The 105030-nt window shown below is 41.0% G+C and overlaps 3 protein-coding genes across 5 annotated transcripts; 2 read left to right on the forward strand and 1 right to left on the reverse strand.

The window, feature by feature from the left end:
• The first annotated feature begins 23789 nt into the window (after positions 1-23789).
• LOC140733708 (cellular communication network factor 6-like) lies at positions 23790-46844 on the forward strand. Of its 2 annotated transcripts, none has more exons than XM_073057412.1 (5): positions 23790-23955; positions 30864-31164; positions 37471-37725; positions 39794-39987; positions 43537-46844. In XM_073057412.1, exons 1-5 carry the CDS (start codon positions 23908-23910, stop codon positions 43810-43812), a joined length of 1074 nt encoding a protein of 357 aa, XP_072913513.1. In that variant the 5' UTR covers positions 23790-23907; the 3' UTR covers positions 43813-46844. The 2 variants fall into 2 exon arrangements, with proteins under 2 accessions (XP_072913513.1, XP_072913511.1); XM_073057410.1 differs by having other exon boundaries at positions 30875-31164.
• Positions 46845-46968: 124 nt separating this feature from the next.
• tube1 (tubulin, epsilon 1) lies at positions 46969-78024 on the reverse strand. The gene is made up of 12 exons (XM_073057409.1): positions 77911-78024; positions 68224-68297; positions 67307-67359; positions 67034-67094; positions 66161-66276; positions 64363-64484; positions 63041-63228; positions 62671-62837; positions 58452-58592; positions 56135-56275; positions 53649-53823; positions 46969-48731 (listed from the first exon to the last, which is right to left on the reverse strand). Exons 1-12 carry the CDS (start codon positions 77933-77935, stop codon positions 48573-48575), a joined length of 1422 nt encoding a protein of 473 aa, XP_072913510.1. The 5' UTR covers positions 77936-78024; the 3' UTR covers positions 46969-48572.
• A 127-nt stretch (positions 78025-78151) lies between these two features.
• On the forward strand, positions 78152-104798 carry LOC140733709 (BSD domain-containing protein 1-like). Of its 2 annotated transcripts, XM_073057413.1 has the most exons (11): positions 78152-78592; positions 78682-78730; positions 85426-85542; positions 87014-87181; positions 87269-87323; positions 92856-92962; positions 93758-93826; positions 96934-97012; positions 98022-98507; positions 104293-104396; positions 104484-104798. In XM_073057413.1, exons 1-11 carry the CDS (start codon positions 78582-78584, stop codon positions 104526-104528), a joined length of 1290 nt encoding a protein of 429 aa, XP_072913514.1. In that variant the 5' UTR covers positions 78152-78581; the 3' UTR covers positions 104529-104798. The 2 variants fall into 2 exon arrangements, with proteins under 2 accessions (XP_072913514.1, XP_072913515.1); XM_073057414.1 differs by lacking the exon at positions 85426-85542.
• Positions 104799-105030: the final 232 nt, after the last annotated feature.

A 105030-nucleotide genomic window follows, 5' to 3' on the forward strand; every position in this document is an offset into this window, starting at 1 on the left:
GTTTTCTATGTATGGAGGTAGATAGCTAAATCCGTGGCAGGGAGCAGAAAGAATCAATACGTTACTGACTTGAAACTTTGTGCGGAAGCTGTGAAAAGATAAACCATTGTCTTTCGCGAGAACAATATTCCCACACAACATTATCACAGATGGTAAATTAAAGAGCAAGCAACATACTTAGAATTCATTTCCTATCTTGCTAATCGATTTTGTGTCCTTCCCCATCCTTTGTCCCTGATGCACGTCCCTTGTCCTGTCTAGTCCTCCACCTGAGGCCGAGTCGCTACTTCTTCCTCAGTAAAGTTAATATGATTTCTGAATTTTTCTCCCATCTTTATTTTTCTCCTTTTTGTTATTCATTGTTTCCTAATACCTCTTTCATTCTACTTCTGTTCCGGAGATATGATTGAGTTATGATCTCGATCGAGGCCCAATAAATCAATCAACTCTGGTGCCATTCCTAGTTTGGAGGAGCCGACATTATCAGCAACAGTTGGCAGTCTCTTCCTGTTCAGGGATGGGATTGGGTCCCACTTGGTAAGGGCGCCATCTCGGAAACTGCATAGGGCGCCACCTGTGCTTGTGAGTTTTTCAATCAGCTGCATCTGAAGATTTTGAGACGGTAGCAGGAAATATTCAGCGGTACAGGTTGAGGAACAAAGAACACCTGCTCCGAACGGCCCCGATGAAAAGCCAGCCATCTTCAACAACTTTCTCCCTTGAATGTGAATACGCTCGATACACGGACCATGTAACCCGCTTGTGCGCCAAATTCTTCCTTCCATGAAGTAAATTTAATATCAAAGTCTATTTACTTTATGTCACCATGACTCCATTACGTTACCCTGACAATAATTTTATTGCAGGCATTCATAGAATTAAAAAATACTAAGCTCAAAGACTGGCAAAAGAAAACAAATTGCGTCAATAAAAACCCGTAAAAAATAATAAATAAATGATCAGAATCAGGTTTAAAATCAGCCTTTGAAATACAGCATATTTCTGAAATCTGTCATTTTTGCGGCAGTAGTGCAAAGCAAAACACAATCATAAAAACTGTGAATTACAGTATATATTTAATAGTTAAATAGTGCAAAAATAATAGTGAGATAGTGTTTAGGGGTTCATCGTCTATTCAAAAACTAGCTGTTCCTGAATAGTTGAGTGTGGGCCTTCAGGCTCCAGTACTTCTTGATGGTAGCAATGAGAAGAGGGCTTGTCCTGGGTGATGGGGGTCCTTAATGATGGACGCTGCCTCTTTGAGGCATCGCTCCTTGAAGATGTCCTGGATGTTACTGAGGCTAGTGCCCATGATGGAGCTAACTGAGTTAATGCTGCTAATGTGAGTTGTAGAACATATAAATTGAACATATAGCAAATTAAAAAAAAAAGTACGATATGAAGATTGATTTAAAAAAAATCTTTTAACTTACCAGAACTTTCTAATTTACCCGAATCCTAAAATTGATTCAGACGTGCTCTCCAGACTTTGTGGTGGCGTATGTGACCTCAGTAACCACATCGGACTTTGAACTGGCAACATCCCATTCCATCACTCTGCTATCCAGTTGAGTGCGTCTGACTTGTCATTGACCCATCTATTCTGTGGCCGGCATATTTCAATAGACAATAGACGCAGAAGTAGACCATTCGGCCCTTCGAGCCTGCACCGCCATTTTGAGATCATGGCTGATCAACTACTATCAATACCCGGTTCCTGCCTTGTCCCCATATCCCTTGATTCCCCTATCCATAAGATACCTATCTAGCTCCTTCTTGAAAGCATCCAGAGAATTGGCCTCCACTACCTTCCCAGGCAGAGCATTCCAGACCCCCACAACTCTCTGGGAGAAGTAGTTTTTCCTTAACTCTGTCCTAAATGACCTACCCCTTATTCTCAAACCATGCCCTCTGGTACTGGACTCTCCCAGCATCTGGAACATATTTCCTGCCTCTATCTTGTCCAATCCCTTAATAATCTTATATGTTTCAATCAGATCCCCTCTCAATCTCCTTAATTCCAGCATATACAAGCCCAGTCTCTCTAACCTCTCTGCGTAACAGTCCAGACATCCCAGGAATTAACCTCGTGAATCTACGCTGCACTTCCTCTACAGCCAGGATGTCCTTCCTTAACCCTGGAGACCAAAACTGTACACAATACTCCAGGTGTGGTCTCACCAGGGTTCTGTACAAATCCAAGAGGATTTCCTTGCTCTTGTACTCAATTCCCTTTGTAATAAAGGCCAACATTCCATTAGCCTTCTTCACTGCCTGCTGCACTTGCTCATTCACCTTCAGTGACTGATGATACACTCATACACTCTTCTCCCACTCTAGTTTATGAATTCTAATATTTCTCAAGAATTAATCTTTTGTGACTCCATTCTTCTTTGTCTGTAAGTTGTTGGCACCAAATTTAGTGGCATAGTGGATACTGAAGAAGGCAGTTTAAGGAAACAACAAGCAGCTAGCCTAATGCATCTACAGTGTCAGTGACCTGGGATCAGTTCTGTGTTGTCTGTATGTTCTCCCCATGATCATGAGGGTTCCTTTCTGGTTCTTTGGTTTCCTCCCACAGAAGTTAAAGTCAAAGTAAATTTATTATCAAAGTATGTATATCTTGATATATATACTTATAAGGAAAACTGTTTTTCCCAGAGAGTGGAATTCTCTGCCCAGGGAAGCAGTTGAGGCTTCTTCACTAAATATATTTAAGATACAGTTAGATAGATTTTTTTTACATAGTAGGGGAATTAAGGGGTATGGGGAAAAGGCAGGTAGATAGAGCTGAGTTTACGGACAGATCAGTCATGATCTTATTGAATGGTCAGGCAGGCTGAATGGGCTGCCTACTCCTGCTCCTATTTCTTATGTTCTTATCTCACCATAAACTTCTCTTGTGGGCATTTACAGGAAAATAAATAAATAGAAAACAATTTGTGGAAAAGTATGCATAAATACAGACTGACAAATAACCAATTTGGAAAAGAAGATTAACTGTGCAAATAATATTATATATAGAAAGATAGATAAATAGATTGGGCCACGTGGCATGCTTGCCTATATTAGTTGAGACACTAGGTTCAAAAGTCAGGACACCACATCTGGAGTATTGTATGTAGTTCTGGTTACCCCATCAGAGGAAGGATGTTGAAGCTTTGGAGAAAGTGCAGAAGAGATTTACCAGGATGATGCCTGGATCAGATGGCATGTGCTATCATGAGAAGTTAGACAAACTTGGATGTTTTCTCTGAAGTGCTGGTGGAGGAGGCTCAGGGGAGTTCTGTAGAGGTTTATAAGATAGTGAGAGGCATAGTTAGAATAGACAGACAGTGCATTTTCCCTAAGGTTTAAAGTGAAAGGGGGTAATTTCAAAGGAGATGAGGGCAATGTTTATTTCTTACACAGAGAGTGGTGGGTGCTTGGAATGTGCTTCTTGGGATGGAGGTAGAGGCAGATACATTAGAGCAGAGGTTCTCAACCTGGAGTCCTTGCTACCCCTCAATAATGGTGAAGGTCCAAGGCAGAAAAACGGTTGGAAACCTTTGCATTAGAGACCATTAAGGGACATTTAGATAGGCACATGAATGTGAGGGAAAATGGAAGGATATGGACATTGTGTAAGCAGAGGGGATGAGTAATTGGGCCATTTGATTGCTAATTTACTGTATTTCTTTTGGCACCCCATTGGCTGCTGAAAGGCCTGATCGTGTGTGGTACTGCTCTATGGTCTGTGTTCTAGATAGAAAGGTATAATACTGAGAATATGAGAATAGAGCCCTTAAAAGTGATTCTGTAGGTTGTCAGTCTGTAGATTATACATGGATCTAATTGGGTGGTGCAGGCTTGTCAGGCCAAAAGGGCTTGTACATATAACATAACATATAACAATCACAGCACAGAAACAGGCCATTCCGGCCCTCCTAGTCCGTGCTGAACTCTTAATCTCACCTAGTCCCACCTACCCGCACTCAGCCCATAACCCTCCACTCCTTTCCTGTCCATATACCTATCCAATTTTACCTTAAATGACACAACTGAACTGGCCTCTACTACTTCTACAGGAAGCTCATTCCACACAGCTATCACTCCCTGAGTAAAGAAATACCCCCTCGTGTTTCCCTTAAACTTTTGCCCCCTAACTCTCAAATCATGTCCTCTCGTTTGAATCTCCCCTACTCTCAATGGAAACAGCCTATTCACGTCAACTCTATCTATCCCTCTCAACATTTTAAATACCTCGATCAAATCCCCCCTCAACCTTCTACGCTCCAATGAATAGAGACCTAACTTGCTCAACCTTTCTCTGTAACTTAAGTGCTGAAACCCAGGTAACATCCTAGTAAATCGTCTCTGCACTCTCTTTAATTTATTGATATCTTTCCTATAATTCGGTGACCAGAACTGTACACAATATTCCAAATTTGGCCTTACCAATGCCTTGTACAATTTTAACATTACATCCCAACTTCTGTACTCAATGCTCTGATTTATAAAGGCCAGCGTTCCAAAAGCCTTCTTCACCACCCTATCTACATGAGACTCCACCTTCAGGGAACTATGCACTGTTATCCCTAGATCTCTCTGTTCCACTGCATTCCTCAATGCCCTACCATTTACCCTGTATGTTCTATTTGGATTATTCCTGCCAAAATGTAGAACCTCACACTTCTCAGCATTAAACTCCATCTGCCAACGTTCAGCCCATTCTTCTAACCGGCATAAATCTCCCTGCAAGCTTTGAAAACCCACCTCATTATCCACAACACCTCCTACCTTAGTATCATCGGCATACTTACTAATCCAATTTACCACCCCATCATCCAGATCATTTATGTATATTACAAACAACATTGGGCCCAAAACAGATCCCTGAGGCACCCCGCTAGTCACCGGCCTCCATCCCGATAAACAATTATCCACCACTACTCTCTGGCATCTCCCATCTAGCCACTGTTGAATCCATTTTATTACTCCAGCATTAATACCTAATGACTGAACCTTCTTAACTAACCTTCCATGTGGAACTTTGTCAAAGGCCTTGCTGAAGTCCATATAGACTACATTCACTGCCTTACCCTCGTCAACATTCCTCGTAACTTCTTCAAAAAATTCAATAAGGTTTGTCAAACATGACCTTCCATGCACAAATCCATGCTGGCTACTCCTAATCAGATCCTGTCTATCCAGATAATTATAAATACTATCTCAAAGAACACTTTCCATTAATTTACCCACCACTGATGTCAAACTGACAGGTCTAAAATTGCCAGGCTTACTTCTAGAACCCTTTTTAAACAATGGAACCACATGAGCAATACGCCAATCCTCTGGCACAATCCCCGTTTCTAATGACATCTGAAAGATCTCCGTCAGAACTCCTGCTATCTCTACACAAACTTCTCTCAAGGTCCTGGGGCAATATCCTGTCAGGACCCGGAGATTTATCCACTTTTAAATTTCTTAAAAGCGCCAGTACTTCCACCTCTTTAATTGTCATAGGTTCCATAACTTCCTTACTTGTTTCCCACACCTTACCCAATTCAATATCCTTCTCCTTAGTGAATACCGAAGAGAAGAAATCGTTCAAAATCTCTCCCATCTCCCTCGGCTCCACACATAGCTGACCACCCTGATTCTCTAAGGGACCAATTTTATCCCTCACTATCCTTTTGCTTTTAATATAACTGTAGAAACCTTTCGGATTTACTTCCACCTTATTTGCCAAACCAAACCAAACTCGTATCTTTATCAAATCAAATATATGTATTAACTGGCAAAGTAGGCCAATGGAATACATTTTACTCAGTGAAGTGCAAAGTGATGCATTTTGGGAATATAAACCAGTACAGAACATACACACAGTGAATGATGGGCCCTGGGGAGTGTTGCTGAACAGAGATGCTTTGGAGTGCCAGTGCATAGTTTCCTGAGGAAGGGAGCTTAAGGTAAACAAATCCTTAGGGGAGGCAGTGACCATAATATGATAGAATATATCCCCTGGTTTGAGAGGGAGAAGCTAAGTCAGATGTATCCATATTACAGCGGAATGAAGTGAATTACAGAGGCACGAGAGAGGAGCTGGCCTAAGTTGGTTGGAAGGGGACACTAGCAGAGAGGATGGCAGAACAACAACAGCGTTGTCCGGGAGCAATTCGGAGGGTGCAAGATGGACTGTTCAATTGTTCAATTTATATAGTATCAGAGATTGTATCTAGTGTACAACATGAAATTCTTGCTCTTTGCAGACATCCACAAAACAAACGAGAACCCCACAGAATGAATGCCAGTAAAATGTTAAAAACCCAAAGCAAGCACCCCCTCCCCCAGCACACACACACACACACACACACAAGTAGCAATAAAGCATCTATCCTCCCCCTTCTGCCTTGTCCACTTATTTCATCAGGAAGCATCAACACTCACCACCCACCAAGCAAGCAATAGCTCCCAAAGATACATCCCGAAGATGAAGATGTATTCTGAAGGGAAGATGATGCAATCGTGGCTGAAGAGGGAAGTCAAAGTTAGTATAAAAGCAAAAGAGAGGGCATATAAATATATCAAAATTAGCAGGAAGTCAGAAGATTGGTAAAATTTAAAAAAGAGAATGCAATTTAAAGTCATAAGGGGAGAACAGAAATATGAAGGTAAGCTGGCCAAAGATGATACCCGAAGTTTTTTCAAATACATAAAGAGTAAAGGAGAGGCAAGAGTGGATATTAGACTCTGGAAAATGACAGAAGGAGATGCTCATGAGGGACAAAGAAATGGCAAACAAACCTAATAAGTATTTTGCATCACTTTTCACTGTGGAAGACACCAGCAGTATGCCAGGAATTTGAGAGTGTCAGGTAGCAGCAGAAAGTGCCATTGTAATTATAAAGGAGATGGTGCTTGGAAAGCTGAAAGATCTAAAGGTAGATAAGTCACCTGAACCAAATGGAAAGAGAACAAGGTGAAAGATTGTGGAGGCATTAATAGTGATCTTACAAGAATCAGTAGATTCTGGAATGATTCTAGAGGATTGGAAAACTGCAAATGTCACTCCATTCTTTAAGAAGGGAGCAATTCAAAAGAAATTAAATTATAGGCCAGTTAGCCTAGCTTCAGTGGTTGGGAACATTTTGGGACCATTATTGAGGAGTACTTGGAGGCACGTGATAAAATCTGCCAAAGTCATCAGGTTTCCCTTAAGGGGAAATCTTGCCTCATAAATCAGTTGGAATTCTTCGAGGAAATAACAAACAGGATAGACAAAGTAGAATCAGTGGATGTTGTGTGCTTGGGATTTTCAGAAGGACTTTGATATTGTGCCACACATAAGGCTGCTTAACAAGATAAGAACCCATGGTATTACAGGAAAGCTGATTGGAAAGCTGAGCCTACTGGGCCTGAACACCTCCCTCTGCAACTGGATCCTAGACTTCCTGAATGGGAGACCTCAGTCAGTCGGGATTGAAGCAGCATCTCCAACACTGTCACATTGAGCACGGGGACTCCCCAGGGCTGTGTGCTCAGTCCACTGCTGTTCACTCTGCTGACCCACGACTGTGCTGCAACACACAGCTCGAACCATATCATCAAGTTCGCCGATACCACGACTGTGGTGGGTCTCATCGGCAAGAACGACGAGTCAGCTTACAGAGAGGAGGTGCAGCGGCTAACGGACTGGTGCAGAGCCAACAACCTGTCTCTGAATGTGAACAAAACGAAAGAGATGGTTGTTGACTTCAGGAGGGCATGGAGCGACCACTCCCTGCTGAACATTGACGGCTCCTCGGTAGAGATTGTAAAGAGCACCAAATTTCTTGGTGTTCACCTGTCGGAGAATCTCACCTGATCTCTCAACCATAGCCCAGCAGAGTCTCTACTTTCTGTGAAGGCTGAGGAAAGTCCATCTCCCAGACCCCATGTTCATCACATTCTACAGGGGTTGTATTGAGAGCATCCTGAGCAGCCACATCACTGCCTGGTTCGGAAATTGCACCATCTCGGATTGCAAGACCCTGCAGCGGATAGTGAGGTCAGCTAAGAAGATCATCGGGGTCTCTCTTCCCTCCATTACAGAAATTTACATTACACGCTGCATCCGCAAAGCAAGCAACATTATGAAGGACCCCACGCACCCCTCATACAAATTCTTCTCCCTCCTGCTGTCTGGGAAAAAGCACCGAAGCATTTGGGCTGCCACGACCAGACTATGTAACAGTTTCTTCCCCCAAGCCATCAGGCCCCTCAATATCCAGAGTCTGGACAGACACCAACTTACTGCCCTCTACTGTGTCTATTGTCTTGTTTATTATTTATTGTAATGCGTGTACTGTTTTGTGCACTTTATGCAGTCCTGGGTAGGTCTGTAGTCTAGTGTAATTTTTTTCTGTGTTGTTTTTACGTAGTTCAGTGTAGTTTTTATATTGTTTCATGTAGCACCATGGTCCTGAAAAACATTGTCTCATTTTTACTGTGTACTGCACCAGCAGTTATGGTCGAAATGACAAAAGAAAGTGACTTGACTTGAAAGATGCTGCATGGATAGATGATTGGCTAACTGGCAGGAAGCAGAGACTGGGAATAAAATCCGCCTTTTCTGGTTGGCTGCTGGTGAACAGTGGTGTTCCACAGGGGTTTGTGTCGGAACCACTTCTTTTTATATTATACAGCAATGATTGGGATGATGGAACTGATCATGTTGTGGGAAAGTTTGTGGACAATACAAAGATTACAGTTAGAGTTGAGGAAGCAGGGAGCCTGCAGAAGGACCTAGACCGATTTGGAGAATGGGCAAAGAGGCAGAACAATATATAGTGTAAGGAAGTATATGGCTATGCACTTTTGCTGAAGTAATAAAGGCATAGATTATTTTCTAAACAGTGAGAAAAATTCAAAAATCAGATGTGCAAAAGGACTTGGAGGTCCTCGTAGAAGATTCCATAAAGGTTAACTTGCAGGTGGTAAGGAAGGCAAATGTAACATTAGCATTTATTTCAAGTGGACTAGAATAAAACAGTAAGGATGTAATGCTGAGGCTTTATAAAGCATTGGTCAGACTACAGTTGGAGTTTGGTGAATAATAGTTGGGTTGAGTTGTTCTCCAAAATTGGCAATCCATTTGCAAACATTTTATCACCATGAAAGGAGGCATCATCAGCACTTGTCGTCTGTCCTCTGGAGGTTTGGACTTTATACACTTATTAATCAGTTGACTGGTTGTCATTATGGGAATTCAGTTGTGACATAGGAAGGTGTCTCAGTATTGATTGGTTGTGTGCTGAATTCCGTGCATTGTCTGGAATATTGTCTGCATTGGCTTATAAATGAGATTGAGGTCTACATGTCTGTTTATAGATTGTTTTTACAGAAAACCATGCTTCTAGGAATTCTGTTGCGTGCTTTTGCTGATGCCCAGTCGAATTTGAGGCCCTCTCGATCTTCATGGGTAGAGACCTTCTAGAGGGTTGGTCAGGCTGTTTTACAGCCAGTTGATGTTCATGGATCCTTGTGGATAGTTTTCTGCCAGAATGGCTGATGTGATACTTGCTGCAGTGCCTGCATTGGATTTTGTCAGACCACAGCTGTTGTCCGACAGCTTGCTTTGTTCTTTCGTTCTGCAGAGTACTCTCTTCAATGTTGCTATGGCTTTACGCTTGACCAGAATTGGAAATGACAGCCTGACCTGCTCCAAGAACACAGAACAAGGCCATGATGGAATGGTAGAGCACACTTTATAGGCTGAATGGCCTAATTCTGCTCCTATATCCTATGGTCATATGGTGTTATGAGGTGGCAACAAAGGGATGTGGAAGGCAATTAGCATACTTGCATTCATCAGTCGAGGCACTGTGTATAAAGATGGAGAAGCATTACCTTATCATCCATCTGGGTACCCTCCAACCCGATGGCATGAATATCGATTTCTCCTTCTGATATAAAAAAAATTCCCCTCTCTCCTCAATTCCCCACTCTGATATTTTACTTTTCACCTGCTTATCACCATCCCCTGGTGCCCCTCCTCCTTCCCTTTCTCCTCTGGTCCACTCTCCTCTTCTTATCAGATTCCTTCCTCTCCAGCCCTTGACCTTTCCCACCCGGATGGCTTCACCGATCACCTTCCAGCTAGCCTGCTTCCCCTCCCCGCACCTTTTTATTCTGGCGTCTTCCCCCTGCTTTCTCATTCCTGAAGGATCTCGGCCCAGAACGTTGATTATCTATTCATTTCATTGATGCTGCTTGACCTGCTGAGTTCCTCCAGCATTTTGTGCGGGTTTCAGTAGAAAGCCAATATTTGTTTCCTTTTCTATGCATGTCTAAAACCAGAAATCATGCCTTTTAAGATGAGAGGGAGGAAGATTAAAGAAGAACTGAGGGCTAGGTTCCCCCCACCCCCACACAAAGAGTAGTTGGTAGCTGGAAAGAATTACTGGAGGAGGTGGTGACTATAGGAACAGTAACAACACTTTAAAGGTATCTTGACAGATAGCTGAATAAGCAGGGCATAGAACAGGGGTTCCAATCTTCTTTTATGCCATTGACTACTACCATTAACCAAGGAGTCCATGGACTCCAGTATGGGAACCCCTGGCATAGAGGAAAATGAAATTAATGCAGGCAAATGGAATTGTTAAAGATAAGCAATAGACAATATACACACAATCAGAAGGGCCTTTCTCTTTGTTGTACAACACACCTTCACATCTGAACAAATCAAATACCTACATTTAACTATTGCTTATTGACTATAGCTCCAATTTCAATATGATAATTTCAAGTAAACTCATCTCCAAATTCCTAGATGAGGGACCTCAACACCCCCCTGTGCAACTGGATCCTTTAGATTCTGACCAACTGAACACAGTCAGTAAGGATAGGCAGGAACATTTCTCAACACTGGTGCTCCGCAAGTTGCGTCCTCAGCCCCCTGCTCTACTCCCTTGACATTCACGATCGCATGGTGGGATTCTGCGCCAACTCCATCAAAAGTTTACAGATGATACCACCTTAGAGGGCCTTATATCAGATAATGATGTGTCAGAATAAAGGATGAAGATGAAGAGCTAAGTGGTATGATGTCCTGACAATAACGTCTCTCTCAGTGTCAGCAAATCAAAAGGGCTGATCATTGAGATCAGGAAAAGTGGGGCGGCGTGGCAGGTGATGCAAGTGCTTCTGTTTCCGTCAATGATGGTGAGGTTGAGAAGGTTTGAGAGCTTGGAGTGAACAACAGTAATAGCCTGTCCTGGTCCAACCATGTCGGTGCCACAACCAAGAAAGCTTACCAGTGCCTTTACTTCCTAAGGAGGGTAAAAAAATCTGACATGTCCCGATCGACCCTTACCACTTTTCAATCAATGCACCATAGAAATGAACCAATCTGGATGCGTCACAGCTTGGTATAGCAACTTGCTCTGTCCTGGACTGTAATAAGCAGCAGAGAGTGGTGGACACAGCTTAGAACATCACAGAAACTGGCCTCCTTTCCATATCTATACTCACTGTCGCAGTAAAGCAGCCAGCATAATCATAGACCCAGTAACTCTGGGCATTCGTTCTTCTGTACCCTCCCATCAGGCAGAAGATACTGAAGCCATATCACCAGGCTCAAGTACAGCTTCTATCTGACTTTTGCAAGACTTTTGAATGGTTCTCTTGTATGATATAACTCTTGACCCCACATTCTACCTCATTATTACCTGGCACCTGCCTGCAATGAGCTTTCTCTATCACTGTAACACTGTATTCTGCACTCTGTTATTACAACATAGAACAGACCCTTTGGCCCACAATGTTGTGCCGAACTAGCAAATCAAAAACATCCAAACACCAATTTCTCCTACCTACACAATTTCCAGATCTCTCCATCTTCCTTACATCCAAGTACCTATCTCAATGTCTCTTAAAAATCTCTAATGTATTTGCCTCTCCCACCGTACCGGACAGTGTATTCCAGGCACCCACTGCTCTCTTACCGCTCACATCCCTTTGAACCTATCCCCTCTCACCTTCACTGCATACCCTCAGGCATTAGACATTTCAACCTCGGGAAACCAATACTCCCTGTCTACTCGACCTATGCCTCTCATAATCTTGTAAATCTCTATCAGATCTTCCCTCACTCTCCTGTGCTCTGGAGAAAACAACCCAAGTTTATCCAGCTTCTAGTGATGCCTTGTAAACCAGGCAGCATCCTGGTGAACCGCTTCTGCACCCTCTCCAAAGTGTCACCATCCTTCCTATGGTGGGGCAACCAGAACTGTATGCAATAGTCCAATATTGTTTTACTTTGTATAATCTCAATGCACTGTTGTAATTAATTGATCTGTATGAATGGTATGCAAGGCAACTTTTTCACTGTAGCTTTGTACTTTTGACAATAATATTAACAAAACAGACAGACAGACATACTTTATTGATCCTGAGGGGAAATTGGGTTTTGTTACAGCTGCACCAACCAAGAATAGTGAAGAAATATAGCAATATAAAATCATAAATAATTAAATAATAAGTTAATCATGCCAAGTGGAAATAAGTCCAGGACAAGCCTATTGGCTCAGGGTATCTGACACTCCAAGGTGACAACCATGAATCTATGATACTATGACTCCATAACCTGCGATAACTTCATCAAAAGATATGAATTTGATGTCACTCAGTTTTCCCTTACCTAGGACTTACTGAACTACTCTGTTGCTGTTACGACAACAAGATCAATTGGGGCAGGAGAAGGCCATGTGGCTGATCTGATCTTGTCTAAATCCACTTTCCTGCATGTTCCCCTTTAGAAAAAGTATCTATCCCAGCCTTGAACATGATGAATGATTCATTCTTGACAGCTCCCTGAGTTTAAACCAGGGTTCCTAATCTTTTTTATACCATAGCCATTTATTTTTTTAAGCCTCTATGTGCCTATTTAAGAGTTTCTTAAATGGCTTTCATATCAACCTCTACCATCACCCCTGGGTAGCATGTTCCACGCACTGCTTGAGAATAAGTTCTTTACAATCTATGTAAAAATACTTACCTCTGATATACACCCTATACTTCCTTCCAATCATCTTAGAAATATGCCCTTGACATTTTTCTCCTTAGAAATTCTTATCTTTCCAGAAGTTGCTTCAGATACATAATGTGTAAAAGAGAGGTGAGAGTGGATATCAGACTACTGGAAAACGATGCTGAAGAGGTTGTAATGGGGACAGCAAAATGTTGGAAGAACTGTGTAAGTATTTTGTATCATTCTTCACAGAGGAAGACACTACCAGTATGGTGGAAGTTCCAAGTGTCAGGAGTCATGCATTATGTGAAGTTACCTGTAGTAAGGAGAAGCTTCTTGAGAAACTGTGATGTCTGAAGGTAGAGAAGTCACCTGGACCAGATGGTGCACATCTAAGGGTTCTGAAGGGGGTGGCTGAAGAGATTGTAGAAGCATTAGTAACAATCTTTCAAAGAACACTAGATTCTGGAACGGTTCCGAATGACCGGAAAACTGCAAATGTCACTCCACTCTTCAAGAAGGGAAGAAAGGAAACAATAGGCCAGTTAGTCTGACCTCAGTGTTTGGGAAGATGTTAGAGTCGATTATTAAGGATGAGGTCACAGGGTACTTGGAGGCATATGAAAAAATAGGCCATAGTCAGCATGGTTTCTTCAAATCTCACCTGATAAATCTGCTGGAATTCTTTGAAGAAATAACAAGCAGGATAGACAAAGGGGAATTGCTGATGTTGTGTACTTGGATTTTCAGAGGGCCTTTGACAAGATGCTACACATAAGGCTGCTTAACAAGCTAAAAGCCCGTGGTATTACAGGAAAGATTCAAGCATGGGTAAAGCAGTGGCTGGCAAGCAGCAGCCAAGGAGTGGAAATAAAGGGACCCTTTTCTGAATGGCTGCTGGTGACTAGTGCTGTTCCACAAGGTCTGTGTTGGGAGCAATTCTATTTTACGTCATATGCCAACACAACTTGTAGAGTCTTTGAAAGTGAGTTCATAGGTTGTGGAATCAGTTCATTGTTGAGGAGAGTGAAGTTATCCAAGTTGGTTCAGGAGCCTGATGGTTGAAGGGTAATAAGCGTAATTTAGGGTAATCCCTTGGTGCTGTGGGACTGAAGGTTCCGGTACCCTCTGCCTGACGGTAGCATCGAGAGGAGAGCATGCTCTGGATGGTGGGGATCCTGGATGATGAATGCTGCTTTCTTGTGGCAGCCCTCATTGTAGATGTTCTCATTGGTGGGAGGGCTTTTTTTCGGAGATGGGGTGGGCTGTATCCACAACTTTTTGTAACCTTTTCCTTTCCTGGGCATTGCCGTTTCCATGCCAGGCCATGAAGCCATCAGTCAGGATACACTTCACTCTGCATCTATAGAAGTTTGTCAAAGTTTTAGCTGACATGCTGAATCTGAGCAAAGTCTTAGGGAGCTTTAGGAAAAGGCAGTTTGCAGGGTGAATCGTCTCTGCACCCTCTCCAGTGCTATCGCATCATTCTATAGCATGGTGATTAGATCTGCATGCATTACTCCAATGAAACTTGACAAAGGATTTATAAAGTTGCAAGATAACCTTCCTATTTCTGTATTCAATTCCCAGAATAATGAATCCAGTATCTCATATACCCATGTTAATTGATTTGTGTTATGTTATGTTGTCACCTTCAAAGATCAATGGACTTGGTCCTTTTACTTCAAGGTCCCTCTGTTCCTCAATTCTCAACACTCTTAAGACCCTACCATTCAAAACTTGAAGTACATTTATTATTAAAATATGTACACATTATACACCTTGAGATCCATTTCCTTACAGGCAGCCACAAAACAAAGAAACCTAAAGGAACCCATTAAAAAAGAAGGCCACCAAATACCCAATGCGTAGAGTGAAAACAAAAACAAATAGTGCAAGCAAACAACTCCCAGAATGAAAGTGAGTCTACGGACACAAAGCCAGAGCAGGCCACAGCCTCAGAGCCAAGTGGACATCATGGTGTATGCCTTAGTCTCAGTGCTGTTCCCAAACTGCATCACCTAAAGTTTCAAAGATGCAAAGGTTCATTTTATTGTCAGTGAATGCATGTAAATACAACTAATATCCATCTTCTCAAGATAGCCACAAAATACAAAAAACCATGGGAGCTATCGAAAAGTAAAGCCATTACTCCCCTCTCTCGATAGGAAAACTTGCATAACCCCTGCCCCTGCACAAAAAAAAACTAACAGATCATCTACACTCCCAAAAACCCAAACCCCCAACACCCTCCCTCGCAAAAAAACATGACAATGACATCAAACCCCAGCCCCTTCCCTCACAGAAAAGAACAGCTCCAATAACATCAAATCCCAAACCCCCTCCTCGCAGAAAAGAACAGCAACAATAGCATCTAAACCCCAACCTGTCTCTCACTTGCAATAACTAACAGATTTGCCCACAAAGAAAAACACCAACATCAGAGCCCAAATCCCAACTTCTCCCTCACATGAAAAGTAATTTATCTCCCACCACCAATTGGCAAGGAGAAAGAGAGCACCAAAAACTGATGGAGACCAACAGAGAGTACAGTCCAGTGATCAAATAAATCTCAGAATATTGAAAACATCCTTCCATTAGCTTTCGAAGAATGTGGCCGCACAAATTCAGTTTGCCTAGTTTAAATGCTATCTGCCCCTTTTTAGGCAATTTCACAAACATAGTACTATCTTTCTGCAGTGTAAAACTACCTTTCACACCATCAACAACTCCACCAATATTCTTGCCGACTGCAAATTTACCGACCATTCCTCCAACTTCCACGATGTACAAATTACACAGGAGAGAATAGTTTCCCTATTTGCCTTTATTTAAATCACAGATCTGTAAAACACTTTAGACTAAGTATTTTAGAGATGCGAATATAAAAAATATTAACAAAATGAGGAAAATTAGTTTTGTACTGTACATAATGTGTTATTCTAGTCTTAAATGACTGAATATAATGTTTCTTTTCCACATACAGTAATTTTGACGACAGTAGTTTATATTAAAAGGGGGTTATTTCACCCTCAACATCCGGGAAGGAAACACGCCTTCCAATAGGACATATTTGAAATTCCTGTGCAGACTGCACAGTAATTTTTTTGACTACCTTTGTAGCTCTGGCAGGATATCCTATATATAAAGAGCACAGATTGAAAAATTTAGCAAGCTCTATGCGTGATTTTCATCTGAAGTACGGCCATGAATTTTCCGGCATGTGTATTTCCCAGCTAGGAGCACAAATTTAGATTAAAAACAAAATCTTACACCATATACTTGAATGGTGTTTTAACTGGAAATTTCCTTGGGGGTTCTCAGCATAAAACCGCAGTAGAACATAAAACAATACAGGCTCTTCAACCCACGATCTTGGCTGACCTTTTATTTTATACAGAGGCCCTTCCAGCTCTCAGCAATCCCACAGTATAATCCTACCTTAATCATAGGACTGTCTGCAATGACCAATTAACCTGCAAACCCCAATGTCTTTGGAATGTGGGAGGAAACTGTCAGGAACATATGAATCCTTAGAGGCAGTGACAGAATTGAGTTCACGTTGCTGGTGTTGTAAGTGCTTTACGCTACTGTGCTGCCAGAAGCAGATCCTGAAGCAGTGTCTCTGACAGCTACCTAAAACAGCGATTAGGGCGCTAAATATGCTAATAATATGGGAAGAAACGGTGTGATGCTGTTGGGTTCCCTGTCTACCACGCCCTAAACTCTAAAGAAGTCTTTGAGCCCTATCCAATCGAGATAGCTATGGGCTACCTCACTATGGGGAAATTATACTTCAAGAACTAGTTTACTAGTTTACTTCCCCACTTAATCTCTCTGGTGAAGTCCAGCTGCCAATACCTACTATTTGAGTGTCTGGTTCCCCCTCACTACCAAGGAGGAGATACCTCCAACTATCAGAGTAGATTAAACACAGTTTATTTTGTTTTAAATGATACCCTTTTAAATTTATACAAATAATTCTTAAAATAAATTAACACTCACAGAGGATTTCAGATTTATAAAAGATGTCTGAATTACAAAAGATTTACAAACTACAAAGTTAGAGAGGCACAGGCGTGATTCTTAGAACATACCAAGAAGTTGCAAATGGACTAGTCATCTGTCACAGAAACCAAAGGTTGAGGAAAGAATTCTAGTTCTTATTGTCACACTGAATTCCTGTTATTCTTCATGTCATCCCTAACAATTCCCAGTGCTTCTGACACTTACACTATTTTCTACTAAATGACATCATCTGCAAGTGATGTTTTTCCAGATACCTTTGCTGGGACAAAGTAACTCACACAGCTAGTCTTAAGAGCTTCTGGCTGGTGTGATATATTGCGTCCGGTGCTCCCGTTGCGGCCTGCTATACATTGGTGAGACCCAGAGCAGACCGGGAGACCGTTTCGCTGAACACCTGCGCTCTGTCTGCCAGAGAAAGCAGGATTTCCCAGTGGCCACACATTATAATTCCACATCCCATTCCCATTCCGATATGTCAATCCATGGCCTCCTTTACTGTCAAAATGAAGCCACACTCAGGTTGGAGGAGTAACACCTTATATTCTGTTTGGGTAGCCTCCAATCTGATGGCATGAACATTGATTTCTCTAACTTCTGTTAAAGCTCCTCCTCCCCTTCTTACCCCATCCCTTATCTATCTATTAATTAATCTATTTATTAATTATTCCCCCTTTTTTTTCTCTCTCTCTGCTCCTCTCACAATCACTCCTTGCCTGTACTCCATCTCCCCCTGGTGCTCCCCTCCCCCTTTCTTTCTCCCTGGGCTTCCCGTCCCATGATCCTTTCCCTTCTCCAGCTCTGTACCCTTTTACCAATCAACTTCCCAGCTCCTCCTCCTCCTGTCTTCTCCTATCATTTCAGATTTCCCCCTCCCACTTTCAAATCTCTTTTCTTTCAGTTAGTCCTGGCAAAGGGTCTCGGCCCGAAACGTCAACTGTACTTCTTCCTATAGATGCTGCCTGGCCCGCTGCGTTCCACCAGCATTTTATGTGTGTTGCTTGAATTTCCAGCATCTGCAGATTTCCTCGTGTTTGCATTTTTAAAAATTTATTCATTTACAGGATCTGGGCATCACCAGCTAAGACAGCATTTATTGCTCCTCACTAGCTGCCCATGAGAAGGTGGTGCTGAGCTGCCTTCTTGAACCATTGCAGTCCCTGAGGTATAAGTACACCCACAGTGCTGTTAGGGAGGGAATTCCATGATTTTGACCCAGCAACAATGAAGGAACGGCGATATGTTTCCAAGTCAGAATTTCCAAATGGTGGTGTTCCCAGGTATCTGCTGTTCTCATCCTTCTGGTCATGGGTCTGGAAGCTGCTGCCTTAGGAACTTTGGTGTGTTGTTGCAGTGCATCTTGTAGATAGTACACACTGCTGTAACTGTTCATCAATGGTGGGGGATTGGATGCTTGTGGAAGGGGTATCAATCAAGTGGGCTGCCTTGTACTGGATGGTGTCAAGCTTCTTGAGTGTTGATGGAGCTGCACTCATCCAGGCAAGTGGTGAGTATTCCATTACACTCCTGACCTGAGCCTTGTGGATGGTGGACAAGCTTTGTGGAGTCAGGAGGTGATTTACAAGCCACAGGATCCCTAGCCTTTGACATGCTCTGGTAGCCATGGTGTTTATATGGTTAGACCAGTTCAGTTTCCTGTCAATAGTAACCCCAGGATGTTGATAGTAGGGGATTCAGTGATGGTGATGCCACTGAATGTCAAGGGATGATGGTTAGACCCTCTCTTGTTGGAGATGGTCATTGCCTGGCACTTGCATGGCTTGAATGTTACTTGCCACTTGTCAGCCCAAGCCTGGATATTGTCTAGGTCCTCCTGCATTTGGGTATGAACTGCTTCACTATCTGAGGAGTCACAAATGGTGCAGTCATCTGTGAACATCCCCACTTCTGACCTTATGGTGGAAGAAAGGTCAAATACACAAACAGCCCAACTTGGAACTATGTTTGATATGCTAAGTAACATAACCCTATTGTGAACACGAGGAAATCTGCAGACGCTGGAAATCCAAAGTAACACGCACAAGATGCTGGAGGAACTCAGCAGGCCAGGCAGCATCTATGGAAAAGAGTAAACATTTTGGGTCAAGACCCTTCATCAGGCCTTCGTCAGACAATAACCCTATTGTTTTGCATTTGGTTAGTGCAGACAGGAACCCTAATGGTCAGTTCACTTTCCAAAGTAGCCACTTGTGCCTTTAACTTCAAACTGATTACTGACTGCAATTTATGTTAAGAACAGGGGACTGATTCTTGTTTACAACAAAAAAAATCTCAGTAAAATACATTTGGTGAATGTATAATCTTATTGCCAACAACTCTGATCCTTTGGAAAGGTCATGCTGCTGAGCTAGAAAGCTGAGGTTAGCAATAAACCTCTCGGCCCCAGAAAATGAAAATCCATCACAAGTGTTAATGTATGAGGAGTTTTTCATGGCTTTGGGCCTGTACTTGCTGGAGTTTAGTAGAATGAATCTCATTGGATCTCATTAAACCTTACCAAATATTGAAAGGCCCAGATCAGGGATTCCAAATATTTTTTTATGCCATGGATCCTTACCATTAGCTGAGAGGTGTGTGGACTTCAGGTTGGGAACCCCTGGCCTAGATAGAGTTCAGGTGGAAAGGATGCTTCCTTTAGTGAGAGAATCTAGGAATAGAGGACACAGCCTATGACTATAATGACATTCCTTTAGAGAGTGATGAAAAGGAATTTCTTTAGCCAAAGGTTGGTGAATCTCTGGAAAACATTGTCATAGATGGCTGTGATGGGCAAGTCACTGGGTATATTTAAATCAAAAGTTAATAGTTTCTTAATTAGTCAGGGTGTCAAAGGGTAGGAGGTGAAGGCAGAAGAATGAGGCTGAGGGAAAATATATCAGCCAGATTGAATGGTGGAGCAGATTTGATGGGCTGAATGGCCCATTTCTGTTCTGATGTCTAATGCTTGTTTTAAGACTTTTCATACAGTCTGCGTCCACATCAAAGTGTAGCTAAATGAGTAGATTTAGAGGACTTTGGTGGAGACTGTTATCCAAATAAAACCGAACATAATCTAAGAATGGAGTTGCAGGTGTGAAAGTGTTTTTCATGGATCTGCATTAGTAGTGCTGGGAGCACACATTCGTAAGGTCTTCAGTTTTGGGTGGATGGGAAATGAACAAGTACAAAATCTTGGGTTATGTAATGTGGAATATGGTTCCAGTGTACCCCTCCATTGTTTTTCCCTTTGCCTATGGTTCACTTAGCCCTTCAAAAAAAAATTAAGATGAAGAATGAAAGTATATGAATGGCACAGGAAGCTCAGCAGTATTATGGGTTCTTACATATCCATACAGCTGGTTCAAAAGATCTAGCGGCTGGTTACTCAGGTGGTTCTGTTTATGTTCCAAAGTTTCAGGTGATTATTAAGAAAAGCATATCAAGCAAAGTATCGGTAGAAGAAGTTCATGCTAATTGCGTACTTCTCTGCTCTGATTGATTCTCTGTTTTGACATCACCTGGGTTACCTGGGTTTCAGCACCTAAGTTAGAGAGAAAGGTTGAACAAGTTAGGTCTTTATTCTTTGGAGCGTAGAATGTTGAGGGGGGGACTTGATAGAGGTATTTAAAGTTATGAGGGGGATAGATAGAGTTGACATGGATAGGCTTTTTTCCATTGAGAGTAGGGGAGATTCAAACAAAAGGACATAAGTTGAGAGTTAAGGGGCAAAAGTTTAGGGGCAACACAAAGGGGAACTTCTTTAGTCAGAGAGTGGTAGCTGTGTGGAACGAGCTTCCAGTAGAAGTGGTAGAGGCAGGTTCGATATTGTTATTAAAGTAAAATTGGATAGGTATATGGACAGGAAAGGAATGGAGGGTTATGGGCTGAGTGCGGGTCAGTGGGACTAGGTGAGAGTAAGCATTCAGCACGGACTAGAAGGGCCGAGATGGACTGTTTCCATGCTGTAATTGTTATATGGTTATATCATTTAAAATAGGTATTTCAAATTACAGGCCAGACATTTTTCTTGAGATTGGACAACTGGTGGGGGTGTTCAAAGACATTTTCAATCTCTCATTGCTACAGTTGGAAGTTCCAACCTGCTTCAAATGGGCAGCAATTATACCAGTGCCCAAGAAGAGCAGGGTGAGCTGCCTTAATGGCTACCATCCAGTAGCACTCACATCTACAGTGATGAAATTCTTTGAAAGGTTGGCTATGGCTAGAATCAACTCCTCCCTCCGCAAGGACCTGGACTCACTGCAAATTGCCTATCACCACAATAGGCCTATGGCGGACGTGATCTCACTGGCTCATCATGTGGTTTTAGATCACCTGAACAATAGAAATGTCTATGCCAGAAAGCAGTTTATTGATTACAGCTCAGTGTTTAATACCATCATTCCTGATCCTGAATGAAAAACTCCATCACCTGGGCCTCTGTACCTCCCTCTGCACCTGGGTCCTCAGGTCCTAACTGGAAGACCACAATCTGTGCGATTGGAATTAACATCTCCACCTCGCTGACAGTCAACACTGGCGCAGCTCCAGGATGTGTATTCCGCCTACTACGCTACCCTCTCTATACCCGTGACTGTGTGGCTAGGCATAGCTCAAATACCATCTATAAATTTGCTGATGATACGACTATTGTTGGCAGAATCTCAGATGGAGATGAGAGGCCATACAGGAGCAAGATATCCCAGCTAGTTGAGTGGTGTTGCAACGACAACCTTGCACTCAATGTCAGTAAGACCAAAGAACTGATTGTGGGCTTCAGAAAGCGTAAAATGAGGGAACACCCACCAGTCCCCATAGAGGGATCAGAATTGGAGAGAGCGAGCAGTTTCAAGTTCCTAGGTGTCAATAACTTGGAGGAACTAACCTGGACTCAAAATATTGATGCAGTTATAAAGAAGGCAAGATAGCTGCTATATTTCATTGGGAGTTTGAGGGTATTCAGTATGACATCAAAAACACTGGCAAATTTCTACAGATGTCCCATGGTCAGCATTCTAAGTGGCTGCATCACCATTTGGTATGGGGGTAGGGCTGTGGTACTGGATCGAAGTAGAAAGTTGTAAACTCAGTCAGCTCCATCATAGGTACACACCTCTGTAGTATCTAGGACATCTCCAAAGAGTGATGCCTCAGAAGAGTGATGGTACAGAACCAAATGGCACAGACTCTACGCTCCAGGAACAGCTTCTTTCCCTCTGCCATATGATTCTGAATGGACTTTGAAATCATGAACACCACCTTACCACTTTTAATTTCCCTTTTTTCAATACTTATTTAATATATACACATATACTTAATGTAATTCAGGTTTTTTCTCTCAATTATATTGTACTGCAATGATACTGCTGTCCCAAAGACAACAAATTTCACAACATATGTCAGTGATATTAAACCTGATTCTCATTCCGAACACCTGCTGAGTCTGCAAGGTCTGTGCTTGTGTATCCATTTCCTATGGGCCCTGCCCACGTTGTGGTTGAAGGAAATGAGTTGGCAAACATTCTAGCCAAGTAATAACTTAAAATTAATGATGTAAATGTAGTGGTGCCTTTGGATAAAAGGGAAGTGAAACCCATAATTTGGAAGTCTCTTTAATCACTGTGGGAACAAAGTTGGGATAAGGTAAGAAAGGATGGCATTTATATAAAATTCAGAGGATGGTGGGAATTCAACTGGGATATGGTTATAAATGGAGTGAAGAAGTGATACTTACATGTTTATGCATTGGGCATTACTAGGCTGGATAATTTCTTGCTCAGAGTTAATATGCATGATACAGGCATCTGTAGGGTATGCACTTGTCAAGAAATGGTGCAGAAAATATTATTTGAATGCAGTTCCTGTAAGGTGAAATAGAAAAATCTAATTAAACAATTGAGATCTTTGGGACAGACACAGTTTAAGATGGAAAGTATGTTTGGAAACCATTGCTAGTGCAATGTAAATAAGTGTCTATTTTCTGAAAAGCTTTAGACTTTTTGATATTATGAGATTTTTTTTTTGGGGGGGGGCAGTGGAATTTAGTGGATATACTTCCTGTCTCTTTGCTTCACACTCCAACTCAGTAGGTGGCGGTAACACACCTTCTGTTGGTCTGTCAATAGCCATTAAACCTCAGTTATGCAGACCAAATATCAGAATGGGGAAGAAATGTGATCCAAGTGATTTTTGACCATGGAATGATTATTAGTGACAGACAGGGTGGTCTGAGTTCGTCAGAAACTGCTGATCTTCTGGGAGTTTTATGTACAACAGTCTTTAAGAGTTTACAGAGAGAAAGGAGCCAGAAAAAAAAAACAAAAAAGAAACAACATCCAGTGAGTGGCAGTTCTGTGGGTGAAAACGCCTTGTTAATGAGTGAGGTCAGAGGAGAATGGCCAGACTGGTTCAAGCTGACAGGAAGTAACTCGAATAACCACACATTACTACAGTGGTGTGTCAAAGAGCATCCCTGAGTGCACAACACTTCGAACCTTGAAGTGGATGGGCTACAGCAGCAGAATACTGCCAGCTCAGTGACCTTTTCATTAGGTCCAGTAGGTACCTAATAAAGTGGCCAGTGGGTAGAAGTACAAATAATTACTATAGTTGTCATTACAAAATATTTATATAAAACATAAAATTCTTTGTGAAGTTAAGCATACACTGGTTCCACAAAGTTACACATTAGAGAAAGTATGTGACCAAAGCTTACTTCTTGGCAGGACAGTTGTTATGAATGGGAAATGCTGCAGGAAGGTCAAGCAGAAGTACTGAGAGTGAAAAGAGGTATGAAGGTGAACAGATGCGTGCGGGTTTAAGACAGACGCACGCCTTATGAACAGCTTGTCCTCACCTCTGGCCAACTCACGCGCCAAATCCCCACCATGCGGGCTCTCTTCCTTCGCATGCTGCTTTTCACTGGTACTTATCAGGTAAGTTTGAGAATTTAAACTTTTTATTCAGCCTTCATGTAGCTTCAAATCGTGGTTTGCTTCTGCTGTGGCTACAACTGTCATCTAAACGTGATGATGTGGCGTCAGTAGGGTTTATTTTGCCACCATCACGGCAACTGCTGAAATAAAGCATCGAGAGTTGAAGCTTGAAATTGTGATGCTGGACTGTTAGTAAGAAGTCATTTAGAAATGCACATCCGTTAAAATTATGCCCTAAATTGGAATCCATTCAATATGTGATTGAGATCTAAACGCGCTTAATTAACTGATTTAAATAAATCATTCGTTTGATTGCTTATAACGCATAAATCTAATTTGGATTCTATTAAATTGCATCCAAACATAAAACTGACAGACGCGATTGAGATTATTCACAATATTTTAAGGAACAACATGTCACATATTTCGTATAACTAAATGTCCTGTATACTAAAACAAACCAAGCCAGCAGTAAACGAAGCTTCTAACAAGTCTTTGTGTTTGCACTGTGAAAACTTTTCCACCTCGCTGCAGTTTTGAGATGAAATGTACAGTAATACATCTTAAAATTAGTAAAAGTAAATATTCTTTTTCCAGGAATTTCTGTTTTGGAATTCGGCCAATTTTTTTTTTACTGCTTGTAAAATTGCTTGTATTTTGGTCTTCTCAATTTGCTTGTCTACTCGGGTGTGAAGTAAATCTTGGCATACTGATCCTCAACTTCTGTGCTAACAGCCGAAAGTTGCACAAAGATGAGGTTTCTGTAATCATATTTTCCCTCCAGCTTTATTGTCTGATTGCAAATAACACACACCTCATTTTGCCTATTAACTCAGATGGATTCATTACACAATTTTTTTTGATCAATAATTGCTTTTAAGTGCATTTGTCAGGAGCAGTGATTGTTTATGGAACTATTGATTTGGCAAATATCAACACTTGATTGAAGTCAATCCTGCATGTAACTATCCAGCCTTCAAATTCCACTCAATAACCACTTTACTAGGTACAGAAGTGGAACCCACTGTGATCTTCTGCAGCTGTAGTCCATCCACATCAAGGTTCAGGTGTTGTGCATTCAGAGATGCTCATCTGCACACTTTTGTAACTGATGGTTTTATTAGTTACTGTTGCCTTCCTGTCATCTTGGAGCAGTCTTGCCTTTCTCTGCCGACCTCTCTCATTAACAAGGCATTTCACCCACAGAACTGCCATTACCTGGGTGGTGTATTTGTTTTTCAAACTATTCTCTGTAAACTCTAGAGCAGGGGTTCCCAACCTGTGGTCCATGGACCCCTTGCTAAATGGTATAGGTCCGTAGCATAAAAAAGGGTCAGAACCCCTGCTGTAGAGACTTGTGTGAGAAAATCCCAGGAGATCAATGGTTTCTGAGATACTCAAACCACCCCATCTGGCACCAACAACCATTCCACAGCTAACTTCTTCCCCCATTCTGATGTTTTGTCTGAACAACAACTGAAACTCATGACCATGTTTGTATGCTTTTGTGCAGTGAGTTGCTGCCACATGATTGGCTAATTAGATATTTGCTTTAACAAGCAGGTGCACCTAAAAATTGGCTACTGAGTGTAAATGGCATCTGTTGGATTGCAGATGCAGCGGAGCAAGAATCCAAAGAGAGCAAACTAACAGATGTAATCCTAACTTGTAGGCACAAATGTTTTTATTTATTGACAGAAGCTGGCAAGGCTCATGTTTATTGTGCATCCTAATTGCCTTTAACTGCCCTGAAACAGGGCAGCTCTAACAAATGGCCTCATTAATTCTCTTTCCCTGTCCAAGTATGCTGCCTGCCTACTGGGCATTTCCAGTATTTGGTCTTTTCATATAAGAACACCTCCAAGAGGACCACAACCATGTCCATGGGATTTGGAGGCTTGCATGCCCCAATGACCCAGAGAACTATGTTGGCTGGAGTCTGGGCCTTATGTTTTAGCTCATGGTAGGGTCACCCATGCTAGATAGGTCAAAGGGTAGAGGACTGCCTGAGTGATCCACCAGTCCCCCAAGTTTGTGGGTTCAGCTCAGGGCTAGCAACCCTGAATAGTCAAAAATAAAATTGTTACTGAAACAGCGATGAAGAATCCAATATCTCTGTGTGACTGAGGATGCTGAACCACACCTGGGCACAATAGAGAAGATGGCCAAGGACAGGCAGAGATAGAGGAACCATTGTTTCCCTAAGCACCAGTGCCATAACAGGCAGTAAGTATATAAGAAACGGACATGTTGATCTGAGGCTAGAGTTACACAGAGCAGTCAGAGTAAAGAGGGACATTGGTGAACAAGATGGGTTGTTATAGCAACCCAACAGCTACATGGTCAATGTGCACATTTTTGTTAATTCCAGAATTTATATTTGTTTATGCTTGCACTCATTAAAAATCAGGTTATTGTCAAACAAACTGGTTGGTTTGACGAAGGCTACATGACATCCTGCCTTCCAAAATAAAGGCACATATTATATAAAATCAGCCTCATGTTACTAATGGATATTTGTGGAATGAACTCCCTTGTGTCCTCTTGAAAAAACATTCCCATTTATTAAAGCGCTGACCAATGGAAAGCATTTCAATGGTTTCATTATATTTTATTTCAAACTTCTAAAAAGGAGCAATGAACAGTTAAATTATGACTCTCCCTTGACAAGAATAGGATAAATCAGATTCAAAAACTATTAGGCAAATAACACACCAAGTAAGTAACATGAACAAATTACTTGTAAGTTCCCAATTTTTATCAAAATGCTAGCAAATATATATGTGCAGATCAGAAAAAAACAAATTAATAATTGAAATACCAGCCTGAAATATTGGCTGCTTATTCATTTCCATAGATTCTGCCTGACCCACTGAGTTTCTCCAGCACTTTGTGTGAGTTACTCAATAATTCAAACATACTGCAAGTGGTTTGATAAATAAGCTGCAAGAGAGCTTGTATCAAGCTGTAAGGAGAATCTTAGACTGTTTTCTCTGGAGCATCAGAGGCTAATGGGAGAACTGATAGAAGTTTATAAACTTACGGGAGGCAGAGATAGAGTTGGGTGACGGGGTGGAGATGCGTCTCTACCAAAGGAAGTGTAAGGCGTTCCTTTCCTCCGTTAGCCTGCAGGTCACCCTGGGGTAAGATGTAGCACGTGCTTAGCAGCCTCTCCCCACCGATCAAGGTCATATGAAGTCATGGGAGCAGGTGGTGGATGGTCATATGAGCAGCTGGTGCATATCACAAGTCCTAGTATGGAACCACTGATGCCAGGCAGACAATCCCTGGAGACTATTAATGGCTCGGGTCACCCATCTTGTAAAGACACTGCCCAGAAGAAGGTAATGGCAAAACACTTCTGTAGAAAAAATTGCCAAGAACAGTCATGGTCATGGAAAGACCACAATTGCCCACATCATATGAAAGAATAGATAGGGTAGACAGTCAGTAATATTTTTTTCCCAAAGTAGAAAAATCAAGTACTGGTAGACATGCATTTAAGGTGAGATGAGGCAAAGTTTAAAGGAGATATGTGTTTTTGACAGAGTGGTTGAAGCCTTGAATAGCTGCCAAGGTAATAATGGAAGCAGATAAGAGACTGATAGATAGACACATGAATGTGCAGAGAGATAGAGAGATGTGATGTACTGGAATACTTAGTTTAATTTTGCATCATTTTAGGTGGGTAGACCAAACCAAAGTAACCTGACTAGTTGCATCACAACCTGATGAAACCCAAAGCCCAAGAATGGAAGAGTCCGCAAAAAGTGGTAGATACAGCCGAGTCCATCGCAGGCCAAGTCCTCCCTATTGTTGAGCACAACTGCAAGAAAGCAGCATCGGGTCTGAGAGGAAGGAATGAGCTGAAATTTGGCCATTGCTGGAGTGGACTTTGAAGCAGCGTGTCTCTGGTCCAACAGCAAGGAACAAGCCAATCTTTGGTCCATTTAATCGCCAGGCCAGATTGAAAAGGTTGGAGGGGTCAGGGCCGGAGGCAAGGGATGGGCTGGTGTTCAGGTCACTGCTCCATGAGGTACACTCATCTCTGCAATGAACTGAGGCTGTGGCCTGCAACTCACACGTTCCTGGACTGGCTGCAGCCATGAACTGGCTTTGTGACTGTGGACTCACTTGGTGAACTTTACTTCTGAGTGTTATTTGTTTACTTTGTATTGTTTTGCACCATTTCAATTTTTTTGAACATTTGGGTGTTTAATGGCCTTTTTTTAATGAGTTCTACTGGGTTTCTTTGTTTTATAAGAAACAAAGAATCCTGTAAGAAGACAAATCTCAAGGCTGAATTTAGCATACATACATTGATAGTAAACATACCAAGTACTTTGACCCATCATCGTGGATCTCCACCATCCAGGCCATGCTGTATTCTCAAAACTACCATTGGGCAAGGGGTATAGATGCTTTAGGTCCCACCTCACCTGGTTCAGCAGCAGTTAATATCCTACAACCATCAGGCTCCAGAACCTGTGTGGATAACTTCACTCACCTCAACACTGAACTGATTCCACAACCTATAGGTTCCTTTTCAAGGGCTCTACAACTTATTTTCTCAGTATTATTTATTTATTATTTGCACAATTTGTCTTATGCACATGGTTGTTTGTTACTGTTTTTCATTAATTCTATTGCATTTCTTTTTTTCCCTGTAATTGCCTATAAGAAAATTAATCTCTCAGTAGTATATAGTGACATATGCATAGGTTGATTATAAATTGACTTTGATATTTGAACTTTGAGGACATTGTGTGCTGAAGGGTCTGGTTTTGTGTTGTATGTGCAATATAGTAGTAAATTGTTATTTAGCTCTAATTAATCCTTACATGACAAGCCAGGTTATTGGTCCCCTGCCATTCACCTGATCTTTACACCATTTGTATAATCCTTGAGGAATAGAAAGGAAACAGGAAAGAACTTAAACTGGGAATCAGGAGAGCTAACTGTCCTTGGTGAAGAAGGATTAAGGAAAATCCCAAGGTATCATGCATTCATTAAAAAACAAAAGAAATTGATGAGGGTAGGGCAGTGGATGTGGTCTACATGGACTTTAGCAAAGCATTTGACAAGGTCCCTCATGAGAGACTCATCCAGAAAGTCATGAGGCATGGGATAAGTGGAACCTTGGCTGTTTGGATAAAAAATGGGCTTAAAGGAAGAAAGCAGAGAGTAGTTGTGGAAGGAAAGTATTCTGCCTGGAGGTTGGTGACTAGTGGAGTGCCGCAGGGATCTGTCCTGGGACCCCTGCTATTTGTGATTTTTATAAATGACCTGGATGTAGAGGCGGAAGGATGGGTGAGTAAGTTTGCGGATGACATGGAGATTGGAGGAGTTGTGGATGGAGCTGTAGGTTGTCGAAGGTTACAAGAGGACATAGACAGACTGCAGAGTTGGGCAGAAAAATGGTAGATGGAGTTCAATCCAGACAAGTGTGAGGTGATGCATTTTGGAAGGACAAACCAGAAGACTGAGTACAGGATTAATAGTCAGTTACTTAAGAGTGTGGATGAACAAAGGGACCTTGGTGTTCAAATCCATACATCCCTCAAGGTCGCTGCACAGGTTGATAGGGTAGTTAAGAAGGCCTATGGGATGCTAGGCTTCATTAACAGGGGGATTGAGTTCAAGAGTAGAGAGGTCATGTTGCAAGTCTACAAATCTCTGGTGAGACTGTGCTTAGAGAATTGTGTTCAATTCTGGTCACCTCATTATAGGAAGGATGTGGAAGCTATGGAGAGGGTGCAGAGGAGATTTACCAGGATGTTGCCTGGTTTGGAGAACAAGTCATATGAAGCAAGGTTACCAGAGCTGGGAGTTTTCTCTTTGGAGTGTAGAAGATTGAGAGGGGACTTGATAGAGGTCTACAAGATTATGAGAGGCATAGATAGGGTGGATAGTTAGTACCTGTTTTCCAGGGCAACAATAGCAAACACCAGAGGGCATATGTACAAAATTAGGGGAGGGAAGTTTAGGGGAGACATCAGGGGGTTTTTTACACAGAAGGTTGTGAGTGCCTGGAATGACATGCCAGGGTTGGTGGTGGAGGCTAAAACATTAGGGGTATTTAAGAGCCTCTTGGACAGGCACATGGATGAAAGAAAAATAGAGGGTTATGGGGTAGGGTGGGTTTAGTACATTTTTTAAAGGATTATATGGGTCGACACAGCATGGAGGGCTGAAGGGCCTGTACTGTGCTGTAGTGTTCTATGGTCTAAGATGGTAGCGAGGGAAAGGGGAGGTTCACTCAGTGTGAAACATGGGAATTTATGTCTCAAGTCAGAGAAAGTGATTGAGTACTTCATAGTGGTATTCCCAAAGATAACATGAAGGATAGTCAGATCAGGGAGGGATGCTGTGTTACTGTGGGGGATGTCGATATCAAGATAGAAAGGAACATTAAGGTGGAAAGATTCAGAACCCTAGTGTCTGATGTGTTCTATCCCAGGATATTGGTGGAAGCAAGGGCAGAGATCTCTGGACCTTGTTAGAGATTTGTTAGCCAAGGTTCCAACAAGCTGGACGATGTCCAATGATTTACTCTTCTAGTTATTGTTAATTGAAATTGCCAATTACCATTTGATTTTTTTTTAAGACCATAAGATATAGGAGCAGAATTAAGCTTGTTTTTTCATTGAGTCTGCTTCCCATTCCATCATGGCTGATTTAGTACACTTCTCAACCCCATTCTGACTCCCGTACTAATCAAGAACCTATCAACCTCCACTTTAAGTATGTCCAATGACTTCACCTCCTCAGCCACCTGTGGCAATGAATTCCACAGATTCACCATCTTCTGGATAAAGAATCTTCTCCTCATCTCTGTTCTCAACAACAGAGAAGAGAGCTCTTTGAGAACTAGATTGTATTCCTCAAGGAATTAAACTGTATCTAAGTTCTTATGCAGGGTGCAACAGAGTCAAGTGCAGCAAGCAGTTGCGGAACATGGAGGGGAGGCAGCGGAAATTGAAGAGGTTCCTGAACGTAGACAATTTTGCAAGTGGCCTTGCAAATGCCCACGCAAGCCTTTCTGTACTCCTGGAGTAAGTTTGGTGACTGATGGCTGTGGATGTTGCAAAGCCTGTGCAAAGCAGTATGGAGAGCTGTGCACTGAAGCAGACACCTGTGACCCTCACAAGGATTTGTACTGTGACTACTCTGCTGATAGACCCAAGTACGAATTTGGAGTATGTGCTTGTAAGTTAAATGATAACAATATTATCTCTTCAAGTCGAGTGTGAATAATGTCTTAATATCCTTTAATGCAATCTATCATTACATTTTGAATTTGATGGTTATATTAATATTTTATCACCTTTATTAGACAAAGTTAAGCATTTAGGAATAGGGAGTGATATACACTTGTATCATCTATATTCAAAGGTGTGACACTTGTAATACATTGAGGCATTTATAAGCATTGCGTTTCAGATAGAAAATATTTCTGATAAGCATTTAGTTATTCATTGTATGAACTGTAGAAAACTTTTTTTATATGGAGTCACTCATGGTAGCGTAATGATTAGCACAATACTTTACAGTACAAGCAACCTGGGTTCAATTCCTTCCGTTGCCCGTAAGGAGTTTGGATGTTCTTCCCATGATTGCATGGGTTTCCTCCGGGTGTTCAGGTTTCCTCCCACAGTCCAAAGACGTACCAGTTTGTAAATTAATTGGTCATTGTAAATAATCCCATGATCAGGCTAGGATTAAATCAGGAGATTGCTGGGCAGTGTCGCAATGTGAACAAGTCATCAGAGATGCATACATAAGCAAGTATTCAATCTACAATCCTCATTCAAATCTGAAGATTGGTTGCTGGTGAAATTAATATTTGCCAGATACCCCAATTCCAGAATATGCCATAATAGGTTTGAAGGTCCAGAAGTGTCTATTTTGTGCTGTGTCTCAACAAAATAAAAAAATTCCACTTAAGAAATTTGTTTGGTGATACTCCAAGTCATGTGTCAGATGATTTTTTTATGGCCTTAACAGCTCCAGCATTTAAGTATTCTGCAGAACTGAGGAGGTAGTGAAAAGAATGGGAGTGTGTTTTCCCTTTGAATTGTAAATCACTGAGCCAGGAGATTTTGAACTTTGGAGTATATTGAAAGGAAGGTGCTAATGACATCTCTCTCCCCTCATTCTTGAAACTGGTCCAATGATCATTCTTCATTTGATAGAATCAGGGAGAAGTACAGCCATTTCTACCAAATCTCGTCCAGATTGACTGGTTTGCCTGTGAATGTTAATTCCATTTGTCTGTATTAGACCTGTATTCCTTTACAACTTTCCTCCCTAAATGCCTATCCAAGTTCCTTCTAAGCATTGCAGTTGTATCTGTCTCTACCATTTCCTTTGGCAGCTAATTTCAAATAACCACAACCCTCTGTGTGAGATACTTCTCAAAGTTAATTTATTATCGAAGTATGTTTACTATACACAATCTTGAAATTTGTCTCCTAACAGGCAGCCACAAAACAAAGAAATACCAGAAAAAGACCATCAACATCCAATGTGCAGAGAGGAAAAAAAATCATACAAACAATAAATGAAAGCACATTCCATTCTGAACCGAAGTCCTCAAAGAGAGTCTGTCCTTGCACCCTCAGTTCAGCGCACAGCCAGGCAGAGAGCTGAACTGGTCCATCTCTCGTATTGAGCCGCAACATCCTGACCTTTACAATTTGGCCTGGCGCTTAAATCAACATTCAAACATCTGGTTCAGTTGCTTCGACGTGCTCTGGGGCCTGAACCCTGCTGCCTCAATTTGGCCTATACCTGACCTTTCCGACTTGGCCCAGCGCTTAAGTCAATCGAATTTGGGTTTTCCTCACTTTCAGTAACACTGCCTTGCCTTGGTTTTGCCACATCAAGCTGCCTCCAAGTCCAAGGAGGCTATTGTTTGTCATGATTTTTTTTTACCAGAAATAGAGTGACTAACAAAATATTTAGTTATTTTCTTTGTTTCATTAGCCACCAGCCAGAAGTTGCTGAGATTCACCAGTGCCATCTTAAACCAGAAGTCATTTAGATTTCCTCAAATGCCTTTCCAATTTCCATCCTGCTCCTTAAATCTATGCCTTCTTGTTCTAGATTCCCCTTCCCTGGAATAAAAAGATTCTGATTACCTATCCTGTCTATCCCCTCAAAATTTTATAAACCTCTATTTAGTCACCCCTCAGTTTGATTAAAAACAAGTGAGGCCTCTGTTGGTTAGGGCCAGCCATGGATGGTGCATCCTAGCTGTCCAGATACACTAGACCGGGCAACACAATATGGAGAACCAGCTGTTGCCTATGAAGCAAACTCTCCCTTTCCACACATTTGATGAGTCCAAATGAACAGCAGAGACTGATACGGTTTGGCATCAGAAGCATTGCAGGAGTTGCCAGTTAGCATTTGAACTCGATGTAGGACTGCATTAGGGACCCAGCTTCAGATTTTTCCCTCGGGGTTTACTCCCGAAGCCTTCCCCATGAGTGGGTATCACCGCAAGGCAGCGGAGGTTTGTGATCAGAGATTTCCTTTTCCTAGATGAGTTGCTAACCACGGCTGATGAGCCCCATCTGCCTGAAGCAACTGGTTATAAGGCACCAGAAACCCGCCTTTGCCCCTTCTCCTGTCAGTAGAAATGGATCCGCTGGGCTTAGTGGCTAAGCCACACATGAAGGCCAGGAGCTGGACTTGGTTATCAGAGGCTATTTGAGGTGTACACTATTGGAAGCATTTAATAGGTAGTGGGAGCTTGTCCCCGTTACCATCACCCCCCACTCCCCAGCCATAACAACCGTAAGGAACCTTCATAAACACAACCTTTCCAATATCTCCTTATAATTACAGCATAAACACGTGAGATTCTACAGATGCTGAAAATCCACAGCAACACACTCAAATTGTTGGATTAAACTGTCGCCATTTCGGACCAAGACCCCTTCAAGCACTTCGCTTTAGGAATGTGCTGGTGAATCTCTTCTGCACTCTCTATATGGCTACCTAGTTCTTAGTGTGATATCCAGATCTGTTCACAAGCCTCCAAGAGCGGGCTAAGCTATATGTATTGTGTATTTTTGTAGTACTAAACTCCTGCGTTCCTTTGTCAGAATTTGTGTGCTTATTAGTTCGAACATGGTTCTTCATAAAGCAGGGGTTCTCAACCTAGGGTCCAAGGACTCCCCGAGTAATGGAAGGGGTCCGGGGCATAAAGAAGGTTGGGAACCACTGTCATAGTGGCTGCAGGGATCACCTGAATATCAGCACTAAATCATTTACCACTTTGCTTTACCCAACGGGTAAAGCAGTATGCATTTCCTGATGCCACTTATTTTAACAGGCAAAGTGCACAATTTTGCCTAATTGCTGGTATGGTTGCTTGCTCTGAGTTGTAAATGTTTTGCTCAGTCAAAAAATTATATTCATTATCAAAAAAGGATGAATCTAACTAATTTTTCATGGAAATCTTCATTATAAGGAATTGGTATTCTACTGATTTTTTAAAAACCTGCTTTTTCCTGTTTTTTATCCTTATTCATTCCTTTAACCCTTCCGTCTATCACCTCCCAGTTTCTTACTTCATTCCTCCTCCCCCACCCAGCCACCTTCCCCCTCGCCTATCACCTGCCAACTTGTATTACTTGCCCTCCCTCCACCTTCTTATTCTGGCTTCTCCCCCCTTCCTTTTCAGTCCTGATGAAGGGTCCTGGTCCAATACGGCGACTGTTTATTCCTCTCCATAGATGCTGCCCAGCCCGCTGAGTTCCTCCAGCATTTTGTGTGTGTTGCCAAAGAAATTCAGCTATTGTCCATGCCAACTCATCTGCGATGACACCACAATGTTTTTTGGCTTTGAAGTAAAAAAAAAAGGTCAAGGGCACTAATTTATTAATAGGAAGAGAAATGGAAACACTTTTAAAAAGCAGAATATAAGTAGCTATTCATCTAGGAATAAGCACATATTGTACACATATCCAACAAATGTGATTAAGGTTCCTTAAGGCTGTCATAGCTGGGGGTGGGACAGTGGCTCCCATTATCTATTAAATGCTTCCATGGTGTGCGGTTCAAATAGCCTGGACAATCGAGTCCAGATCCTAGCCTTCATGTGTGGCTTTGCTACTAAGCCCAGTGGAACCATTATAGACCATAAGATATAGGAGCAGGAGTAGGCCATTCAGCCCATCAAATCTACTCTGCCATTCAATCATGGGGTGATCCACTTCATCAAGTCATCCCCACTCCCCTGCTTTCACCCCATACCCTTTGATGCCCTGGCTAATCAAGAACCTATCTATCTCTGCCTTAAATACACCCAATGACTTGGCCTCCACAGCTGCTTGTGGCAACAAATTCCACAGATTTACCACCCTCTGACTAAAGTAATTTCTCTGCATCTCAGTTCTAAAAGGATGTCCTTCAATCCTGAAGTCATGCCCTCTTGTCCTAGAATCCCCTACCATAGGAAATAACTTTGCCATATCGAATCTGTTCAGGCCTTTTAACATTTGGAATGTTTCTATGAGATCCCCCCTCATTCTCCTGAACTCCAGGAAGCTGCCAGACGTTCCTCATACGGTAACTCTTTCATTCCTGGAATTACTCTCGTAAATCTTCTCTGAACCCTCTCCAGTGTCAGTATATCCTTTCAAAAATAAGGAGTCCAAAACTGCACACAGTTTTGTGAGACCAGGTGCAGTCTCACAAGTGCCTTATAGAACTTCAACATCACATCCCTGCTCTTATATTCTATACCTCTAGAAATAAATGCCAACTTTGCATTCGCCTTCTTCACAACCAACACAACCTGCAGGTTAACATTTAAGATACCCTGCAGAAGGACTCCCAAGTCCCTTTGGATCTCTACATTTTGAATTATCTCCCCATCTAAATAATAGTCTGCCCCTTTATTTCTTCCACCAAACTGCATGACCATACACTTTCCAACATTGTATTTCATTTGCCACTTCTTTGCCCATTCCCCTAAACTATCTAACGCTCTCTGCAGGCTCTCTGTTTCCTCAACACTACCCGCTCCTCCACCTATCTTTGTATCATCAGCAAATTTAGTCACAAATTCCTTAATACCATAGTCCAAATCATTGACGTACGTCGTAAAAAGTAACAGTCCCAACACCGACCCCTGTGGAACTCCACTGGTAACCGGCAGCCAGCCAGAATAGGATCCCTTTATTCCCACTCTCTGTTTTCTGTCGACCGCCCAATGCTCCACCCATGCTAGTAGCTTCCCTGTAATTCCATGGGCTCTTATCTTGCTAAGCAGCCTCATGTGTGGCACCTTGTCAAAAGCCTTCTGAAAATCCAAGTACACCACGTCTACTTGTGTGAAGATCTGATCACTTTTTAGGTTATATTTATGCAGAAACACAGAAAATTCTACAGGGTTCACTGACTTTCTACCACCACTGTATCAGTTTAAGTTGACAGAAAATGAGTGAGCAGAAATTGGTATATTCTTTCCCCTCTCTAATTCATAGTGTGAAAGTTAACTGCCTGCTACAATTTTTATCACAATATAAAGCCTACCCCTGCTCCTATTTCTTATGTTCTTAAATATGGGTGGCAGGGTGGAGATGCATCTCTACCAAAGAAGGTGCAAGGTGTGCTTTCCCTCCAATAGCCTGCAGGTCACCCTTGGGCAAGGTAAAACACCCACTTAGCCCCCCTCCCCTGAATCAGGATCACATGAAGCCATGGGAGCAGTTGGTGCTTTGACAAGCCCTGGTTATGTGACCACTGACACTGGACAGAGAAGCTCTGACGAGTTTTGACAATAGCTGGGGTCACCCATCTTGTAAAGACACTGTCCAGAAGAAGGCAATGGTGAGCCACTTCTGTAGAAAAAATTACCAAGAATAATCATGCTTGTGGAGAACATGATCACCTACATCATACGACACGGCACATAATAAAGATGGTGATAAACGTAGATTCACGAATTTGGGATGTTATACGGCTAATTGGCTATGACAGCAGTGAAATTTTCAAAACTATTAGTTAGTATTTACTTCTGAATTCATCTCGTGTTGGAGCTCTGATTTTTTTTCCCCCCTGATCCTTGGGGTTCTTCCAGGAGTCAGGAAAGATGAGAAGTCTTAATTCCAAGATTTCAGTTTATTTTACACTACAAACCAACATACAAATACGATGCTGAGAGGTGAATGCGAAGACAAGAGAATAAAGAAGCAAAACTGGCACCTCTGAAAAATACGTATCTTTTATAGACTAATAAACTAGCTAATATGCTCCAATAAACAATAACATCACACGGGTAATGTGCTACTACTTAGCCAATGAAATTTGAGGAAGGTGAGAAACTGTTAGTTTAGCTGCTATACCACTTTGTGCCAGCGAGTGGGGATGAGCGACCACATACTTTGAGAAATACATGAGTTTGTTTAAAAAGCACAAATCTTATTTTTTAAAGTATTAAAAAAAAACACTGGGTTGTGACACTTGTGATTGTTTATCTTTGTCTGCTTTCTTTAGATACTATTGGAGTTGGGTGTGAGTTAAATGGAATAATTTACAGACATGGTCAAACGTTCCAACCTCACTGCCATTATAAATGTACGTGCGTGAATGGGGTTTTGGGATGCACACATATCTGTACAAGGAAACTGGCAGCAGGCCAGTGTAAAAATGTCAAGGTCATAAAGGGATCTGAATATTGCTGTGAAAAGTCCATTTGTGATCATTCAGAACTGAAGAGACAGCAAGCAATAATTCACAGAGCGATGTCTGGTAGGTTGTTTCAATAAATACGCAGAGTATTATGATGCAGTTGAAATAAAATTCATAACTTTGGTTTTGGCAATACAATTGGTCCAATACAAATAAATCCTTCTGTTGATGGATGTATGATTAATTTGATCAGTTCTTCATTGGCTGAAAGGATACAGTACTCCCATTGAAGACGAAGGAGCCTGCCTTATGCTTCATATCCCTTATGGCTACTGGGTTGTCACAGAAAACGTGACAGAGCAGCATTGATATTGAAGGAATCTACAATCTGTGGATAGTGACACAGGAGGGGAAAAAGCCTTTTAGAAAGCAAATTTAAAATTTAAAAACCCAAATAAATTAACATGGGCATCAAGTAGAGACCATATTATAGTGTTTTGTAACTTTTTTTCGAGAACTGAATCAAACGTCTAAGGAATGTGAAATTTTCAGCAGTTCCCTTTTTCAACTGAAAGGTAATTTATGGTGTAAGAAAAGTGAATTTGGACGTCTCATGCCAGAGATTGTTTTTCTTAGTTTATTTATATAAAACAGGAGAATTTGTTGGAAATCTGGGAATAGAACACTAATGTTTATTTTTTGAATAGCTTTGTTTAAATATGATATGGATGAGATAACCAGGAAAACTAGCACTGTGCATAGAAGAGTTTTGATCTTTGTAAAGATCCAGTATAGCAGCAAGATTATAAAATTATTCAAAAATTTCATAACTTTTAAAAATATGTAAGCCTTAATGTCACATGACATATAGCAAATCTATCCCAATTCACAAAAACACTACAATCTCCCAACATATGGATTGTATTTGATTTTACTCTAAGCTTCAGTAGTTTCTATATTAAAATTGTGGGAGGAGAATGATCAGATAACTTAACCCTTGCATATTTTAATAGGCTGTTTCTAAGTCTGCTTAGTTAAGGTTGGATTGAGATGCAATAGCTAATAAAGTTGAGTAAGACGTCTCTCTCCAGTTCTGTTTAAATAATGTAACTCACCAAACAAAGAAAAAGATTCAGCTCCCTTTTATTTCATTTCATTCCTCCTTGCAATTCTATTCCTAGTTATAACAGAACATGTTAATTATTGCAGGAGCGTAGACTATAATAATATCCAGCCTATCACCTCCCTCTGCTGTCCTTCTTTCCCTTTCTCCCATGGTCCACTCTCCTCTCCTGTCAGATTCCTTCTTCTCCATTGCTACCTTTCCTAACCACCTGGCTTCACCTCTCACCTTCTAATTGATGCTCTTTCTCCTCCCCCCCCCCCCCCACCTTTTTATTCTGGCATCTTCCCCTTTCCTTTCCAGTCCTGAAGAAGGGTCTTGGCCTGAAACATTGACTATTTATCATTTCCATAGATGCTGCTTTGGATTTCCAGCATCTGCAGGATTCCTTGTGTCTAGAATAAACCTTTTTTGATTTTGGTTATAGTTGTATAATTTCAGCAAATGGAACAAAGCCCGTGGCATTTGACTCACTGTGCTTAACAGTATGGATGGACGCCAATGGATGCAATTTATTTCCACCACCTTTTCACTTCAGTAATCCAAAACATTTCACAACAGGATCTCCACCCTTAAAGCTATGGGAGAGGAGATGCAAAGTTTTAATCTGGGCGTGAGCTTCTCCTTAAGCTGTCCTTGATGATCTCAGCCTTGCATAGTCTCCAGCTGCTTCCCAGCTTCAGAACTCTCAATTGATGCAGCTCGCAACAGTTTCTGTATGTGTTCACCCAGATGCTGGAATAGGCCCGGCTTCCCATTTTGTGAAGGAGAAACATCTCACATGACCAAACATTTACATGGAGTACTGTCACAAGGAAGTAACATCCATCACCAAAGAACCCCGCCACCTCCCAGGTCATGTCCTTTTCTCATTACTACCATCAGGCAGGAGGTACAAGACTGAGATTTGTCAGTGCAGAATATAGTCTTCAAACTTACATTTAGTATTCATGATTAACACATGGCAGAGATGTTTGAAAGACAGAAAGCAGAGTGGAATTAAATGCGTGTCCTTGAGATCTGAGCATACCGAAATGATTTGTCTACATTTATTTATTTTATCAGTTTACAAGGCAAGACCAATTGTGTGGCGGAAGAAGTGTATGCTTCAAGCAACCCCATGGAGTGAATGTTCAAAAACTTGTGACATCGGAATTTCAATCAGAGTGACAAATGACAACAGCAGGTGTGAACTTGGGAGCGAAAGTAGATTGTGCTTTATTCGACCCTGCAAAACAGGCATATTAAAAAATATGAAGGTAAATCATGTTGGAAAAACAATTATCTCTCATCTGAATCTTTTTTTCCCCAAGAGTGGAGGATCAAATGCTATATGAAGAGTTAATTTGATTGCATGGAGCTATATATTCATGCACAACAGTAAAAAAGACTATCTCGAAATAGCAAACACTCCTTTGGACATTCAGTTGCTGGATAAGGGGTCATTTTGTGAGGACAGTTTCATTCCTGGCTAGTAACAATAAATGTTACCAACTATCTCAAGTCAAGTCAAGCCACTTTTATTGTCATTTCGACCATAACTGCTGGTACATTACATAGTAAAAATGAGACAATGTTTTTCAGGACCATGGTGTTACATGACACAGTATAAAAACTAGAATGAACTACTTAAAAAACAACACAGAGAAAACTACACTAGACTACAGACCTACCCAGGACTGCATAAAGTGCACAAAAACAGTGCAGGCATTACAATAAATAATAAACAGGACAATAGGGCAAGGTGTCAGTCCAGGCTTTGGGTATTGAGGAGTCTGATAGCTTGGGGGAAGAAACTGTTACATAGTCTGGTCGTAAGAGCCCGAATGCTTCGGAGCCTTTTCCCAGATGGCAGGAGGGAGAAGAGATTGTATGAGGGGTGCATGGGGTCCTTCATAATGCTGTTTGCTTTGCGGATGCAGCGTGTAGTGTAAATGTCCATGATAGCGGGAAGAGAGACCCCAATGATCTTCTTAGCTGACCTCACTATCCGCTGCAGGGTCTTGCGATCCGAAATGGTGCAATTTCCGAACCAGGCAGTGATGCAGCTGCTCAGGATGCTCTCAATACAACCCCTGTAGAATGTGATGAGGCTGAGGAGAGGGAGATGGACTTTCCTCAGCCTTCACAGAAAGTAGAGATGCTGCTGCGCTTTCTTTGCTATGGAGCTGGTGTTGAGGGACCAGGTGAGATTCTCCACCAGGTGAACAACCAAGAAATTTGGTGCTCTTAACGATCTCTACCGAGGAGCCGTTGATGTTCAGTGGGGAGTGGTCGCTCCGTGCCCTCCTGAAGTCAACAACCATCTCTTTTGTTCACATTAAGAGACAGATTGTTGGCTCTGCACCAGTCCATTAGCTGCTGCGCCTCCTCTCTGTAAGCTGACTCGTCGTTCTTGCTGATGAGACCCACCACCGTCGTGTCATCAGTGAACTTGATGATGTGGTTCGAGCTGTGTGTTGCAGCACAGTCGTGGGTCAGCAGAGTGAACAGCAGTGGACTGAGCACACAGCCCTGGGGGGGCCCCCGTGCTCAGTGTGATGGTGTTGGAGATGCTGATCCCGATCCGGACTGACTGAGGTCTCCCAGTCAGGAAGTCTAGGATCCAGTTGCAGAGGGAGGTGTTCAGGCCCAGTAGGCTCATCTTTCCAATCAGTTTCTGAGGAATGATCATGTAGAATGCTGAACTGAAGTCTATGAACAGCATCTGAACGCATGTGTATTCTGTCAAAGCCAGTGAAATTAAGTCCAGCGTAGTCTGATGCTTTTTGCACAGTCCATTTCTACTTTATATCTGATGATGAAATTCTATGCATGTGTGTCTGAAATTGTTTTAATGGGAGAAATAACTATGTTTGAGAAAGGAGTAACTGTAATTTGAGTGAAAGCAGTGGGACCTCACTTGAAGTCCCACCCACACAGAAGCTTCTCTTCTCTTGAAGATCCCTCTATTAGAGAAATAGTCTAGAAACATACAGTATCTGATGTCTTTTTACCACCCTAGGATTACCCTCAGCAATATCAGATGTACCACTTTATCTCATTTCTTTTATAGGACCTTGTTCACAAATTGCCTGATTCATTTCGCAAAATGCAAAAATGATCGAAATTCAAACATATGCCATTGGTTCTAACATGCCCTGGAACAAACAGAGATTGTAAACTCCTTTCGTCTATTTTCATGTTTCCCTTCATTTTGTTAAATCATCATCATGTGCCACGTCATAAAACATGGGCGATCATGATCTTCCATCTGTCTTTAATCTGAGAAGTTCTATTAAGCTCTTCTAAACTTTTGCCTGTCCACACCTTAATGTAACTCATGAACGTCATGCACTGTCAACCACTACTTTTTCTTCCATCAATTTTTTCCTGCCAATACAAGATATTTGAGCTTCTCTTTCCTCAGTACATGTCCCAGAAATTCCATCTGCTTTTCCTGGTTGATACCAGCTCTCTTCTTATTCTGGCTTTTCAAAATACCTCATTTTCTCAATAGGGGTCTGAAATACTTCGGAAAATAATGATGAAATACAAACCAATGCACTGATTTACATTAATAGCATCAAATTCACATACAGTAGTAATCTTCCCCGGTTTCATCTCTATTGGTTCATCAATAGACTTCTTCAAATACTTTTACCACTGGCTTAAGTTAAAGTTCAAAGAGAATTTGTCATTCTCACAGATTAAGAGTCTCATCCTGGATAAAAGCCTTTTATATATTAATAGTTTGAAACAAACTTAATCCTATGACATTGCATGGACTGGCATTAATACATACAGTCCCTTCACTATCTATAATCTATAGTTAATTGAAATGAAACTTTGAAGTTGTTTTTATAAATGTTAAACACACCTCATTCCCAATCATTACTATAAATCATGAAAAAAATGGTAATGTAGCAGCGAGCATGCTTTACTGTGCTTTTCCCACTGTCTGTAAGGAGTTTCTTTGCTCTCCCCATCATTTCGTGGGTTTCCTCCAGCTGCTCCAGTTTCCTCCCACGTTCCAAACACATGTAGAAGTTGGGAAGGCTTAGTAACTTGTTGCTGCCAGCAGACTGCCCCCAGCACATCCTGGGACTGTGTTGATTACCGATGCAAACAGCACATTTCACTGTATGTTTCAATGTACCTGTGACAAATAAAAATCTTTAAAATAACAAAGCCAGTCATTAGCCAGTACAAAATTCCTTCAACTTGATGCACGTTTCTGAACCTGATTCATAGCATTGGGCAGTGAGTGGAAGAAGAGCCTAAGTAATGCCCAAAATTCTAGTCTTGTTACTTGAATTATATTGTAATTATACCCGAAGGAGGAATGGACTATTTGCACACCAGATTCAGTTGACTATACTGTCAAAACTTTTGAACTAACAACAACTAACTAAAAAACAGGATTTTACCAAAATCTTGACTTGTAATGCAAAATAGCAGTGCTAAAGGTTTCCGTTGTTATAAGACCACAGGGTAGCTTGGCACGGTAGTGTAGTGGTTACTGTAATACTTTGAAACAATGGGTTCAATTCCCATTGCTGTCTGTAAGGATTTTGAATGCTGAGCCTGAGACCATGTGGATTTCCTCTGGATGATCTGGTTTCCGCCCACACTCCAAAAAAGACACACACAGGTTAGGGCATACAATGTTGACAGCAGAAACACGATGACACTTGCAGGCTGTCTCCAGCACATAGTTGGGGTGTGTTGACCATTGATGCAAACGACACATTTCTCTGTATGTTTTGATGTATATGTGACCAATAAAGCTCCTCTAATCTTAATTTTTTTTTGTGTTTTCTTTTTAGGAAGACAAGAAGTGCTTACAGTCATTCCAGCACGTGAAGCCTGAAAGATTTACTCTCTCTGGCTGCACAAGCAGAAGAAGTTATAGACCGACATTCTGTGGCACATGCTTGGATTCCCGCTGCTGCGTCCCTAATCAACAAAAAACAATGAAAGTAGAATTTAACTGTACTGACAGAGGAATAAGTATTTGGAAGATGATGTGGATCACATCTTGCAAATGTCAGCGAGTTTGTATTGACGCAGGGGACATATTCTCAGATCTGAAGCTGCTGTAGCTAGTTGGTGCCCGTAACATGGGCAGCATAAGAGAACAGAAATATTTATGCACCTTTCTACACATAAGGATGTAAATTTGGTCTTCTATTTTAAATACACCTTAATTGCACAGAAAGGTAAACAAATTTCATAACACAGCTTGACAAATCCCTCATAAATCATCCTCCATTCAAAGTTCTAATTTGCTTCATTCTGTAAGCAAGTAGGATCCATTTGTAAAGTGTGTCTGCATCATTAATTTCTTTGCCTGGGCCTTTTGTCAAATTAAATTTCTTTTGAACTCTGTAGAGTTCAGAAATATTTCCCCCCTAACATAATAACATTTCAAATTTCAAAGCAACACATACAAAATGCTGGAGGAATTCAGCAGGTCAGGCAGCATCTATGGAAAAGAGTAAACAGTTGACATTTTGGGCTGAGACCCTTCTTCAGGACTGAGAAGGAAGGGGTTAAGAAGATGTCTGAATAAAAAGGTGGGGGGGTGGGTTAGCAGGAAGGTTATAGGTGAAGCCAGGTGGGTGGGAGAGGCCAAGGACTGGAGAAGAAAGAATCTGATAGGAGAAAAGAGGACACAAGGGGAAGTGAGAAGTGAAAGATTATAGTAGGGAAAAGAGGAAGGGGGATTTGTCACCGTTCAAAGTAAATTTATCAAAGTACATATATGTTCCCATATACAACCCTGAGATTCACTTTCTTGTGGGCATATTCAATAAATCCATAATAAAATAATGACCATAATAGAATCAATGAAAGACCACACCAGATTGGGCATTCATCCAGTGTGCAAAAGTCAACAAACTGTGCAAATAAAAAAAAGAAAGAAAATAATAAATAAATAAGCAATAAATATCAAGAACATGAGATGAAGAGTCCTTGAAAGTGAAAATTAGATAGTATAATCAAAATCACTGCCTTAGATACACAAATTCATCAGTTTGAAGACAATGTCCTGCGATAATCCACAAACTAATTTAATTTTAATTAGGCTTTAAAACAAATGCTTATATTTGTTGAAGAACATTGAAAGTAACACATCTGATTTGTTACTACACACACACACACACACAAAGTGCCGAAGAAACTCAGCACACCAGGCAGGCTTTCCAACCTGGTGTCCATAGACCCATTGCTTAATGGCATAGGTTCCCAGCATAATAAAAGGTTGGAAACTCCCAATCTGTGGAGAGGAATAAACAGTCGACATTTGGACCCAAACCCTTCATGCGGGCTGGTCTCAGCTTGAACTGTTTTTTTCCCTCTCCATCAATGCTACCTGACCTGCTGAATTCCTCCAGCATTGTGTGTGTGGCTCTAGATTACCAGCATCTGCAGAATACTTTATGTTACAATAAGGTTGCTAATCCTGTAAAAGTATTTACCTTTCTATTATTCTGCCCGTTTTATTGTTCACTCGATCCAACCTGGTCAACCCTCAATGGTTACAAATTGGTTGAGGGACAGCAATTTTATCTAGGTTAGGTGGTTAATGGTTTAAAATCCAGTCTAGTGGATTGAGAACAAAACCTAGTCTGATGTTATGTACGTTTTAGTTTAACCATTGAACCAATGTGTTCATATTTTGTATGAGTAAGAAGACAACATTGTTCAGAGAGAAGGGATATTCACTTTTATCAGCCTTTATCCACTGATCAGCACAAAACCAATTCACTGGCTGTTTGTTTCATTGCTGATTGAGACAAATTTGCTAAGTAAATCAGCTGTCATTATTGCTTGTATTAACTGGTGGTACAGCACACCACAATGGTTAGCATAACACTTTACAGTACCAGTGACCCGGGTTCAATTCCCGCTGCTGCCTGTAAAGAGTATGTTCTCCCTGTGACCCTGTGCTCTGGTTTCTCCCACAGTCCAAAAGCATACCAGTTGGTAGGTTAATTGGTCATTGTACAAGGGGTGATTGATAAGTTGGTGGCCTAATGTAGGAGACAATTTTAGAAAACCTAGCACATTTATTTTTCAACATAGTCCCCTCCTACTTTTACACACTTAGTCCAATGGTCGTGGAGCATACGGATCTTGGACCTCCAGAAAGGGTCTACAGCAGGGGTGATTGATAAGTTTGTGGCCTAAGGTAGGAGGAGATGAGTTATACAGCTCGTTACATGTAGATGCAGTTCAACTCTGAGTGATTATGCAGAAAGTTTGAAGTTAATAACTCATCTTCTTCTACCTTAAGCCACGAACTCATCAATCACCCCTGATGAGTCATTAACTGATGAGTTATTAACTTCCAACACAGTAGATCCCAACTCTGTTCCAGATTCCAGCATCTGCAGTCTACTTTAATGTCATATTTTATGTACCTAACTACTTGAGTCTTACTCCCATTCCCTTCCTCCCTCACCTCCATTCAGAGTCCCAAACATTCCTTCCAGGTGAAGCAACATTTCACCTGTGAATCTGCTGAGGTTGTCTGTTGTGTACGTACGGTGCTCCCGATGCGGCCTTCTCTATATTGGTGAGACCTTTTGAAATCGGGGACCCAAATGCGGAACTTACCAAAGGCCAAACATTTTAATTCCATTTCCCACTCCTGTTCCGACATGTCGTCCGTGGCCTCCTCTTGTGCCAAAATAAGACCTCTCTCAGGGTGGAAGAGCAACACCTTGTATTCTGTCTGGGTAGCCTCTAACCTGATGGCATGTATATTGATTTCTCCTTTTACTAAGAAAAATTTCCTTCTCCCTCCCCTATTCTTCATTTCCCACTCTGGCCTCCTACCTTTTCTCACCTGCCTTAGGTCCCTTCCTCCGTTCTTTTATCCTCTCCAATCAAATTCCTTCCTCTACAACACTTTATCTTTCCTACCCAATTAGGTTCACCTATCTCCTTCCAGCTAGCCTCTTTCCCCTCCCTCCAGCTTTTTATTCTGGTGTCTTCCCCCTCCCCCTCAGGCCTGAAGAAGGGTCTTGGCCCAAAACGTAGACTGCTTTGTCATTTCCATAGATGCTGACAGACTTACTGAGTTCTTCCAGCACTTTGTGCGTGTTGCTTGGATTTTCAGCATCTGCAGATTTTCCCTCGTTATGTGTGTGTTATTTTAGTCTTATGCCTTGATTGTTGCTTAGACAAGTACTATGTAAAATTATACACAATATTTCTCTCCCAAATTCATATATAAAGTGAGAAGTGTGTATGGCAACAGATTTAAGTTTTATTAGAACTACAGATATATTGTCATCAACTAAATTCTTTGGTATATATACAAAACAGATATGGATGTCAAAATCCAGCTTCTATTTCAAATCACCATATGAAATAGACTTCCTAAACAGTGCTACATTAACTGGTAACATTATTTTTGGTTTTTCTTTTTTTTAAAGTTAAAAAATGATGCAAGTTTCCACACAGATCTGTTTACAAAAATGATCCCAATTGAATTAATTTAACCAAACATGGATCTAAACCACAATAAATAATAATACAATCCGGAAAGGATTTTATTTGTAATCGAATAAGTTTTCTCTAAGGTACTGATTTGCAGCTCTGACGATTGCAAGTAGTTCAACACATTGTGAAGTGTTCGTTTAATTCCTTAGAGTGTACTGCAATGAAGTAACAAGCCTGTGTGAACACACAACGGTTGATGCTAGAAAAACACTTAACCCAATGGCAGAATAAATTGAGTAATTTTGTCCTTCCAAACACCAGGTTATCAATATTGGTGTGCTATAATTAATTCTCAGCAATATTATAAAAATAGTTCTCATCTCATTTAATGAAAGTATTAAGAGTGAAAACAATATTACTACTCATATGTGCAACATACCAACAGCTTTTCCTACTGATTCTGAGATAGATCTCAAGATTATATTTTCAAATGACATAAGCAGGCATCATTTTCACAACAGTCACACAATACTACCCGGGGAGGAGAGGGCGATTCAGGTTTGTCCCTTAACAAGCCGAGATTGAGCCCATTCCACTGTACTGAAGAGCAGTAGCTTCAAAAGCTCCCTGAGATAACCTTCAGATGAGCAGTATGAAGTGCCCACCAATTCGTCACTGGAAATAATGAACTGCTTTGAAATAAGTAATTCAGAGAATATGCACAATAAAGATATAAAACAACGCCACTAAGAACATTTTATATTTTGAGGAAAATACATCTCACTTTCAATAAAACTTGAAGGTGTGTTATTGTGTACCCTATATTTCAGTATTATACAACATTAAATTTCTAAAGGAAATCTAATGTAGGTTTTACGGCTTCATTATCCAATACAGTTCTGTGGAAAAATTTCATGTATTACACTATACTGCTGGCTCAAGGTGCTTGGAAGTAGGTATAGAGATGATGCCAGTTTTTATTAAAAAATGCAGAGTGGTGATTGCGTGGAATCGGCTGCTGGCGACGATGGTGGAGGCTGATACGATAAGGTTTTCTTTTGAAAAAAAAGACTCCTGGATAGGTATATGGAGCTTAGAAAAATAGAGGGCTATGGGTAACCCTAGGTAATTTCTCAGTGCATACATGTTCGGCACAGCATTGTGGACCAAAGGGCCTGTATTGTGCTGGGTTTTCTATGTTTCTATGCTTGGAATCAAATGACCTTGCCTGGTGTCTCAGGGCGGGACGCGTTTGCCCACGCACCACCTCCCACCTTACACTGCTTCTCTGCTACCTGTACCACACCCCTCCCGTGACACTCCACCCTCACCATTCCCAACACCCTTTCCCCCCACCTGATTTACAAGCTCGCTCTCTGCTCCATGTTGACAAATACAGTACTGTATTTTACGTTGCAATGGAAAGACGAGGAACATTGTTGATGATTTGTCCTTTAGTAGCATCCAGTTCGTTGTACTCTTCTATCAGGGATGTCAAGGAATTAGTTGCTTCTGTGAAACAGCTTTGTTCCATCCCATCCACATGAAGGTAGTGGTGAATATGAGCCTGGAATGAAGTTACCATTGGTCATTAAATTAATTTTGAAAAATCCTATCATTAATAGATATATCCTATTAACATGGAAACAGCAATACTGAAAATTACAAGAGCTAATAATAGGATTGACCCTTAGTGACAACTTTATCCAAGTTAAAGTCACTTAGTTCACATTTCTTCCCCATTTTGAAGTTTGTTCTGAACAACAATTGAACCTATTGACCATGTCTGCACGCTTTGATGGAACAAGTTGCCAAAAAGTGGCCACTCATTGTACGTAGGTCTTCTACTGCTGTAGCCCATCCACTTCAAGGTTTGATGTACATTCAGGGATGTTCTTCTGCACATCACTGTTATAATGTGTGGTTATTTGAGTTGATGTCACCTTCCTGTCAGCTTGAACTAGTCTAGCCATTCTCCTCTGATCTCCCTCATTAACAAGTTTTCACCTGAAGAACTACCGCTCACTGCATGTTTTTTGGTAAACTTTAGTGCAGTGGTTCCCAAACTGGGGACAGAGAGCAACTAAAAATCATTAGAAAGGAAAAGATGAAATATGAAAGCAAGCTAGCAAATAATTTCAAAATGGATAGTAAAAGTTTTTTTCAAGTATGTTAAAAATAAAAGAGAAATGAGAGTGGACATAGGACTGCTAGAAAATGAAGCTGGAGAAATAATAACAGGGGACAAGGAGATGGCTGATGAACTAATTGAGTATTTTGTGCAAGTCTTCACTGTGGAAGACACTGGCAGTATGCCTGATGTTTTAGTGTGTGAAGGAAGAGAAATGGGTGCAGTTACTATTACAAAAGAGAAGATGCTCAAAAAGTTGAAAGACCCAAAGGTACTTAAGTCTCCCAGACCAGCTGAACTGCACCCTAGGGTTCTGAAAGAGGTAGCGATAGAGATTGTGGTGGCATTAGAAATGATCTTTCAAAAAAATCATTGGACTCTGGCATGGTGCCAGAGGACTGGAAAATTGCAAATATTACTCCATTCTTCAAGAAAGGAGGAAGGCAACAGAAAGGAAATTATAGACTGGTTAGACTGTCCTCAAGTGGTTGGGAAGATGTGGGAGTCAATTGTTAAGGATGAGGTGATGGAGTACTTGGTGACACAGGACAAGATAGTACAAAGTCAGCATGGTTTCCTTCAGGGAAAATCCTGACTGATGAACCTGTTGAAATTCTTTGAGAAGGTTACAAGTGTGATAGATATAAGGGGATGCAGTGGATGTTATATTCAGATTCAGTTTATTGTTATTTAGAAACCACAAATGCAATGCAGTTAAAAAATGAGACAATGTTCCTCCAGAATGATATCACAAAAGCATATGACAAAACAGACTACACCAGAAAATCCACATAACGTTTGGACTTTCAGAAGGCCTCTGCCAAGTTGCCACACGAGGCTGCTTACCAAGTTAAGAGCTCATGGTATTACAGGAAAGTTACTGTTACTGTTATGGTTAGAGCATTGGCTGATTGGTAGGAGGTGAGTGGGAGTAAAATGATCCTTTTCTGGTTGGCTGCCAATGACAAGTGATGTTCCGTAGGGGTCGGTGTTGGGACCACTTCTTTTTATGTTGTATATAAATGATTTAATGATGGAATAAATGGCTTATTGCCAAGTTTACAGATGATACGAAAATTGGTGGAGGGGCAGGTAGTGTTGAAGAAACAGATAAAATGCAGAAGGACTTAGACTAGGAGAATGGGCAAGAAAGTGGCAAATGAAATACTATTTTGGAAAATACATGGTCATGCACTTTAGTAGTAGAAATAAATATGCAGACTATTTTCTAAATGGGAGAAAATCCAGGAATCTGAGATGCAGAGGGACTTGGACTTTTGTAGACATATCGCCCAGGGCATTTACCATCACTCATTGTCGGTCGGCCCATGCTAATGTTTCATTAAGGAGTGAGACTTCTCCATCTACCATTTCATGTTCAGATGGGACAGTGCTTGTAAACAGAGCCTGACAGCTGAGCAACAGGATCAAGTGGACAATTACTGCCATTTCAGGGAGGAGAGGTGTACGAAAATAGCTAATGCCTCCTTCTTTGCTGTAGATTCTTGACTGCATAGTTCGTCTGAAGAGAAATGAACCTATGCATGAGCATTAACATGATCAACAGATCAAAACCAAACCCCTTGGCTCAAAATGGTTGGCAGCTCATCTAGAAGGAGAACAGTGATCTCAAATCTCTGCTGCCTTACGACTATACCTACTCATGGGGAAGATTCTGGGAGTAAACCCCCAGGGAAAAAAAATCCAGATTTGGAGTTCCCAAGGCAGTCCTACACCTTGTTCAATGTTGACTGACAACTCATGTGGCACTGCTGGTACCAAATTGCATCGATCTCTGCCGTTCCTTTGGATTCATCAAAAGTGCGGAGAGGGGAGATTGCTCCATGAGCAATAGTTTGTTCTCCATGACATGTCTCCATGTCACTGACCGACAGAAGCCTCACTCACTCATGATCAGCAACTCAAAATCTGTAAGATGCCCCCAAAAATATTCAGCAAAATCTTTGTTGTAACAATTATGAAATATACCATATAAAACTCAGACAGGTTGGAAAAGATGAGATGATCTTCACTGAAGACAAAAGAAAACAATAAATTAATGACTATTTATCAAATACTACCAATTAAGACAGCCAATGAACTATGTAGATAGATTTAGAATAGCTTTTGATCATTAATCTGCAATGCAAATGATAAATGTTTTATCATAAAGCATTCAGTAAATAAATTAAATGATCGGACATTTAAATTAAACATTTTATACCTTAAATAGATCAATTTATGTATCGAGATGATACGAACTCCAGACCAGAATAGCTAGTGAGCCTTGGTTAGAACTATTCACAATAATCTGGAGGAGATACGCAAAGCAGTACTAATTGGGTATATTTCAGGCACAGGCTGACAGATTCTTGATGAGTCAGGGCATGAAGGGATAACAGGGAGAAGGCAGGAGATTGGGGCTGAGATAGATAGAAATTTTATTGATCCCAAAGTAAATTACAGAAACACAGTAGCATTAGAAGTGCACAGATATACAAATATTAGGAGAGAAGAAAGAATAAAAAATAAGTTACGTTAAAAATAAATCGGAGCGAAACAAAGCTTAAGCAGAGCTCTGGTAAACAGAGGTTATTAACAACCTATCAGCAGGGGGTCATTCCTTCCCCAACTACAGGTTGACTCATAATAGAGCCTAATGGCCAAGGGAAAGAATGACCTCATATAGTGCTCTTTGGAGCAGTGCAGTTGTTTTGGTCTATTACTGAAAGTGCTCCTCTGTTCAGCCAAGGTGGCATGCAGAGAGTGAGAAACATTCCCCAGAAATGCCAGGATTTCCCAGAGGGTCCTTTGTTCTACCACAGCCTCCAGTGTGTCCAATTTGACGCCTATAAACAGTGTCAGCCTTTCTAATCAGTTTATTGAGCCTGTTGGTATCACTTGTGTTGATGCTATTGTCCCAGGACACCTCCACATAGAAGATTGTACAGGCAACAACAGACTGGTAGAACATGTGAAGGAGAGGCCTGCCTTCTCCACAGAACCCCCTCAGGAAGTTGAGGTGACTCTGCCCTTCTTGCACACAACCTGTGTTGGTGCTCCACTCAAGTTTGTCATCAAGGTGCACTCCCAGGATATACTCCAGGTATATCCTGGAGTATACATGGATACTCCAGGTATCCCAGGAGTGCACACCTGGGAGGATACACTCCCAGGTATCCTCATATCTACATCCTCACCACCAATAGTAAAAGGAAGCAATGCAGGCTTAGTCTTCCTTAAGTCCTTCACCATCTCCTTTATCTTACTGATGTTGAGCTGCAGATGATTCAGCTTGCACACTTGACAAAGTTCTCCACCAGGGCCCTGTATTCATCCTCCCATCCTCCCTTGATGACCCAACTATCAATAGAGAATTTCTGCAGATGACATGACTCCATTGTACCCAAAGTCCGAGGCTATCAGGGTAAATAGGAAGGGAGCCAACATAATCCCGTGTGGGGCCGCGGGGCTGCTTACAGCTGTATCTAACAGACAGCGCAGAAGTCGCATAAGCTGTGGTGTGCCAGTTAGGTAATCCAGTATCCAGGACAACAAGTAATTTGGCATGGCTGAACTCATGCGGTAGGTAATACCAACTCACAGCAGGCAGTTCAATAGCTGGAGTGCAGATTTGTTCTTTTACAGAAATATGACTGAAATCTGTTGTTCACAAGCACAGCAAATGCACCTCCCTTCCTTTTACCACTGTTGATCAACTCTTGTCTGCTCATCACATTGAAAACCCATTCATAGTAGCGTTGGAATCTGGGATTTGCTTGTGTCGCCATGTCTCGGTGAAACACATAACACTACATTACTGGTAGACATTTTGTGTCCTCCTGAGTATTGCGAGGGAAAACGGATCAGCCAAACTCGATGGGCCAATGGCCCAATTCTCCCCCTACATTTAATGATCTTATAATCTCTGCCTGAGAAAGGAGGAAAGCAATAACATTGGCTCTACTTGCAGATCCAGTACAGTTTTTGTGTCCTTACTGTGGGCATCTAAGTCGCTCACAACTTGGGCTCAGCAGCTGTCTATGAACACAGAACAGAACTGCACGTGAAGCCCATGGGAGCAGGTGGTGGATGGTCGTATGAGAAGCTGGTGCACATCACAAGTCCTGGTTTTGCAGCCACTGACGCCAGGCAGACAGTCTCTGAAGAGTATTGATAATGGCTGGGGTCACCCGTCTTGTAAAGACACTGCCCAGAAGGCGGCAATGGCAAACCACTTCTGTAGAAAAATTTGACAAGAATAATCATGGTCATGAGACCATGATCATCTACATCATACGACATGGTACAGAATGATGATGACACTGAGGTAATGAGTTGGTTGTAACCTACCTTTTTCTTGTAGAGTTTTACAAAGCGATCCTTGAGATCTGTGAAGGTGGATTTAACACAAGTATTATTGGCCAATGCCAATAGAGAATGTGTGTGTCCCACAGGAGGTATCGAGCAGAGGCTCGTTTTCCATCCTTCTCGATTCCATGAGACAAACTGAAGGGAAGGTTTCAATCTAGAAGGAAACATTGATGTTATTCTCTTATGACTCAACTGATCAATTGTAATTACAGTATAAATACAATTGCTGCTGTCCACATACAGACAAGAACTAAACAATTATTGCTGTAAAACTGAGAGAATTCTAAATAACTTGATGTCAGAACTGTTGCAAGTTGGTTTGTTTTCTCTTTCTCTAACTTCTCTCCAACTGGTTTCATTAATCTATCAATGAAGTAGCTCCACAAACAGCAGAATCACCTCGGCAACCTTAGCCTTACCCTTTTCATAGGCTCATTTTATCTCCAAGGACTTTTCCATAGATGCTGCCTGGCCTGCCGAGTTCCTCCAGCATTTTGTGTGCGTTGCTTTTATTATCAAAGTATGTAGATGGAGCTCGTCAGCCTGGGAAGGCAGTCCATCGAAGAGAGGGAAAACTCTGATTTCAAACCTCCACTCATGGGAAAGGCTTCGGGAATAAACCCTGAGGACCAAACCAGAGCTGGAGTCCCTAAGGCAGTCCGACGTTGACTTCAACCTCACTCTAGCAACTCCTGCGACGACATTGGTGCCAAGCTGTATCAGCCCTTGCCCTTCCCTTGGACAACATTTGTGTCGTGGAGAGGGAAGACTTGCTGCATGGGCAACTGCTGGTCTTCCATTCAACCTTGCCCAGGCCTGCGCCCTGGAAACCATTCTAGGCGCAGATCCATGGTCTCATGAGACTAACGGATGCCACCACCATGTACTCAGAATACAACTCTGAGATTCGTCTTCTCAAGATAGCCATAAAATCTAGAAAACCATAGAAGTTGTTGAAAGAAATAAATCTATTCTCCCCCATACAAAAAGAAAAAGAAACAAAAACTCGCAAATCTTAAACACCCCCAACCTTCCCGTGCATAAAATCTAACAGATCACCCAAACCACCAGCCTGCCAATTGGCAACAAGGAAGAACACGAAAGAAACATGGAACTGAAAGAGGCCAATATGAACTACAGTCCAATCCATAAATCTCAGAATTGTTAACTTTGGCAAAAGTAACAGGACCCAGCGACACAAACCAGTGGCCCTTCGGAGAACCACTCACTCTCCTCCACATATGCCTCAATATTTCAGGCTTCCTCGACACTTCAATCAGCAGGAAATGTAGTCGATCATGGCCCCACGTCTCATCTCGAGCTTCTCCTTGTGGTAGCTCATGCTCACATTTCTCTCCTGGAGTTTTCTCTCGGGAACAACAGAGCACTAGCTCACTCGATTGAACTGCAAGTCACAGGCTCCAACGGTTTTCAAAACAAAAGTAAGGTAAAAAGTAGAAAAACCAAAATGATTGACTGTTTGGAGATGTTGCCTGAGGAATCGTTGCTCGCTAGCACCATCTTGACTGGAAGAAAAAAAGATTTGGGAGTTTTTCTTTCTTTTTCTTTTCGTGTGGGGGGGAAGAATGGATTTCTTTCTTTCAACATCTTCTGTGGTTTTCTGTATTTTATGGTTTTCTTGAGAAGACAAATCTCAAAGAGTTGTATTCTGTGTACATACTTTGTTAATAAAAGCAACTCACACAAATTGCTGGAGGAATTCAGCAGGCCAGGCAGCATCTATGGAAAAGTCCTTCTATGGAAATAAAATGAACCTAGGGAGAGGCTAGGGTTGCCTTTCTTAAACTTACTCACTTTCTCATTTTCCAAATTCTGAGCTCCACTTGAGATGGAGTACAGCACAGGGACAGGCCTTTTGACTCAGAATGTTGTGCCAAACCAACTAAAGAGTAAATCAACCCCCCCCCCACCCCAAAAAATAACTAATCCCTCCTACCTACACGATGTCCATATCTTCCATCTTCCCCACATTCAGGTGCCTCTAATGTATTTGCCTCGACCCCCGTACCAGGCAGTGCATACCAGGCATCCACCACTCTGAGTACAGGAACTTACCCCTCACATCCCCTTTGAACTACCCACCCTCAGCTTCAATGCATGCCCTCTGGTATCAAGACATTACTACGCTGGGAAACAGATACCCCCTGTCAACTCTATGACTCAAATGTTAACTGTTTCTCTTTTCACATGTTTCTTAGCCTTTTGAGAAGAACTGTTCCACCCTCCGTGAAATACTCGACAGAAGAAGCTCATTAACAGACAATTCATTGTCAGGTCAGATAAGATTATTTCACCTTGTTTTTTTTTCCTCAGATTTCCCGTACTCATCAACAGGAAAAAAAGAAATCCAATGGATTTCACATACAAGTTTAAAAATAAAAAGGCAACAGTATTAATTTAACGAAAGGAACAATAAAAAAAAATTGTTCAGCATATTCACAAACCTCTCAATATTTCTTCTCAGGTCAGAAATCTGAACATTTCCCCGGACCAGAAGTGCACAGGCAAGGTATAGGTTACGTTTTGGATCAGCATGCATTAACTGGTGATCCTTACTGAAAGCATCAGTGAACATCTGATCCAACCTGTTTAAATAAACAAATAGGCAATCAGATAAACAAATAGGCAATCAGATAAACAAACAGGCAATCAGATAAACAAGGGGTGGGATTTTTTCCCTAGCAGGGTACACGTCAAATTTATAAACATATCTTTATTGTATTAAAAACTATTAAACCTACTCAACTATATCACAATTAGTATTAGTGATTTCACAGTAGTAGTACTATTAATTCAGGACAACTGCTGTGAAATTCCATTTAAATGGAGCATTGTTAACTTGTAGATTACATGATTTAATCTATGGACATCAGTTCTGAAGGGAAGTATCAAAATGCAAGCATTTAATCTTGGATTTAGTGACAAATCCTGTTGTTGGTGGTGGGGCTCAGCCTAGTGATGGAAATTGCCTGTCACATCCTCCGCTAGTCATAAATGGCATATGATCCAAGACCTCATTTAATTTCATAGAGTTTTGTTATCTGATTAGATAGCTAAGAGTATTATTCTGCTTTATTTCAATCATTTTAATGATTTCTAACTGATTAATTAGATTTTGTCTTCATTTTTCTAATTATTTCAATTTCAGTGTTTTTTTTAATTATCTCCGTATAGCAAGGCATTTAAAAACTTTAAAAATCAATGGTACTCTTACAAAAGGCAAGGACTTGCCATTATTCAAAGCCGATCAAAGGAAGGTCCATTGAATTACACCATCTTCTGCCCAGTTACTGCTGAGAAACTCGCCACTGAACTCACAGGAGATACACCCAGATAAATTCCAGGTAATAGGCCCAGCCAAAGTGATTTGGTCATTCTGAACTTCAGAATAAATTTTGGGTGTTCCCCCAACTCAAAGTACTTAAATGGACTCTACATATCAATTTCATGCAAACCAAAAATGTTTACATCAATCTTTTGTTCCTTAAAAGGCAGAAACCCTTCTTTTTCTGTCAAGCTCAAGGTCATGGAAAGTGATGACCCAACATGGAGTTGAAAATTCAGTGCTGCTACCCTGATTGTGAATCAAAGGTTTGCACATTTGTTGAGCTAGTTGATTCAAGCTTCTAAGTTTATGCTTCACCTATTTACCTTTTCATTTAAATATTTTTATTTTCTTAGAGATACAGTAAGTCCATTGTAGCCCAAAGAACCCATACTGCCCAATTACACCCATGTGAACAATTAACATACAGTACATGTCTTTGGATTGTGGAAGGAAACCAGAGCTCCCAAAGAAAACAGACACAGTCACGGGGAGAACATACACATTTCTTACAGAAAGTGGCAGGAATTGAACCTGGCTCGGTGCTGCTATAACAGCGTTACACTAACTGCTATGCTACCGTGCAACCCCGAAATAAATAAATATCTAAAGTATTCATTTAAAAATCTAGAAGACAGATCAGGCTTGACTGAATCAAAGTTCCTTAAACATATCGGTAAAGCTCATGTTGTTTCCCATCAAATCCTGTTACCTTCCTCTTACCTTCTTTAAATTTGAAATCACACCTGACATGCTTTAATCTGTGCTTTATATTTTCTTTCTCATATCACTGAGAATTCCCTTTCTACTTTCAAAACATGTTGACAAGCTCCTGCCTGCTTTTCCCCCCGACCAGTTCCAACTTTTCTCCACTGCTTCAAGGAATACCATCGCAAGAGCTAAAAGAAAACTAGGACAGAAATATTGTTCGACTATTTAGAATTCTATCATAATCCTAACTCCAATGCTATTATTCCCTTGTCACTACGCACTTCCTTACATGCCCTGATCTTTTATACCTTCTATGATTCCCTGTGTTGGGTTCGTCAGATCATTTTCCACCGTGGCATTCTTCTGTTCAATCCACACCCTTGCATGTACCCGGCACCGAACTGCTGTTTGTTCTCCGTCTTGCTAGTCTTAGCCTTCCCAGCCAGGTTCCAAGTGCCCACCCTTTCAAATTAACAAGAACCTTCTTAATTCTCCTTCCCAATCCTAGCCACTATTGGTCTTTTGTACATGTTCATTTCTTTTTCTGAAAAGTGTAAAGTGCTCCTAGTACATTCGGAATATTACAATTGTTACGTGACAGCCTACTCAAAGCAAATTAAATTACAACTGATGAGCAGTTTCTGCACTGATGCAGAGATCATCTCGTCCCAGTCCTAACATCAGTAACATCAGAGTAATGTTAACTTTCCTTGTGAAAGCCCTACCTTCTTGTAGGGATATTTAAATCAGCCAGGGTGTATAAAGGAGTTAGACTAGAAACGAGGTAATGTAGCCGTGGAAACGGAACCAGATTCATGGTAATCTCATTAAGATCCATGTTGAGGGACCCTTCAAATCTGGAAGAACTGCAGCAAAGATGACAGAAATTAAATTAACAAAGCTGCACAAAATAGGAACACAACTCCAATACAGTAAATTCTGAGCAATTATGTCATAGCTATAAAGTACTGTGCAAAAGCTTTAGACATCTATATAGCTAAGGTGCCTAAGATTTCTACATAGTACTGTAGTAGTCAATGTGGAGCACCATGGGAGGGGTGTGGAACAGGTGGCAGAGAAGGAGACCAGGGTTGAGGGGTGGCACAGGTGCAGATACACCCAGCTTTGAGACTCAAGCCAGCCCTGATATACAACGGCCCCATTCTCCCTGTAAGCTTTGTTGCCCTGACTAATCAAGAATCTATGAACCTCAAAGAACTTTTGATGAAAAACCCCTCAACCTCAAATGTTAGACTTTGTTTATCTTTTCACAGATGCAGCCTGAATGCTGAGTATTTTCAGTATTTCCTGTTTTCATTTCAACGTGCAGATTATTCACCTCTCGTCCAACCAATTCAGGAATATTAATGATAGATAGATAGATAGATAGATACTTTATTCATCCCCATGGGGAAATTCAACATTTTTTTCCAATGTCCCATACACTTGTTGTAGCAAAACTAATTACATACAATACTTAACTCAGTAAAAATATGATATCTGGCTTGCAAATTCACTGAATATTTTACATTCAAGACTCTCCATCTCATTTATTAGAAGCTGCGGAATCTGCCATTGTCAGATAATATCTGAAATTTTGATTTCAATATCTCGCTACTGGACTTCTGATAAAACAAATTATTACAGCTTCCGGTGAATGGAGGCAAAGATTTTATCTAATGTATGTCTGTCCTCAACAGATGTAGCTTATCCAATCCTACATTTGTTTTAACCCTCTTTCTTTATGCTACCCAGTTTCAATAAAAGTATTTCTGTTTTTCCTGATTTTCAGTGTATATACACACACCTAATCTACTCAATTCATGATTCAAGATTAGTATCATTTTCAGTACACAAGTGCAAAGGAGAATGAAATAATCGTTACTCCTGATCTGACACAGCACAAAAATGAACAATAAGGCAAAGAATACAATAATAAAAATACAATATAAATGCAAAAGATAGCTTATATACGTAGATCGATTTACGTACATAAAGTGATGTTAGGTATAGGAGTGTCTGTACATAAGGTGACTGACAGGAAATGATAAAGTAGTGGTGGTGGGGGTGTGGAGGGGTGGGTTATTGGGTGAAGATGTTGATCAGCTTTACTGATTGGGGAAAATAACTTTTTGAGCCTGGTGGCCCTGGCTTGGATGCTACGTAGCCTCCTCCATGATGGGAGTGGGGCAAACAGTCTTTGAGCAGGGTGGGTGGGATCCCTCATAATATTGCTGGCCTTATTCAAGCATCTTTCTGAATATATGCCCTTGGTGGGTGGGTAGGCTACAGCCAGTGATGCGATGGGAAGCTTTGACTACCTATTGTGGAGCCTTCCTGTCTACCATGCAGTGATGCAGCATGTCAAGATATTCTACTGTCCATCTGTAGATGGGTGTGCATAGTCCAGCTCTCTTCAACCTCCTCAGAAAGTGGAGGCATTGATGAGCTTTCTTGATTGAGCAGAACGTGGTCTGGGACCATGGAAGACTGTGCAAGATGTGCACTCGCAAGAGTTTGAAACTGCTCACAGTTTCCACAAGACCATGAGACACAGGAGCAGAATTAGGCTACCTGGCCCATCGAGTCTGCTCTACCGTTCAATCAGAACTGATTTATTATTTCGTTTAACTCCATTCTCCTGACTTCTTTTGGTAACCTTCGACTCCCTGACCAAAAGAACTTATCAATTCCTGTTCATATACTCAATACATAACATTACTATAGTACTGTGCAAAGGTCTTATGCACTCTGGTTCTCTCCCCCCCCCTTAAAGTTACACAAAACCTTTCCTACCAACTGCAATAAACTTATAACAATAGTTCATCTCTGTGCAGCAGGCAAACACTCAATAGTCTCTGCTTTATTATTTCATACATTATTTCACATTGGTACATTATTGTGTATATTATTCTGTACTTTATTATTAAGTCTTCACACCAAATGTGTTTTTAAATGTTGCTGCTGTAACAAAAAAAAATTACCAATAAAGTATTATTATATTTTCTTGGCCTCCACAGTTATCAAATGAATTCCACAGATCCACCACCCTCCGGCTAGAGAAATTCCTCCTCATTTCCATTCTAAAGGCACATTCTTCTATTCGGAGGCTGTGCCCTCTGGTCCTAGACTCCCCACCATAGGAAACATCCTCTCCACATCCACTCTAAGGCTTTCATAATTTGATGTTTCAATGAGAGATCCCTCTCTCATTCTTATAAACTCCAGCAGGTACAGCTAGAGAGCCATTAAAAACACTTCATTAACCCGTTCATTCCTGGAATCATTCTCATTAACCCCCTATGCACCCGCTCCAATGCCAGCACACTCACAATACTCCAGTTGTTGTCAGATCAGTGCCTTGTAAGGCCTCAGCATCACCTCTTACTTTGCAGCATACTTGAAATGAACGCTAACATTGCATTTGTCTTCCTGATCGCAGATTCATTCTGCAAGTTAGCCCTCAGGGAATCGTGAACAAAGAGTGCCAAGTCCCCTAGCACCTCTGATTTTTGAATTTTCTCCCCATTTAGAAAACAGTCTAAGCCTTTATTCCTTCTACCAGATGAATAATCTACCTTCAGACCTTTCAGCTTCCCAAGCATCTTCTTTGAAATAACTACACTCACTTCTGTCCCCTGACACTCTCAAATTTCTGGCATAATACTAGTGTCTTCCACAGTGAAGACTGATGAAAAATACTTGCGTTTGTCTGCTATTTCTTTGTTCCCTCATTACTACCTCTCCAGCGTCATATTCCAGATTCTGATATCCACTCACCTGCCACTTACTCTTCATACAGTATATTGGAAAAATCTTCTCTCTCATTGTATTTTTCATTGCCCTCTGTTGTTTCTTTTTAAAAGTTTCCCTACCCCCTACCTTCACACTGATTTTTGTTGTATTATATGCCCTCTCTTCTGCTTTCTGCTGTCTTTGACTTCAGAATTAGGTTTAAATTCACCGGCACGTGTTGTGAAATTTGTTATCTTTGCGGCAGCAGTGCAGTGCAACACATAATTGCCCCCAGAAACTCCAGCTATTGCTGTGCAAGTGGTATAAAGAGGGGCATGAGTGGGGCGAGATCTCCTGAAGATGATAACCATCTCCTTTGACTTGTTGATATTTAGGAAGTAGTTACTTGGTTGGCACCAGACCTCAAACTTGTCTGTAGGCCACAGGTTACCTTCCACGTTCTCCTCAGTAGGATAGAAATTGCCTTACTGCATGTTATTGGTGTCAAAGAATATCACCCTAAAGTTATTTATAAAAATCCCATAAACATCATTATCTTCAATTTAGAGAAACTCAACAATGCTGTTCTGTGAAACTCTCTGTCAGCGTCAGCGATGTTTCACTTGATTGATCTGTTGCAAGATCTTTGCAGGGTATGCAATACCGTTTATTTTTTTTTAAATTCCCATATTCACATGCAATAGGACTTTGACAGTCCACAACACTGAAAGGCCATTGGCAAGCAGGGGTGTAGCAGTATTCAGCTGCACAACAGCCCTCAGGAAGAAGCTGTTTTTCAATCTTGCTGTCTTGGCCAAGATGTTTCTGTATCTCTTACCAGATGGCAGGAGATTGAACAGTGTCCAGGATGGGATGGGTCTTAATGCTGTAAGGCACTAAGAGTTCTAAATTGTCTCCAGGTCCAGTAGTGGGGTCCCAGTGATGTGCTGAGCCATCCTAATCACCAGTTGGAGTACTTTGTGATCTGTCTTGCTGCAGCTAGAGTACCACATTGTTATTCCCTATGTCAGTATGCTTTCTATCGTACATCAATAAAAGTTGTTCAGCAATTTTTGGGACAGATTAGCCCTTCTTAAGCAGCTCAGGTAGTATTGTCACTGTTGAATTAACCCCCTCTCTGCATATAGATACAATGTATATCCACTGCTTCATCTTTGTCTATAGAAATGTATATAATGTGTCACTCACCTGGTCAAGTTCAGAAGCAAGTTAGCAACAATATTGTTCATTGCATCAAATGGCTTTTCCTGCCTTTTGGCCTCACTCTGACTAGAGATCAGAGTACTTTTCATTTTCACTGATGCCATTTTGCCACTGGCCATCTGCTGGATTTTGTTGACTATGTCCACCAAGGACTAGATTTAGAAACAGAAAGATTAGTAAATCTGCCTTTTTAAAATGTGGCATCCTCCTCAAAAATTAACCGCATGAATTTAATCGGGAAACAAGATGGCTACGACAGCCAAGAAATCAAACTGTTTTGTAGCCCAACGTTGTGTCTAAAGGTCCAATATGAATTTGTAATTGTACCATGTCCAAGTATAAACCCTGTACCTACCTGATTTTCAATAGGTAGAACACAATCTGCATGTTCAGTCAGCTCCTTCATGGCGAGAACACTATTATAGGGAGAGGTAATAACATCATCTTCAGCAGAAGGGTAGACGGAAGTAACAAATCTGTAAACCTCCGGGAATTCATCCTGCAAGAGGCTCAGAACAAAGGTACCTAATCCAGAACCAGTTCCTAAAAAAAAACAAATGGATATAGGTAGGGTAGGTGCAAGCAGGCTTTTTCCACTGAGGCTGGGTGGGACTACAACCGGAGGTCACGGGTTGAGGGTGGAAGGTGCAAAGCTTAAAGGGAACATGAGGGGAAGCTTCTTCACTCAGAGGGTTGAGGGAGTGGAACAAGCTGCCAGCACAGGTGCTGCATGTGAGCTTGATTTCAATACTTAAGAGAAGTTTCGATACGTACGTGGATGGTAGGGGTATGGAGACTATGGACCTGGTGCAGGTTGATGGGAGTAGGCAGGTTAAATGGTTTGGCATGGACTAGATGGGCCGAACTGCCTGTTTCTGTGCTGTGCTTTTCAATGACTCTAAACATAAAGCAATTCTTGTTAAAACTTATTTCTCAGGTTCAATTACAAGTCATATTTATATTCCTGTTGCTCAAAACAAATGATCGAAGTTACAGTTGACAGAGAATGAAAAAGCTACAGATGCAGAAAATCTTGTGTCAGAAATCTGTTTTACTTTGCAAGCTCAGTTTAGAAGTAGAGGCACATCTGCACTTGGGCTGTCTGGGTAACAGAAATTAGCCCTTGGAGAATCCACCAATCACTGCTCAAAAAATGTGATATACGGAATTTATGTGTAAAAAAACCCCAAAATTCATGTTTCTCAACTCACACTTTTTGATACACGTATAGATCCTGTAGCTTCATGTTGTGGATACGGAACATTTTCCAAGAAAGCAACCCACCACTCCCTCCAACCCCACCTGTAACCCAGAGGCCTCCGGGAAGTTTCTTTCTTCTAAGCTACAAACTATGTTTGAATGGGTTCCACAGTGTTTCTTTGTTTATGGCTGTCTGTGGGAGGATGAATCTAAGAGTTGTACACAGGATATACACTTTGATAATAAATACTATGAATCCCGTTCAGATTCCATGAGCTGCTGGGCAGTCGTAGCTTAAACTAGAAACACTGTAGAAAGAGAAATGAAATTAATGTTTCACTTTCCGCTGATACTGCCTGGCCTGCTGAGTGTTCATAGCATCTTCTGCTTTTTACAGATTTCCAGCATCTGCAGCTTTTGATTTTCAAAAATAAAAGGTTATTTGAAGGTAGCACATTGTAAACAGGCAAGACTCACCTCCACCCATTGAGTGAATTAAAAAGAAACATTGCAAAGAATCACAGTGTTCAGCTGTTTTTCGGAGTGTATCTACAATTTGGTCCCGGTACTGATTGCCGTACTGTTTGTACCCCACTGCCCTGTAGAAGAAAAAAGAAAATACAACAATCAGCCAGATTTCTGAACATTAAGTTATGAAATATTATTTTATAATATGTTCCATCATTAATATACTCAGACACAGCTAGAGAAAACAAGTAATTACCAGTAAATCTGTTTAATAACAAATCCTTCTTCACTTACCAGCCAGCTTCCTGCTATGATCACCATTACTTCTAACAGCTCAGTAATCTGTTTTTTTCTTATCCTGTATAAATGGAAGGACGTCCCTTTAGAAGAGAGATGAGGAGGAATTTCTTTAGCCAGGGAGTGGTGAATCTGTGGAATTTGTTGCCACAGATGGCTGTGGAGGCCAAGTCATTGGGTATATTTAAAGTGGAGGTTCATAACTTCTTGATTTGTCAGGGTTGCAGGGAGATAGGGTTGAGAGGGATAATAAATCAACCAAGGTGGAATGACGGAACAGACTTGATGGGCCGCATGACCTAATTCTGCCTCTATGTCTTATTGTCTTAAGACACAAGAACATAAAAAATAGGATCAGGAGTAGGCCATCCGGCCCATCGAGCCTGCCCCGCCATTCAATAAGATCATGGCTGATCTGTCCGTAAACTCAGCTCCATCTGCCTGCCTTTTCCCCATAATCCTTAATTCCTTTACTATGTAAAAAGCTATCTAATTGTATCTTAAATATATTTAATGAGGAAGCCTCAACCGCTTCCCTGGGCAGAGAGTGCCACAGATTCACCACTCTCTGGGAAAAACAGTTTCTCCTCATCTCCATCCTAAATCTTCTCCCCTGAATCTTGAGGCAATGTCCTCTAGTTCTAGTCTCACCTACCAATGGAAACAACTTTCCTACTTCTATCTTATCTATCGCTTTCAAAATTTTGTATGTTTCTATAAGATCCCCTCTCATTCTTCTGAATTCCAGCGAGTATAATCCCAGGCGACTAGATCTCTCTTCACAGGTTAACCCCTTCATCTCTGGAATCAACCTGGTGAACCTCCTCTGCACTGACTCCAAAGCCAGTATATCCTTCCTCAAGTATGGAGACCAGAACTGCACATAGTACTCCAGGTGTGGCCTCACCCTGTATAGTTTCAGCATGATATTATATGAATAAAACTAAAATGTAAAGGGAAATAATAAAAATTTGCAGTGTTCAAAGTAACTTTATTATCAAAGTACATACATGTCACTATATTCAACCGACATTCATTTTCTTTTTTTCCCCTGTGGGTAATCATAGTAAATACAACACAACAGAATCAATGAAAGACAACAACCAACGCACAAAAAAAAATCTGCAAGTACAAAAGGAAAGAGAAAACAAAAAAATATTGATAATAAATAAGCAATAAATACTGAGAACATGAGACGAAGAGGCCTTGAAAGTGAGTCCATAAGTTGTGGGAAGTTTAGTGATATTGCAAGGCATCATACTGTGGAGTTGAAATGGAGGGGCTGGATCTCAAATTAGTAAAAGTGATGTGGGAACTACAAATCAATGATTTTAGTTCATTGGTATGTTCTTTATTTCAGTCTCCAGTGTGTTAAACAGCCAATTTCATGTGGAAATGCAACTCTACAACTCAATGACTAGGACTTAGAAAGTCCAGTTAGATGTTAGACCAGCAATGTTACGGACCGGAGGAATGAACTTCCACAAGCACTGGCCACATGTTTTCTTACCAATTGTTACCTGAACCAGATACATCTGATATCAGCTGTTTATTGTCAAAAACATCTCTCAATGGACCCTGAAGCAATTCATTAAGGACACCTTCTTCCATGTCAATGAGTACTGCCTAAAAAGGAAAGAATATTTTCAGTAAGTCTAATTACACTTAACAAATCAACCAGATGTAACTGAAACAGATAAACAAATTAGAAGCAGTTCTAGGCTATTCAGCCCCTCCAGCCTACTCCCTACCTCTATTATCAATCCCTGTCCAAGACTCTGTCCCATTGACTTTCGAAGGGAGTTACCTCATCTCTGTCCTAAATTGGTGATCTCCTACTTAAAAACAGTTAACTCAAGATCCAGAGATAACCTCCACAAGAGGAAACAAGCTCCACACATCCACCTTGTTAAGATACCACAGGATTTTATTAGTTTAATCAAGTCTCCTCTCCTAAACTCCTGTGGATAGGACCCAGATGGTCCAATCTTTCATCATAAGCTAACAGACCCATTTCATGTATTAATTTAAATAAATATTTTCTGAACTGCTTCCATTAACATCATCCTTTTAAACTGGATCTGATATTATTCCCAGTTCTCAAGATGTAGTCTTAATTGAGCCCTATGTATCTCAAGAACGAGCTGAATAGTTTAAATTAAATGACACTACACTTTGGCAAAGAGATAAGGTAAAGATTAAGATCTAAACTTTAAAATTTTAACAATACTATGTAGCATTATTTACATCATTGCTCTCATTAAGAATTTCAGCATAAATTTATCTTGTAGCAAGAGATGTTAATTGTCTATTAGAAAATGATTACATTGCTAATTTAAAGTCACCACTATAATTGTACTTTAAAATTAATGTAAAATGTTACCCGAGCTTTGAGCGTTCTTATTAGTCCTTTGTTTAGGTTTATACCGCCTCCATCAGTATATCTGTAAAATAATTGGTCCATAAAATGGGACTATATCCTTTTAAGTAACGAAGTAACATAGCTGTATGCTATCTGAAAATTAATTTCCTGTTACATGTTATTTAATGTATATTAGAAGTATTATTTAAAGTTTATTCTCAATCAATCAACTAGGTCAACAAAATGTTTCATATTTTTAATGTTAAAAACTGTTTGCAAAATTATATTGCCTACCTTGCGTCCACATTTCTAAAGAAATTACTGAGAGCTTCATCATAGATACCTTTCTAAATTGAAAACACAGAACAAATAATAAAATATTTTGCAATGGGGATAATAATTAAATCCAACTCATCCATTATAAAATCTGATCAGCATCTTCCTGCAACTAATTGGAACAGCAAACAAACATCAATCTTTCACTAAAATTGAGGCTGCTACATCAGGAAGAATCTGAACAATTATTCTGACAAAGATTCTTAAACAGGATGTAATAAAGATTACAACCATATATTGCAAAAGGCAAAACCAGAGCATGGTTGCTCTATGATTCTAATGGTATTCACAGAAGGACTGATATTATACAATCGTGAACTCGGGTCACTGCAAACCATTGGTACCAAATATTGAAATATATATTATAATCTTGAAAGTGTCCTGTTTTGCAAATATGATTACATATAATTAAAAGCCTTGTACATCAAAAACATACATCAAGTCTACATGCTGCATCAAAAACTATTATTTTTCTAATTTGTGTCATAACTGTACAAATACATGTGCATATATCCATGTACAGGCAATATACATGGTTTTCCATGTGACTTGGGAAAAGTAGCCCACTGTGGTAGACTTATTCATGCCAAAGTAAATACCAGAGGGACTCTGATTCTGAAGGTAATCACCCAGATATTATTATTTCAATATTTCATTATCCTCCTCCGCCTGCACATTTTGTTCCTTCCTTGTTTCTACTCACAACATCACTGAAGCCATGGAAGTAAATATTTGCTATACAATTAGCTGTCTTTGTTGGGCGCTGTTAATATTTGTATTTAAACACAATTTTACTCAAAAAAAAAACCTCTGCTATCTCACCGGATTGATACGCTAACCTTCCTTTCCCCACCACTTACACTTCGCTTTCCTACCTTGTTGATGTTTGCATGCTCCCGGAGAACCAAATTCCAAAATCGGCAGCCGATCTGATTGCCACACTGGCCGACTGAAAACAAAAATGATGCTGTGAGGGTCTGGATTTTATTAGTAAGTTGATAGTATGACATACAGCAACATTAAGGAAGTAGCAGGAGACAGCAAGTGAGAATAAGACTAAAGGGGGCCTTTTCTGGTTAACGGGTTATTGAAAGGCAAGCACTGCATGGTGTCAATGATACCTCCTATCACAGCTCAAATGCCTTCTATAAATGTGTGAGCAATACAACCGTTGTTGGCAGAATTTCAGATAATGACGAGAGGGCGGACAGAAGCGAGATGTAGCAGCTGGCTGAGTGGAGTCACAGCAACAACCTTGCACTCTGTCAGTAGGGCCAAAGTACCGATCGCGGGCTTCACAAACGGTAAGATGAAGGAACATACACCAGTCCTCACAGAGGGATCAGAAGTGGAGAGAGTGAGCAGTTTCAAGTTCCTGGGAGTCACTATCTCTGAGGATCTAACCCGGAAGTAACATATCGATGGAGCTACAAAGATTGATGCACGACAGCAGCAATATTTCATTACGAGTCTGAGGAGATTCGGCTATGTCATCGAAGAAACTCGCAAATTTCTACAGATGTACCATGGAGAGCATTTGAGCTGGCAGCATCACTGCCTTGTATGAGGGGCGGGCACTGCCCAGGATCAAAATAAAGCTGCAGAGAGTTGTAAACTTAACTCCATCATGGGCACTGGCCTCCATAGTACCCAGGACATCTACAAGGAGCAACGACTCAAGAGGACCTGAATATAAAAGAAAGGATATAATGTTGAAACTTTATAAAGCACTGGTGAGGCCTCACTTGGAGTATTATGAGCAGTTTTGGGCCCCTTATCTTAGAAAAGATGTGCTGAAACTGGAGGGTTCAAAGGAGGTTCACAAAAATGACTCCAGGATTGTCATATGAAAAGTGTTCGATGGTTCAGGGTCTGTATTCGCTGGTATGCAGAACACATGATGACCTCATTGAAATCTATTGAATGGTAAAGGCTTTGACACAGTGGATGTAGAGAAGATGTTTCCTATGGTGGGAGAGTCTAAGACCAGAGGACACAGCCTCCAAATAGAGGGGCATCCTTTTAGAACACAGAATAGGAGGAATTTCTTTAGCCAGAGGTGGTAAATCTGTGGAATTCAATGCCACAGGCAAACTACTAAGGCCAAGTTTGTATGGATATTCTAGGCAGAGGTTGATAAGAGTCTTGACTGGTCAGGGCATGAATGGGATGAAATGATTGGGTTAAGGCTCAGGTGCAGGTCAAAAGGATCTTGCAAGAATAATATTTCAGCACTAACTAGATGGGCCAAATGGCCTGTTTCTGTTCTGTTGTATTCTATGACTCTACGCTCACCGTTGGAGATTTAACTCATTGGTCTACATTTGGGAAAGCTGTGAAGGAGTCCATTTTCCGGCAAAACCCAAACAGGCCTCAGTGAATAGGCTAGAATGTGTAAATGTAGCTTCAGTAACTTCGCAGATTATTGATGATAGTTGTGTGACCACAAGAACCCTGGAGTAGCAACAGGCAACCAGATTTCTCAAAGTTGTCCGCCATTGTTGTTGATTACTTCTTAGATTAGATTAAACTTTGTCATTGTGCCGAGTACAGACACAAAGCCAATGAAATGCAATTAGCATCTAACCAGAAGTGCAAAAGAATATTGTTATTTACAAAATAACTGTGAATAAAAAGGTCTACAGCACGCAAATATAAAAGTACTGAGACAGTACAATATGGGTGCAATACTGCTTAGTGCTGTGATGTGAGGTTCAGCAGAGTCACAGCCTCAGGGAAGAAGCTCTTCCTATGCCTGCTGGTACGGGAGCGGAGGCTCCTGTAGCACCTACTGGATGGGAGGAGAGTAAAAAGTCCATGGTTAAGGTGAGATGCATCCTTGATAATGTTTCTCGCCCTGCCCAGGCAGCGTTTATGGTAAATGTTCTCAATGGTGGGCAATTGGGTGCCGATAATCCGCTGGGCAGTATTCACCACCCACTGGAGTGCTTTGCGGTCCAATACGGGACAATTCCATACCACACTGAGATGCAGTTAGTGAGTAGCTCTCAATGGTACAGCAGTAAAAGCCCATCAGTATCCTGGGACAGAGGTGAGCTTTCTTGAACAAGGGCAGAATAGTAAAAAGGAACTCTCAATGGTTGATTCCATACATGGTAGATAAGGTATTGATCTTGCAAGCTTCCACGTGACAAATTTTAAATGTCGGTGAACTGAAACGGGCCCTTGCATAGTCCTATTGACCTACAGCTGAGCCCATATTCTCCAATGCCACTAAAGACCTCAACCTCAAGGCTGGTGAAGTGGTTTGGACCCAGGTTTGCTGAACATCAAGTCAAGTCACTTTTATTGTCATTTCGACCATAACTGCTGGTACAGTACACAGTAAAAATGAGACAATGTTTTTCAGGACCATGGTGTTACACGACACAGTACAAAAACTAGAATGAACTACATAAAAAAAGCAACACAGAGAAAACTACACTAGACTACAGACCTACACAGGACTGCGTAAAGTGCACAAAAACAGTGCAGGCATTACAATAAGTAATAAACAGGACAATAGGGCAAGGTGTCAGTCCAAGCTCTGGGTATTGAGGAGTCTGATAGCTTGGGGGAGGAAACTGTTATATAGTCTGGTCGTGAGAGCCAGAATGCTTCGAAGCCTTTTCCCAGACGGCAGGAGGGAGAAGAGATTGTATGAGGGGTGCATGGGGTCCTTCATAATGCTGTTTGCTTTGTGGATGCAGCATGTAGTGTAAATGTCCGTGATGGCGGGAAGAGAGACCCCGGTGATCTTCTCAGCTGACCTCACTATCCACTGCAGGGTCTTGTGATCCGAGATGGTGCAAAGGGACGGTAGTCATTTAGGCAGGACACTGAAGACTTCTTCGGCATGGGGACGATGGTGGCGGCGGCCTTGAAGCACGTTGGAACGGTGGCGCTGCTCAGGAAGATGTTGAAGATGTCAGTGAGAACATCTAATAGCTGGTCTGCACATCCTCTGAGCACTCTACCAGGGATGTTGTCTGGTCCAGCAGCCTTCCATGGGTTGACCCTGCACAGGGTTCTTCTCAGATCGGCCACGGTGAGACACAGCACCTGGTCATTTGGAGGAGGGGTGGACTTCCTCGCTGCCACGTCATTTTCTGCCTCAAACCGGGCGTAGAAGTTATTCAGCGCATCTGGGAGGGAGGCATCACCTGCACAGTCAGGTGATATCCTGAATGCCCTTCCACATGCACCATGTGTCGCCGCTGTCCTGGAAGTGGCTGTGGATTTGTTGGGCGTGTGCACGCTTTGCCCCTCTGATGGCTCGGGACAGTTTGGCCCTTGCTGTTGTTAGAGCTGCCTTGTCACCTGCTCTGAAGGCGGAGTCGCGGGTCCTCAGCAGCGCACGCACCTCCGTGGTCATCCATGGCCTCTGGTTAGCGCGTGTAGTGACGGTCTTGAACACAGTGACATCGTTGATACTCTTGCTGATGTAGCTGGTCACTTGCTGTGTACTCCTCTAAGTTGGTAGAGTCGCCATCGGTTGCAGCCTCCCTGAACATGTGCCAGTCAGTGTGCTCAGAGCAGTCTTGAAGAGCAGAGATGGCTCCTGTTGGCCAGGTTTTCACCTGCTTCTGAACTGATCTGGAGCGCCTGACGAGCGGTCTGTATGCTGGGATTAGCATAACAGAGATGTGGTCTGAGTAACCGAGGTGGGGGCGGGGCTCTGCACAGTACGCGTCGGGGATGTTTGTGTAAACCAGGTTCAATGCGTTCTCCCCCCTTGTTGCAAAGTCCACATACTGATGGAATTTGGGGAGCACTGACTTAAGGTTCACGTGGTTAAAATCACCGGCGACAATAAACAGTCCATCAGGGTGTGTGTTCTACAGTTCGCTATGTTACGTAAACCCCGTAACCAGGTAACTTACCAGCAAAGATAGATGGATCAGCTGAGTCGGATGCTACTATTTTCAAACGTTTTATTCAACAAGGGCACAAACGTATGGTTAATACAAAACATTCAGATCGTCAAAACTCAATCTAAAACACCGGTGTAACCATAATCAATCAGAAATAAGCTCTACAGTTGTCTAGGGGGTAATACTGAGTCCAACGGAAGTCTAAAGAGTCACTCAGAAGTTTGCAGGCTTTTTCCTTTATAATTTAGAAAAGATGCACACTTGCCCGTCGTCTTGGCAGAGCAAATCCTTGGAATCAGGGGAGCAGACTTCCCCGTTGTTATTTAAAAGCAGTCTTTCGTTGGTTTTAGCCACAGATTCAAATTCGGAATCTAGCGCACGTGGCTTCCTTCAAAATGGCGTCCCGCTCCCACGGGAATCAATCTCGTGTCTCCTGGGTGCATCTGAGGTGCATCTGAGGGTCCTCCCCTCAGACCCGCCTTTATACTTCTTCACGGGATCGCAGGTGTCAATCAAGTTGCAGGTAATGCGATCTCTCTCTCAACCAGCCCACTTTGCCCGAGGGCTTTTCAGGTGGTCTCCATGAGACAATAGTCAAAGTCACCTTTATTCTGCTTCTTGGGAGAACGTGGTCTTCTGCACGTCTCTCTCTCTTGGGTCAGTTGACCCCCCTTGCGATTTTCACAAAGGAGGGGGCCAACGGCATAACAACTAATAGCCCTATACAGTTCACAAAGCGCCTCCTTAGCATTAGCGCTGGGGGGAATGTAGACACCGAATACAAGGACAGAGGTGAATTCCCGTGGCAAATAAAATGGTCTGCATCGAACTGCCACAAACTCCACTAGCGATGAGCAGTGTCTGGAAACCAGCACAGAGTTCTTACACCATTCCGTGTCGATGTAAACACACACACACCACCACCGCGAGTCTTACTGGAGAGAGCTGCATCCCTATCCGCATGAAACAAGGCTAGCCCGTCTAGCTGAATGGCAGCGTCCGGAATTCCATCAGAATGCAAGAAGATTAAGGTTAGTTCACATCAAACACCCCAGTGATGCTCTCAGTTTAGTCTGGCAAAGACTGGGAGAATGCTACGAATCGACCTCTTCAACAAACTTGAGTCCTTCCCCAAGATTTCCAGCAATGAGCCCCAATGTCTGCGAGAGCTGGGATGGAGGCAGCCAAAACCGAAGGCTGCTTACCTGGCTTGTCTTCCCTTGACGCTGCACGAGGAATTAGTCGCATATTGGTGAAACTCCCCTTTAGTCTGCAGGAGAAGGGGATGTCACAAGGAACCAGACACAAACTGAAAAATGGAGTCAGCTTCCTAACCTTCTCCTTTTCTAGTTTCATTCGGGCTGTTGCCAAAATAAAATGATCCCAGCTTTATCGTGACCACCTCTACACCACTTAAGTCAGAGAAACCTGGTGGAGGCCCTGTCATGATGCACAAGACTGAGGTGGACAATGCTGTCTGAAAGGATAACTCTAAAATGTTAGAAGATCCTAACAAACAGCGCTCTCTACATCAGAAATCACACCCTCTCCAGAAGTGTAGAGGCTTCAGGGAGAAACCTCTAGAGGAGTGAAGGGCCTTCCTTAAAGAGCACTCCATATGTTTCGGCGGCTGTTCTACAACCAGCCTTCGGGTGAGGGACAGTAATGCTCTCATCCAGTCCTCTGAATGTGACTGCGACAAACACATTGCAAGCTCTTCATGTTAGCCCACCTCCTGGGTCAGTGAAGAACAATACAAGCACATCCTCAGAGAATGGCGGGGAGAAGGATGAATTCCATTCCTCTCTAGTTGCCACCTGTTCCTGTACTGTCTGTGGGGAAAACTCTGCCAGTCTGTCTTCAATGTGTGAAGATCTGTCTTGTCAACGTCTACCCAGAAGGCCACTGTGAGAAAAGGATGAGGATATATGTTGTCTTGGATGATCTGAGCAACTAGTCTTCAGCTAAATCATCTTTCTTCAACACAACCAATGGCACTTCAGCTTTCACACTTTAAGACATGCGGGTGTGACACAGACGGCTGGGCGAAGAGCAAGAAGTTTCATTGTTGAATCTGTTGAAGAAGACTCGATGAGCTCTCCCTAGCCTCACTGACTGTGATGAACTTCCAGACAATAGGAAGGAAATCCCCACTCCAGAAATAGCGACTCGCCACCCTCACCTCAACTCTCTAACCTCCAAGATACTGTCACTTGATCCAAAGGCAGAGATCCTGCTCCAGCTCGTAAGAGACGAGGTACTCGAGCAACACGATGGGCCCGCAAGTGCTCCCTTTACACAGAGGTCAGCAGTGAGGTGGGTCATAGTAGGAGACGTCTGCACACAAACACTCACCTGTGAATATCGTCAGAACTAGCATACTTGAAAATGGGTGGCCCAGGCTCAGGACTCCCTGCCTCAGCGGGAGAGCTTTGGCCAGTGCCACCAGCCTCGCAACAAAGAGGTTTGGCAAACAACAGAGCAAGCACGCGTGGGTGAATCTGTCTTTTTCCATACAGAAGATGACAACAAACCAGCTCCTTCTATGGATGATGCAAGGGTAAAAGGACCCTGATGGCAATTAATACTGTACAGGACTCCAAACAGCAACTGGGATGTAGACTACAGATTACAACGGGGAACAGAAAAGGCGTGTTAATAGGGCAATGTTACGATAGTCATGGGAGATTTCAACATGCAGGTAGATTGGGAAAATCAGCATGGTAATTGACCTCAAAAGAGTGAGTTTGTTGAAGTCCTACGAGACAGCTTTTTAAAGTAGTTTCTTGTTGAGCTTATTAGAGGATCAGCTATACTGGATTGGGTGTTATGTTACGAGCTGGAGGTGATTAGGGAGCCTAAGGTAAAAGAACCCATAGGACACAGATATCACAATACGACTGAGTTCAACTTGAAATTTGATAGTCTGACATAGCAGTATTTCAATGGAGTAAAGGAAATTACAGTGACATGAGAGAGGAGTTGGCCAAAGTAAATTGGAAGGAGATGCTGGCAGGGATGATGTCAGAGCAGCAATGGAGTGAGTTTCTGGGAAAAATAAGGAAGGTGCAAAATAGATATATTTGAAAAACAAATACTCAAATGGCAAAATAGTAAAATCATGGCTAACAAGTCAAAGTAAATGTAAAAGCAAAAGAGATAATAACAGGGGACAAGGAGATGGCTGATGAACTAAATGAGTATTTTGCATCAGTCTTCACTGTGGAAGACATGAGCAGCGTGCCAGATGTTGAAGGGTGCGAGAAAAGAGAAGTGAACACAGTTACAACAGGGAATAGGGAGAAGGTGCTCAAAAAGCTCAAAGACCCACGGGTACATAAGTCACCTGGACCAGATGAACTGCACCCTAGGGTTCTGAAAGAGGTAGAGATTGTGGTGGCATTAATAATGATCTTTCAAAAATGATTGGACTCTGGCACGGTGCCAGAGGACTGGAAAATTGCAAATGCCATTCCACTCTTCAAGAAAGGAAGAAAACAGCAGAAAGGAAATAGTAGGCCAGTGAGCCTGACCTCAGTGGTTGGGAAGATGTTGGAGTCAATTGTTAAGGATAGGTTCTGGAGTACTTGGGAGAGACAAGGTAAAATCTTGCCTGATGAACCTGCTGGAATTCTTGAGGAGCCTCAAGTGTGGCAACTTATCAAACGCCTTCTGAAAATCCAAGTAAATGACAACCACTACCTCTCCTTTGTCCACCCTGCTTGTTTTTTTCCTTGAAGAATTCTAACAGACTTGTCAGGCAAGATTTCCCTTTACAGAAACCATGGCTGACAAGAGAAGTCAAAGCTAATGTAAAAGCAAAAGAGAGGGCATAAAACAAAGCAAAAATTAGCAGGAAGGTAGGGGATTGGGAAGCTTTTAAAACCTAGGAAAGCAACTAAAAGAATCATTAGGAGCATAAAAATGAAATACAAAAGCAAGCAAACAATATCAAGGTGGGAAGTAAAAGTCTTTCAAGTATGTAACAAATAAAAGAATGATGAGAGTGGCTATAGGTTTGCTAGAAAATGAGGCTGGAGAAATAATAACGGGGCAAGCAGATGGCAGATGAACTAAATGAGTATTTTGTATCAGCCTTCATTGTGGAAGACACTAGCAGTGTTCCAGATGTTGAAGGGTGCGAGAAAAGAGAAGTGAACACAGTTACAACAGGGAATAGGGAGAAGGTGCTCAAAAAGCTCAAAGACCCACGGGTACATAAGTCACCTGGACCAGATGAACTGCATCCTAGGGTTCTGAAAGAGGTAGAGATTGTGGTGGCATTAATAATGATCTTTCAAAAATGATTGGACTCTGGCACGGTGCCAGAGGACAGAAAAATTGCAAATGTCACTCCACTCTTTAAGAAAGGAGGAAGGCAGCAGAAAGGAAATTATAGACCAGTTAGCCTGACCTCAGTGGTTGAGAAGATGTTGGAGTCAATTGTTAAGGATGAGGTGATGGAGTACTTGGTGACACGTGACAAGGGAAAATCTTGCCTGGTGAACCTGCTGGAATTCTTGAGATTACATATAAGATAGATAAAGGGGATGCAGAAGATGTTGTATATTTGGATTTTCAGAAAGCCTTTAACAAGGTGCCACACATGAGGTTGCTACCAAGTTGAGAGCCAATGATATTATAGGAAACTTACTAGCATGGTTAGAACATTGGCTGATTGGTAGGAGGCAGTGAGTGGGAATAAAAGGATACATAGTTATGACAGTGAATGCATGGAGAGATGACTAGGAGTGGTTGTAGTAAAGGCAGGTATATTATAGCTACTCAGAAAGCTTGCAGTAAAAGTCACAGCCTCTGACTCGGTGTGAAGGGGGTGTACGGTGTGATGAGGGTGCTACGACTGAGACACAACTAACATCTAGAATCAATGTCTGCATCTTACGCACAAACAAGAGAAAATCTGCGGATGATGAAAATCCAAAGCAACGCACGCTAACTGCTGGAGGAACTGTTGACATTTCAGACCAACTTCTAGAGCACAAGTCCTCAGTACCATAGCTGGAGTGTTGTCTGTCCCTGTAAGATGTATTCTATCTGGTGAAAAAATTCAGCATGGCAAGCGATATTATTCTTTGTCCACAGAATGCTGAGACTTGCTGACTGTATTTAGCACATTCTATTTCAAAGTACACATATGTCACCATATACTACCCAGACATTCATTTTCTTGTGGGCATTCAAGGTAAATCTATGAAACACATTATAATCAATGAAAGACTACAAACAACATGGTGAACAGACAACAAACTGTGCAAATGCAAAAGGAAAAAAATAAATAATAAATAAATAAGCAATAAAGAGAACATAAGATGAAATGATGGGAGAAAAGTGTAAGATTGATTTTGGAGTAGGTTAAAAGGTCATAGGTCGAAAGGCCTGTATTGATCGATGTTCAGATTTAAACAAGTTCTTTGTGATCCTCCCACTTTGTGAAAACAGTTCAACATCTACCTCATCGTCCGGTAGGATTTCGTAGACTTGAATAAAGTCTCATTCAAACCGTGCAAGTATGAAAAGTGCTGTAAAGAGTCTTTGAAAGTGAGTCGGTAGGTTGTGGAATAACTTCAGAGTTTGCTCGAGTTTTAAACTTGGGTTCCCCCAGCGGACAGGGCATGGCGAGCAAGCCAGCTGCAGCGAAAGAGGACGAAAAGCCGTGCTAGGGCTTACCTTGCACCACCACCGACTGGGTCATAGCGTGCAGGCGGCGGGCACAGCTCCCCTCTCCGCGAACGAACCACCCACCTCCCTCGGCAGCCGGCCGCCGCTTCGTCCGTTTCGCGCGCTGGTTGCTGGAGGGCGCGTCTGACGTCACGTTGCCCTGGAAACCGGAACAGCGGCATGGGCGGGGCAAAGGGGGGAATCCCAGCACGTGACCAGAGAGCAAAACCCACTCACCAAATGTACACACACACTAAACTCACCCCCACCACTCTGGTTTACCGCTGTGATCATTTACGTGCTTGCACCAGTTTCCTCTCTACAATTTTTCACAATCTAGTTCTTCTGGCTGCGAAAATGTCTGTAAGTCGGAACTTTCTGTGCTGATACGCAGGTCTGCGGAACAATATCAATTTTAATTGGAATTGATTCTAGTGGTTTTGTGCCAAACAACTTTCCGTGGCTGTAAAAAAACTACGAGCTGGTGCCTCTCTGACTTATTTGCTCTCTGTAAGGATACAGTACACTCAGATTTTCTTTGCCACGGTGGCAGTGATACCTGAATTTAGGGCCCCCAGATGGCAGCGCGAAGTTACTGACCGTACGTAGACTTTCTAACTAGCCCAAACTGATGTCATTCCACGGTTGTAGGGTCGGAGATATAACACAGTGCCTGAAGAATGGCGGACAAGTAGGTGTCTTCCTCAAATATCTTTTAAACTCAGTACAAAATACCTATCAATTAAACTGTTGTATTCACTTGTACTGATTCCGTTACAGCTGGTGGGGAAGCTGGATTCATCAGAACGTCGCGAAGGCGAAAGCCAAGGTAAATCAAATTTCTGGCCGCACGTCGCCGAATGATAGTACAATAATTTTGCTAATGGCTTTGCTAAGCATTTTAACAACTTGTTTATTTACGTTTTGTGTCGATAGTCATCTTTGTTATTTGCGCGAGCCTCACCGCATTGCTCCGGTAAATTGGAGACGATGATGAGTCATTTCCTATATCTGTTGCTGAGATGATTTGTCAGAGTGCTTTTCGGGCCTTAAATCGATTTCATTCTCTTTTCTTTTTTAATGCCTCGTCTTCGGGTTTTTAACTCAAGTAAAGGAGTCAAATGCTATACTGTAGTTTTGATGAAAGCTGTACCGTCACTCCGCTATTCCTAGCACAATCGTACTCTGGTTTTCCCCCATCCAGATTTTGAGTAGTTTGAAGTAAATTTCTTTCCAACATCATCACAAATTTATCTTCCGAGCTATCGAGTCGATGTGTTTCAGCGGGAGAAGTGTGAGGCTGAGCCAAAACGTTTCCAACCTCGCTGTGATCCACGTCACTAAAAATCACCTATTCTCTTACTGAATACACGCTGCATTCATCAATCCTGTTTAAAGAGGGAATGTTGCTGCATTACACAGACATACTAATAAGCAATTTGTTTGTTAGTTAAATCTATTACAGTTCATTGGCTCAGTATATAGACTTTTAAATGAGTTTACATTAGTTGTGACAGAAAATACCCCACGGTTAATCAGTAAGTTCATGTGGCGTTTAGGGTACTGGGTCCAGTTGAACAAACGATTTAGACTCATGGAATTAAACAGCTCACCCCACCAAATCTCTGCTGATACTTTGAAGAACCTCAAGTTCAAGTTTATAGTCATCCAACCATACACATGTACTGTATACAGTGAAATGAAACATCGTTCCTGGGGGGTGGGGGGGCACGATACATATAGTTACAGTCCAACACAAATAATCACAGAATAAAATTAGCACGAGGCCCTAAGTGGCACCACATAAAAATTGACAAGTTGACATTAAGTGTGAGGTGCATGTTTATTAAGACAATATAATGACTAATGAACCTGGCATAGGGTATTTTGTATTAATAATGTCCAGCAGGGTCTTGCAGTCATAAGAAAAAAATATATAAAGCAAAAACTTGCACCATTTTTTGGACCTAGAAACATCATTGCGACTAAGTGCACCACCATTTTCTTTAATTAATTTCATTTATTTACTCTTTCCTCCAAACTCTTTAATCTTCCCTCCTTCTCCCCTATTCTTTCCCCTTAATCCAGTAATTATTCCTCCTTTGGTTAATTCATCTAGCTTCCCTTTTAATAGTTACCATGGAATCTTGTTTCTTTGTTGTTCCATGCAGTGAATTTGTAAGCAGAGTAGCTTGTGTGTATATTTCTTCAATCTTGTTTACTTCATTTTACTATTTACTCAAGAAACTGGCATAGCATATATGGAAGGAAGGGAAACAGGCAGTAGTGTCATGGAACATATAGAGATTAAAGAGGAGGAGGTACTTGCTGCCTTACAGCGAATAAAGGTAGATAAATCCCCCAGGCCTGATATGATATTGCCTCGGACCTTGAGAGAGACTAGTGTAGAAATTGCAGGGGCCCTGGCAGAAATATTTAAAATGTCCTTAGTCACGGGTGTGGTGCCAGAGGATTGGAGGGTAGCTCATGTTGTTCTGTTGTTTAAAAAAGGCTCCAAAAGTAAACCAGGTAATTACAGGCCAGTGAGCCTGACATCAGAAGTAGGTAAATTATTGGAAGGTATTCTGAGAGATTGGATATACTAGTATTTGGACAGCCATGGGCTGATTAAGGATAGTCAGCATGGCACTGTGCGTGGTAGATTGTGTTTAACGAATCTTGTAGAGTTTTTCGAGGAGGTTACCAAGAAAGTAGATGAAGGAAAGGCTGTGAGTGTTGTCTACATGGACTTTAGTAAGGCCTTTGACAAGGTCCCAGATGGGAGGTTAGTTCAGAAGGTTCAGACACTAGGTATCCATGGAGAGGTTGTAAACTGGATTCAAAATTGGCTGTATGGGAGAAGACAGAGAGTGGTAGTGTATGATTGCTTCTCAGACTGGAAGCTTGTGACCAGTGGTGTGCCTCAGGGATCTATGCTGGGACCATTGTTGTTTGCTGTCTATATCAATGATCTAGATGATAATGTGGTAAATTGGATCAGCAAGTTTGCTGATGACACTAAGATTGGAGGCGTTGTGGACAGCGAGGAAGGCTTTCAAAGCTTGCGGAGGGATCTGGACCAACTGGAAAAATGGGCCAGAAAATGGCAGATGGAATTTAATGCAGACAAGTGTGAGGTAGTGCACTTTGGAAGGACAAATCAAGGTAGAACATACACAGTAAATGGTAGGGCACTGAGGAGTGTGGAGGAACAAAGGGATCTGGGAGTTCAGATACATAATTCCCTGAAAGTGGCATCACAGGTAGACAGGGTTGTAAAGAAGGCTTTTGGCATCTTGGTATTCATAAATCAAAGTATTGAGTATAGGAGTTGGGATATTATGGTGAGGTTGTGTAACATTAGTGAGGCCAAATTTGGAGTATTGTGTGCAGTTCTGGTTACCTAACTATAGGAACGAAATCAGTAAGATTGAAAGAGTGCAGAGGAGATTTACTAGGATGTTGCTGGGTCTTCAGGAGTTGAGTTACAGGGAAAGATTGAACAGATCAGGACTTTATTCCTTGGAGCGTGGACGAATGAGGGGGGATTTGATAGATTTACAAGATTATGAGGGGTATAGACAGAGTAAATGTGAGTAGACTCTTTCCACTTAGGTTAGGAGAGATAAATATGAGAGGACATGGCTTTAGGGTGAAAGGGGAAAGGTTTAGGGGGAACATTAGGGGGAATTCTTCACTCAGAGAGTGGTGGGAGTGTGGAACCAGCTGCCATCTGACGTGGTAAATGTGGGCTCACTCTTAAGTTTTAAGAATAAATTGGATAGATACATGGATGGGAGAGGTCTGGAGGGTTATGGACTGGGTGCAGGTCAATGGGACTAGCGGAATAAAGTTTCAGCAGACTAGAAGGGCCGAATGCCCTGTTTTCTGTGCTGTAGTGTTCTATGGTTCTATGATAATAATGTTTTGTCTTCTGACGCTGAATGTATTATCAATGGAACTTAATCTAATTGTGAACACTAATTGTTCTATATCTTTTCCACTCTAAGTACAAAAACTGGTAGACCTAACCATGTTTTAAATCTGATCACATGTAAGAAGGCCAAATTAATTAATAATCTCTGGGGAAGAGGATCAGAATGTGATAGAATTTCAAAATGAAATGTGAAAATCTACAGTGTACCCATTCAGATTATAATTTGAACTGAAAAGATATCTGTTATAAAGTGGTTTCCTGAGTAATAAATCTATAGCATCATCATAGAAAGAGAACTAGTACCAGGAATGTGCTGTTTAGTGGATTACCTTAGTGTGGAGATGAGTGATGTCTTGCGATAATTTTACACTATTATATCTGAAATTAAAATGCAAATTATTGCTGCGAACATCTTTCAGTGGACAACATCATTCCATATGTTGTTTTTACCTCACAAATAATCTCTGGAGAAATGTACTGGTACTCATGCTCGTCTGTTAATGTTTCATTTTAAAAAAAATAGCCTTGAGTTAAAATTCCCCCTGTAGCCTCAAGCTCTTGATCTCTGTGATCTTTTTTTAAAAATCCTTGTAATCACAGAACTTCCCTTGGTTCCTCCAAGTCTAGTCTAGCATAATGTTTAGTGATTGAGCAGTACTGTGCAAAAGTCTTGGGCACTGTAGGGGTGTGGGACAGGTGGCAGAGAAGGAATGTCAGGGGTGGGGGGAGGGGTGGCATGGTGCAGGCACACTCAGCCCTGAGACAACAGGCAAGGCAATCTGATTCCAAACAATTGGTTTACTGATCATTGTATGGTCTCTGTGGTGCTTCCTACTCCATCCTTCTCCTTTCCCCTTTTCCCAACCATGATTCTCCTCACCGTGTCCCCTTCCCACTCTAAATCCATAATATGGACCCATATCAGAATCAGGTTTATCATCACTCGTACATGTCATCACATTTAATTTTTTTTGCAGTACAGTTCAATACATAAAGTTACTACAGTACTGTGCCCAAAGTCTTTGGAGGCATCCTAGCCTACCAATTGGCAGAGTGATTATAAGCAAACTAAAGTTTTATTGGGATCATAGAGTGTTAGCATGGAAAAGTAAACTAAAATGAACTGTGAAGTTGTTATATTTTAATAAGTTTTAATGGGAAATACTTAATTGACTAATACTGAGGGATACATCAATGTTTAGTACATTTCCTTTAAGACTTACAGCCATACAAAATAGAAACAGGCGTTTGGTAAAATATATATTGTATTTGTCAATCTGATTACCAAACACCTATCTAAACTAATCCCTTTCCTTTATTCTCTTCATCTTCTCATTGTTTCTTCCCCTTTGCCATCCGATTTCTGAATGGACATTGAACATTGAACCCATAAACACTACCGTACTACTTTTTGTAAGTACTGATGAAGGGTCTTGGCCCAACACATCCATAGATGCTGCCTGGCCTGCTGAGCTCTTCCAGTATTTTGTGTGTGTTGCTTTGATTTCCAGCATCAACAGATTTTCTCTTATTTACTTTTTTTTAATTTCCACTTTTGCACTGCTTATTTAATTTAAATATTTTATATATAAGTTGTTTTTGTTGAGTGCCGTCGACTCACAGCGATCCTATGGATAGTGCAGTTATCCACCGGGTTTTCATGGCAAGATACTGAAGTAGATTGCCAGGGCTTTCCTATGCAGAGATATTGCTGCTGCCCAGGTTGGGACCCGGCCAGATGGAACCATATGCAGCCAAGTCCAGTGCTGATGCAACTACACTACCAGCCGGCCCATAAATATATATACATACACTTACTGTATTTCACAGTTTTTTCCCCTCTATTATTATGTTTTGCATTGTACCGCAACCACAAAGTCAACAAATATCTGACATATGCTGAGTGATAGTAAACCAGATTCTGATTCTGACACCCTTGAATCAATCATTCATGTTTGCAGTCGGGCAATTTACAAATTGCACATCATAGGGGTGAAGGAGGAAACTCGTGGGCTCACGAGGAAAACATGGACTATTCTAACTGGACATTGTGATTGAACCCAGTTTTTTGGAACTATGAAGGGACATCACAACTAGCTGCACCATTGTAACCACATCCACTTGTATAAATCCTTCCTCTGGTATTATTGTTCCTGCTTATAGGATTATGCACCTACAGTCACTGAGGAAAACACTCATAAAATGCTGGAGGAACTCAGCAGGTCAGGTACCATCTATGGAAAAGAGTAAACAGTTGACATCTTGGGCCAAGACTCTTCTTCAGGACAGCTGGTTCTTCATTGGGTCCTCATGAAGGGTCTTGGCCCAAAATGTTGACTGCTTACTATTTTGCGTTGATGCTGCCTGGCCTGCTGAGTTCCTCCAGCATTGTTTGTGTGTTGCTTTAGATTTCCAGCATCTGTAGATTTTTTCATGTCACTGAGGAAAATAATCTTTTCCAGTGTATTTGATCCAGGATGTTCATATACTTGTGATGCGTATTACCATAAATATTTGTATTACATTAACATTTGATCTTTTACCATTGTACCGAAGAACACATTCACATTCACAGCAATATAATATTTTCTGTCTTTATTAGGCAAGTTCCCAGTGAAAAGCATGGTTAGTTCCATGAAATCTTTCTGAGATGAGATTGCATTAAGTCAGCTTTGAAGCGGTCATTTCAAGTAGTGGTTTCAGATTATACAACTGATCAGTACCTGTGGGAGCCATGCATCTGTTCCCTATCTGCATTATACTCTGTGTTGTGTGTTTATTATGTTTATTATGGTAACTAGTCACAAGAGTGGGGTGTGTGATAAGAGCAAAGGGAATAAGTTATCAACTCATGCTTATTTTGTGGCCGTTTGTAGCTTGGGACCGGCGGATGACATACCTTTTGCTGACAGCTCAGTTATGCTTAGCTTACACCAGGGTACGCTTAAGTTTCATCTCTTTAAGTTTGTATGCTTGCTAATTGCTAATAAAGGATCAAATGAAAGATTCAAAGTAGGAGCAATTATTGAAGCTGAGGGTGCATCAGGCAAGTAAACAAGTTTGTAGGGTTTTGGCTGTGGTTTTGTTTTGCCACTACAGTGCCCAAGTGGATAGAGCGGTTCTAGAATTTGAGCAGCCCTCAAACAGAAGTCAAACTTTTGATTCTGTCAGAATAAAGTATCATTGGGTAAATTCAGATTTCACAATGATATTGTATCCAGAATCAGATTTATTATCAGGAAAATGTCATGAAATTTGCTGTTTTGTAGCAGCGGGATATATAAAATATACTATAAATTGTAATAATCAATGTGTATAAAATGTCGTGCAAAAAGAGAGCTATATAGTGAGCTAATGCTCATGGGTTTATCATGTGTTCTGACAACTGTAAGGAAGAAGTAGTTGCAAAAACAGAGTGTCCTATGCGTCATCTCTGAATGCAGTAATGAGAAGGTGGTGCTCTCAGTGAAAGGAACAAGTATATTACTAAGGTGTCATGTCTGAACTGTGGAGAGTATAGGTGTTCAGGTTGAACTACAGTATATTTCAAAGTTAAATCTTTAATTACATTTCTTTTTAATTCACAGTCTGCAAAAGCCGTGGAACTTTTGAAGTGTGACCTGGCCGAATTCAGACAGGTTATCCAAAATGATACTGTGTCTACTATTGCTGCCACAGCTTTAGCATTCAAAGAAAAGTTGAATGTGAGTTTATAGGCAATATGCAAACCCACTGAATATTATTTGTTACAAAAAGCACAATACTGTTTTAAGTGGCCACTTAATTAGGTACACCTGTTCATTAATGCAAGTATCTAATTAGCCAATCATGTGGCAGCCACTCAATGCATAAAAGCATGCAGCCATGATCATGAGGTTCAGATGTTTATCAGACCAAACATCAGAATGGGGAAGAAATGTGATCTATGTGACTTAGACTGTGAAATGATTGTTGGTGTCAGAAGAGTTGGTCTGAGTATCTCAGAAATTGCTGATTTGGAATTTACATATACAAAGGTCTGTAAATTAACAGTGAAAAACAACAAAAAAAAATCCAGTGAGTGGCAGTTCCATGGACAAAAATGCCTTGCTATTGAGAGAGGTCAGAGGAGAATGGCCAGACTGGTTCAAGCTGACAGGAAGGCGACGGTAAGTTAGTTACAACAGTAGTGTGCAGAAGAGCATCTCTGAATGCACAACATGTCGAACTTTGAAATGAATGGACTACAGCAGCAGACCATGAATATAAATTCAGTGGCTACTAATGAAGTGGCCATTGAGTGTAAGAACAAATGAAGAGGTTTCATTCAGACATATATGTAGTTATTTATTGAGATATAGCATAGAACAGGCCCCTTCAAGCCCTTTGAGTTGCGCCGCCCAGCAATCCCCTGATTTAAGCCTAATCACATAACAATTTACAATGACCATTTCGCCTACTATTCAGTATGTCTTTTGTTCATGGGACGAAACGGGAGCGCCCAGAGGAAACCCATGCAGTCACAGGGAGACCTTACAGGCAATGGTGGGAATTGAAACCAGGTCACATGTACTGTAAAGCATTGTGCTGACCACTATGCTACCATGCTGCCTGAAACCCAAAATAAAATGTAGTTAGATCTTTCAAGTATTTTGTGTCCCACGACAATGTAATAGCAACTTTATGAATCTGAGTTTCGAAGTATACAGTGACATCAAATAGGAAATCAATAGGAATCCAGTAACTTCCTGTTATTTGGATAATTGATTTTTCAACCACATGAAATTAAGTTGCAGTCAGTTTTGTTCTTGTGTGTAATCAGGACCAGAGTCATTTGTCACCAAAGTAACACTAACTGTAAACTAGGGGTTCTTAACCTTTTTTATGCCATGGACCCCTTTGGCAGTCTGGTGAAGCCTATGAACCTTTTCTATTGTATCAACTATAAAGTGATAAGAAAATATCTGTGATTTTATTGGTGAAAATGTCACAGGTTTGGCTAATACTACTGTGGTTTGCTGCCTATATTCGTAAATGAGGAAATGCTAAATTTCAGTTAGAGGTTAGTGACAATAAAGATGTAAATTTTCCCCATCTAAGTTCACAAGCCTCCGAGGGTTCCATGGACTCCCTGGTTAAGAACCCCTGCTGTAGAACAACAGTAGGAATTATGTTGGTACTTCCCCTCTCTTCTAGGTTGAGGAGTCCTCAGAAGGATGCCATAGTGTCAGCAAAGGGCTTTCAAGTTTTCTTGGAGCCATCTCAGAAGCATTTGCCCCTGTGGTAGAAGAATCACACACACCTCATGTGAGCACAGTCAAGGACATTCAGTTGAAAATTGGTGACTCTTATGATGGCGTTAAGGTACGCATGTTGCTGGTAATTATGGAATGGGAGAGCAGGAATTAAATAAAAGGTAACCATTTCATAATGAATATTTGTATTCCATAGGTTCGCTTATGTAATCTTCAGGCTGATCCAGCAACATACTGTGCTAAACCAGATGGTAAGATACATCTAATCTAAAGTTCAAAGTAAATTTATTATCAAGGAATGCATATGTCACTATAGACTACCTTGAGATTTTTTTTGCAGTTATTTACAGTAGAAAAAAGATATACAATAGAATCAATAAAAACTACACACACAAAGACAGAAAATCAATGTGTAAAAGAAGACAAACTGTGCAAATACAAAATTAAATAAATAGGTAAATAAATACTACTGAGAACATGACTTGTAGAGTTCTTGAAAGCATATCCCTGGGATATGGAATATTATTTAAAACTGAAATGATTAAAACTTAAATATCCAATCTATAATAGTGCTGCAACTAATATAATCCTTCCGAAGGTTTCAACTCCCACATTCTAGCTTTTGCTACCCGATTGTTTTCTGTGCTGTTCATCACAAATACTCAAACGGAGAAAAGCAGTGGTTTGCTTGGTTCTGTTTTCCTGCATCTAAATCATCATCACTATTGTTATGTGCCGTGTCGTTTGACACAGGTGGTCATGCCCTCATGACCATGATGGTTCTTGGCAAATTTTTATACAGAAGTGGCTTCCCATTGCTTTGTTCTGGCCAGTGTCTTTACAAGACAAGTGAGCCCAACCATGATCAATACTCTTCAGAGATTGTCTGCCTGCTGTCAACCATACAACCATCCACCACCTGCCTCCATGGCTTCACATGCCTCTGCTAGGAGGGGCTGAGCAGGTGCTACACTTTGCCCAAGGGTGACCTGCAGGCTAGCAGAGGGAAGGAGTGACTTACACCTCCTTTGATGGAGACATGTCTCCAACCTACCACCTGACTATCCAATGTAAGATCTGATTTTTGCATTCCTATTTATTCCTGATTTGTTTTGATTTTATTTTGAAAAACAATGTATACAATAATATAAACAATATTAATTTTGACAATGTGGACACCTAGAATTTCTGTAGTTGTTCTTTCTTTTCCAATTTTCCAATTGCTACACAATTATTGGGATTACATTGTTAATGGTTACATATATAAATATATAATCAGTTAATACAAGGGTAATAAACCTCCCAAAATTGTTCAAGTACAAATATAGTATATATAGTATACATACAAAAGGGTTGTGCAGATACCTAATCAGGAATACAAAATAACCTATTGCATGTAATTTAAAAATTGTGTAGTCCCTTTCAGGCTATTAATATAATCATTTTTTTATCTCATTAATAGTAAAGAAACAAAAGAAAAAAGAGCTTCCACTAATACATGCTATTACATGCAGATGACTCCTGTAATGAAACATTACATATCAGGGTGAATAATATAAGGTGGGGGGTTATATGGGAGGCAGGGTTTGAGGGTCAGCACAACATTGTGGACTGAAGGGCCTGTAATATGCTGTACTATTCTATGTTCTATAAATCACAATATCCAGTGGTGATCGCTCTTATTAGAATTGATCAGCTACACAAAAAAGAGATAATTTAGTTACCTTATAATGGAGAAAAGATGACTGTGCCTCAGAATTTGATTTCTTATGTTAATTAGACTGCAGACTGCAGAGAAGTGCTAATGGACAAGATTCAAAGTTCAAAGTAAATATATTATCAAAGTACATATATGTCACCACATACAACCCTGAGATTCATTTTCTTGCGGGCATACTCGATAAATCCAATAACCATATTAGAATGAATGAAAGTCTGCACTAACAGGGCACACAACCAATGTGCAAAAGACAAGAAACTGTGCAAATGCAAAATAAAATAGAGAAACAAAATAAATAATTAAAAAATAATATGCTTGAGCTGTGAAAAACAAAAATACAATAGCAAGAATAATAATAACAAATAAGCAATAAATATTAAGTAGATGAGATGAAGAGTTCTTGAAAGTGAGTCCATAGGTTGTGGGAACAGTTCAGTGATGAGTCAGTGAAGTTATTCCCTCTACTTCAAGAGCTTGATAGTTGAGCAGTAATAACTGTTTCTGAACCTGATAGTGTGAGTCCTGAGGCTCCTGTATCTTCTTCCTGATGGCAACAGTGAGAAGAGAGCATAACCTGGGTGGTGGGGGTCCCTGATGATGGATGCTGCTTTCCTACAACACCGTTCCATGTAGATGTGCTCAATGGTATCTTTTACTGTGATGGACTTTTTGTAGGATTTTCCATTTAAGGGCATTGGTGTTTCCATACTAGGTTGTGATGCAGCCAGTTGAATCACTGTCCACCCACATCTATGGAAGTTTGTTGAAGTTTTAGATGTCATGCTGAACCTTCACAAATTCCTAAAGAAATAAAGGCGCTGCTGTGTCTTCTTCATAATTTCACTTACGTGCTGAGCCCAGAAAGATTCTCTGAAATAACAACACCGAGGTACTTAAAGCTCCGATGAGGGCTGTACATGGACCTCTGGGTTTCCATCACCTGAAGTCAATAATCAGCTTCTCGGTCTTGCTGACAGTGAGTAGGAGTTTGTTGTTATGGCACCACTCAGCCGGATTTTCAATCTCCCTCCTATATGCTGATTCATCACCACTTTTGATTCAGCCTATGACAGTGGTGTCATCAAAGAACTTGAATATGGTATTGGAGCTGTGCTTGGCCACACAGTCATAAGTGTAAAGTGAGTAGAGCAAAGGGACTAAACACACAGTCTTGTGGTACATCTGTGCTGATGGAGACTGTGGAGGAGATGTTGTTGCCAACCCCAACTGAGTGGGGTCTTTAAATGAGGAAATAGAGGATCCAATTGCAGAAAGAGGTATTGAGGCCGAGGTCTTGATTATTCATTAGTTCTGAGGGGACAAGATTTCTATTATAAAGATATATGTACTGAGGTTTTACAAATAGCTTGGAGTACAAAAGGAGAAATGTATAATTTCAAGTTCAAGTTTATTGTCATCTGACTGTCCATCTACACAACCAAATGAAATAGATAGATAGATAGATAGATACTTTATTCATCCCCATGGGGAAATTCAACATTTTTCCCAATGTCCCATACACTTGTTGTAGCAAAACTAATTACTTACAATACTTAACTCAGTAAAAATATGATATGCCTCTAAATCACTCTCTCAAAAAGCATTAATAATAGCTTTTAAAAAGTTCTTAGTAGTTTACTTAAATACATTAAATACAATCAACCCCGGCACTTTAACATATCTTACTCCTGGTGGTTGAATTGTAAAGCCTAATGGCATTGGGGAGTATTGACCTCTTCATCCTGTCTGAGGAGCATTGCATCGATAGCAACCTGTTGCTGAAACTGCTTCTCTGTCTCTGGATGGTGCTATGTAGAGCCCTCAGCGCCCTTCGCTCAGCTACCGATGTTATACTCTCCAGTACTTTGCCCACGACAGAGCCCGCCTTCCTTACCAGCTTATTAAGACGTGAGGCGTCCCTCTTCTTAATGCTGCCTCCCCAACACGCCACCACAAAGAAGAGGGCGCTCTCCACAACTGACCTATAGAACATCTTCAGCATCTCACTACAGACATTGAATGACGCCAACCTTCTAAGGAAGTACAGTCGACTCTGTGCCTTCCTGCACAAGGCATCTGTGTTGGCAGTCCAGTCTAGCTTCTCGTCTAACTGTACTCCCAGATACTTGTAGGTCTTAACCTGCTCCACACATTCTCCATTAATGATCACTGGCTCCATATGACATTCCTCTGGACTATGGTGCACTCACAAAGCATATATCATACTCAGCACACAAAACAAGTTAAAATAAGTTAATAAAATATAAATTATGTATTATTATTATTATGAAATAAGTTAATAAAATATAAATCAAAATGCATGTAGTGTACAGCACAGGTAAACAGTAGACATAGTATACCCTGTATTTAATTTGAATTACTATGGTAATTTGCTGGTGTGAAGGCATGAGTAATAATGTTAAAAAATATTTAGTAGAATGGTCCCATGGATGGAGAATTTCATTTATTTGAATAGACTGGAGAAGATAGGATAGCTCTACTTAAAATGGAGAAGATTAGGAAGAGATTATCAATGGTCCAGACAGGACAAGGATGAGAATCTATTTTTATTGGCCGTGGTGTTAAAAAGCAAAAACCACAGTTCTGGGGAAAAGAACAGAAAGTGATGAATAAACAATAATTTCACGCAATGATCAAAAAAAGGCCACCGACTCAGAATAGAAGGACAATCCTTTAGAGGTGGAATTTCTTTAGCCAGAAGGTGGTAAATCTGTGAAATTCATTGCCACAGATGGCTGTGGAGGCCAAGTCATTGGATATATTTAAAGCAGAGTTTGAAAGGTTTTTGATTAGTAAGGGTGTCAAAGGTTATAGGGAGAAGGTAGGAGAATGGGGTTGAGAGGGAAAATAAATCAGTCAGTCTGCCCCTCTGTCTTAAGGTCTCATGATTGTACTGATTTGGAATTTGTTGTCTGAAGGGATGGTGAAGTGAGATTCATTCATTCCTTTCTAAAGGAAATAAAATAGATACTTCAGGAATCAATGGGAAACTTTGACTGTTTGAGGAAAGAGTTGCAAGGTGAGACTATCAGATTGCTCTGATAGAGAGATGAATCAGGTTGTCACCATGTGTGTTGGCAATATCAGAACCCAAGTGTGGAAGAAAGACAGACCCTGATGTAGAGACGGCAACTGGAGTTTATTCATAATAATTCCAAAAGAATGTCGGTGGCTCTCCCAAGCTGCAACGCTAGAAGTAACATTCTCAAAACTAAGACCCTGTGCTTAGTGCTAATTGGACATCCGCTTAAATAATACAACTAACATGGAATCCCAGAGCCTACCAAAATAGACTTGACAAGCATAAATGGGAATCACTAGGAGACTGAATTTCAAAGAACAAGTTGCTCGAAATGAACTCTAAACTATTAACAACTCTCAATAAACAACAATTAACCAATTCAGGTGCTCGAAAAATCTCAGAACTCAATGCTCTTCATCGCCTCACACAGGCTCAAAGAGCTCATTACACAGGTTCTATATGTCTTTCTTCCATTGGAGATACAAAGCTCTGCAAGATGCTGGAATCTGGAGCTCAAACAATCTGCTGGAAGAACTCAGTGGATTGAGCTGCATTTGTGGGAGGAAAGGAATTGTTGACATTTTGGGTCAAAACCTTGCATGAGTCCTGAAGCAGGCTTTTGAACTGAAATGTGAAAAATATATTTTCTCCCACAGATGTGTTTGACTTGCTGAGTTCTTCCAGCAGATTGTTTGTGGTGTCTTTCATTAACTAGCAACAACACGACTACAGTATAATGTACTTCATTAAACATTCAGTTGATTTATATCCTTTGTGTGTAGCTTGAAATCATAGGCTTCATTTCTCTAAATAACCATGATTTAAGCCTTTGAAAAGAACAATCAAGAAAATTACCCCTGGGGTTTGGGCACTTTACTAAGTCACCATGGATTAATAGTGAAAAAAAACTTCAGTGAAATATTTGATATAAGAGTTTGAGGTTAAAAAATGACCTATTTTCAAGTGTTCTTTGAATTGTCTTATTTTTTTCCCTTCAGTGTAATTCTTTTGTGTCCACAGAACAATATAATGTCTGGATGTCAGGCTTCAACTTGGAAAGTGAAAAGTTCACAATATCGAAACTTCTGGTTGACAGGACAGAAATAAGAGATCTTTACACAAAATTGGTATACTTTGTTTTAAGTAGTGATTGTGATTATTTAAGATGTCATATCTACAGTATGTTGCTTACAGTTCTATCAATGCAAATGTTGTTTCTTTTTTGACCTTACCCCAAATAGCTTTTTATTGGTTTACTGCTTAGTAACGATATTCTATTTAAACAAGCTTTAGAAAATAATTGCTTCATTTTGAAATACCTTCTTCAACTTCAAAATTTTTTTTTTTGCAAATTGAAAAAATACAATCGTCTTCTTTTTGGAAGCAATATTTCTACATAGACTCATTGGTTGGGTGCGACTACAACTAGAGGCCATGGGTTAAGGATGAAAGGTGAAAAGTTTAAGAGGAACATGAGGGAAGCTTCTTCCCTCAGACAGTGGTGAGAGTGTGGAATAAGCTTCCAATGCAAGTGGTACATGCAAGCTTGATTTCAAAGTTTAAAAGAAGTTAGGATAGGTACATGGATTGTAGGAGTATGGAGGGCTATGTTCCTGGTGTAGGTCGATGGGATTAGGCAATTTGAACAGTTCAGCAGGAACTTGATGGGCTGAAGAGTCTGTTTCTATGCTCTTTTTTTTCAGTGACTCTATGACTAAAAGATTAAACTATTAATCACGCATTTTGAAAGACTTAGGGTTAACCTTCAAAGTTCAGAGTACGGTTTATGAATTTATAACCTTCCATTTTATATAATGCTTGAGAAGCATATTTTTATCAATGGATACAAAATATACATTTTTGTATTTATTGTTCACATGTGTATTCCTACCTGGCTTTAATACTTCATATATTAATGACAGGTCCCAAGTGAAGTGGCTCATAATGACTTCTGGTGTCGGTATTTCTATAGAGTACATCAACTTCATCAGGTGAGCATAACAGTGTACTGAAGTTTCTGAGCAAAACACTATCAGCTTGAGGATTATAAATAATCTCAGCATCATTACGATATTGTGGCATGAGTTGGATGGGGGAAGGTGGTGAACATAAGTATAATTCACCATGAAAGAACTAAGATTGTACACCTGAGTTCTGGATACTAAGTAAAGGGGTAAGTAAAGTGAGGATCACTCCGATTGAGAGACAGCTTAACCCCAAAAGTTATCTGTTGACTATTGATAAGTCCTCCGTTCAATCATAGCTTTCTTTACAATAAAGAAGAAGAGTGGGATAACACTATCAGGAAACAAACAACAGAAAAGAAAAAATAAAGGTAACTAGATATATAGGTCCAAATATTGGGATTTGAGGTGTGAGCGAAATCTCAAACCGTAACAGATTAGAAGTTAATGACAGTGACACCTCCCTTCCTGATAGGCTAAATGCCTTTTATGCATGATTTGACACAATGAATGATGCAACATTGAGGAAAACCCCCTCTCCCCTTGAGTAATGGACACCCCATCCTGTCTGGCTGCTGGCTATTGCCGGGGTGAGGAGGATCCAGCCTAGGGTAAACACACACAAAGATCCAGGCCTGGACAACATAACTAGTCAGGTGCTGGGGGATTGTGTAGCCCAGCTAAAAGAGGTCTTAACAGACATCTTTAATATCTCTTTGCAACAGTCCACTCTCTCTGCGGGCTTCAAGGCAGCCACCATTACTCTGGTGCCCAAGTGTATGATGGTAACTGGTCTAAATGATTACCAGCCAGTGGCACTGACCTCAATAACCATAAAATGGTTTGAGTGGCTGCTAATGCGTCATATAAAATCCCACCTTCCAGCTACATTGGTCCCTTTCCAGTTTGCCTACCACTCAAACTGGTTCATTGATGATCCCATACAACAGGATGTTGTTCATCAACTTCAGTTCACTCCCTCAGAGGCTGGTGAGTAAACTGTCCTTGTTGGGACTCAACACCCCTCTCTGGATCTAGATCTTAGACTTTCAATGGAAAGACCCTAGTCATTCCAAGTTGGCGGCAACATCTCAAGCTCCATCACGCTGAGCACTGGTGTCCACCAGGATTGTGTGCTCAGCACACTGCTATTCATACTGCTGACTCATATCTGCACTGCCGGACTGAGATCAAACTACGTTTGCCAATGTTACACACATCGTTGCCCTCATCAGCAACAAAGATGAGTCCACATAGAGAGGCTTGTCAAATGGTGTGAGAACAATGAGCTGAGCCTCACCATAGAAAAGACAAAAGAGATGATTGTGGACTTCAGGAAGGCACTGGTCAACCACTCTCCATTGCGTATCAATGGCTCTGCTGTGGAGAGAGTGAAAAGCCCAAAGTTCCTTGGTGAGCACATAATTGATGATCTAACCTGAACCCACAACACCTCCACAATAGTCAAGAAGGCACAACTTTCTGAGAAGATTGAGGTGTGCAAGCCCCCCCCCCCCCCCGTCCCCATTCTAACAACTTTATACAGGACTAGTGTTGAGAGAGTCCTGTCTAGCTGCAGTATTGTGTGGTAAAGAGGCTTCAAGGCATTGGACTGCAAGACCCTACAGATGATAATAGAAACCACTGAGGACATCACCAGAGTCTTCCTCCCCACTTTTGGTAACATTTCCTGGGAGTGTTGTAGGTGAAGGACCTGTTGCGTTATTGAGGATCCCTAGCATGCATCTGTCAATCTCTTTTGACCCACTACTGTCAGGAAGAAGAGACATGAGCATCAGGGGTAGGACCACCAGTCTGGGTAACAGCTTCCTCTCCCAAGTTGTGTGACTAATGAATATCCTGCCTGCCACCACCGAGGTCTCATTACTAGGCTAGATAGCTGTTTATTTTTTACCTGTGCAGTGCTCTACGTGCATTTTGAATTATAATTTATTAACTTATTTGTGGTAATATTTTGTTTTTACGTGCTGTGTGTGATATATGTTATGTAGGTGCCCCGTGGTCCAGAGGAACATTGTCTCGTTTAGTTGTGTCTATGTACAGTCAGATGACAATAAACTTGCTATTGTTGGCGAAACTCAAATAAAAACAGATCCACTTAACAGGATTCTTTGACACAAAAGCATCAGCAATAAACCTTAAGTAGCTGAAGTTTTTTTTTCATTTTAGTGAAACAGAACTGAGACATAGGCTAGGGCGGTGGTGTTTTTGTGGTAACAAAGAATTCCACATCAGGTCTAAGTCTTGGACTCTGTTGTTGATCCATTTCCTTCCAAGTAAGCTCTCCCAAAGCGATTGAGAAATAGTATTAGAGGTGCACAAAATAATAATTGGATCAAACCTGTTGGATCATAGTATTCATAATTAGGGCCATCGGAGGAAGTGTTTCAAAGCACTAGGGAACGACTTGTGTTTCAGATATGGGCAGCAGTTCCTTTTGGGATCAGATGTAGTTTATGCAGTCATGTACCACAGTCAAATCTTTACCTGTTGTCCTTCCCGTCCTTAACAATACAGTAAAGCTCAATGTGTTATTATCAAAGTGCATATAGTCACCATATACAACCCTAAGATTCATTTTCTGGTGGGCATACTCAATAAATCCGTGATAAAATAATAATAGAATCAATGCATCACAGCACCAGCTTGGGAATTCAACCAGTGTAGAAAAGACACAAATTGTGCAAATACAAAAAGAAATAATAATAAATATTAAGAACATGAGATGACCAGTCCTTGAAAGTGAGTCCATAGGTTATGGGAACATATCAATGATGATGTGAAGTTGAGTAAAGTTACCCCCTTTGGTTCACGAGCCTGATGGTTGAAGGGTAGTAACTGTTCTTGAACCTGGTGGTGTGAGTCCTGAGGCTCCTGTACTTTCTTCCTGATGGCAGCAGTGAGGAGAGAGCATGACCTTGCTTCCTGGGCAGTGTTGGTCCCTGACGATGGATGTTGCTTTCCAGTAACAACATTTTGTGTAGATGAAATTATGACAAGATTTTTGTTATGGCAAGATAAAGTTTGAAACATAAGGGGTTCTGCAGTATTTAAAAGGACATGATATTACAGTCTAATCTTTAGATATAATCCTTGGTCTAATCTTTGTCTAGGAGGAAGCAAGGAGAACAGCTCTGAAAGAGAGAGCAGAGCAAACTGTGAACTCTGAGGACCTCAAGTGGGATGATGAAGGTATAGAACTCTTTTGATAATCCTCTTAAAATGTTTTTGGAATAAATTAAAGTAAATCTCATCTCATACAAAAACAATTCAGAAATAAGAACTTATATACAATCCTAGGTAATTTAATCACAGGTAAATTAAACAATAGTTTCAGCTGTATAATTATCTTCTAATCCATTATGACAGAATCAGGCTTAATATCACCAGCATATGTTGTGAAATTTGTTAACTTTGCAACAGCAGAATAATGCAATACATGATAAATACAGGAAAAAAACTGAATTACAGTAAATATACTGTATATATCTGTATTAAATAGCTAAGTTAAAATAAGTATTGCAAAAACAGAAATAAAAAAAATAGTGAGTTAGTGTTCACGGGTTCAATGTCCATCAGAAATCAGATGGTAGAGGGGAAGAAGCTGTTCCTGAATCACTGAGTGTGTGCCTTCAGGCTTCTGTACCTCCTTCTTGATGGTAACAGTGAGAAAAGGGCATGTCCTGAGTGGTGGGTGTCCTTAATGATGGGATGCTGCCTTCCTGAGGCATCGCTCATTGAAGATGTTTTGAATGCTATGACAGCTAGTACCCATGATGGAGCTAATTTTACCAGTTTCTGCAACTTCAATCTTGTGCAATAGCTCCCACCACCCCTCCCCCCATACCAGACAGTGAGGCAGCCTGTCGGAATGCACTCCACCGTACATCTGTAGAATGTATATGTATATCTGTAATATTTTAATGTATGTCAATGAAGGACAACAGTTGGCTTGTTCAAGCTTGTTGATATTTTCAAGATTGAACTAATAGTCTTTCCCACTAATTAATTCAACTATACCAGATAAATCCGTAGAATTACTCATTAGATTATTAGTGTTTCTACACATCTGATGAATCTTTCAGGTAATATAAACAAAGGCAAAGTAGTGGTATTAACATAAAGACTGTTCATTAACACCACAATAAGCCATGAAAAAAAATGAGAAATGTGATCCTTTAACTTTTGTTTTTTTGCTTAGATGAATTTGATACCTCAAGTATAAATGTTGGTGCTGAAGGCAGACCAAATTATAGAAATCTAGAAACTGAAGACAACAGCTTGAAGCCAAGAGGAACTTCCGAAAGATCTGAACCTGGTCTAGGCATCACCATGGCAAGTCTACCAGAAGGCACATCGCATGAACCCCAGCAATTTGCAAAGCTTTCTGTTTCAGGCAATGAAAGAATCAAATGCCAAACCTTTGTGGGGGAAGCCAGGAAAATGTCAGAACCGTTACTGAAAATTGAAAGAACGCAGGGGTGTAAAAGTTCTTCAAAAGAAGAAGGAATTCATAATGAAATGTTTGAGAGCAAATATACTGATCTGGCTGCTTCGGACTCTGCTGAGTGTCCCCTCTCCTCTTCTAACCCAAGAACCATTGAGAATATGCATTCACTGTCTAACATTGGCCAATATTCAAAATTACTATTTGATTATAGTGTCAAAGAATCAACTTTAGCAAAAGGTGAGATTTTCTTTAACCATATCAAACTGCATTTCAAACATATTTATTTTCCTACAGGATTTTTCTGACAGTTTTTACTTTTTTCCTCTTGTAGTTTTATTTTGCTGGACACCTGTCATTGTGTCATATCTGGGACAGGTCCTAACTTGGGGTTACACTTATAGCCTGGTGGTGAGTTGCAACAGGCACTTGGAGAATGATTTAAACTGCACTTTTTCCAATTTAAGCTGCACTTTGCACAAATGCAAGACATTCTGCAGATCCTGGATATCGTATGCAACGCTCACAAAATGCTGGGGGAGCTCAGCAAGTCTGATGACCCCCTACATCAGCACGCTTCGTACAAGCTGAGTTGCAAACCCATAGTTTCTGAAGAGCAATGGGTTAGTTAATGCTAAATGATTTTTCTCTCAGCAGGTCAAATTCTGGGATTGATTCATACAGCTCTGTGACTCGGCTCAATGAATAATCAGAAAAGCAGTTTTATTTCCAATTCTGTGCCAAAATTTTTGTTCTTAAAATCTAACATTGGTCATCAGTAGTTTAGTTACTTACTCAAGCCTATCACCCCTACTGGGGCTTAGACTGCTGACTGCAGCTCGCCAGAGTATATGGTTCTAGACCAGTCTTTCAAGTTGTCCCCAGGTGGAGCCCATCTTCAAAGGCCCTTCCTCTCCCAGGGATGGGGACTTTGGAGCTCCTGTTGGTATTTCTGTAGTACTGAGTTTTTATGGGATGGGGTATACAAGCCCATTGCTCGATCTTCCTCCTTTCACAGCCAAGCAGAGTTCATCAGTAGATTATCAGTTGTTTAAATCCTTATCCAAACCTCACTTACTAGTACAGCTTCTATAACATAACTTGTCAGTTTTATTTTTATTAGATATACCAGAGTTATGATTTAGTTCTTCTATTGCAGCACCTTAGCTGTATAATAAACTGTTGTTTGCTGTACTTATACAAAAGGAAAATGCCAAGATTTTGGAAACCTGAAATAAAAATAGAAAATGCTTACTCATTCAGACAGTGTCCATGAAGAGAGAGGCAGTATTAACCATCAAGTTGACAATCTTTGATCACAACTGGGAAAAAATGCAGAGTGGGAACAAATTTTAAGCACATACAAGAGGAGGGAAAGAAAGGCAAAGGACAAAGATTACAGGAAAAGTGCTGATAAATTGGAGGACAGAAAATATTAATTAATGATGGGGTTTTAGAGCAAAGGGACAGAGGATGGTTCTGTGCAAACTGTTTTCTCTGTGAAATGCCAGTTCCATTTGGAATTCTTCATGTAATGAAGCAATCCATGTTTGCAAGCAGAAAGGCTTGGGTAACAGCATGGACCAATGGATTTGCCCTTCAGGTGCCAGGCAGATCACTTCCTTTCAGAAAGTGTTTGACAATCTACCCTTGACATATGTATTATGACATTACTTTTGCCAACTTTCCATTATGAACATCCTGTGGAAGTATTCCAATATGTTTATCCATGGCCTCCTCTATGGTTGTGATGAGGCCACACTCAGGTTGGAGGAACAACACCTTATATTCCATCTGGGTAGCCTCCAACCTGATTGCATGAACATCTAGTAATGCCCCCACCCCACCTTCACCATTACCCATCCCCCTTTCCCTCTCTCACCTTATTTCCTTGCCTGCCTCTTCTTTCTTCCATGGCCTTCTCTCCTCTCCTATCAGATTCCCTCTTCTTCAGTCCTGTAGCTCTGTCACCAATCAACTTCCCGGCTCTTTACTTCAATCCTCCCCCTCCCAGTTTCACCTATCACCTTGTGTTTCCCTTCCCCTCCCCGCAGCTTTTAACTCTATTCCTCATCTTTTTTCCTTCAGTCCTCCTGAAGGGTCTTGGCCTGAAATGTTGACCGTTTACTCTTTTCCATGGCCTGGCCTGCTGAGTTCCTCCAGCATTTTGTGTGCGTTGCCTGGATTTCCAGCGTCTACAGATTTTCTCTTGTTTGAAATACAACGATGGATGGTTATGGGGATGAAGAGCAGCAACGCTGGAAGACAACTTGCATGAGAACCTGTAACAATAGTTACTTTTCAGCATTGGCTGACCCTGCCCACAGTTTTCCCACCTAAACCTTTCATTCTGTTTTTCCTACCTTTGTACTTCCATTTCTATACCGAGTGTTGGTTTTGTGTATAGCACAGCTGTACTGTAACCAGGCGTGCATTCTGTGTTCATTTTAGATTCAATTCCATCTCACACACCAGAGGACATGAATTTGGGTAGGTGGGGGTGGGGGGGGGGGGTAAGTGCATAGGCGTGGTTGTTTTTTCACACTGAGAGTGGGTGCCTAGGATGTGTTGTCTGGAGTGATAGTGGAGGCAAACCAAATAGAAGCATGCCAGAGTGAGCGTGAAATGGAGGTGTATGGGCATTGTGTAGGCTGAGGTGATTAGGGGGCATGGCATTACTAGTTTCGTTAGTTTGGCACGTTATACGTTAACCCTTGTGCCATACAGTTCTGTGTTCTATGTTTTAATGTGTACATTTTCATTCTTGGCTCAATTATACTGACCTCAAGCCAGCATATATCAAATATTCCCTGTTTGCTTCTGGGTGTCTGATCAGTCCAAAAGTCCAGACTCATTGTTAGTGTTATAACCGAAGCATAAAGGCACGTTACATTTCTCTTTGTCCCTAATGTATCAAATCCGTTAACACACTAATGCTTTCATAAAGATTCAGTTGTGGAGGATAATGTGTTGGATGCGGAGGCTGGTGGGGTGGAATGAAAGGTTGCATCCTGGGAAAGATGTGGCAGAGGCAAAGAAACTGACAAAAAAGAATCGTATTTTTACAGGAGATGGGATGGGACGAGGTATAGTCCAGAAAACTGTGGGTAACTTGTTGGCTGATATCTCTGTGATTTTCATGGGAGCTTTACTGATTATGGTTGTGACTACTGAGTTTCTATTTCAGCTCATGACTTTATTTCTGATGATTATTTCAGTCTTGGATAATATATTGTTTTTTATCCCTGCCTTTCATTCCTCCAATGCTATCTTCCAGTTCGTGTTTCTCCTAGGTGGCGCTGCTGCTCAGGCACAATGATGCCTTTACACAGTTGTGTATGACTGAGGTAAAATTGCCAGAGGACAGTTGAAATTCTGCTTTTAACAAGTTGCAATGTAGACCAGCCTCTGACAATGACATGAGTTTCATAACATATTTCAGTTCAGATACATGCTAAAGGCCAGAACATTTCCATGTATTACTGATCACTGTTAAGAAAATTTTGTTAAAATGTTATGTCTGTGTTTATGTGTACATAATAAAATGAAATTATTAAATTGAGATGGTGCGAGAGGGCATGAGAGGTTGGCCTCATAAACATTTTTAACTCTACCTGAAATCCTGCCTTTGACTGTTCTTTATAGAAAAAACAACTTACCTTAAACCTGATCAATTACCAGATGGTTGAAAGGGTGCAGTTTAAGAGGAAAAGATTAAAGATTAAAACATCGGTCCAAAAAAAAAATGACCAATGTTTTTAAATCAAAATGTAAAATAATGTTATTCTGTAAAAGGTTTGAAATGATGCACCAGGAGTTTAATAATGGTAGTCCCCTTATACATAGAGTTTTTCACTTCTTAAAATACATTTCTTTTAGAAGTGACAGTGAACTTGAATATGCTTTGATCTTGTGCAGTTAAAATAGAGAAAAATGGATAATTTACTTGAGTTAGGTGGTACAGTAACATAGCGGTTAGTGTAACATTTTGCAGTGCTAGTGATCACCGATCCAGGTTCCATTCCAGTCACTAAGGAGTTTGTACATTCTCCCTGTGACCATGTGGGTTTCCTACAGTTACTCCAGTTTCCTTCCACAATCCAAAGATGTACAAGTTAGTAAATTGTAGGTATGCTAAGTTGATGCTAGAAGTGGGCAGCACTTGTGGGTTGTGCCAGCACATCCTTAGACTGTCTTGGTCATTGACGTAAATGACTCATTCCACTGTATGTTCTGAATTTTAGATGTAAACTTAAAGTTTATCATTAAATCTTTGCAATTTATACTGAGCAGTCCTGAGGAATTCTAAACTCAGGTACTCATATTGACATTGTCAAAAGCTCAAATCTCAGAAATAAAACCTATCAGACATTAGAAATAACCTGAAAAGTGTAATGACAACTTTAAAATAATACATTTTTTGAGGCTTCTGATGGTCAGGGTCAACCATGGAAATTGCATCTTAGCTGTCCAGAGAAGCAAGCGTGGACAGTACAAGGTAGAAAGCTGTCTCCCATGTAGCAGGCTCCCCCTCTCCACGCATCTGATGAACTCAAAGGAATAGCAGAGATCGATACAGTTTGCCACCAGCTGCATCGCAGATTTTGGCAGTCAGCATTGAGCTCAACCTAGGCCTCCTCTAGGGACTCTAGCTCTGGTTTACTCCCGAAGCCCTCCCCATGAGTGGGCATAACCACAAGGCAGCGAGGGTTTCCCTTCAGCTAGATGAGCTGGCAAACACAGCTCATCCAGGATTTCGCCCTAAGCAACTGGTTTTATGGCCCCAGTAACCCAACTTTGTTCCTCCTCCTGTCAGTAGAAACAGTTCCGCAGGGCTTAGTAGCTAAGCCAGTGCAGAACAATATGCACTTTAAATAAAACTTTTTACTTTTCACAACAAATAATTATCAAAAATCAGAAAGTAATATTTATCAGATGTCTGGACATGTGTCTTAAACCTGATACCAGTGGCACTAAGTTTTGGTAGATAAGCAGGCAGTTCAGTGTGGAGTTCTTTCAACAGACCATTACAAGTGCTGTGTATATTTGTGTGTTCTTCATTGCCTAGTAAGATGCTAGAAAAGCTGATAACAACACAGTTCTCACAGTGGTTGATCAAGAACTGGAAGAATCAAAGCATTTTTATAGTAATGGATGGTAACGACTTTAATCATATTACCACTTCATACTCATGTATGTGTGGGATGATAAAGAAGAAATATAACTATTTTGTAATTGTTTTCGGTGTTAGGGGTGAAAGGTGGAGATATTTGATTTGAGAGGTCAATGTGCTTACAGTACATGAAGTAAATGGAGATTTTATTAAAATCTTCAAAATAGGTTAGGGTGGGTAATGTGCAAAAATTATTTTCAAGCAAGTCCATGTTGCTATATGACTTCCTCAATGAGCCCATATATAAAGGAGTGTGCAGGTTAGAAATTGGCCATTTCACGCACTGTTGGAAAAAAGAACAAAAATGTAATGTACTTGAGATTCTCAGCAAGGTCTATGAAAAGTGGAAATGACATAATGATTCTGCTGTATTAGGGTGTATTATTGAGTTGGGGGATATAGCAACCAATCATCAAACATGAACATGGGTTGTAGATTGAATTTAAAATGCAGCCCTGAACAATAGTTTTCCTGGAGCTGTGCGCTGGAGTTGATTGTATACCAGACAATACTGATTAATATTCATTTTGGGTGTCTGGAGTGTGGGTACAAAGGAGGAGGTATTCAAAGGGAGCATTGTAGGTACACTGTAATTATAGAATTGTCATGCTGTTACCTTTGATCTTTAGCATATAAAAATGTCAAGTAATATTGAGTCGTGAGACTTTGTTCAAGTTGCAACAGGTGCATGACCTTTTTTACAGAACTAAGCTATTACATGGTTGTTAGGGGTTATGACATTGTATTTTGAAAGGCCTTTTAACAAACTAGAATATTAGAGAACAATTGGAAGCTTTTCTCTGTAATAAGATAGTGAATTGTGTCTTTATGTTTCTTTTTATTCATTTACAGAAAGCACTGCAAACTCTGTTGAAAACTGTGATGAAGACCTTGATCTAGATATGACTGAAGAAGAAATCCAGATGACTTTATCCCGAGCTGAAGACTTGGGAGAGGTGCTTGCTTTATTCTGCAATGTCTACGCATCTATAGATTAGGTGGCCACTAAACTACAATTAAAACTATTTTCCCTTATTTTGCAGCTTGAGATCGAAGAGTGGGAAGATTGGGTATGTGAACAGAAGTGAAATCTTTTGGCTCCTTTTGCTACAATCTATAGAGTTGGTTGCAAAAAACGCATTTGTAACCTACACAATTGATTGCCTTTTCCTGCATTCAGCATCATGGTAGTCAAGTTTACTACTTTTTATGAATAATTGTCACTTTTAATTTATTGTGTAGCATTCTGCATCATGGTAGTCAGGTTTACAACTTTTTATAAATAATTGTCACTCTTATCGTGGAGCTTTATGAGGTAAGAAGTATATAAAACATTAAATTTCATCTATAGAAGTAAATGGTAGCCTTGGTTATTATTTTTATACATCAGCAGAAAAAATATGAACTTTCTTTTTTAAATTTTCAGGATTATTATATAATATTGTGGAATGCTGTAAGTGGGCTGGCACGGTAGCGTAGTAGTTAGCACAATGCTTTACAGTACCAGCGAACCCTGGTTCAATTCCCACTGCTGCCTGTATGGAGTTTGCATGTTCACCCCATGGTTTTCCTTGGGGCGCTCCAATTTCC

Source organism: Hemitrygon akajei, chromosome 9, assembly GCF_048418815.1.
Source record: "Hemitrygon akajei chromosome 9, sHemAka1.3, whole genome shotgun sequence".
NCBI classification, from domain to species: Eukaryota; Metazoa; Chordata; class Chondrichthyes; order Myliobatiformes; family Dasyatidae; genus Hemitrygon; species Hemitrygon akajei.

Coding starts and splice junctions, on each gene's coding strand:
- LOC140733708 (XM_073057410.1), top strand. CDS start 23,858: ATGAACAGCTTGTCCTCACCTCTGGCCAACTCACGCGCCAAATCCCCA. Junction 37,726..39,793: donor AATTCACAGAGCGATGTCTG/GTAGGTTGTTTC, acceptor TTATTTTATCAG/TTTACAAGGCAAGACCAATT. Junction 39,988..43,536: donor GCATATTAAAAAATATGAAG/GTAAATCATGTT, acceptor TTTTCTTTTTAG/GAAGACAAGAAGTGCTTACA.
- tube1 (XM_073057409.1), bottom strand. CDS start 77,935: ATGACCCAGTCGGTGGTGGTGCAAG. Junction 67,095..67,306: donor TTTAGAAATGTGGACGCAAG/GTAGGCAATATA, acceptor ATTATTTTACAG/ATATACTGATGGAGGCGGTA. Junction 53,824..56,134: donor CTGAGAAGAAATATTGAGAG/GTTTGTGAATAT, acceptor GTTTCCTTCTAG/ATTGAAACCTTCCCTTCAGT.
- LOC140733709 (XM_073057413.1), top strand. Junction 92,963..93,757: donor GAGATCTTTACACAAAATTG/GTATACTTTGTT, acceptor TATTAATGACAG/GTCCCAAGTGAAGTGGCTCA. Junction 98,508..104,292: donor AGAATCAACTTTAGCAAAAG/GTGAGATTTTCT, acceptor ATTCATTTACAG/AAAGCACTGCAAACTCTGTT.